Source organism: Capsicum annuum, chromosome 11 (genome assembly GCF_002878395.1).
Source record: "Capsicum annuum cultivar UCD-10X-F1 chromosome 11, UCD10Xv1.1, whole genome shotgun sequence".
In the NCBI taxonomy this organism is placed as follows: Eukaryota; Viridiplantae; Streptophyta; class Magnoliopsida; order Solanales; family Solanaceae; genus Capsicum; species Capsicum annuum.
In genome coordinates, this window is record NC_061121.1 from 113,560,129 (window position 1) to 113,704,307 (window position 144,179).

The 144,179-nt window shown below is 35.9% G+C and overlaps 2 protein-coding genes across 2 annotated transcripts; both read right to left on the reverse strand.

The window, feature by feature from the left end:
• Nucleotides 1-11,037: 11,037 nt before the first annotated feature.
• Nucleotides 11,038-71,645, reverse strand: LOC107853506 (protein MEMO1). The gene is made up of 8 exons (XM_047398909.1): nt 71,488-71,645; nt 68,309-68,393; nt 68,159-68,227; nt 26,016-26,128; nt 12,464-12,575; nt 12,246-12,389; nt 11,545-11,719; nt 11,038-11,359 (listed from the first exon to the last, which is right to left on the reverse strand). Exons 1-8 carry the CDS (start codon nt 71,537-71,539, stop codon nt 11,234-11,236), a joined length of 876 nt encoding a protein of 291 aa, XP_047254865.1. The 5' UTR covers nt 71,540-71,645; the 3' UTR covers nt 11,038-11,233.
• Nucleotides 71,646-77,785: 6,140 nt separating this feature from the next.
• On the reverse strand, nt 77,786-83,726 carry LOC124888490. The gene is made up of 4 exons (XM_047398910.1): nt 83,565-83,726; nt 78,357-78,422; nt 78,157-78,287; nt 77,786-78,071 (listed from the first exon to the last, which is right to left on the reverse strand). Exons 1-4 carry the CDS (start codon nt 83,603-83,605, stop codon nt 77,998-78,000), a joined length of 312 nt encoding a protein of 103 aa, XP_047254866.1. The 5' UTR covers nt 83,606-83,726; the 3' UTR covers nt 77,786-77,997.
• Between the last annotated feature and the right edge of the window lie 60,453 nt (nt 83,727-144,179).

A 144,179-nucleotide genomic window follows, 5' to 3' on the forward strand; every position in this document is an offset into this window, starting at 1 on the left:
TTGGATAAGTCGTATACTGGACAGTGTTTGATCTAAGGGTTGAGCCTTGGATATGAGTGGTGGGTACCAATCATATAGTAGGGTACAACTCGTATGGGTCAGTCGTATCCCTGTGATAGGTTTTTAAGAGATTTAAGTGAGGGTATTCTGGATATTTTCCTAATTACCCTAATTAGGACCCACGACTTTTAATACACTTAGGAGGTTATTTACCCTATTATTCTATTCATTAACACTTAGAAACTATTCCAAAACACTCCATAATTCTCTCAAGAGCATTTGGGGCAAGAAGGCTAGGGTTTCATCTTACGAATTACTTTGAGGCTTGTCTTGGTGATTTTATTTCGTTAATTCTTCATATAAAGCATGATTCTCTTCCCTCATTGTAAGTTCAACTAAAGGCATGGTTTGTATGATTGATTTCATGGTTTTACTATTTCATGATTAAGGTTTTCAACTATTATTAGGGGTTTTGATATTGAATGCTTGGTTATGGTTTCATATGGTTTTAATTATACTTTTATATGCATTAACGATGGTTTTGTACAATTGGATTACATGGTAATGGTTTAATGGTCTTTGTAATTGGTTTTGATTATATTATTCCCCCAAGGTGTTTGATAAAATGCTTATAAAGATATGTTCATTACATTGACTTTTTTTAATGGAACTCTTGCATGTTTTAAACTGGGCAAAGTATTTATGCATGGAATAAATGGTTTGGAAAGGCAAAAGGCTAAATGTTTATGCTTGTGAAGAACATGGAAGTCTCCCAAGTGGATTCAATATGGTAATTGGAAGGGCACCTAAGGTCCCCTTAACCTAAATGGTTTGGCAATGGATACTTCTTGCAAGTAAGGGATGGTATGATGATACCAATAATATTGGCCTTGGTTAATAAATGATAAATGGATTGTTTGGACATAGTTTTAATTAGGTATTAATGGCGGGATGTGTAGCTAAGTCGTGGAAGGTGGCAGTCCCAGGGGGACCAAAATTGGAAAACTCATATTTATTGATATGAGTGGTCCTTGATGACCACGTGCGAGTGTCAAGTTTTTATATTGGAGGAATGTACTAGTCATCCCATAGGATATTCCCTGGTCATTCAGCTACACGTACTGGGGCCCTTTCAACAAGGGGAGCTGAACTTATATGGCCCGTGGATGGTTAGGACGGCAAAGCTACATAATCCAGGTAAATGTTTTAAGTGCATTCTAAACTCGATCCCTTTTCCCGACATTTATATATATGTATGGTTGTATGCACTATGGATGGTTTTACTTGTTTTATGACTGGCATTATTTTATCCTTATCCTGAGATTCATGCTAAAGGTCATTTGTTAACCCCATCTACTGGCGGTTGTATACCCATGTTATGCAGGAACCAACCATTTTACTCTTTTGTTTAGCACATGGATTCGATACCAGCATTTAGACTAAAAAGATGAGCTTCCATCCTTTTGGCATGTATCATTTCATGTTATGGATTCTTTTAGACACTTTTCTTTTATTTTGGACATTGGTTTTGGCCATAGTTGGAGATATGTCCCAATCGAATTTATTTACTCTTTTGGATAGAGGCTTTGTGGTACTTCTGAGGGATTGGTATAAACGGGATCGATATTGGAGTCAGCCGGGGCATTGAAATAAGCAGGTAGGCTGATATCATTGGATGATATTATTGGTTGTTCCATCCTATTGCATTTTGGGATTGATTATCATATTATGTTTTGTTATTCCCTTTGGTTTATCAAACAGATATAGACATTTATTGTAACAAGTTATAATGTGTTGTAATAGGATATACACTTAGTTGATCATGCAATTACTATGTAATTTATTAAAATTGCAATTGAACCTATTAATTAAAAGCTAATTTTAGTTAAAACAATTTATTTATTATTTATAATGTTTTAATATGAATTATTTCACATCAAATTAGTCAATTGATCACTTTATTCAGGACAAATACAGTTATTTGATCATGTAATTATTAGGTAATTCATTAAAATTGCAATTCAACTTATTAATTGAACTCTAATTTTAGTTAAATCAATTTATTTATTATTAATAATGGTTTAATATGAATCATTGCACATTAAATTAGTCAATTGATCACTCTATTCAGGACGAATACACTTAGTTGATCATTAATTACTATGTAATTTATTAAAATTGCAATTAAACTTATTAATTGAAAGCTAATTTTAGTTAAATAAATTTATTTATTACTAATAATGATTTAATATTAATCATTTCACATCAAATTAGTCAAATGACCACTCTGTTCAGAACTAATATACTTAGTTGATCATATAATTAATGTAATTCATTAACATTACAATTGAACTTATTAGTTAAAAGCTTTAGTTAAATTAATTTATGTATTGCTAATAATGGTTTAATATGAATCATTTTACATCAAATTAGTCAATTGATCATCCTATTTAGGGCGAATACATTTAATTAAACATGTAATTACTATGAAATTAATTAAAATAATAATTGAACTTTACTTGAAAGATAATTATTGTTAAATTAATTTATATATTCCTAATCATGATTTAATATGAATTATTTCACATCAAATTAGTGAAGTGTGTGTGTGCGTATATATATATATATATATATATATATTCTTCAACATATGACTAATCTGTTGCAACAACTGACTCATCTGTTGGAAGAATCAAATAGATATAGACATTTATTACAACAGATGACTAACATGTTGGAAGAAATCAAAATAGGACTTGCTAGTTATTTGATTTCTTCTAACAGATGACCCATCTGTTACAACAGATTGGTCATTTATTAAAATATATCAAAACAGGTCTTGCTAGTTGTTTGATTTCTTCTAACAGATAGGTCATCTGTTGGAAGAATCATAATAGGTTTACAAAAGGTCTGATTTCTTCCAATAGATGAATCATTTATTGCGATAAATGGATCATCTATTGGAAGAGAACAAAACAGGTCTTTAAGAGGTTTGATTTCTTCCAACAGATGATCCATCTGTTGCAATAAATGACCCATATATTGGAAGAGATCAAAATAGGTCTTTAAAGGTATGATTTCTTCCAACAGATGACTCATTTGTTACAACAGATAGGTCATCTATTAGAATAACTCAATCCAGTAGCAAGATTTATTTTGATTTCTTCCAACATGTGATTCATATATTGCATCAGATGGGTCATCTATTGCAACGGATGGGTCATATATTGAAAGAAATTAAAATAGGTCTTCAAGAGGTTTAATTTCTTCCAACAGATGACTCATCTGCTGCAATAGATGGATCATCTATTGGAAGAGATCAATACAGGTCTTCAAGAGGTTTGATTTCTTCCAATAGATGACTCGTCTGTTGCAATAGATGGGTCATCTATTGAAAGAACTCAATCTAGTAGCAAGAACTATTTTGATTTCTTCCAATAGATAAATGACTTGTCGTAACAGATGGGTCATTTGTTAGAAATATTTTTGTACTCTGTTGTATTTATTTAATTTTCTATTATTTTTCTTGATGCACGAATTAACTATTAGATCATAAATAAAAATATATTTTATATAATACATAACATACATTACCAACAATGAGTTACAATTATCAAGTTCATAACTAAACCAAGAACAAGACTATTTATTATTACAACAATTATGGTTTATTTTGATCCGGGCGTGTAATTCTTTTATGGACAACTGTCTTACATATAGAGCACTTATGTTTTCTTGTTGGAAATAATTCTCCGACTCCATGCTTCCTCTTCATTCTCCTTCTTTCTGATTTGCTTGGGTCAATATATGGAGGAGGTATTTCTCTCTCTATAATCTCCATAGGCACAATCCAAAATCTTTAAAGGCACCGAATTAATATCCTCGTAATATGCAATTATGTATTTTTCCACTGAATAATATAAAAATAAGTACGCATAAATTTGATTTCCAAATTGACAAGGTATTTTATCCAAGTTAAAAACTCTACATGTACAAGTTCTTCCTTGAAGATCGACCGTGGCAACATCACCATGACCGTTAATACTTAACTTGTAATTGGTTATTTTATGGGCTAATAACCTATTCCCTAAATTGATGTACTTTGATATTTGTTTTTTCATTGAAGGAGAAAGTTTGGTTGGTGACTTGACCAACTCCATATGCCTCTCGTAAAATAATTTTGGAAACCTCGAGCGACAATGAAAAATTTTCTTTCAATGTCAACCATTGCATTCACCTATTTAGCTATGTTTGATGTCACAATATTATACCTATACAAAAGAAAATCAATTAGTAATATATAGTATTACAATAAACTCAAACAAGATATTAAATTTATAATAATGTACCTATTTCCTGATTAAAATGTCCAGCTCCATTTGTCGAATTCGACACATTTAATATGTTCCGCTACCTTAGGTACCATATCCCTTATTTGATTGACATGGTCAAAGAACTCTACTTTATCATACGTTTTAGCTTCTTTATAAAAATGAGACATGACCTTTGAATTGTGATAGTTGTTTCAAATATTTTCCCCAAGGTACCCATGTAACAACCATAGTGAGCTAAAGGGTAGACAACTGAAACCATCTTTTGAATACCCGTATCGTACCATAAATTATACCTAACTTATTGGTATCATCTACATAGCTTCTCATTTGTTTACAAAAATATTAATGAGGCATCACATTCCTTGTCCACTATACAAAAAGCCACAAAAAAGATGTGATTCTTTATATCCTGTGCCATCATCGATAACAAAACCCCTTCATACTTGCTCTTCAAGAATGTCTCGTCGACAACTATGAATATTCTCATTCGTTGATAATCAAGAATCAAAGATGCGTAGGCTACAAAAAAGTACTTGAACCTTTCATTTTCATCAATCTGCAATACCGTCTTACTTTCTAGATTTACTTACTGAAGCATATAATGGTACACATCAAATACTGCATACTCGTACTCATGTGTTCCCCTAACCAAGGACTTTGCAATCTCCATGCCCTTATAAAACTTTTAATAACTCACCTTACAACCCATTCTGTATGGATTTGATTGTTCATATCTCTTGTAGACGGGCCTTTTGTAACACCCCATATTCAAGTACATTTATTGGCATATTCAAGTATGTGTATTGGTCTTAATTATATGTAATTAATTTTTTTATTTTATTTATACTGGAATTTTTCCATCGATGGTTCCATGCGAAGGTTATTGAATAAGATTTCCAACGATATAAAGATTTCTAAAAACGGATAGGTTTCGGATATAATCGAGCACGTTCAATACTATAAAACGGTGGCCGGGATATTTGGGAATAGTAAATGTGCAGGAAAATTTCCTGCACACAAACTACTGAGGCCAGCCGAATTTTTGGGTCAACTTCAAATGATCATAACTCCCTTAATATAATGAACTGGGAGAGCTTCAACCTATAAAAAGAAAGATCTTTGAGTCTTATTTCCAATTCAATTGGTTTCATCCAAATCCAACGCCTGAGTAAGGAGTTATACTCGTTTTACTTCAGCCTATCAAAATAGATTTTTAGGGTCAACTTCAAACGACCATAACTCCTTGTACAGGACGAACTGGGTGGCCTACTTTATATGAAATGAAATCCCTTTGAATTATCCTTCCAACGATACCAATTTCACCCAAATATGATATTGGAGCAAAGTGTTATGGTCGATCTACTTTAGCTTATCAAAACAGTCCACCAAAGGATAGATTTGACATTATTTAAATTTTAAAGGCATTTTGGTCATTTCTTATTATATTATGGACGGGAATATGTGTATATATACATGTATATGAGTTCAAAAACTCATTTTCATCATCAATCATTGAGAAAGAACAAACCCTAGCCAAATTTGACCTTTAAATTACTTTTGATTCAACCGTAGAAATTCCAAAGTAATCCGATAATTGCGTTTGTCATCTCGAGAGCTTTGAACGGCACCTATTATTTGTGCAAACAGGATTGCATAATCAAGAGGTGAATTCTAAGGTATGAATATTGTTTGCCTTTGTTCTTTTCCATATGTATATGTGTGATAGAGGATTATATGTATTGGTTGTTATTGAAAGGTGATGAAAATAGGATTATGGACTATTTTGCATGGTTTGGTTGTATTGAATTGTGGAAGGTGGATATGGTAATTAAGTTATGGAAGGTGGATATGGTGATATACTATTGAATTGATGATTATTTATGTCTATGGCTCAATTTGGTTTAATGGATTGGTTGGAAGGATAAATGAATCCAAACTTGATATTGGAGGATGTTGTATGATTATGCATGGAATGTGAATGTAATTGGAGTATAAAAGGGTTAAAGTGACACCCTTTATGGTGTAATTAAGGCTTACTACTTAACCACTAGTTTGGTGACTTCAAATAATTGAATTGTGACGTTTGGTCGCTAATACTAGATTGCTATATATGTTCATTGTAGATAAGTAATTCGAAAAGATGGGAAGTCCATTTGGGACTAGTATTGAAGGTTGACAGTCAAGTATGTAAAGCATACTCTATACCATATCTTTGGCATGAAAGTGAACAATTGTTCTATTAAGAAAGTTTCCAAAGTTATTCAGTAACATGTGATTCATAATGGTTTTGTATGATGTCCTACGTTACCAATGAACTTGTTTCCACCCTACAAGATGTCAAGACATTCCAATACTTACTTGTTTTCCAAATCTTACATGTTTATTGCACTAATGAATCTCAGAAGGTATCCGGTTACTCAAACAAGATCCATGTGCTATTAATGACTCCAAAACGTTTCATTGATATACCAATAAGTTCCTACTTCATTGTTATGGCATTGATGACTCCAAAATACTTCATTGATATGCCAATGAGTTCTTACTTTATTGTTATTGCATTGATGGTCTATTTATATGTCTCTTATTGATGTATCATTGTTTCAAAGTACCAAAAATACGGTGGCGACCGAAATAACAATCTCAAAGATTAATTGAACTAAGTGATTGAAGTTCTCTCTTATCGGGTGGTATCCCAGGGGCATAAGCCTATCATGGGTCGATCCCTATTTATGTGTTTATGGGTGGTATCCCAAGGGCATAAGCCTATCATGGGTCGATCCCAGTTGATATGTACTGGAGGCAGCCTAATGGTCACAGTACAATACAGTAATGATTACAAAGATGATAAGAACGAAGGTAAAGTGATTGAATAAATACAATGTACAGGTTGTCACAAGTTCTAGTAAGTGTGGTCCATACAATGTACAGGTTTTCACAAGTTCTAGTAAGTGTGGTTCACTCCTATTACGATTTATTCACTTGTTTCTGATTTCTATTGAGCTCCTATATCATATGTGATTATCTACAGCTTTACATACTCAGTACATATTTTGTACTGACGTCCCCCATGGGGGACCTGCATTTCATGCTGCAGTCACAGGTACCTCAGCTCATACACCGCACAAGTAGGAGCCAGGATATCCAGCTGCTTTTGGTGAGCTCTAGTTTTCTTCGGGGCTTTTCGTGTCATATCCAGTCACTTTTGGTAATGTATAGAAGTTATTTATATGGCGGGGTGTGTCCTAACCTTAGTTAAATTCTGTGTATTATCTAGAGGCTTTGTAGACCTAATGTATAGTTAAGGTGGCGTTTTGTTAATAGACGCAATGGCTCCAACGGCCAAGTATTGTATATACATATATATGAGTGCTCGAGCTTATACAGGTGATTATTTTCTTTTATATACGACATGATGCTGTCCAAATTTCGGGTTGTCATAGAGGTATGCATGGGAAGTGTAAGGTTATGAGCTGGTTCTCCCGGGCCTCCTCGATTACGGGTGCCATTCCGCCCCAATAGGATTTGAGGCGTGACACCTTTACTATTGGGAAAGCTATTTTTGAAGTATTTACCAATGATCTTTGTTGTGGCATGAAGATTATGGCTCGTAATATGCTCCGAACTACATGTGTCATACTTTTCATAAGTTCTAATGCAGAATCTATCAGAACTTATGAATTTTACATCCCTCAACCATCACTTACACTCCGAATATGCACATCTAAAACAATACATACTATGCGAATTAATCACCTTCTTGAGTCGAAAATCTTTTTTCAAGCAAGCAATATGCAATGAAGTGACTAGTTCTTCCTTGTTCTTGAATGCCACCCTTGTAAAAATCTATTTCATCATCTAGAAGATTTCTTGACTGTGTTGATTGAGAACTGCCCACTGTATTGCTCGCAACAATGGGCATGAGTGTTTGATCCTCCTCCACTTCATCTTCACTCTCATCATCTGAAATATTTATGTCCACATCATCCAATTTATCATTAAACATATCTTAATGTTTTTGTTCTGCATTTTGATTTTCTATTGTTTTTTCAACCACGTACATCCTTAAAATAAGCCTAGCTACATCACTCAAACAAGCATGCAAACGAATCTGATCGTTTATCTTAAAAGGTAGGACCCTCTGATTTTCAAAGAGTTATGCATGTAACTGATGACAAAATCTTTTGGTTGACAATTTAATCCACAATAATTGATGATTAAGTTTACAAAATCATCATACAAAATATTTCTTTAAACTGTCATCGCTATCGTCTCTAACATTTCACCATCCTTTCAATTCCAAATAAATCGATTATTCTTCTCGATTCATTCACTGTGACAATCAACCCCTATTGTTATTGATTCCTCTCTATTAGTGGTAACAAAAGAAATTTGTTGAAAAAGTTAATAATGATATTATAGTAAAATTGATAATGATAGTATAGTATATACAACAAAAAGAGTATATACACCATAATTATCAATGTTCCAACAGATGAATTATATGTTGCAACAGATGTCTCATTTGTTGGATTCAGTTTCGAGTTCTGTCCCAATTATGTAACATGAATTCCAATAGATGAGTCATTTGCTGCAGCAGATGTCTCATATGTTGGAGTCAGCTCAAGTTTTGTCCTAGTGTTGCAACATGAATCCAACAGATGGGTCATATATTATAATAGATCAGTCATCTATTGCAATAGATCTGTTATCTGTTACAACAGTTCTTTCATATGTTGTAACAGATGACTCATTTGTTGGATTTAATTTTAGATTCTATCTAGTGTTGTAACATGAATCTAACAGATGAGACACCTGCTGCAACAAATGACTCATCTATTGGATTTATGTTACATAACCAGTAGCTTAGACCAACGAGTAGGTCATTTGTTGCAACAGATGACTTACATGTTGAAACTACTTAAATAGTAATGGAAACTATCCAACGTCTGTTGTAAATGAATACAACAGTTGTTGGATAAGCAATATTGTTGAAAAACAATAGTAGCAAATGTACCCAGATGAGAAATTGAACTAAAAATCATAATTATACTAAACAGAATCACTTGTGAAGTAATGCCTAGTGAGAAAAATTTGATTCAGTAGCAGTAGTAGCGGCAACAATAACAACAATAATGGTACGACAAATAATGAAGAAGAAGAAGAAGATGATGAACAAGAAGAGATGATAATGAACAAGAAGAAAGCAACAGCATCAATGAATAACAATAATCCAAGTGAAGAGAGAGAAAATAAGAGCAGCAGCTGCATTTTTTTCCTCCATTTTAGTTATTAGCGTTTTATACTGGGCCAAAGTGTAAAATAAAAATCTTAAGTGCAATTCTCACGCATGGGTCAAATTTTCTTAATCCATCTTTTACTAATTATCATCCGCACTCAATAATTAGGACTTTAGTCATCTACACCTAATTTAAAACTTTTTCATCACGCTTAATTAAATCTCCCTGGTAACATATTATTTTACTCCCTCCATTCTTTTTTAATTGCTTTCCTTTTTTTTTGTGCATTAATTTGACTAAATTTCAAAGCTAAATTAAATTAGATTAATTTAATTTTTTAAAACTAAAATTTAGATTTTTAAAAACTAAATAAAAAGTACTATATATCAAATTTTTTCTTTTTTCAATTTGATTAAGAAATACATATCACATGTTTGATCAAGCTTATAAAATTAACTTATTTTGAAAAGCGTTTTTCTAAAATACTTTTCAAAATATATATAAATACACTTACCTATCGCCTGTTTGATCAAACTTATAAAATTAACTTATTTTGAAAAGCATTTTTTTAGAAGTACTTTTCAAAAAAATGTTTATGGTAAAAAACTTATTTTTGGCCAATAAATTTAAAAAACACTTTTGAGTAGCAATTATTATTCAGCCAAACCTTTTAAAGTGCTTTTAAATACATATTTTCAAAAGTGTTTTCCAAATAAGAAGTTACTATATTTTTAGCTTATGAAAAACTGTTTTTTCTACTCCCCAGAAACACTTATTTTCTTTCAAAAGCTTTACCAAACACCTCATTTTGTAAAAATAAACACTTTTAAGAAAAATTAAGCACTTCTGGGAAAAAAAAAAAATAAGCTTGGCCAGGCTATCAATTATGAGAAAAGAAATAGATTAGCAAGGAATCACAAATTTGATAAAAGATATGGGGAATTTTGATTACCAAAAAAGCGTAATTGCTTCAAGACAAAAAAAAAGTACTTGTGTGTGTAAATACATTTTGGTATGAAGAGTGATCCCCCTTCCTAACAAAGTTTCCCTTTCCTCTGTCCAAGTAATATGACAACTTTTCATTAATTTTCATACCAAAAAGACCATATTCTATCAAATATAGAAAAATTGGGGGAAAAAAAAGCAGCACCTTTTTTGGGAGGTAAACAAAGAAAGCAGCACTTCGATATAAACAACTCGGCTCAATTTCTTCATAAACGGATTTGGCAATTCAAAATTCAAATTAGCCTCCCACAATCATCCACGTCAATGACCAAAAAATAAAGGTTCACTTTTAGCCCTCAAATAGTGCTAACTAAACGCATAGTAATCAACTGTTGTTTATGGAACATATCACAGCGAGAGTATAAAGACCTAAAAAATTCATTTGAAGAGACTTTGCCTGGCCAATTATCAGAAATTACTCCAACATCAACACGCAACCACATAAATAAGGAGACTGCGCATATTCAGCTCATACAGAGCAAATACATTAAGGAAATTGTTTAGCTCATGGGATTAATAATTACTAGTATGAACTTTTATTAACACGAACCCAGAATAAGATGTTCCCATGCCAAGGCAAAAGTTGTCAGATATTACACTGTTGACTAAAAGTCACATAATTAGCCTCTACAGAGAGAACTTCTGTAATGATAAAATTCAAGCATCAACTTTTCCCACTGCAGATGCATAGCTTACGCTGCTGTCCCTCATAGATTTGCATTGGCTGGATTGTTCATATCTAAGGAATCTAATCTTTATCTTAGTCGATGTGCTTTTCAACATCTACATGAATGAAAATAGAAGTTACAGACAAGGATAACAAAATTAAAGAACCAAAATATATAATAAAGCAGCACCCTTACCTAACCTGACAGACAGGTAAGTTAAGAAGCTTACAGAAACATACACAAGATAGAAGGCAAAACCTTTCAGAAAAAGACAATTTGTCAAAAAGAGAGGAGAATTACGTGAAGAAAAACACTAATTGGATGGCGTCCACAAATGGTGTTGTCCGTCTCCGACAGGTACTGTTTGAATGCATCTGGGTCTCCTGTTTCTATAATATCCATACCCATTTTGTCCAAGGCCTCAATAGATTTGTAAATAACTCCATGGCTTTTGTCATAATGCATGTAGTTGAACCTACGAATAGAAGCCCAATTGATGTAAAGAACGAGACCAAGGAATATGTATATCAAGTAGACTCCTTCAGCAGACTATGAAACATTACAGTTCAAACACATCTTTTTTGTATGCCTTGACAGTCCATCTAGATGTCATTATTAAGAATTTATCTGATACCATGCACTTGCCATCTTTTTTGAGAAGCAAGAATTGAAATGCGTCTTAAATGAGACAGCTTTCTGTCGACCAGGATGGTCAAATAAATTTCATATTCCTTTTATCGCAGCTATAATCTCTAATAAATAACTGTTCTGTTTTTCTGTTTGGTTATCAACACAAGTATAATGTGAATCAGATTATTAAACTTTAGATTTCTACCCATCTTTGATCAGAGTTAGAGACTGCCAAATCAAATCCTAAAAAATCTCGACGCACCAAAAATAACTAACATTCAAGTTCAATTTTCAGGCAAATTATCCACTTATTTTAATGAGAGGAGATGATCAAGATACAAGTACATGCAGCATTGGTGACTCAAACTCACCTTGATCCCCAATGACAAAAATCCGAAGACACTGAGAAGAAATTCTTTGAGTCATTCAAATATTTTGCAAGTAACCGTCCAAAAAGCGCTTCACTTTCAGCACTAAGAGCCCCAACCAAAATGGGCACAATTTTCACTGGATACCTGCCTTAGTAACTTTAACAGTTATCTCTGAATAAAACAATCATACTAGTGAAATTTAATTTAGAAAAGCATACCCTTGGAAAACTTTAGCAAGATATGGAAGGTGCATTTCCATGCTATGTTCAGCTTCATCAACGCGAAGATCCATGTATTCAAAGTTCCCCGTAGCTTTTAGCTCATCATTTACTGGTATTAAACCAAAGCTTGGTTATATAAGAGTGTTATTTCAATGTTGCCGTGAAGAAACATGGAAAACTTACCTGAAGGACAAGCTTGCTAACAAACTACACATGTAAAATAAGCAGAACTGAAGCATTTTAACAAATTAAGATTGTGCTTTAACCGCCTTTATCTTTAAAGGCCTCTCCTAGTATGCTGATTGCTTTAATTGCCAGAAATCAACAGAGGATCAGAATTTGCATGGTGGCCTAACAGTAATCCTTATGGTTACTTTATGGAATGGCGTATCAAGATCTACTTTTATTACTGTTATAGTTATGTCATTTCATCTGTGTTTATATGAAATAAATTGTCTACAACTAAATCCCAGAGGCAGTTTTCATTTTATATATATATGATGGAGTTCAGGCCAGCTTGAGAGACTAAATCCAAGAGATTGTCGAACAAAGTACTTTTGAAAATTGGAAGATTTCAAAACACTATACCCACAAATAACCTAGCTGGCACAAGGCTAGTTGGCCCACAAGTTGGAAACTCCAGGAAGTATGAGCCTGTCCCTCCTGCTCCCACTTACATACCTGGCTCCTTACAGTAACAGATTGAACTCTTGACGTGACTGACCCACACTTCAAGCGCTGTATTTCCTTATGTTTAAAAAAAAATCCGTTAGGGCTAAATAGTACTCCCTCCGTTTAAATCTGATTGACCTACTTTCCTTTTAGTCCGTTGCAAAAAGAATGACTCTTTCCCTTTTTAACAACTCTTTAACATAACATGTTAAAGACCACAAGATTAAGGGCATTGAATCAAACTCTTTAACATAGTCTACCAACGGTTTATACATGGAAAATTTAAGAAATCAGAAAGTAGATTTGATAAAAAGACGACCTGAATAAACAAGAAAATAATGCGGACGCGAAAATACTACGATTAAAGACAAGAAATTAAAGATGGGCAAAATTTGAGAATAAAATTTCCAATTTCGGAATTAGGTGCTAAGAACCCTAATTGATCTTAGTATTCAAAATTAGTGGATTAAAAACTAATTATGATACTAATAGAATCAATTCAAGAACTTAGATCAAAAGTGATCTAGACCACTATTTCAAAAAATCAAAGACAACAATTAGTATAAGACTAATCAGCTTCTTTAATTAACTTTAATAGAAACCAAAGATATCAAATTAAGAATTAATTTTACCTCCTAAAAAATTGTTCTTATAGGATTGCAAGACAAATTCATGGTAACCACACACACAAAGATTTAACGAAGAGAAACCTATCAAATAATATTAATCATCATGTTCTTGTAAATAACAAAACTCATCCCTATATATAAGGAAAAATTTTCCCAAATAGCATGGAATTCAAATTCTACTTTTATGAAAAAATAAATCTAGGAAACTAACAAGGAACCTTTTAAACTAGGAAATTTTTAAACTAGGAAACTTTAAACTAGGTAACTTTTATACTAGGAAAGCAAAAGTTTTCGAATTCAATTAATATGAGCTCAATCTTTTTCCATTTGAACTTGGACTTCAACAACAACAACAAACCCAGTATATTCCCACATAATGGGGTCTGGGGCCATTTGGGCTTGGACTTGAACCATGAAATATGTGTAGCACTCAGCCTATGGTTCACCATAATTCTTGGACTCTTCTTACATCATACACATCTTCTTGAATCACATTGAAACCCATCAACCTTAATGCAAACAGGTCAACCTGGATGCTATCATTCCCCTTTTCTTGAAAAATAATTTGTCCTCAAATGTGAATCTCGTAAAATCAAGAAGACATAAAATAGAAAACAACATTCATTGCCTGAAAACAACAAGGATAGGAACAAAATCGGAGAGTGACCATGCGCCCACTTAACCCAATTAATCCTTGCATGTATAAATACACCTTTACAAAGCATGAACATATCATCATCCCGATAGAAAATTCTCTTCCTTGTATGAGCACAATAATATTCACGTATAAATAACGTAGGAATGATATGTGCCTCTCTAATTTAATTCTATCAATAAAGTACTCCAATGGGCTTGTCAAATACGACGTAAGCTCTACAGAATATGTATCAAATTGAACACTTTAATGATATGCCAAGCATCATCAATTACACTTCCCAAAGATTTTTCCACATAAAACTTATTCACATAGCATAGAAGTTTTCAAGAAGGTTAGAAGAATCTTTCAATCTCAAAATAAAATCTCCATTAAATTCTAAGTAATTGCTCAAATTCTCCAACAAGGAATCATGAATAGGTTCAATAAAGAGTATTTGATCATGGGTATCATAATATTCATGTATTTCCTCATCACTAGAAGCAAACATCTTTTTAACCTTACAATCACCAAGACTTAAAAATTATGTCTTATCCCGTAGAAAGAATCATATTTCAATAAGTCATCACACAAAAATTATTTCGACACTAGAATAAGAGAAGAAGAATCATCTAACTCATTCATAATCCATATTCTTCACCCACAAACCTTATGCCTAGTTTCAAAAAGTAGGAATCCATATTCAACAATGTCGTGCTCAATTTTAGATGGGAACGACTTACTTTGAGTGAACTTAGCGATTAAATTTAATGACTTCTTATATCACAAAATATCATTATTCCCATACGTAATAAAGTCACCAACATAAGAATTAAAAATGTAGTTCATTACCTCCAATTATTTGGTGTTCTATGAATACCAAGAATGTGAACAAAACAGTTATACATATCATACTTAGTCTTATGTAGCCAAGGAACAACATCACCTTAATTTTCCTTGCTCATTAGTATTAGATCCGCAACTACCTTATTTGTCTTCTTGTAATGAGTCTTATCTTAAATAGACTCAAAATAATTCTCTTAACCTGTATCCTTCTCATGATCAAACACTTGTTGAATGCGATATATAGTTTCAACCACCTTATGATTAAGTTCATCCAATGATGGCTTTTCAATGCAAACTTTCCCATGAGTACCTACATGAGAGTCGAAGCAACTGGAAGAAGTAGGAATGTTAGAGTTAGAATAAGAAATAACCTCACTCAAACTCTTTTCCTCTTCTCTCTGTACCTCACGATCATCCCTCTCCGTTTTAATCTTATGAACATCTCTCTTTTCTTTTCTCTCGACTTCACTTTTTTTCCCACTTGACATTCCATTTTATTCACACAACCTCTCTTTTTTCCTCTCTTGGGATATCAACATGCACTTCCTTGCTCCTATATTCTTTTCTCTCTCAATTTTTCATTACCTTTTTCACATATTTCTGATCTTCATAAACTTGGAATGGAATTAAAGGTGCAAGTATATATTTTCTTTTGCTTAGCTTAAGAGAAACTTTATCGTTTCCCCTATCATAAATTGCATTCCTATCAAACACCTAAGCATGATATGACAATCTTGCATTGGAATTACATCATAAAGAACATTATCGAAGTACCTCCCAATGGAGAAAGATATCATGCATTGCTTAGTCGCCTTAAGTTCACCAAAACCATTCTAACCATTGTCGCTTATAAGGAGTAGTGTATTTGATGCATGTAAGTTCCAACTTCTCCACCACGTATGAACTTATCACATTAGCACCACTTTCAAAATCAATAATATGAACTTATCACATTAGCACCACTTTCAAAATCAATAATCATAGAACAAATATTACCTTTTATCCCACACCTTGTATGAAAAATATTTCTCCTCAAGTTACATTCACCGGGTTAGGTGGATTTTGGGTGACCTCTTTGATACGAAAACAACTATAGAAGGCACAATGACACCATGGAAGCAATAACAACACAAGATAACAAGAGGACTAACAACACAAGATAACAAGAACCAACGGTTTTCACTAAAACAAGAACAAACTAGTACATGAAAGTAAAAATAAATAGTGAGACATATACTATTATAAGACCAAAGAACCCAAGGATGTCTCAAATCCAAGGACCCTTAAGACTTACAATAGTAACACCACACTCCTACAAAGACACAAGAGAGAATCCACCACACAAGCACCAACGTTTCTAGCTAATTTTGCAACACAAGTGAGTACCACACTTGTTCTTGCCTAGTTTCGGTTACAACTCACTCTCTCTCTAGAGAATAGTCTTTCAATATCATTCAACAACTAAGGAATAAAGACCTAATATTAGCCTACTTATAGTCTTATTACAAAACAAAAGTGAAATGTCTTAATGAAAGGGAAACAAATGGCACCCTTTGAGTGTATGACAGGGACAGCTTTGGAGTGTTCCAAAGCCTTCTTCACACTTCACTTGTACACTCTCTTGGTTGGGTTCAATACACACTCACATAAGTCCATCTTCATGATCATGCCCGTATCATCGTCTCCATCTTGAGAGGAATTTGACCTCAAATTCACGGCTTCATCTCTTTTAACAAGGCACTTCATATGCACCATCATGCGGCCAAACATCTTCTCCATATTCTTCATTTTGCAACTCGGTTTCTTCTTGCTCTCTATCTTGAGGTTTGCCATCAATCTCATCTGATTCAATGCCCACCTCTTCTCCAAGATAGTACAATTTTCTCTCCCTAAGGATCACATTTCTTTGATTTGGGCACTCATTAGCCTTGTGTCCCCACCCTTGACATTTGAAGCATTGAAGCCCCTTAGGGTGAGAGGAGAGATTCGGTTTACCTTCATTTCTTGGAGGATACTTTTGGGCAGCCTTGGCCTCGGTTTGGACAGCCTTGGTCTCGGGTTGCTCGTCATTGAATGAGTGATTCGAGTCTTTGTACCATCCCGAGGGAGATTGTCCCTTGAATTTGTAACCCGACCTCTCCTTGAGCTCCCTTTCAACCTCTAATGCCGCTTGGAAGATGCAGTCTATAGTGCCAAACTTGTGAAGGGTCATGTATGTCGAGATGTCTTTGTTCAAGCCGACCTTGAAGCGTACAATGTCATGACTCACTTGCTCTCCTCGGTGATCAAGCTTCAACATCAATTGTTGGAACTCATCGTAGTAAGCCATGACACTTTTGTTACGTTGCCTCAAGTTGTACAACTTGGCAAGGAGCTCATGCCTTTAAGTCTCGAGCAAGTACCTTTGCCTCATAAGGTTCTTCAATCTAAACTAAGGAGGGGGTTGTCCCTCAATCAACTCATGTCCAAACTGCTTAACATACTCCCATCACGTATCAGGATACCTCTCAAAGTGAGCTATAGCATAGCAACTCTTCTTTTCTTCAGTGAGATCATTAAGTTGGAATATCTTGTCACAAGATGACTCCCATGTAAGATAAGCTTCGGGATCACTCTCACCCTTGAAAATGGGAAGGCTCACTTTGATAGAATTGAGACCTACATCTCTATCTTGGTGGCGGGTTCCTTGTTGGTCCCATTGACAAACTCTTCCACCATGACCTCGGTATCCCTTTTGATCCCTACGTCTTCCTTTCACTTCTTCTTCCATCACATAAACATCATCATAGGCTCCATATCCTTCATGTTCCTCTCTACCATATTCCTCTACATGGACGGATCGATTTTGGTGAAGTGGAGCTTGGAAGGGAGGAATTTGATTTGGTGGAGGTTGAAGCCTTTGGTTAAGTGGAGCTTGGATGGGAAGATTCAGGTTTAGTGGAGGTATTTGGTTTCCAAGTCCTTGTTGGACTTGATCGAATTATGGGGGAATTGGCCTATTTAGGTCTCGATTTTCAGGGCAATTTGTAGCTTGGCTTGTGGCATTTTGTGGTGGTCTAGAAGGATTGAACATTTGATGTAAAGTTTCGGGGGTAATGGTGGTAGAAGTGTTTTGGTCATGCCCAATTAGAAACATGGTGACGAGGAGTAGAAGCACGAAAGTTCCTTCGACTCCCCACATGATCCAAACTTTCACCCAACAATGACACATCCGTTTGCACCTTTACCATGCTTCGGTTGAGAGCTTCAATCCCAGCCAAGATAGTACTAAGAACACTGTTATCCACGGTTTGAGAGGTTGTCCCCTCGGTTTCCATTATACCTAAGAATTTACCTTCAAAACAACAAACAAGTTAGTTGTAAAAGTAAGATCCTCACACTCTCCTCTCTTTGGATACCTCACACTTGATCTCATAAGTGTTGTAAGTTGACTTGTACTCCGTGAGACGTTGAGTGGTAAACACAAATCAAAAAGGATAAAAGACACACAAGGAATGTAGACGCGAAGAAATGGAAGCTAAGGAACCAACAAGGGAGACTAAGGAAACAAGAATCAAAACTAAGAATCTAAATTTTTTAATCTAAAATTTGTTTTGTACGGAAATTAGGTGACGTGGTAGCCTTGGAGTGGTTGCGGATTTTGAAAAATTATTGTTTTTCCAACTTTGAATTTTGTTCAACTTTCAACTAGTGGAAGAGTAAAACCGGTTTTGGAGGGGAAGACAACAAGTTTGGAGCCGTTTTCACATTCAAAAAGGGTTGACTTTCTTTGCACCTTTTGGGCAAAACACCTTTCTGAAGGATGGTTGGCTCTTTCCACTTTTGGTTAGTCTTGAAAAATCCCCCTTACTCCCTTTTGGTAACAAGTCTTTTGGAAATCTTTTTGTCCCTTTACTTCTTTGGTATAATTTTGGGACTTGTTTCAAGACAAACAAGAAAAACTACACTCTTCCACTTGGTCTTAAGATCAAACAACTACTATTGAAGATTCTTCTTGTCATAAGACATGAATATTAGTCAAGAACACCAAGAATCTTCAATAAAGGTTTGAAGACCAAGGTTCAAGTTGAACCTCGAAATAACAACTCTTTTCAAACACAAATCCACAACAACAATACCAACAACACACCTTTAAGCTTCGGATTCACAACAACAATACCAACAACACACCTTTAAGCTTCGGATTCACAACAACAACACACCAACCATGTTCAAACCTTGAATCCACCACCACAACAACAACACTACTTCGGCCAACCTTTGAATCCACACAACAACTCAAGTAAGAGTTCAACTTGGATCTTGACTTTATTAGTGTTAGTGAAGAAGAAACTAACACTCAAAACACACGAAATACTCCTAGATCTAGACTCCAAGTTTTCGGCCAAGACTCAAACAAGAACAACCACTTTTTTTTTTGAATTTTCAAGCAAGCAAGCCCAAGATTGATCTGGTGGGAACAAAATCAGCCTTGCTCTGATAGCAAATGATACGAAAACAACTATGGAAGGCACAAAATGACACCACAGCAGCAACAACAACACAAGATAACAAGAACCAATGGTTTTCACTAAAACAAGAACAAACCAGTACATAAAAGTAAAAATAAATAGTGAGACATACACTATTACAAGACCAAAGAACCCAAGGATGTCTCAAATCCAAGGATCCCTAAGACTTACAATAGTAACACCACACTCCTACGAAGAAACAAGAGGGAAGCCACCACTCAAGCACCAACATTTTTAGCCAATTTTGCAACACAAGTGAGTACCACACTTGTTCTTGCACTAGTTTCGGCTACACTCTCTCTCTAGAGAATAGTCTTTCAATATCATTCAACAACTAAGGAATAAAGACCTAATATTAGCCTACTTATAGTCTTATTACAAAATAAAAGTGAAATGTCCAAAAAGCCCTTAATGAAAGGGAAACAAAAGACGCCCTTGGGGTGTATGATAGGGGCGGCTTTGGAGTGTTCCAAAGCCCTCTTCACACTTCAACTTGTACACTCCCTTGGTTGGGTCAACACACACTCACATAAGTCCATCTTCATGATCATGCATGTATCACCTCTAATGCATCAAGACGAACGAAAATCCTTCTAAGTTTCTTGACCATGTCGTCGTTCTGAGTCCCAATATCCTTTCATGTTTGAGACATCCCCAAAAAATAAAGAAAAAATATCTCTCAATTTGGCCTTTTTTTCGTTTTATTGATCACTTTCTTGCCTTTTTTCACTCAAATCACCACCTTTGGTTGGATCATTCAGAATTTGTGTATAACCCTACTAGTAACAACCTTTTAGAAGTATGATGTAGAAAGAAGAGAAGCAATACCCAGACAAATTAGGTTTGATAAGATAGGAAAAGGACCAATTTATGGAAAGAAAACTTCAATTTTTTTCTTTCACGTAGAAAATCAAGAGCCAAAACAAATTTGGAGTTTTCTTGAGAATATTTTAATTCTCAAGTAATTGAATTTTCTCCTTTTTTTTTAATTTTCATTTTTTTCCTTATGCTACTATGTAGCTTTTCTTCTTAATCTACAAAAAGAAAAAAATCAAAAGAAAGATTTTATTTTTGGGGGAGCCAGAAACTCCCAAGATTTATCAAGAACGGAACCTTGATAGAACTGCACTGATACCACTTGATAAGAGTCGAGGTACCTAAATAAACGAAAAAAATATGAGCGAAAATACTAAGTTTATAGGCAAGAAATTAAAGATAGACGAAATTTGAGAATAAAATCTCCAATTTCGAGATTAGGTATTAAGAACCCCAATTGATCTTAGTATTCAACATTCGTAGATTAAAGACTAATTATGATACTAGTAGAGTCAATTCAAGAACTTTGATCAAAAGTGATTTGACCCCCTATTTCGAAAAAATCAAAGACAACAATTAGTATAAGACTAACCACCTTCTTTAGTTAATTTTAATAGAAACCAAAGATATCAAATTAAAAATTAATCTTACAACCTAAATAATCATTTTTATAGGCTTGCAAGACAAATTCATAGTCACCCCACACACAAAAGTGTAAAGAAGAAACCTCTCAAATAATATTAATCATCAGGTCCTTGTAAATAACAAAATTCATCCCTATATATATAGGGAAAATCTATCCCAAATATCGGCCCAATCTTCTTCCTTTTGAGCTTGGACTTGAATCAGGCAATATGTGTAGCACTTAGCCCATGCTTGTTTTGATCTTCTGCAAAGTTCTACTTCTGTCTTCAAAACTTCTAGCATTTCTCTTTTTCCAGACAGTCCACCAAATACATGCAAGGATGGTTTTCCAGTAGTCCCTATTCTTTGCACTCTCTCCTGCTTCCCCCCAACTAGATAGAGTTTCAACAATCTTGCTAGGCATTGCCCACTATATGCCTCTTGAGATTGATGAAATTCTTCCATAGTTGATCAATAATGCTATAGAAAATTGAGTGCATCACTTAGCAACTAGTCTCGATTTGATACAATCAATAGCTCCATCTGAACCTACCTTAACTGTGAATACCCAACGACAACCACTAGTGGTTTTTCCTTTCGGCAAAGGAAAAGGCTCCCAAGTACCATTATTATGCAAAGTAGTCATTTCTTCAAGGGAAAAGGCTCAGATATGGTATTGAACTATTAGAAATGACTCATTTATATCATCCGTTACAATTTTGGCTTATTAAGCCATCGCCCTTCAAAGTTTGGCTTACCTATGTCATTGTCGTTACAAAAAGGTTCATTCATGTCATTATATTTTAACGGTGGTTTTGCAGAACCATTTTTGCCATGTGGCCTCTTATTCCAGATCCACGTCACCAAATCCAAATCAATCAATATTACTTAAAAATCAAAATTAAAAAATGGACCCGTTAAGATAAAACCCGACACACTTAATGAGTTTGATTTTTATTTTTAATGAGCTCAATTTTTATTTTAAATTTTTTGATCTAACGAACCACATTTTATTTATTACCCAAAAGGTCAATACAACAAAATCAATTTATGTCCTTAACAAGGACCCATTGTTATACAGCACTAATCTCACCTATCAATAGACTTCTTAATTTATTTTTACAAATCTTCCATTTTTTTTTAAATGTTCCTTTCAGTATTATATCTACCCAAAGCCTATCTTTATGTGTGGATTTCCTCATTTTTGTGTCCATCAATCGGTATTTACACTCCTTCATGAATTCCATGCTCACGGCTAGGGGTGAGGAACCTTCTTGTCCCACAAAGCATCGTTTCTATCCCTCTAGATATGGTAAATAACTGTTGCAACTACTGCCCCGACGAAGGACTGATTTTAATTTGTAATGAGTCCAGTTTCTATTCTAATGGTGTGGATGCGAAAATTATTTTAATAAGTCCAGTTTTTAATTTTGATTTTAAGTAATATTGGTTGATTTGGATTTGGCGTCGTGGACCACTAATAAGAGACCATGTGGCAAAAATAGTTTTGCAAAACCACCACTAAAAAAATAATGGCACAAATAAACCTTTCTATAACGGCAATCATAGATGAGCCAAACTTTTTTAATGGCGATGCCATAGATGAGCCATTCTAATAGTTCAATGGCATGTTTGAGTCTTTTCCCTTTCTTCAATCATAGCCCGACGGCAACCTGGATGAACTAATGCTTCTGCCACAATCTTTTGGAACTGACAGTGGATAAGCTAGTAACAAAGGCATGATTTGAAGGTGACAGACGATGATAGCTTAAATACGTATAAATGGGAGCTTGAATGACAGTAGTTCTAGAACCTTTGCAAAGAGCAATGGGAAGATCATTGATGAGTGCTCGACCGAAGCAGAGACATTGTCGGAGTAGGTAATGGGTCACCAAGAGTGTTTTGTGTACCTGTATCAGAGTTAGAAATACTAAGTGGATTAGCAAGCTTAGAATGAGACTAAGGTCATTGGGAATAGAACTTAAGAGGAGGTGAAGGTGGGGTGAAATAGTTGGAATTGGAAGGACTGTTGCTATAGTCTTCTAATTTTTCATATTAGGAGAAAAATATGGATAAGACTCAAAAAAGGAAACATCTGCAGAGATCAAGTACTTAATAGTAGAGGAGTCAAAGCATTTGTAACCTTTTCGTAGACAAGAATACCCGAGAAAGACACATTTAAAAGCCTTGTGAAGCTTTCCTTTTTTGGGGGTAAGGTTAGGAACAAAACAAGTGCAACCAAATACACGTGGAGGAAGGGAAAACAAATTCTGGTCTGAATAAAGGATTTGAGATTTCAATAAAAATCAAGAATTTCATTTTCCATTCGATCTTTATCCTCAATGATCTCATCTGCCACCTTCAATTTATTTAACTGATTGTTTCTCATGTGAGAGTTGGCAAACCTTTGAAAATATTGTGTCCTATCACCCTCTTTGAGCCAAAGATACCTATATTGTTGCCTACAAGACACTTCTTCTGCTTTTGCAATTGTGACAGTTCATTCTCAAGGACAATATTCTCTCTCTCTCTCTCTCTTTCTCCCTCTCTCCTAGGGATAGGAATCTACTTCAGTTGCTTGCTCAATAGCCATAAGCTCATCCAGGGCTGGTCTTTACTCTTCCTGTTTCTAAATTCTAACTTGCCATGAGTTTCTCAGTTTTTGCAACAAAAAAACTGGAGTGCCCCAATAGAGTAGTTGTACCACCATTCCTTAACTTTGTCCAAGAATCCTTCCTCTTGCAACCACATATTTTCAAATTTGAAATAGGATGGATCGGTTTCCCAGTCACCATTTCCAAGAGTATAGGTCTGTGAGCTAAAGCAACTTTAGGAAGAGCAATTTGTTTTATGTATATGAAAGTGTCATTCCATTCAGATGAAACCAAAAACCAATCAATTTTTGAGGCTTGAATGGAATCCTCATCTCTGGACCAAGTGTAGTTGGCACCCTGAAGAGGTAGGTCAATTATATTTAGATCCTGCATGGTGTCTGAGAAGCTCTTTCATGGCTTTTGATCTCCTGATGCAATTATACCTCTCACTTACAGATCAGCACACATTCAAGTAGTGATACAAAAATCAGCCAACAACAAGAAGAACTAGAGAATAACAAGAAGATAACAACAATGCCCCACACGGCTTCCACAAGATTAAGAGAAAAACAACAAGAAGATTACAACAAGATAGATAGATAGTTTGACATACAAATATCCTAAAGTCTAAGAACCCTAGATGTGTCAAATATAAGGACCCAAAGACTAGAAGATATCAACACCAAACTCTTACTTAGACCAAGAGGAACTCAAACAACCTCAAGACCCATGTTTCTAGCCAAAACACGACACAAATGTCACTACACTTGGACAAGTTTCAGATGGACTTCTCAAGTGTGAGAGAGAAGCTTTGAAATGTTACAAGTCTTGTAAGAACAACAATAATGAACTAAGGACTAAAATAATCCTAATATGTTCTATATATAGTACATCACAAAATGAGTGGAAAATGACCAACTTATCCTTGGTCCAAGGGGCGGCTTTGGAGTGTAAGTTTATTACACTTCAAAGTTCCTCCTCACACTTCAAAATATGTAATCCCTTAGATGGATTTATAACACACTCACACACAGCCATATTCATGAACATGCCTTGGAGTTTTTGTATTCCCGAGCTTGGCAACGTGTGAATGGTCTTGCACTTGTTGTACCCGTATCATCGTAGCCACCAATCACCCACTCATCCCATAAACCCCTGTAGCTGCAAGTTCAAGCCATAGTACGCCCCTTTCTAAATAAGTATGAGGCCCATAAACCCCCATATAGAACCATCTGAACTCTCCATGATATTCTCAAACATACACAAGATAGTATATATACCTATGTTGTATATCCACACAGTTCCATAATATTTTATCCCGTAAGATTATAACCCTGCCCCTCATACCACTTGCTTTAAGCTTAGCCCAGCTTGCCCAATTATTGCGCCATATTTTTTGAATCATAGAAGAAGACCAATCTACAATACTTGTCTCCTGTAAACAACGAATATCAATGACTTTCACTGAACTACGCTTCACTGGTTTGTTCAGACCCCTCAAGTTCCAACTGCTGATTTTTAATTTCATTCGGATAATGATTTGTGATACCTGTCCCTGTCACCCTTTAGCACTCCGTCATGATTCAGCCCGCACTTCAGTCTCTCCAGCTTAATTTCTCCTTTTTTCCTCGACTTCTTTGCTGAATTGCTCTTCAATTTTTGCTGACTCAGTTGTGTCTGCCTTTAATGCTCCATACGTAGAATTAAATCCAGGATTTCATGCTCAAACCCCTTTATGTTAACCCCGAATGCCTTGAACATTACTGTTTTGGACCATCTTGATGTTTCGGTCAGAGTCGGGATTTGAATTTTCTGCCATCCGCTCGAACCGTCTTCAAACCATGGGAGAGAGTTTCAAATTGAGAGGAGATTTCAGCACCAGAACTACTCACCGACTTACTCTTCTTCATAATACAAAATATGTACTAATCACAAATTTATACACAGAACCAAGATTTTATTAATATGTATGTGAAATATGCCATCATTACAATAGTAACACAACAATTGGAAGATAAATAATAACTAGTGGCTTGAAAAATGTGCCATGAAGTTGGAAAAATGAAAGCAAAAGGGTTAATCTGTTATCTGTCAACTAGTATAGGAGTAAAAGCAATATAATTGAAAAAGTATTTAAATTAAAGATTTCCATTCAGTCCTTTCCTGGATTATACAAGTAGCAGCTATCAAACTTTTTATATGCACAGGAGAAGTTCGCAATACCTTCTTCATCAATGGGTAAATCTCCTATAGGAGTCTTGTACACTGTGGCTCTTGAAAGTGCACATTTTGGAGTATAATAGTGGTGGGATGGCCCGAGTAGAAATATCCGAGAACTGAAAAACAAAGTGTTCAAAATATTAAGGCAAATAGTTCAAAATATTCTACATCACATGTAGTGGTAACACGAGTACTTCCAAGATCTAATTTTCTTTGACCTACTTAGATAAATCCTCCACCAAAATGAGTGAGCTCTTTCTTCATGAAGCAAATTTTCCATCATGAAAAAGACAAACAAGTATAACCCCCACCCACCCCCCGATAGCATCCATGGTGGCATACCTCATTTAAAGATTGACAGAATTCGAAGAAAATCAAGATGTTTATCATGGACAAAGAGCCCAAGAAGATTATTGTGGAGGGAGAGTTCATGAATGAGCCCAAAAAATATAGTGAAGAGAGAGCTAGTGCTGCACTTATTTCATGGTCCAAACTCAATTCCTACACGAGGAAGATTGGGACAATTTGAAGCCCGAGAAAATAGCTGGAACTTTAGCCCAAAAGGGCTGTAATTCATGCCCAAAAGTGGCTGAAAATAGACGTGATTTTTGCCCAAAAAGTCGCTGCAATGGGACATCTATATTGGTGCTGATTTGTCACATGTTTTCCCCTAATGTTTGGTAGGTAATTCTGGAAGTTTTACCTGTTTTCCTAGTTTATTGTTTCCTAATTTAAATGTTTCCTAGTTTAATTTTAGTAGTCATCATCTCCATAAAAGTAACATTCGAATCTCATGCTATTTGGTAGGTTTTCCCCTATATATAGGAGTGAAGTTTGTACTTTTAAGAAGATAAGACTAATATGAATATTATTTGAAAGATTTCTCTTCTATACACCATTGCGTGTGGGGACTACGGATTTATTTGCAACTCTATACGAAACATCCTTTAGGAGGTAATATTAATTCTTAACTTGATATCTTTGATTTCTATTAAAGTAAATTAAAGAAGATAATTAGTCTTATGCTAATTATTGTCTTTAATGTCTTCGAAATAGGGGTTAGATCACTTTTGATCTAAGTTCTTAAATTGACTCTATTAATATCATCATTAGTTTTTGAGAAAATGGTCTAAGACCTCCAACCTATACTCGAAATTCCAACTACACACTCCAACTTCAAGGGAGTCCTATGACCCCCTGAACTATTTAAAATTGAAATTACTAACACCTTAAAAACTCACGCCCACATGTGTATTCAAGAGTGATCACCACGCGTTTGTCATGTAATGCCACGTAATATTCTATTTATATTATATTACGTGTCATGTAATGCCATGTAATGATTTGGTGATGGATGTTTTGACGCGACATATTCAAGGGGAGCTGCCTTGGTGTATGTTATTTGCGGATGATATGGTACTAATTGACGAGACTCGAGAAGGAGTTAATGATAAGTTGGAGAGTTGGAGACAGACCCTTGAGTTTAAAGGATTTCGGTTAAGTAGAACCAAGACGGAGTACTTGGTGTGTAAGTTTAGTGAGGTGTCACAGGAGGCCAGTGTTTTAGACGGAAAAAGGCGACAAGAGGCGACAAGGCCCCGCCTCGCCGCGCCTTTTGAATGTACAGCGACAATTAATATAAAAAATTAAAATAATATATAAATGATCAAAATTTTAATAACACTAATATATTAGGAAATATTTCAAGCCAAGAATTAAAAATATATAGTCTATAAATACTAAAAGTCTAGAACATAAATGACTCAACAATTCAATACTCATAAAACAAGTCTATTCTTCTTCAAGGTTTGCATAATCTTTAATTCCGACATGCAGTTCATTATATTGTCCCTCATCTTCTTCCTCTTCAGATTCTTCATCAACTAGGGCCCGAGTCTGACTTAAACTTGTCGCTTTTCCCTTGTCAAGTGACCTTGACCTCGACTTTCTCCTAAGACCATAGACAATATCATCATCAGCCCCAGCTGCCATAGCAACAGTACCCCAATTAAGATCACTTTCCTCAAACACTAGTTCATCTTCTTGATCTTCGGGGCCAACAAGTAACCATTCATTCGCATCTTCAATATTTTCCAACGTAATAAGATCGATGATATCCGAATATCATAGCAACGTGCCAATGTTCTATTGTACTTAACGTACACTAGATCATTGAGACACGATAACTCAAGCCTATTTCTCTTCTTGGAATGAACCAGTACATAATAAAGTAGTTACTAATTAGTAATTAGATTCGAAGAATAATTGCTTTAATATAGAAAGTTAAATATAATAACTCATTCTCACATGTTCAAAGACACTCCAGTTCCGTTCGCATCTAGATGCACTACAAGTTAAACTCAGAACTCTTATGGCAAATCTTTGCAAATTTGGAGTTCCGCTCCAAAATAGGGACCACCACTCAACTATAGAAAAAATTGAAGGTTAATAAGTATAAGAAAGTCAATAACTTAAGGTGCTTTAAAATAAAGATAACTAAACCAATTCACTAACCCGGTGACCTCATGTATCTGGCTCTAACAGCTTGACCAGAACCAACAATCCATCCGCACTCTTGTACTTAGCAAGCTCAGCAAGTAGTAAATCTTGTGTGGGAAGATCGGGGACCATCGTCTCAACACAAGTGTAGTAACTCTCCCACACTAGAGCAATTTTCTCCTCACTCATCGTTGATTTAAAGTATAATCCCGAATTCAAAATATACCCGGTGGAGTGCCACGGTCGCTTGAGTTGGTCAGTCCACCTTGAATCAATTATTTCGAGGACTTTCTCATAATGCCTCGAAACTCCATCAAACCCCCGTTGAATAGTTTCCTTCGCTTTAGCCATTGCTTCAAGCATATAGCCCATTGGGGGTCTTTTTTTCCCATCCACCAAGCGAAAGAACGAGACCAAAGGACCATAAACTTTTAAGAGCCTTGACTACATCATTCCAAAAGTATGCAGAATAAAGAATGGTGGAAACTTCTTTCCCCAAAACTTCCTTTGCAAACTTACTAGTACTCCATTCATTGGAGATGATCAAGGTTCTCAAATTCTTCCTTTGTTTGTATATTGCCTCCAAAGTCAAAAAGGCCGTTGCGAATCTTGTCTTGGCCGGTTTCACCAAATTTTTCTCATTGGTGAATTTTCTCATCAAGTTCAACAACAACGGCCTTTGACTTATGTAAGAAACCACCTTTGTGGCCTTCTTAAAAACTGTAAAAGACATTATATCAACTATTAGCTTAATCAATATTCGGACTTTAGTAGAAAGTAAATAAAAGAGGTGTTGATTATTACCTGAGATATATGGATTAATCTTGAATATCTCTTGCAACATCAAATTGATGCAATGGACAGCACATGGAGTCCAATATATATATGGGTACATAGCCTTCATAAGATCCCCCGCTTTTACATTCTCGCTAGCATTATCCGTTACAACTTGTACAATATTTTTCGGTCCAATATCCTCAATTGTCTTCTCAAACAAGCTGTACATCTTAGTGCCAGTAGTGGACTCATTGCTAGCATCGACAGAACCAAGAAAGATGCTCCCTATCGAACAATTGACCAAAATATTAATGATCATTTTTACATTATGAGCTGTCCATTTATCCATCATGATGGAACAACCATACTTTTGCCATTGCACCTTGTGTTTCTCAACAAGTTCATCAACTTTCTTTACTTCTTCTTTAATTGAGAAACTTTAACTTCATGATAGGTAGGTGGCTCCATTCCCGGGCCATGTTGTCCTACCGCTTCTATGAAGTTAGTAAATGAATCATAATTAACACAATTAAATGGGAGGCCCGCATCATACATCCATACCGCGAAAGCATTTACCGCTCACTCCATTAAGATTTTTTTTGTCATTAATTCCTCATCCTCCTCCTACTCCCGCCTTTTCAAAGCCGGTGTTATGTTGTGGCTTTTGTGGATAAAACTTATCCAGAGGACCTTTCATCATATATGCTGAGGATGATACACTACCATCACTTGAAGAGATTTTTGGATATTTGGAGGGAGGCATCATTTCCTCAAGTTCATTCATATCATCATCATCATCAACGATATTATATGATGGCATATATAGTTGATTCTTTGGATTTGTTGCGGTTTTGCTATCAACAAATGCCTTTACTTCATCCCTAATGTTTGCCGGACAAGACTGACATATCCTCACATTTTTGTTTCCACCTATCAAGTGTTGTTTGAATCGAGTAATGCCGCTATTTATGGTACGTCGACAAAAATTACAAATCACCGCATCTTTTGTCGGTCCTTGTGTACCATAATTCCATCCTATATCCTTTTGTTTGCTACTGGTAGATTGAGAGTGAGACGCCATTGAAATTGAAAGCTGTTAATGATCAAATAATTTAATTAGTATATTACCATCATGCTATTTTAATTCTACATAAGTTATTAAAAAAAATACATAAAACAATGGCCACTGGTTGACTGGTTATTACTGTAACAGTAAGTTCACTGTTACAGTCACTGAAACAGTGACAGCCGGACGGAATAGAAGAAGAAGAAGAAGATAAAAAGAGGAAGAAAAAAAAAGCAGCACCAAAATACCAAGTCCAATACAGCGATTAAGAAGAAGAAAGAAAAAAAAATAGAAATGAATGCTTACGGGAGTAGCGGAGGCCGCCGGAGTATGTCGCCGATCGCCGGAATCAAAGTTGTGAGTTGAAGGGTAGCAGCCGCAGGTACCAGTGAGTAAGTTGGTAGTGTTAAAATGTGTAAATAAACCCTAAAATAGCTTATATACCTAAAACCCTAATTTTTTTAAAAACAACTAAAAGGCGTCGCCTTTCTCGCCTCTCCTCGCCGCCTCGCCTATCTCGCAAAGGCGTCGCCTTTTCATTTTCTCCACACCATAGACTGAAGAGGCGACATAGGCTCGCCTCGCCATTCGCCATTGGGGACGAGGCGCTCGCCTTTTACAACACTGCAGGAGGCTGACGTGGTTGTGAAGCTGGACTCCCAGACCATTCAGAAGAGGGAGAGTTTCAAGTATCTGGGGTCTATGATTCAAGGCAATGGTGAGATTGACGAGGATGTCATGCATCGTATTGGGGCGGGATGGTTGAAATAGAGGCTCGCTTCGGAAGTTTTATGTGATAAGAAGGTGCCCCCGAAGCTTACAAAAAAGTTCTACAGAGTGGCAGTCCGACCGGCTATGTTGTATGGAGCGTAGTGTTGGCCAGTTAAGAACTCCCACATCCAAAAGTTGAAGGTGACAGAGATGAGGATGTTGCGATGGATGTGTGGCCATACCACGAAAGATGGATAAGGAATGGGATTTATTCGAGAGAAGGTGGGAGTGGCCTCGGTGGAGGACAAGAAGCGAGAAGGTTACGTTGGTTCGGGCATGTGATGAGGAAGGGCTCTTATGCTCCAGTGCGGAGGTGTGAGACACTAGTTATGGATGGTTTTAGGCGGGGGAGAGGTAGGCCAAGAAATATTGGAAGAAGGTGATTAGGCATGATATGGAGCAGTTATAGCTTATGGAGGATATGGCCATTGATAGAAAGGTGTAGAGAATGCAGATTAGGGTAGAGGGTTAGGGGGTGAGAGAGCGTCGGTAACAATAGGCGAACGTTCTTTATTTGTGTATGAAGTTTCTTATATGGGTGTTAAGTGTTGTCTATGGTTTCGAATTGATAGTTTTTAGTATTATCTTATAGCTAGTGCGTTAGTTTATTTTGTAGATTGTACTAGCTTATATGCATTTATGTTTCGTCGCCATTATACTGCTATCAGTCCTAAGCCGGGGGTCTATCGGAAACAGCCTTTCTACTTCATCCGATTAGTGGTATGGTCTGCATACACTCTACCCTCCCCAGACCCAGTATGTGGGAATACACTGGGTATGTTGTTGTTGTTGCCGTTGATTATAAAAAATTAATTATTTTTCTTTTTTCTTTAATATTTCTCTTTTCTCTTTCCTTTTCCATTCCCCTTTCTTTTTTTCCCTTTTCTTAAATTCCTCGCCTTTCATTTCTCCGACAATCGGAGAGGCACCAAGATAGTGAAGAAGATGATGGCAAACAAGCATTACTTGAATTTCAATTCGTAGGATTCGAATCAGATCTAAACGGATCAAAGAAGAATCTACAATAATCTTTCTTCTTAATTTAAAATTGAAAATGAAGAGAGTAGATATACACTTGTTAATTTTATTTTAGATTTGCTTAATTTTAGAGTCAAATCGAAGAGTTGAAAGGTTGGAAGAAGCACGGGGGATGGTCGTTTGCTTGAGAAATTGACACAAACAAAGAATTGGGATGGTCGTTTGCTCCATAAGTACAAAGGCTTTTGGTGTCCAACAAGATTGGTTCTACCTTATGTTTCCATTGAAAAACAATTCCAATTCCAATCAAAGGGATTTTTTTGTGTCACGTAAATCTATAACTTTGGAACATAAGATTGGTTCTACCTTTGTGTCACTTAAATATGTAATTTTGTATCATTTCTCAGGGAATTTTGGATTTTCTTTTTAAAGTGGAATAAGTGAATTTTTTTTGCGGGTTTTGTGTTTGGGCACATTCATGAATTAAAACAAAGAAAGATAAGAAAGATGATGAAATTGGACATGCAGAAGATGAGGAATTAGTCTTGGACACCATTGATGAGTTCTTGAACCTTTTTGTTTTAAGAGAGAAGAAGAAGAAAGAAAATGAATAAGGAAAAATAATAATTAAAATTATACATATACAACAACAACAAACCCAATCTATTCCCACCAAGTGGGGCCTGGGGAGGGTAAAATGTACGCAGTCCATACCGCTACCTCCGAAGAATTAGAGAGGCTGTTTCCAATAGACCCCCGGCTCAAAGATAAAATTATACATATATATGTAAAAAATGTTAAAAATAAAATTTAATGAATAATTTTCGTGCTCACTCTCTCAAAGAGAGTGAAATGCACTCACTTTGCCACCTCAGCATATTTAGGGAGCAAATAATTTCAATTTTAAATAGTTCGGGGAAGTCATAGGACTCCCGTGAAGTTGGAGTGTGTAGTTGGGATTTCGAGTATAGGTTAGGAGGGTCTTAGATCATTTTCTCTTAGGTTTTTTTATCCGCTAATTTTGAATACTAAGATCAATAGGGTTCTTAGCACTAAATTTCAAAATTGAAAATTTTATTCTCAAATTTGCTTATCTTGTAACTTTTTGTCTTTAATCTGTAAACTTTCATTTTAGCATTTTTTATTTGTTTATTCAAGCAACCCAATTCTTGTCAAGTGGTATCAAAGAGGTTCAAATCAAGGTTTTGTTCTTGATAATCTTGGGAGCTTCTTGACAAAACACAATGACAAAAAGAAAACAAAGGAAAAACTCATTTTTGTGTAGCTAGCTTAAAAGGTAAGCTGAAGAACAAAAAAAAAAAAATTTAAGTGCTCCAAGTTTATTGTGTTTCTTGGTTTCCAACATCAAGAAGGAAAACTAAGAAGAGAAATTTGGAAATTTTTCTTGTTACACATTGAATTTTTATCGTCTCATCAAACTCAATTTGTCTGGGTGTTGGTAAATTCTTTTTCTTTCTACATCTTATTTCTAAAGGGTTGTTATTGACAATGCTATATATAAATCCTAACGGATCCATCCAAAGGTAATAATTTAAGTGGAAAAAGGCAAAAATGAGCAAGATCAATTGAGAGGGAAAAAAGCCAAATGGAGAGATATTAGTTTCTTTCATATTTTCTTAAGATTAAGATGTCTCCAACAGGTAAGGAAACCAAAGCTGGAAGTCAAAACGACAACAACTTAGATGAGGTGCTCAAGATGAGTACCCGACTTGACGCGTTAGATGCCACCTTTGTTGAGCAAAGGAGGACAAATTGAACGAATGTACAACTTGACAAGGATGAGAAGGACCAAGGTATAGCTATTTCTCAAACTATAGTTAAACTGTTGTCTAACTATAGACTTTTTTTAAGAAGGGTAACAGTTAATCTATATCACCACAGGTATACTATATCAAAATATGTAGCCCCCTTCAAAAGTATTACAATATACAACTTGAACAGCTATTTGTTGTTCCTATGAATAGTCTAAAACATAAAAAAGATCTTCTGTTTGAGCATTAATTTCTGTTTACACCAAGGAAAAAAACAGAGCTAGACAATTCATTTTAAACTCCTGCAAGTTGCTCTGCATTTCTTCAAAACATCTCTTATGCCTTTCTTTCCACACTGTCCACGAAATGCATGCAGGGACAACCTTCCATCTTCCTTCTTGGCTGCATTGCCATCCCTGTTACAGCAGTTTAGCAGTCCTTTTATGTTCCCTGTCCTCGCCCATTTAATCCTCCACAGACAGATGAACATCTTCCACAACTGGTCTGTCCACATACGATGTAAAAAAGATGATTGATTGTCACAACATGTTTCCCACATACAAGCATACAAACCATCTGGAACACAGATGAAAGCTTCTCTTATTCAAAAATTCTCATGTGTCAATACTACTACTTTAACCAAGAGCAACGTAATCGTTTTATAAGGGGTCTCCCTTCCCTTTTGTCCAATAATATAACAATGTCACCCCTAGTCCCACTAGCTTCCAATTGGACGTGGTTAACCCAATTGTTCCCTCGTACTTCCTTAACTATCCCTGTAACACCTCCCATTAGCTTTGTTTCCTGGAAACAAACTACATTAGCTTTCCATGTATGTAAAATGTTTCTGATTAGCCTGCTCTTTCTGCCATAATTCGGCCCCCTGACATTCCAAACACTATTTTCAACTTCATTTATCTTTATTGCCAGGTATCCCCCCTACTTCTTGAGCCATAACGACAGAATTTGGCATCAAGCTCTAACCCTTTCAATTCATCCACCCCTTTCTTTTTTTCAATGGCTTACCCCCACCCCCTGGTTCATCTGATTGTTGTTGTCTACCTTCAGAAATAATTCTTTGGCTTTCTCATCGCACCCTTTAAGATCTGCGTAACTTGATGTGTTGTTGAATCCATTCTGAAGTGTTCGTGTCTTGAACGGCCTCTTCAACAGGTAATTGGATTTTCAAAGGAATTACATCTTTGATGCAATTTGCTGCTTCATCTTGTTCCTTCAGTTGCAAGGCCTCAAATTCCTCTTTGTCTACTTGCCCAGCTTCTTCCAGTGGTATGTTTTCCTTTAATAGTACTATTTCAGTTGACTTATCCCTTGGCACCGTATCAGTCACACAAATGTTGAACTGGTCTTCATGTGTCCCTGCGTGTGGTTCCTCACCCTCGTACATCACGGTGTTCTTCGCAGCTTGAGTTATCACAGATGACTGAATGTGCGATGTTTTTTTCTTTGGGACAAAGATAAAGTTGTATTCTTCAGCATTAAGGGTATGCTGGCTACCTCCAAAAAGTTACAAGCTAGTACCATAATTACAAGGCCCCAGAGAAAACTACTATCTGTTCTACCTCTTCTATACCCTCTTTTTTACACCAAAAGTACAAAAGTTAATGCAATTTTCTTTAACCTTCCGTATTGTGTTGGTAATATTCTCAAAGCATTTGAAGTTTCTTTCTCTCCAAATTGACCACCACAAACAGGATGGTACTAAAGTCCACATCTTTTTTGAGTCTTGCTTTCTTCCCTTCTACTCCAACAGCTTAGGAGGTCAGCAGAGTGCTCAGGCAACACTCAAGCCTCTTGAGATAAGCTAAGAAACACGTCATACTTGTGAAGTGATCTTGCAATGAAGAAACCAATGGCTATTGATTTCCTCCTCCTCATGACAGAAAAAACACCGGGAAACAATCGGAAACCTCTTTTCTTCAATTTTTCCTGTGTGAGACATGCCCTTTATGAAACCAACCATGTGAAGCATTTCACCTTATCTGTTTCCATGGCCCTGGGATACCCCCTGATTGTGACAATATCTGTTTCTTATACAATCTACCTACTGAGAACTTTCCATCAGTATCATGTTACCACCTTATACTGTCCATATCTGTAGTTAAGCCTGTGAATTCTCCCAATCTGAGAAGAAGTTCAGCAACTCTATCCACTTCTCAATCATTCAAAAGATCTTCTGGAGATAAGATTCCATCCCTGAGGGGACCAGGTCTCAGCAATTGTTGCTTCAGGGTTGTCACAGAAGGAAAAGAGGTCAGGGAAGGCTACCTTTAAAGACTAGTGTTTGCTTGGATTTCGATTGTGCCTGGGTCTTTAGTATGGGCGTCATTCTCAGAGAATCTGGGAAATCTCTGAATTATTGGATCTATTTTTGTTGGGCTTAATTGGGCCCAGGTTTTGTAGCTGAGTATAAGGTCCAGGAATACCTTTAAAAGGCCCCCCTCCGTTAATTGGCACCATTAATTGGCACCTGACATACCCTTGACCTAAACTTTCCCCCAACGATTGACGTGCCCACATGTCCAGTCACTTTCCCACTTTCCCCAAGGTGTCGGCCCTCATTTCTCTATCAAAGAAAGCTGGCACTGTAATATTATCCCATGGATAATTCAAAGGCTCCCCACTTCTTCCTTTTAATTTTACACTGACCGAAGCTTCCACCCACACCTGAAATGTATAGATGAGACCTTCAGTTTCCACTTCAACTTCTCTTGGGAACTCCTTTCCACCCCCTTCATTTTTATTCGAGTAAAGGTGATTTCTCGGGGTTGTCTTGTCTCCTCCTTTGTTCCAATGAATTCACCACAATGATTACATATCTCTTCAAATATCTTCTGTGACTAGAGATTCAACGGAATTTCAAGCAATCTAACCAAGACCCAGTCCCTGTTGATCTCCTCTCGCCAACATCCAACAATAGGATACCACCATTGGAGATTCAGCTTTTTCTTCTGCCAAGTCCATTCTTCCATCAAAACATGTTCTGCAGCTTTCCTCGTGGGAAGTTCAAAGAGATACTGAGCGTCATTCATGCTGAAGACATTAACTCCAAAGGTTGTCTTCCAAAAGTTACAAGCCCATTTCCTCACATCATCCAGAGTTGGTGTATCTTTTGGCGACAACTGAAATTTTTTGAATAGGCATCGGCTCAACAGATCTGATTTTGTCCTTTCTGAACCCCTGATTACAGATATTTTGTTGTTCCTTACGAGGTTTCTGTTAGTCTATTGCCAGGAATAGGTTCTTCACTCTGTTTGTATCATTAAAAAGAGCAGCCCGGTGCTTAAAGCTCTCGCTATGGGCAAGGTCCGGGGAAGGACCCCACCACAAGGGTGTATTGTACTTACCTTGCATTTCTGTCAGAGGCTATTTCCAAGGCTTGAACCCGTGACCTCTTGGTCACATGGCAGCAACTTTACCAGTTACTCCAAGGCTCCCCCTTCCATTGATAAAGAAAATATTATCTGTTTGTATCATTGATAAAAAATACAAATATTTGGGCAATATTTTCGGACTCTCTGTTGTAATAGGATAGATTTACTTCCCCTTGAAGGGCTATGAAGCTTATGTACCTACCACTTTCATTATATTTGAGAGTACAAAAGAAGTCTGAGAAGTGGTCCTTCACGTTCCATCCCTTTACTATCTTCCTCTTTTCTTCCATAGCTACATTGAAGACGAACACCAACCACTTCATGACATTAATACTAGTAGTAACTTGCTTCATTAAATATTTGTTGCGCTCGATTCAGTCAAATCATACTGAGAAATTAGATGGATAAGAGAAGAGTTTGAGAATTTGTCTTGATTATTCCCTGGATCTAGTGGGATTAAATAGTGTTACAGATAATGTAAACAAGGAAGGAAACTAATAAGAATATCAATATTCTAAGTGTCTAATTATGGGATTTGGGGATATTCCCACATCAATACTATCTACTTATAAAGATATTCTCATATCTAAATATCTAAATTATCTGGTAGTGATATCATATTTATCACTCCCCCTAAGGCTGGAGCGTATAAGTCATATGCTCCCAGCTTGCGACAAATATAATCAATTTTGGATCTTCAGAGTGGTTTTGTGAAAATATCTGCCAGTTGATATTTCGAGTTGACAAAACTTGTGGAGATATATCTAGCCTCAATCTTCTCTCGCATGAAGTGACAATCTATCTCAATGTGCATCGTTCTTTCATGAAACACAACATTAGAAGCAATGTGTAGTGCAACTTGGTTATCACAAACAATTTCATCGGTTCAACTCCTCCCATCTTCAATTTCTAGAGAAGTTGTCTCAACCATATGAGCTCACACGTGGCCGATGACATAGCTCGATACTCCACCTCTGCACTTGATCTATCCACAACATCTTGCTTTTTTACTTTCCCAGGATATTAGATTACCTCCCATTAGAACACAATAACCTGAAGTGGACCGCTTATTAGAAGGAGACCAAACCCAATCTGCATCAGAATACCCAACAATGTCAGTCTGCCCCTTGTCTTCATACACTAAACCTTGTCCTGGAGAGCTTGCAGAATGCGAATCACTACATTCTAGTGAATATCACAAGGTGATTGCAGAAACTAGCTAACTACACTAATAGCAAATGAGATGTCTAGTCGTGTGATCATAAGGTAGTTGAGTTCGCCAACAAGTCTCCGATATCTGCTAGAATCTTTTAAAGGCTCCCCTTGTCCTGGAATAATAAGCTTAATATTTGGATCAATGGAAGTGTCCACATGTTGGCAATCCAACATACCAATGTCTTCAAGGCATATTTTCTTTGCGTAATAGCAATACCATTACCAGACTGTACCACTTCAATGCCTAGAAAGTATTTCAGTTTGCCCAAATTCTTAGTTTGAAAGTGACTTGAAAAGTGTTGTTTGAGTTGAGAAATACCTTTATGATCATCACCTGTGATAACAATATCATCAACCTAAACAGTTAAAAATATAAGTTTGTCATGAGATAAATGCCTATAAAATACGGAGTGATCAGCTTCTGTCGAATCGTTCCAAACTCTTTGGACAACAGCTCAAAAATGATCAAACCATGCTCTAGGAGATTGCTTGAGACCATAAAGATATCGACGAAGTCTACAAACTAGTACAGACTACCCCCGAGCCACAGATCTTGGTGGTTGCTCCATATAAACCTCTTCAGCAAGTTCTTCGTGAAGGAATGTGTTTTTATATCTAGCTGGAAAAAGAGCCAATGTTTCATTGCTATCATAGACATGAGAAGACGATCTAAAGTCATCTTGGCAACTGGTGAGAAAGTATCCATAGTCAATGCCATAAATGTAAGTGTATCCCTTAGCAACCAGTCTCGCTTTGAGACGATCAGTAGCTCCATCTGAACCTACGTTAACTGTGAATACCCAACGACAACTAGCCGTGGTTTTGTCTTTCGATGAAGGAACAAGCTCCCAATTACCATTATCATGCTAAGCAGTCATTTCTTCAATCATACCCTGATGCCAACTTGGATGAACCAACGTTTGTGCCAGTCTTAGGAACTTTGAAAGTGGATAAGCTAGTAATGACGGCATGACATGAAGGTGACAAACGATGACAGCTTAAATAAGTATAAATAGGAGCTTGATTGGCAGCAGTTCCAGTACCTTTGCGAAGAGCAATGAATGATTATCTAATGAGAGCTTGATTGGCAGCAGTTCCAGTACCTTTGTGAAGAGCAATGAATGATTATCTAATGAGTGCTTGATTGGAGTAGGAGACATTGTTGGAGCAGGTAATGAGTCACCAAGAATGTTCTATGTACCTGTATAAGAGTTACAAATACTAACTTGATTAGTAGGCTCAGGAAGAGGTTGGGGTCGTCGTGAAGAGACCTTAAGAGAAGGAGTTAAGGTGGAATAGTTGGAATTGGACGGACTGTTAATTGGTCTTTTGATTTTTCATATTAGGAGATAAATACAGATAAGACTCAAAGAAGGTAGCATTTGCTGAGATCAAGTACTTATCAGTAAAGGGGTCAAAACATCTGTAACCTTTTTGTAGACAAGAATACCCAAGAAATATACATCTAAAAGCCTTGCGTTGAAGTTTATCTTTACCAGGGGTAAGGTTAAGAACAAAACAAGTACAACCAAACACACGTGGAGTAAGGGAAAACAAATTATGGTCCGGATAGAGGATTGAGTGTGGATTCTTGTCCACAAAACAAAATAAGGCATACGATTGATTAAATAACAGGCAGTAATAACATCACCCCAAAAACATAAAGGAACATGATTGTGAATAAGTAATGTCCGAGTTGTTTCAATTAGATGTCTGTTCTTATGCTCAGCAACTCCATTTTGTTAAGGAGTATGTGCACAAGAAGATAAATGCAATATGCCATGAGATGACATAAAAGACGAGAAACAGGCAGAGAAATATTCTCGGGTGTTATCACTGATTAACGTCGTAATGGTAGTACCAAATTGATTGCGAATTTCAACACAAAATTTCTGAAAGATAATGAACAATTCAGATCTATTTTTCATTAAGAATAACCACGTGCACTGAGAACAGTCATCAATGAAAGACAAAATAATGAAAACCTAAGGAAGAACTGAAACGACTTGGACCCCATATAGCAGAATGAATAATTTCAAACATAGAGGTGGCCATATTATTGATGTGTTTTGGGAAAGAGGAACGAGTGTGCTTCCCAAGCTAACACTCCTCACATCTAACAAAGATAAACTAGGAACCATCTTCTGTAGTTTCAAGAGACTCGGATGATCTATTTGATTATGGAGCAATTCAAAGGAAGTAGTGGAAGTAAAAGCAACATATGGTTGGGTGGATGGCAGGTACAATCCCTATGACTTATGTCCTTTTCCAATTATTTGTCCTCGGTTCTATAGAAGAACAAAATCATCAAGGAAGGTTACAACACATTTTTGGTTTTTGGTTAATTTGCTAATAGAAATAAGATTATACGGACATCCAGGTGCAAAAAGAACTGATTTTAAAGGTATGGAGAGCAGAGGGTGAGTTATACCTATCCCTCTTACTACAGTCTTTGATCCATTAGCCAAAGTCACGGCAGAAAGGTTAGAAAGGGTAGTAAGAGAAAAGTATATTTTTGTTACCAGAAATATGGTTCGAAGCACCAGAATCAATAATCCATTATTCCTGAGATGAAGACTAAGTGGCATAAGCAAAGGACTTATCAGGTTGCATTGTGCAAGCAGCCCATGAAGTTGATGATTGATGCTTGTACTGTAGGTAGTCAATATAGTCTACTGCAGTTAAAGTGATAGATCTAGATGACCCATACCTGAAATCAGGTGTGGGCAAAATACCATTTTCATTATGAGCCACATTTGTTGTGTATCTTCATGTGGAGGCATGATTTATCACCAAAAAGATGCAGAAATCACCTATAACAAAAAATTGGCAGAGATTTTTTTTTGTTTGCAAAATCTGTTGCTGCAATTCTATTTTTCAAAAAAAAAAATTCTGTTTCTGCGATTCTACAACAACATACCAGTGTATTCCCACATAGTGGGGTCTGGAAAGGGCAGAGTGTACACAAACCATACCACTACCTCAGGTGAAGTAGAGAGGTTTCCGATAGACCCCCGGCTTAGAACCGATAACAGTATAGCAGACACAAAAGATAAGTGCAAAATAAACTAACACCGCTAGCAACAAGATAATACTACCACCACAAGATAAAAATAAGAACTATCTAACCGAAATCATAGACATCACACAGCACCACGAATAAACACTACAGATACAACAGAACGCTCCCTTATTGTTACCAACGCACTCCCACCCCTAACCCTCTACCCTAATTCGCGTCCTCCACACCTTCCTATCACAGGTCATATCCTTCGTAAGTTGTAACTGCTCCATATCATGCCTAATCACCTCCCTCCAATAATTCTTCGGTCTCCCTCTACCCCGCCTAAAACCATTTATAGCTAGTTCCTCACACCTCCGCACTGGAGCATCCGAGCCTCTTCTCATCACATGCCCGAACCAACGTTACCTCACTTCACGCATCTTATCCTCCACCGAAGCAACTCTTACCTTCTCCTGAATAATCTCATTCCTCACCCTATATTTCCTGGTATGTCCACACATCCATCGCAACATTCGCATCTCTGCCACCTTCAACTTTTGGATGTGGGAGTTCTTAACCGGCCAACATTCCGCTCCATACAACATAGTAGGCCGAACTGCCACTCTGTAGAACTTACCTTTAAGCTTTGGGGGCACCTTCTTATCACATAAGACTCCCGAAGCGAGCCTCCATTTCAACCACCCTGCCCTAATACGATGCGTGACATCCTCGTCAATCTCACCATTGCCCTGAATCAGACCCCAGATACTTGAAAATCTCCCTCTTCTGAATGACCTGCGAATCCAGCTTCACCATCACTTCATCCTCATGCGACACCTCACTAAACTTAACACTCCAAGTACTCCGTCTTGGTTCTGCTCAACCGAAATACTTTAGACTCAAGCGTCTGTCTCCAAATCTCCAACTTATCATTAACTCATCCCCGAGTCTCGTCGATCAGTACCACATTATCCGCAAATAATATACACCAAGGCACCTGCCCTTGAATAGGTCGCATCAAAACATCCATCACCAAGGCAAATAAAAACGGGCTAAGAGTTGATCCCTGGTGCAACCCTATTAGAACAGGAAAGTGCTCTGAATCCCCACCTGCCATCCTCACACGAGTCTTCGCCCCATTATGCATGTCCTGGATCGACCTAGTGTACGCCACGGGCACCCCTCTAGCCTCCAAGCACCTCCACAGAATCTCCCTCAGAACTCTATCATACACTTTCTCTAGATCAATAAACACCATGTGCAGGTCCTTCTTCCTCTCCCGAAACTGCTCCACTAATCTCCTCAGGGGTGAATGGCCTCAGTGGTCGAGCGACCTGGCATGAAACCGAACTAATTCTCAGAGATATTCACGAACCTTCTCAGCTTCAACTCTACCACTCTTTCCCAAACCTTCATAGTATGACTCAACAACTTAATGCCTCTATAGTTGTTGTAACTCTGAATGTCTCCCTTGTTCTTATATAAAGGAACCATCGTACTCCACCTCCACGCTTCCAGCATCTTTGCCGTCCTAAAAGTAATGTTAAACAACATTGTTAACCACTCCAAACCTGCCCACTAGTGCCCTTCCAAAAATCCATCGGAATCTTGTCTGGCCCCGTCACCCTACCCCGCTGCATCCTGCGAATAGCCCTCTTGACCTCCTCAACCTCGATACACCTACAATAACCATAATCATGAAACTCCTCAGATTTCTCCAAGTCTCCCAACACGAAACCTTTGTCCCCTTCGTCGTTCAAAAGTTTATAAAAGTAGACTGACACCTCTCCCTAATAAGGGCATCCTCAACCAACACTGTACCATCCTCTCCCTTAATGCACTTCACTTGGTCAAGGTCATGAGCCCTCCGCTCTCTGGCCTTGGCAAGCCTATACAACTTCTTATCCCCTCATTTCTCCTCTAACGCCGCATACAACCTCTCAAAAGTTGTTGTATTAGCCGCCATAACCGCTACTTTGGCCTCTCTTCGAGCAACCTTATACTTCTCCTTATTCGTGTGCCTTTCCTCATCATCCTTGCTCTCCACCAACTTAGCATAAGCCGTCTTCTTAGACTCCACCTTCCTTTTAACCTCTGCGATTCTGTTTTGCAGAATCTGTTTTAGCAATTCTATTTTGCTGAAAAAGAAGGAAAATTAGAGAAAGAGGGACTCTAATACCATGAGAAATTAAAGGGAGAAGAGAAGAGAATTTAAGAATTTGTGTCTTGATTATTCCCTCAAGCTAGTGGGAGTAAATAGTGTTACAGAGAATGTAAATGAGGAAGGAAACTAATAAGAATATTACACAATTTTCTAAGTGCCTAATTATGGGATTTGGGGATATTCCTACATCTCCACTATCTAATTATAGAAATATTCTCATGCCTAAATTATCTAGAAATGATATCATATTTAACACATACTTCTAAATCTGAATATCTTCTTGTATTGGCATAGGATTTATACCCTGCATTACATCCTATCTTCCCTATATTCAGGCATTCGTTAGCATGAGGTACTCGAATAGACATTTCTTATCATTGTTCTCGTATTTGTGGACAAGTAACAACAAATCAATGCATTTGGTAAGTATTTGTATCACTATCTTGTGCTTTGCTTTGTTGGTTTGATTAATCCACAACCATTAAATTCTCCTAAATTTTTCTGTGATTAGCCTAGCACTAGAGTTGAAAGATCGTTTGTACTCCAATGGAAGACATGGTGTCAATTGTGGCTCGTGGTCAGAATGGATTCTTGTTTGAAGTTGAAAAAGATGACTCAAAACAAACGTACTTGAAACAAGAAATAGCAACGAAACAATAGAGAAAAACACACAAAGAAAGAGACAGAAGGAAAACGAACGCTAAAAGCTAGTAGATTGATTCTAGTTATTAATTAGTGTTTAAGAATCAAGAAAAGGAATTAGGAAGTTGGAACCTGAATAAAAATCATTTTCGGAGCGATTGGGGTGCGTTCGGGTGAGATATGGCCACATGTGGCATCTGCCTTCGCATGTCACTTTCCAGGTCATCTGCTTGAGCAGGTGCCTGGCGCAGGTGGCCGATTCCAGCTCAGTTTGTACTCCGAGTTTTGTGCTTTTGTGGGCCTTTGTACACTCCTTTTTCAATAATATTCCCTTTTTTATTGGATATTCCTTTGTACAAACAGCTTTTCTTCCTTTCTTCTTTCTCTTTCTTACTCTTTCTTGGATCAAACACCACGTTTTTGTTGAATATCCCACTTGAAGATATGAGTTTCTTTAAGAACACAATGAACATCAAGATTTCCAACTAACTCATTTTGATTCAGAATTGCATGAACTTCAAATTTTGGGTCTTTTCATTGTGGGAATCACTTTCAAATGCTTTTTAAACCACAAATCCACACCAAATAATCAAGATCTAAGGAGCCACTTCTCTTTTTCTCCAAAACCAAGCTCAGCAATGGAGGGGTTCTTCAAATCTCTTCCAAACACACCAAATGCTCAATATCACTAGATGGAACAAATCTAGTATGGAAACAACAACAATGATAAAAAACACAAAATCATTTTTGGGGTTTTCTTCAAAAACATTTGGACTCGTTTTTTTTTTTTTTGATAACAAATGATAAAGATCAAACTAAGGTAATGAAAACTAACTACGGTACTAGAAACAAAGATAAAGGATAGATGAAAAAATAAGTAATAAGCTAGACATAAGATAGGAATTGAAATGCAAACAAAGGGTATGTTAAACCTTTAATTCTCAATTCAAATTACTTACAAGCACCTAAACTCCTATGTTGACCACAAAGGAATCGATTCCTAAGAGATCAATGTTTCTAAACAAGAATTCAATGTGTGCTTATCCAAGCTCTCACACACTCACAAGACCACATCTGAAATAATCTTATTGTGAGAAACTAGCAGGAAGGATAGGGAATCTCCCAACCACCTATTTGGGCATGCCCTTAGGAGCTAAGAGTAAATGCGAGGGGATCTGGAATAGGGTTGTGGAAAAGTGTGAAAAGAAGTTGAAAATTTGGAAGATTCGATATTTATCGATGGTAAATACTCTAATTTTAGGCAATAAAATTTTTTATCTCTCTATGAGAAAATAGTAAATAGAATTATATTTTGGAAGGATTATTTAGCACCAAAAGAGACAAAACAACATAAGTCCTAGAATAACGTGCCACCATAGGTTTTGAACAAACAACTAGTCGATCTTTCCCTAGTCAAATAAGCTCGGTAGTGGATCAACATGAGACAAATGGGTTCTATATATTGGCAAGGTATGGGGCATCCCTTCTATCTTGGATTATACGTTGTACATCACAAGCTCACGATGGATGTCGATTGTAAGAAATTCCCCAGCATCAGTTTTGTGTCTTATTATTGGTTTTGATTTTACAGCTTCACAGCTCAGACATGTTTTAGCTCATGACTCAAAAAATGATTAAAGTCTCACTATATTGGCAATGCATTATTAGATTATTGTATTCTTATATTTTAGACATGTTTTTCATGATTTGACGAGGTAGTGGTGAGGCTAGAAGCGCAGGAGGTAAAGAAAAGGGATAAGTTCAAGTACCTCGGGTCCGTGATCCAGAGTAACGGTGAGATTGACGAGGATGTCTCGCACCGTATCGGGGCGGGATGGATGAAGTGGAAACTTGCATCGGGGGTGCTGTGTGATAAGAAGGTGCCGCCCAAGCTTAAAGGTAAATTCTATAGGGTGGTAGTCCGTCCGGCCTTGCTGTATGGAGCGGAGTGTTGGCCAGTTAAGAACTCCCACACCCAAAGAATGAAGGTGGCAGAAATGCGGATGTTGCGCTGGATGTGTGGACTGACCCGAAGGGATAGAGCTCGGAATGAGACTATCCGGGAGAAGGTTGGGGTGACTTCAGTGGAGTGTAAGATGCGGGAAGCACGATTGAGATGGTTCGGACATGTGAAGAGGAGGGGCATGGATGCCCCGGTCCGTAGGTGTGAGAGGCTAGCGTTGGATGGTTTTAGACGGGGTAGGGGTAGACCGAAGAAGTACTGGGGGGAGGTGATTAGGCGGGACATGGAACAGTTACAGCTTACCGAGGACATGACCCTAGATAGGAAGGTCTGGAAGACGCGAATTACGGCAGAGGATTAGGGCCTGTTCGGGTCGCTAATGTAGGGAGGTAATTGGTGGGGGTGTATTCCTGGTATGATTCCGTATTCAATGTTCTGTTCCGTGTTCCGTGTTCTATGTTTGTTACGAATCTGTGTGCTTTCCTCTGCTTTATATTCCTGCATTCCTGCTTTACTCTGTTTTATATTCCTTATGGCTGCAGTATCTATGTTATGTCATCTGCTTCTGTGCTGTACTATGTGTTTGTTTGATATCTCGTAACTTGAGCCGGGGGTCTTTCGGAAACAGCCTTTCTACTTCATCAGAGGTAGAGGTATGGACTGCGTACATCTTACCCCCCCCAGACCCCACAAAGTGGGAATACACTGGGTTTGTTGTTGTTGATATTTATCGATGGGTAGAAGACTGGTTTTGGCGAATAGTGTTTTGGATGCCTCACCAGCGTACATGATGTCCATATTCCCTATGCTTGCTAGTGTGATAAAGAAACTAGACATGGTGAGAAGAAACTATTTGTGGAAAGGTAGCGAGGGCAAGAAGAAATTCCATCTGCTTAAATGGGGGAAATGACATTGAACAAAAAGGAAGGAGGTCTAGGAATTAGAAATCTCAAGAAACAGAATCAGAGCTTGATGATGAAATGGTTATGGAAATTTACAAGTGACAAAGACATATTATGGAAGAGTGTGATTCGTGCTAAACATGGTATGGAGGATCTATGGATGACAAACATGGTCACAACAACATATGAATGCACAGTGTGGAGGGCAATCAGGAATCTATGGCCACTTATGCAGACTAGAACCAGATTCAAGGTTGGGAAAAGGCAGAGGGTTTCCTTCTAGAATGATAAATGGGTCGGCAATGATCTATTGAGTAGACTATATTCTAATATCTATTCACTATGCCAGACCAAGCAGGCTACAATAGCTGAAGTGAGGAATGGACAAGCATGGAATCTGTATTTTAGAAGGTACTTGTATGATTGGGAAATGGAAACTATTGCTTCCTTCTATGCTAACTTGGCAGATTTTACCAGCTCAGTAGAAAAAGTAGAAAAAGTGGACAGATTAGAATGGCAAATGGACAAATCTGGAAAATTCACTGTCAACTCAACATATAAGGACCTCAATATCTCAGAATTTCAGGAAAAGGATTGGCCATGGAAAATGATTTGGAAGATTAAGATCTCTAATAAAGTAAACCGATTCACATGGCTTCTAGCCAAGGAGGCAGTTTTGACTCATGAGAATTTGAACAAGAGGGGGTTTCATTTGTGGTCATGAGAATTGAACAAGAGGGGGTTTCATTTGTGGTCCAGATGCTTTTTTTTGTAAAGAACAGGCAGAGACAGTAAACCATCTCTTTTTACATTGTAAGTGGACAGATCAATTATGGAAAATGTTCATCAGCTTGAGGAAGTTTAGCTTGGTAAGACCAAGGAACATCAAAGGGTTCCTCAATGCTGGAACAAGGTAGAAATGCAACACAGAAAGAAGAGAGATGGAAGATTATCCCTGCTTGCATTTGGTGAACAACATGGGAAGAAAGGAACAAGAGATGTTTTGAAGAAAAGCAGAACAATTTACAAGATTTTAAGATGAATTGTTTAGCTTTGTTCTACTTTTGGTGTAAACATGATCTAATAATTCAGGCAAAAGATATCTTTGATGTTTTAGATTATGTGTAGGAACAAGTGATAGATACAAAGGTTGTAACTGTAACTCTTTTTAAAAGGGAACTACACTTAGTTGTAGTTTACCTATGGGTATATAGACCTATATTACCATTCTCAAAATGAAAAAGAAACTCCTACTTATAGCCTAGGGCTAATTATTACAATTATGGGCCCAAAAGTGACTCATTTCAGCAAATTGGGCACATGTCCACGCAGCCTAGTGACCTGCTCATGCATGTGGCAATGCAGGTGACACTGGAAGTGTCAAAATGGCCATCTGCAGCCAAGTCCCTTCAATGCTTCTCCAAGCTCTACTTTGCCTCCTTTTGACCTCCCCAAGGCCCCTTGACCCTTCTTAGATGTAAACACCGACTCATGACACCTTTTTGATAGCACTAAGGAGTAGTCAAGCACCTCTAACTTCATGATCATCCCATCCAAAGTCTGGAGGCATTTTGGATTTTATCAAAAGCTAAAAGAAGGAATGAGTGAAGGTGGAGTGTGGTATTAGAAACCCTTGGTAGTTAGGAATGTAAGTATAGTCAAGAGAAAAAAGTAGAATGGGGGATACAGATGAACGATGGAAATATGTGAAGCACTTTTGGTGTCATTTGGGGCGTGACAAAAGGATTTTTCAATGCTGTTAGCGAAAGCCATTCAAGAGATGCATGAAACATTGAAGTGTCTTTCATTCCTTTGCAATGCTTTTGGTTCTCTTTAATCAATGGATCACTACTTTTTCCTCTTTGCTTTTTGGTCTCCTCCACTGTAGCCATACAAACAAGTTTGGGACCTCTTCCTTAATCGTAGTATAGTAAATTGGGCGATTTCATACAGTGTGAGAGGCTTGCTGAAATGTTGGTAGAGTCAGAAAGTCATCAAAAACTTGAATAAAATTTGGCATACCATTCCTGTTTGCACCTTTTGGACAATCTCGAAAAAATGAGAGATGTTTTTGAAAATCAGAAAACATGTCTTTTGTAAACAATAGATGTCTTCAGAATTAAATGTTTTGGTGTAGGAGGCGTGGTAGATGATATTCTCAATACTTGGAGTACATTGAGAATGTATCGGCTTTACTGTGTTTCTTTCTTGTATTTTTAAGTTCCTCATTGGCACTTAATTAATGAAATTACATTACCTTATAAAACAATACTTTTTGCTTTTCGATCTTACCAACTTGCTGAGCTCCAAGCCATGATGACCACATATAGTAATTTCTTTATCTTAACTTGGATGTAAGCATACTTTGCTGAACCATCATATCTCCTGCTGTCTCTCTTGTTCAGCAATATTTTGTGTTCATTAGCCTTTATCACTTTGCTGTGTTTGTGTCAAATATGACTAACCATGTTAGTGCAGTGCTTTTGCAGCAGTCTGAGCCTAGTTGTATAACAAGTAGTATTCCAGACCGTGCTCTCTGATTAGTTCCACGTTGTCAAACCATTTGATTGATATGGGGGCAGGCAGAACCAGGGAAATGTTTTAGGGGAGGGGCAAACACAAGTTCTAGAATAAAATAGAAATAAGTCATAGACATTTATACGGAAATTGTGTTTTCAAAATTTCAAATTTATATTATATGATCATTGATTTTTGATAAAAGAGCAGAAGTATGGTAACAGCAGAATATTTAATGGACAAACTTATAATTTGCTCATGAATATATGCTATGCTAAGTACTTCTATGATCATGCTTAATTAGCTATCTTTTCAATAATTTAAAATCGTAAATGTGTAGGCATTAAATTGATTTATACTTCTGGCAAAATTGCCCTAATGATAAAAGTAGGAGAACAAAAAGAAATAAAAAAAGAAAAAGAATGAGAAATTTTTTGCATATTTAAGATTGGCAAACTCCATTTGAGACACGATTGAATCTTTGGTTTGTGTTTGACTCAAGATTGCCTGTTTTCATGAATTGCTTGTTTCTTTATGTCTTGGGTTCTATTTTATCGTTCTTTGGAAGCGATCGAGCTCGTATACCGGTTGTTGCCTGAAACGTTCATCTAGGGTTCTATGTTCCTTCTTTGTTTTACTGTTCGGGTTATTCATAATTATTTTTATTGACTTCTTTTGCTTTCAATTATTGTTACTTAATATTCCACTGTGGTTTGTATCTCGGATCGTATCACAAATCTTGCTTAGTGAGCTTGTGAGTAATACTTCAAGATGTTTCTTCCATATTCCAAGTGTATGAGAACTCTAAAGGAAGGGACAAGGAATCATAGGACACAGTTAAAAATAGGATGTTTGGAACAGGATCTGACCCCTTTTCTTTGAGCAATAGGTATATCGAAATCATTAGTAGAATCAGAGATTAGAGATGATTTACCAGAAGAAAAAGAGGATTGGCAGGGAGTAGGCTGCATGATGGCTTTTTCTATCTTGTTTTTCCTTGAATATCTCATCAAATCCTATGTTGCTCGGACTCTTCAAAAATGGCAGCGGATGAGTATCGGATTCTCCAAAAGTAGTGTATTTTTGGTGAATTCGACACGGGTGTGGCATCGGAAGTGAAGAATCCGCACAACTTAGATCAAATCAGGATTCTCCAAACGTCCAATAGTCTCCCCTTGAACAACACATCTATCAGTTTCCTTCGGAGTGCTCTCTCTGATAGTAACTCTCACATGGAACAAGGTCATCAACAAATCCAGAACGATATCACCTTTTCTTTTTTATTAGTCTCCTCCCTTAAAGGTAATTGAGTTCCATTGAAGTAAGGTTCAAATTCTCTAAAAGTAACATCCATACCAACAAAATACTTCCTTGATGGAGGATAGTAACACTGATAACCTTTTTGTGTTGGAGAATACCCAACAAACACACATTTAAGGGCCATCAGATCTAGTTTCCCTGCATTCCTAGTATAAATAGAACAAAACAAACACATCCAAACACCTTAGGAGTAACAGTATAGACACTATTCCCTCGTAAAATCTCTGAAGGACTCTTAAGGTTGAGCACTTTGAGAGATATTCCCCACAAAATTGATAAGATAAGCAGCTGCTAGAATTGCATCTCCCTAGTAAGGTTTTGGGAGATTCATAGTGAACATAAGAGGTCTAGCAACCTCTAAGAAATGACTATTTTTCCGTTCAGTGACTCCATTTTGTGAACTAGTGTAAGGACAACTAGTTTGGTGGATGATCCTGCTAAACTCCAAAAAAGTACCAAACTGGCTATCCATGTGGTCTGTGCCATTGTCAGTTCTCAAAATTTTTATCTTATCATCAAACTGAGTGCAAACCATCTTATGAAAAGATTGAAAGCAAGAAATACATCACTTTTTTCTCTTATTAGATACACCCAAGTCACCCTGGTGCAACAATCAATAAAAATGACAAACCCTCGACTACTAGATAAAGAAACGGTTTGAGTAGGCCCCCAAACATACGAATTGATAGTCATGAAAGGAATTGTGCTTTTATTATTACTTGATGGATAAAAGTTTCTAGTATGTGTGGCATACCACAAGCATCACAATACAAAGAATCACCCTTACTCCTTGAAACAATCTAGGATATAATTTTTCTAAGACAAAGAAGGATGGATGCCCCAACAGTATATGCCACCATATTTCTTAATTGACATTTTTATTTTCTCCAAAAAAAGAATCCTTGCCATTGAATATCACCTTAGCTCCTTTCCAACATATATAAGCCATCATGCAGCCTACCACTACCAATCCTCTTCCCTATTTGAAGATCCTGAAAGACACAATGATCAGGCAAAAACTCAATTTTGCATTTTAGAGCATTGGTGGTGGAATTGACCGATAAAAGGTTAACTGAAAATTTAGGGACATGAAGTACAGAAGATAGCTTAATATTAGGAGCACAACAGAAAGAACCTGTCCCAGCTACCGAGGAAAGAGAACCATCGCCTATTCTGATTGTGTCTGCTTTAGACATGAAGAGTAGTTAAGAAAGCCTATCATTTGTCTATTTCCACCGAATCAATAACCCTCGTGATTTAAGAACAGCAGTAAAAGTACCTTAAGTAAACAGCCTCTCTACTTCACCTCTCTACTTCACCTGAGGTAGTGGTATTAGTATGGTCTGCGTACACTCTACCCTCCCCAGACCCCACTATGTGGGAATACACCGGGTATGTTGTTGTTGTTGTTGATGTAGTAAAAGTACCTAAAGTAGTACCTAACTTCACCAAATTAGATGTTGCACCGGAGGAAGAGTCAAGTTGGGACAAAAAGGACTTGAGATACTTGTTCACTAGGAGAAAGGGAATCAGCAGAGGCTATCTGCTATCTCTAACAAATTTGCTTGAGTTCTCACTGAGTTGACTCGTTTTCCTCCACGACTTCCAGCGGGTCGACCATATAACTTCTAGCATGTTTCCTTGGTATGTCACGGCTTCCCACAATAATCACAATGTAAGTGATCTTTATCATACGTGACTTGAATCCTTATCAGGTCTAATTCATTGTTCAAACCGGCGAGGAAGTCAAAGATCTGCTCCTTTTCAACCAATTTCTGGGACTTTACTGCATCCCTGGTACAATCTGCTTGGAAGTCTCGATAAAATCTAGCTCTTGCAACAATCCACTCAACTCAGAAAAATACTAAGAAATTGAAATCCCACCTTGCTTTGTGTCATGGACGTTACAAATCTCAAAGATCTAAGCATCATTCCCCATGCGTGAGTAAGTGAGCATAGTTGCATTCAAAAATTTTTCAGCAGTGTCAAGCAATAGATATCGCCTTTTTGACAAGGGTTGCATAGAGTTGATAAGCCATGACATGACGAGCAAATTCTCCGAGTCCTACTGGTTGTAGGTGGGATCAGAAGAAGCAGGTTTTTTTCTTATCTCCATTAATATACCCCTGCAACCTTTTAGCTTTGATAAATAATAAACTGAATCTAGACCAAGAGGAGTGCCGCAACCATAAAGTTTCATAGAACTAATTTGTAGGTGAGGATTAGGTTCTGACATGTTGGCAAGAAAAAAAGGCTAGAATAATAAAAAGCAAAAGGAGTAGAGAAAAGTTTACAACGGCTCAATAGTATTGGAGAGAGGAAACACTCATCTCCTAAAAAGGCACAAGGTCTGATACCATGGAGACATTTAGAAGAAATTTAATTTATTCTTAAGTGTGTCTATACAACCAATTATAGAGGTATTTATGCACAAAATTGAAGCCTAACTATAAAATATACATGTAAGGAAATAGAATAACGTTTTACTCCGGAAGCCGATTAACGAACTGTCGATGGAGTTGGAAAGAAGACTCAGAGATCTTTAATTTGGTAGGTATTGGGCCCATAACTCTTTATATTCTAGGAGGAGTGATTGTTTGAAATTGTTCCTAGTTTAAACTTAGCCCAAAACTCAATCAATAAGGACACTTCCAACTGAACTTTGTGTTAGGGGTATTGTATGACCTTAATTCCTATCTACTGCACTCTCATATCAAAGAATTGATCCTAACACCTATGACGAATAAGCTTCTTATGTCTTTACCGCAAATATTTTTTAGTAATAGTTCTATGAAATCAATACCCCATACATTAAAAAGCTCCACCTCAAGGATTGGGGTTAAAGGCAACTCATGCCTCCACGATATGCCCCCGTGCCTTTGACATTGATCACACGCCCTAACAAAATCATGTGTATCCTCATGAAATGCATGAATTGCAGGCCAACAATATTCACATTGCATGATATTGTGTGTCGTCTGTGTACCACTATGATGACCCCAAATAGAGGATGAGTGGCAAGCCAATAGAATGCTTATCATCTCAACCTTAGGAACGTATCCCCGAATCATATTAGCAGCGTAGACTCAAAATAAGTATGGCTCGTCCCAAAAGAACTTCCTCCCATCATATAGAAACTTTTTCTAGTAATGGAAGCTCAAATCCCAGGCATCACATCACTCACCAAGAAATCATTATAATCAGCAAACCATGGGATAAAGTCTTGAGATGCAGCAAAAATTTGCTCATCAGGAAAAGCGTCATTACTTTCAACTTCATCTTTCAACATTGCCTCTTCCTCAAGCCTGGACAAGTGGTCAATCACTTGAATTTATATGCCCTTTAGGCCCTTGACCTTAAAATTTAATTAACGTAACAACAGCACCCATCCAATCAACCAAAGTTCTCATACTTCTTCTCCATAAGGTACCTTAGAGTTGCGCCATTGGTATGCACAATGACTTTTGTCCCAAGCAAATAATTCCTAAACTTCTCAAAAGCATACACCATAGCAAGTAGCTCTTGCTTTGCTAGCATAGCAGATAGGATGAAGAATTTTCTAGTGCCTTTGGCCTAGGACTCCTAGTGTCACTATACTAGCACATAACCTCAAATGGAAAAGACCATTTAGGAGCAACAATAACGAGGGTTGAAGTCAATTTTCCTTTAAGGCATTCGAATGCCTTCAAACAAGCATCATCAAAAACAAATTTTACCTCCTCCTCAAGCAAGTTGCACAAAGGATGTGCAATCTTAGAGAAATCCTTGATGAACCTACAATAGAAACTAGCATGCCCCAAAAAGCTATGAATAACCTTCACAAAATTGGTGAGCGTAATTTTAATTACCTTGATCTTTGCTTTATCATTCTCAATCCGTTTTTTAGAGATTTTGCGACCGAGAACGATACCTTCTTTTATCATGAAATGGCATTTCTCCCAATTTAGCACAAAGGTTCGTCTCTTCACACCGTTGCTACACTTTACCCAAATAAGCAAGACAATAATCAAAATGCATCTCCAATAATAGAAAAATCATCCATGAACACCAAGATAGTGTCCTCAACCATGTCGGATAAAATGGCTATCATACATTATTGAAAAGCAGTTGAAGCATTACACAACACGGATCACATTCGCTTGAAAGCATAGGTCCCATGAAGACATGTGAAAATGGTCTTCTCCTGATCCTCTGGTGCAATGTAAATCTAATTATAGCCAAATACCCATCAATAAAATAGTACCACCCTCTACAACATGTCTAACATCTGATCCATGAACGGCATTAGAAAGTGATTTTTTTAAGTCCATGCATTTAGCCTCCGAAGATCCATGCATACATGCCATACCATGATTGGCCTTAATGGAATTAACTCATTCTTCTCATTGGGAACAACAATTATCCCTCCTTTTATAAGCATAAATTTGTGGCTCACCTATTAGCTATATGAGGCAGGAAAACCATGCCTGCATCCAACCATTTAATGATTTCCTTCTTCACCACCTCTTGCATAGGTGGATCCAATCTATGTTGATGCTCAATACTTGGAATACAACCAAGCTCAAGCTAGATTTTCATGTGTAAATATTGGGAGGAATCCTGATGATGCCAGCAATGGTCCAACCAATATCCCTCTTAAATCGCTTCAATATAGACATAAGAGCTTCCACTTTACCATACTATAATAATAACGGGCAAAGTGTCATTCAATATAGACACAAGAGCTTCCACTTTACCATACTATAATAATAATGGGCAAAGTGTCATTAGCTCCCAAGAAAGCATATCTGAAATGAGAGTAAAGAGCCTTAAGCTCCAATATTGGAGGCTCTTCGATGGAAGGTTTGGCTGGAAGGGTCACACGATTCTTCAAATCAAGATCTAGCTTTTTAAAGCATAAGAGTCAGGTTCCATTCCAGCAAGCGCATGCACCATCTCATCATAGTCCTCAATACCTTCTCCATCAAGATTCAGCATCCATCTCATCATAGTCCTCAATACCTTCTCCATCAAGATTCAGCATGACAACAGCCAAAGTCTCAACCGTAGCTCTCCTTAATAAGCACCTCAGGCACCTTCTCATCAACAACATCAATGATAGATACAACACTCAGGTCTCTTGGTTGCTTCATCGATCTACATATATTGAACACAACTTGCTCATGATTCAGTAGGATTTTCATCTCACCACTATCCATATAGATAAGGGCTCTTTCCGTAGCTAAGAATGGTCAGCTAATGATTATGGAAACCTCAAAGTCAACCTAGCAGTCTAAGATGATAAAATTAGTTAGAAATATGAAACTCTTAACCTTTACCAGCACATCATACATATGCCCACCAATCTCTAAATTGTGCGATCAGTCATCAATAGCAGCATAGTAGTCGGTTTGAGGGCTCCCAAGCCCAACTATTTGAAGATAGCAAGCGGCATAAGATTAATGTTTGCACCAAGATCACACAATGCCTTAGCAAAATTAAACGCCTCAATCGTGCGAGGAATAGATAAAGAACTAGGATCCTTCTTTTCTTAATAACTAGAGAGCATGAAGCAATTGACACTACAATGGGGAAAATTATCGACCAACTTAAAACTCATAGTACCTTTATTTTTTACTAGATTCTTCATGAAATTCACATATCCACGCATTTGCTCAACTATTTCAACACTGAGATAAAGTTGTGAAATTTACCATCTTCCACCTTGTTTTTCAAGCATTATGGGAAGGGAGATAGAGGCCTAGGGAATAGGAGTTAATCTCTTTACGACCTCATTTTCCTTTCCCTTATCAGCAAGAATCTCCTTCGTATCAACTTAAGACTTTCTAGCATCTTTGTGACTATTATCAAGAACAATCTACTTTGCAAAACCAGCCTCTTTTCCCTTTTAAGCATTCTCTTTACCACAACCATCGAGTCTGAGAATGCCTTTCTACACATCTATATTAAGTTTAGGCTCTTGTAACACTTTCTCGCTTCTAGTAATGGCAGCTATGCCTTGACAATCATTTCTAGGATCTGGTACTGTGTCACTATGAAATGTACCATTCATCTGTTGATTCAGAGCAACAAATATGTCTCATCTTTCTACTCATCTACAATAGGCTTAGCCTCTAGTAACACTTTCTCAATTCTAGTAGTGATAGCCATACATTGACCATCATTTCTAATAGAAATCTGGTGATGTATCACTATGAAATATACCATTCTTCTATTGATTCAGAACTACAAATATCTGACCCGTTTGGTCTTCAAGTTGTTTTATGGATGTCGAATATGTCACATCAGCGGGTACAATTTCTGTGTGTCACTAGCTCACTTATGTTGGATATATCTCCTTAATATTAGAGTTTGTGGATTTGACTTTTTGTTTTTTCAACATCATTGCTAGCATGTCCTCTACCCTTGAACTACCTGCATCATTATCTGCTTGATTGCATCCCTTAGGAGGTACATATAAATCGCCTCTATCATTTTTGTAGCCAACTCTATTCATCCAATTTCCCTAATCTATGTCTTTATCCCTTTCTCTCCAACCAGACTTCTCATAGTTGTTATCTTATAATTTTTCCGACCTTGATTTTCTTGTCCTTAATGCCAAGAGTCTTGATTAGACTCTTGGTGGCTAGCCCAAAAACCCCCCAACTGATCGTTAACAAAATTTGCCTCCTTATCTGAATCAAAGTAATCATCATCACGTCGAGGCATTATACCTTATGAGCCCACAACATTTGCCTTTTCTGAGCTAACCCTCATCAAGTGCTTCATAATCAAGTCCATTTGATATTTCAAGTGACCCATATCCTAATACATTCTTCTTCTCTGCGATGTTGCTCTACTAACATACCTTTAGAGTAGGCACTGGTGAGTAGGCACTGGTGGAAACTTCCAATTCACGACTATGCCACGATTACTTAGTTATGAAATCATGAGGAACATAGACCTAGTCCATTCTCACTCATTGATTACAAACAATGACTACAAACAACATTCTTAACAATTATTACTTGTTTTTACTTAACATTGCAAGTTATTGCTTGTTATAAGAAATTCCCCTACATAAATAATTACCTACTAGTTTAAATAACCGCGTTAACCTGGTTTCTAGCCATATTCCATGTGGGATCGATCCCAACTTAGTTGGGTTCTATACTCGATTAGATACCATGTATACTCATTGCACGATGCAACTTGGGTGACATCAAGACACCAAAAGTCCTACTCATATGTGAAACAAAAAGACTTAGAGTTTAGTGTTGATGATTTGGTGTTTTTGATGGTTTCACCCATGAAGGGTGTCATATGGTTTGGGAAAAAAGGAAAACTTAGGGTGTGTTTGGTATGATGGAAAATATTTTCCAGAAAATGTTTTCCGGTTTTCCCTTGTTTGGTTGCAACAAAAGTTTAGGAAAATATTTTTCAAGACAACTTATTTTCCACCATTTGATGGAAAATGACTTCCCTCATAGGCCAAGGGAAGTCATTTTTCAGAAAATGACAAATGTGACTTATGATCTCACCCTCACCCCTCTTCCCACCCCAACAACACTTATATTCACATGACTCAAAAAATTTATATTTCTCAAAAATTTACATTACTCGAAAATGTTTTTCACTGTGCTTTGCTTCAATTTTTCACTGTTTGAAATAAAAAATAATGAAGCCCGAATTTTTTCCATTTTCAATTCGTTGAATATATTGTTATTTTCATATGCATAGAGGAAGACTTACTTATGTTACTTTTGTTAATTGCATATTTCATTTTGTTATCGATGTAACTTGTTTCACGAGGTTGAATAAGTTTGTCGTTCTGTTATATTTCTATTAATTGTAGTATCTTGAGATTATCCTAACAAAATATTGAAAAGTGTCTCCTATATTTGTTAATTAATAGTTGCTTAAATTTAGTGATTGTAATATTTTAGTATTCGATATTGATATTATTTGTTATGCTTAAATTAGCTCTTACAAATTGTTGAGTTGCTAAAGGCACTGATATACTAGCTAACAGATAGTAGTATTTTCTAAAAAATATTTTTTCACTCATCAATTGAACACTAGAAAATATTTTTCAAAAAAATATTCTCTACTCACCAACCAAACACCATAAAACATTTTCCGGAAAAAAAAATTCGGAAAAAATTTTCCATTCACCAACCAAACATGAGAAAATAAGTAGAAAGCCAACTTATTTTCTAGTAAAACTTTTTCCAAGAAAACATTTTCCATGGAAAATATTTTCCATCATACCAAACACACCCTTGGTCCCTTACAGTGTTTTGGACAGCGAAAGGCGACAAGACTCCGCCTCGCCACGAACTCCTTTTGAAAGTGTGGCAACAATTAATACCAAAAGTTAAAAATATTTAATTTCATATATAAATAATCAAAATCTCAACAGCAATAATATATTAGCAAATATTTCAAGTCAACAACTAAAAATAAATAGTAGATACTGAGCTTTTACTCTTTGTGAAAAAAAGGAAGAAGTAGAAGAAGAAAAACAGAGAAAGAAGAAAGTAGAAGAAGAAAAAAAAACAAGAAGAAATCAATAGACTATGAGTAACGACAGACCAGTGGAAGAAATACGAAGAAGAAAGTAGAAAAAGAAAAAAAACAAAGAAACGACTTACCAATAGCCATCCACTAGAGTCACCGCCCGTCGGAGTCGCTAGAATCACTCGCAGTCGCCTCTCAGTGGTAGCACTCAAAGCAAAATGGAAATAAAAGCCCTAACATTGCTTTTTATCCTTAAAATCCTAATTTTAAAAAATAAAAATAAAAAGTATCATCTTTAGCGCCTCATCTCATCGTCATGTCGCCATTCTCGCCTTGGTGTCGCCTTTCGCAGGTCGCATTGCCATGAAGGTAGATGGTGAGACTGCCTCGCCTCACCATTTGCCATTGGCAACATAGCGCTCGCCACTGATAACACTAGTCCTTTATATAATGGTCCCTACCGAATCATGAAAAGGATTGGGAAAGTAGCTTACGAATTAATGCTACCTGTGGACTTGGCATCCATACATCCAGTATTCCATTTCTCCATGCTTAAGAAGTGTGTTAGTGATCCCTCACTCATTGTTCATATGAAAGTTTTAGGGCGAAAGATAGTTTATCTTATGAATAAGTTCCGATTGAGATTCTAGATCATCAAGTTTCCAAGTTAAGAACCAAAGAAGTAGTTTTAGTTAAGGCATTATGGGGGAATCAGTTTGTTGAGGAGGCTACATGGAAAACGAAGAAGATATGGACACAAGATATTCGCATTTATTCACTCCTCAAGGAGGAAATATCAAATGTAAGTCTTTCTCTTGTAACAAATCCTAAGACCTCATGTTTACATCTTTCATGGTACAATTCTCGTGTTTACACTCGTGCTTATATACTCCTCAATAGTTGATTATAAACTTGATGCAAGTACAATTGAGTTCATGTTAACAAGTATAGTATTAGACAGCCAAAACAAACCATGATTTTTTCAAGCTATATGTTTCATCCTAGCCCTGGCCTTCATTCGAGGATAAATAACCCCAAGGGGGATATTATATTGTAACATCTAGCAAATCTATTTCATGTTCATGTTTTGACATACGCCTTTTTAGCTTGAAAACCAAGTTGTATGACCTTTAGATTGACTAGGAATCCTGTGGGATGAGTTCAAGGACTTGAAAAAGGATGTTATGGACATGAGAAATGGCTGGTGCATCATGCTAGAGGACGAGATCTGCACTGCACCTGTCACATAATGATAGAAAAGCGACAAATATACATTTTCCTACATAGAGGCATGAGGCATACCCCAGGGTTAGGATTGAGCCTCGGGGTGTATAGTCCAGATGGTACTTTGGACTGCGCCGCCAGCTCCAACCTTATCAGATGGGAAATTTTTCCCAAATCCATCTAATTAAGGGTAATTTGGTCCTAATACTTGTATAAACCTCCTAACTCTACTTGTAAACTTCTTGAAGGCATTAAATATTTTCATCGATTTATTCCCTTATTCTCTCTCCCAAACTCCAAATAACAGATGTCTTTTAGAATCAAAGCGAAAAGTTCCAAGCAAGATTTCATCAAGTTTTCTTCTCCTTCTCAGGCATGTAAGATTATTTTAGTGCGTGAACCTTGTCCTACCCTATGATTCATAGTTAAAAAGCTTGGTCTAGTATGAAATCAAGATGCAATTTTTGATCCCAAATCCTCAAATCAATTTTTTTACTTCTTCAGTTGAATCTATTGTAATTTAACTATGCAAAACTATAGAATTTCATGAAGCAGTGGTCATTCCTTTATCTTGATTCGTAATTCATGTGTTCATTGCATTATCTCATATTTTCTATGAAAAGAGGTTTGAAAGCTTAAAGCTTGTGTCTATACAAATTTACAATTTCCTCTAAATATGAAAATCATATATGAAAAAAAGTACTGCTACTTAAAACTTCAGAAGTTGGATATCATACAGTAATTTGAGCATCGGCTCACCAGCATTACAATATTAAAGATCGGATATTGAGCAAAGACTCCAATACAATTTCAGTTTACCGTGCATGAAATATATTATGAGCGTATATAAGTTTTGTGAGTACTATTTAACACCGAGAAAAGTATGGGTTTAGATAACACTTACCCAAAACTACGTATGCTACCATAGGATTGGATCATTTCGCAAGTTTGGACAAATCATCTTTTATCCTACAGAAGTGTAGTATGGATCCATAGTTTCAGCTTCATTTTATACCCCCAACAAGGTATAGGATAGCTCTTCCAACCGGATTAGGGGTTGAACATCACAAGCTCAAGTGGTGTATGTCGATTATGAGAAGCTCCCCCATCAGAAAACTCAATATTTTTCTTTATTTACGTGTTGATTATGACTTTTGCATACAAACTACTAAAGAAAGAATCTCAGTTGCTCAGTTTTGGTTCACTATTCAAACTTAAATATAGACATTTAGTGTTATTTTTATGATTTCGGTAGTTCAAATTTCAAGTTTGATACTTTGTTTAAGCTTTTAGTTTATTAAATATTTAAAGATCACGTTGTTCCTTTGTTAAATAAGACCAAGTACGGTATGTACAAATTGATTTATGTACGTTCTTGGTGTCCCTGCAACACCTAAAATATTTCTAGAGGTAATGAACTACACTCTAGTTTCCTATGACGGTGACTTTATTAATTCTGAGGATGATGATATTTTTCTCTACAATAAGTCATTAAGTGTAACGTCCAAGTTCAATAAGAGAAATTCATTCCCATTCAAAAGAGTCGAGAAGCGGCTAGCAGGATGGCAAAAGAGGTACCTGTTGAAAGGAGGAAAGGAAGTTTTGATCAAGAGCACCTCTCTAGCATTCCTACATATTTCACGTCACTTTTGCAGGACCCAGGAAAAATGATTGAAACATTGGAAAGACTTCGACGTAACTTCCTATGGGATGCAGCGGAAGGCATTAAAAAGTTTCATCTTGTGAATTGGAGAGTTCACACATCTCCAATGGAATGGGGAGGGCTTGGCGTGAAAGATCCTCAAGTGTACAACAAAGCTTTGTTGGGAAAGTGGATTTGGAAATTTGGGGTAGAGGAAAATGCTTTTTGGAGGGGGTAGTAGCGGATAAATATGGTATAATGGATAGTGGATGGAGAACGAAAAACACTAGAACTCCATTTAGGTGTGGTTTGTGTAGATTAAGGGGTGGGAAGTTTTTTACCAACACACCTCGCTTAAGGTGGGGATGGATGATCAGTTTTTGGGCACATTGGTGTAGGGAGGTCGAGTTAAAGGAAGTGTTTCCTAGTTAATACCGCATTTCTTGCTAGAGAGATGACAGTCCAACAAATTTGTAGGTTTCGTGAGGGTGCTATTCACTGGGATTTAAGATTCAGAAAGAGCCTCCATGGGAGATGGAAGTATTTCACAGTCTGTTAGAGCTTTTGTATAGGCTAGACACATCAAACGTGTTAGATGCATGGAGATGGCAGGAGAGGAGAGTGGTGACGGCTTACTCATTGTTAACTCTTTTAATAAGAGGTTGATAGTGAGAGTGGAAGGTACCTTTCCTTGTGAATCCATTTCGATCCATAGAGCACCAAGGAAGGTTTGTTTCTTTGTATGGTTGACGGCAATGGATGTGATATTAACAGCGGAGAATTCGAGAAAGAAGAAAATCACTCATGTTGGTGCTTCATGTGTAAAAGTAACGGCGAAAGTGTAGATCATCTTCTATATTGTTGTAAGGTGGCTAGTCGGTTATGGAGGGTGGCCTTAAATTTGTTTAGGATGCAATGGGTCATGTTGGGCACAGTGAAGGAGGCTTTGTAAAGTTTGTCCCTTGAAAGAGGGAAGGAAAACACAAGAGCATGGAGTGTTGCCCTTTTGGTAGTCATTTGGGTGATTTCGAAAGAGAGGAATAGGAGGGCTTTCGAAGGGGTAGAACTTGATTTCGTAAAGTTAAAAGCAGTGTTTTGTACCTAGTTTATTTTTGGTGTACTTGCGAGGTCCCTATTTGTATCGAGGATTAGACCTCTTTTATTGAGAACCATATTTTGGTATAGGTTCCCTTCGTTTGGCATAAGTATATGGGGTTTCCCCTCCAAATGTTAATAAAATAGTTTACCTTAGCAAAAAAAAAAGGCAAAATGGCTCAGTGGACCCTTATACTATGTCCGTTTTGTAATATGGATACTCCTACTTACATGTTTGTCATCTGGAGACTTAAACCCACTAAAAAGCAATATTTGAAACCCATCGACCGTTGACCAGACCTACGTGGCATTAAAATGGCCGATTAAGACGAAACGCGTGCCTAGGGTGAGAGTGGGGGTCAATTTTTGGTCAATTTTATATTAAAATAATTTTTAAAAAATAAAAAAAAGTCCCCCAACTACAGCTTTTTAAATTTAAATATGTTTTTAATAATTAAAAAAAAAAGCCCTCTCCCAACCCCTCCCCCGTCCGACAACCCGCCACCCCACCCCCACCCCACAGCCCCAGCAGCACCACCATTAACCTCAACCTCAACCCAAATTCCCATTTTCTTCTCTATCACCGCCAAACACGCCCTTAACACAAAACCCATTTTTTCCACTCTTTCTTTCACCACCACCATCATCTCCTCCGCCACCTTCTGACATTTTCGCAACCTTTCCAGCCAACATTTCCTCCCTTTTTATCCCACAATCTTCCTTTCATCGTTCTACAAAACCCATCTCGGGCAAACTCATTGCTATCATTATCTCAGTTTGTATTCTCTCTGCAACTTTTGCCACTTCTCTTATCGCCTTTTTCCTTCATTACCATCGCCACAGAAAAGTCGAAGAGAAAAGCTACTACCAACGAACAGATCAGCAACCCCCCTCCCCAAAAACCAAAAAAACTTTGAATTTACTTTTTATTTTAATTTTTTCCTCTCAATTCAAATCTTTTCATATTTTTTTGGGATTAAAATTTAAATTTGAAATCTTTTCATATTTTTTTGGATTTAAATTTGAATTGAAAGTGAGTGATAGTGAATATTGAAAAATTAGTGAATTTCATGAATAAGCTTGAAAAAACTTAAAAGTTTTTGTGAATTTGTTAAAGTTATTCAAATGTAAAAATCGAAAATTCATTATGTTTGTATATATGAATTTATAGTTAAAAATTTAAATTAGTTGGAAAGAATTTGATGTTTAATTTGTGAGCAAAAATAAAAACATGATTATTTAAAGTTTCTACAATTTATAATTTTTTTTATTTAATTAAATTTATTTTAATATTCAATTTCTTATGTAGCATTTAAAAATGACATAGATTCAATTTAATACTTAAAAATGATGTGGAAGTTGACGTGGCAGATGTGGAAGCTGACATGACAGCCGACGTGGAGCGAGTGTGTTACACTCACCAAAAAAGTGTTTAAAATGTTGATTTTTAGTGGGTTTAAGGGTCCAAATGACAAACATGTAAGTAGGAGTATCCACATTACAAAACGGATATAGTACAAGAATCCACCGAGCCATTTTGCCAAAAAAAAAAATGAGCATAACATAGTTAATCGTGGATCCACACTTGTGGAAAAGAGGCGTGATGTTTGTGGGAGGAGGATTATGAATAAGTTGGAGTTTAAGGTTTATTTTATCTTTTTTGAAAACTCAAGTGTTTATGTGAATAGTGAGATTAAGGAAGAATATGCAAGTGGTGTAACAGGGATGTTTGGCTATATCATAAAAGTGTCCAACTTGATGCATATTTCATGCTCATTGAAATACTTTATTGAAAGAACTAAATTATAGTTGAATTAATAATTTGCAAACATCTAGACGAAAATTTTGTTATGCATAAATAAGTAGGAAAAATTTCTATTTGGATGATAACGTCCACATGCTTCATAAGAGTGTATTTATACATGCTAGACTTAATTGAGTTAAATGGACACATGGTCATTATCGTATTTTAGTCCTACCATTGTTGCTTACGACTAAAGGATGTTGCTTACTAATGCATGTCTTCTTGATTTTGTGAGATTCAAATACGAGGTGAACTGTTTTCAAGAAGAGGGAATAATAGCATCCACAGCAACAAACCTCATTTTTAGGTTCGGAATTAAACGAAAAACCACGAAGATGCTTATTGTGGAAGAAAAGTTCATGAATAAGCTCAAAACTTATAGTGAAGAATGAGCTAAGTGCTACACATATTTCATGGTCCAAACCCAAGTCCGGAGGAGTAAGATTGGAACGATTTGGAGCCCAAGAAGCTGAAAAGACCCAAGAAAAGAGCTGAAATTCAGCTCAAAATGAGCTTAGAACAATGCACAAAAGGGCTTTAATTCAAGCCCAAAAGTCTGCGAAAATGGACGTGATGTTCGCCCAAAAAGTGGCTGCAACAGAACGTGTATATTAGTGCTGATTTGTCACATGTTTTCCCCTTATTTTTGTTAGGTAATTTTTGGAAGTTTTACTTGTATAGTTATCCCATTTTCTTCGATGCTTTATGTTTATATACTGTTATTTGTCCTAGCCGGGGGTCTATTCGAAACAACCTCTCTACTTCGTCTAAGGTAGTGGTATGGCCTGTGAACACTTTACTCTTCCCAGACCCCACTTTGTGGGAATACGCTGGTATGTTGTTGTTGTACTTGTTTTACAAAATTTCCTACTTCAATTTTAGTATTTACTATTTCCATAAAAGATAAAACTACCATTCGAATCTCATGTTATTTGGAATAGGTTTTCTTATATATAGCGCTAAATTTTGTCATTTTTAAGAAGACAAGACCTTTGTGTGTTATGAATATTATTTGAAAGACTTTTCTTCTTTACACCTTTGTGAGTAGTGACTATGGATTTATTTGCAACCCTATATGAAACATTCTTGGACTAATTATTGTCTTTAATTTCTTCAAAATAGGGGGTCTAGATCATTGTTTTATCTGGGTGCTTAAATTGACATTATTAGTATCATAATTAGTTCCAATCCGCTAATTTTAAATACTAAAATCAATTGGGTTCTACCTTCTCAAAAAAAATCAATTAGGTTCTATCATTAGATTTCGAAATTTGAGGATTTTAATCTCAAATTACTCCTACTTTAATTTCATGTCTTTAGTCTTCAGAATTTCGCTTCCACATCATTCTTTTAATTATTCAAGTAACCTACTCTTACCATCCCACCGGCCCACCCCATCCCAATCCCAATTGTTGCACGGTTTGCTTACATAGAACCTACTAAAACAATTGTGTAAAGTGAAAAGAACGATTACTTTATTAAACGCAAATAATATTTCGAAAACCTCAATGAGAGACGAGCAAAATGTCCTTCTCCTTTAAAAGTATTAAAAATATTGTAAAACAATCACTCAAAGCTTTAATTACACTCAGAAGTGTAAAGGCAATTTGGGACGAGTTTTATTCTAGAATATTTTGAGCTTGATGATTCGTTGTATGTTCCACGCATTCCAACACTAGCACATTCATAGTTTCTTCTCCTTAATCTCCTATCAAACCAACCTTGGTCAATTGACGAAAGTTGTAGCAAGAAATTTCCGTTTATATCTTTTCACTTTTAAGGAAATATCTCTTTAATTCTCCTTCATGATGATTCTAGTAATTTTTGGTGTGTTTGGATAAAATGGATTCTCAACTGCATCTCTAAAGCACGATGCTTATTTAACTTGTTTAGTTGGAACTACTCAACTTCTGAAATTGCAATGAACAACTTTTTGATTTAGTTAACTCCTTTTTTGTAAACAAACTAGTTTTTAATGTATTGGAGCTACTCACCTCTTTGTGTATTTTATGTTCTTGATGCCTTTCTAATACTCCCTCCGTCCCATTTATGTGGCGCCGTACTATGCATGGTGTTTAACCCCCAAAAAAATGAATTTTTGAAACTTGTGGTCTAAAAGACTAAAACAATCCTTTGCTACTCCCTACATCCATCAATAATTGTCCACTATTGACTTGGCACACATGTTAAGAAATAGTAAATGATAGGGTAATTTCACCATATTACCCTTTGAATATAATAAATTTAGTGCTTTGGGATATGCATTAGATAATGAATCGTATTTAATGTTAAGATTAAAATGGGTAGAAATGGGTAAATTATCCATTGATTTTCAAAATTGGACAAGTATTGTTGGACATCTATTTTTAATATAGTGGAATGGGCGGAAGGAGTGTTTGTGTGACTGTAAATCATTTATTAAGGATAAAAAAGGAATTTTAAAGTTAAATTGTTTCTAATTATAGTAATATGACATTTTTTTTTAGACGAACTAAAGAGGAAAGGCTGCCACATAAAATGGGATAAAGGGAGTATAATTTTCATTCATACGAGAGAGAGATAACTTGTAACAAGTAACTATCCCACTTTAAAACTTTAAAAAAGGCCAGCCCGATGCACTAATTCTCCCGCTATGCGCAAAGTACGGGGAAGGGCCGCACCACAAGGATGTATTGTATGCAGCCTTACCATGCATTTTGCTAGAGGTTGTTTCCAGGCTTGAACCCATGACCTCCTAATCACATGATAGCAACTTTACCAGTTACTCCAAGGCTCCCCTTCGAATAACCTTTGTTCAAATTTAAAACTTTATTTTCCTAAAAATACCCTTTGTTAGTCTGCATATGGGGTTTCACATTCAAAAATCTGAATGGGCAAGAGCACATTTTGAATAAACTCACATGTTGGTCGGCTCTATGTTCCCAAATGCATAAGCTGCTGCACGACCAGAATATGAATAGCCTGCATGACTAGTACGTTTGACATAACCAGTTAGAACCACATACGACATACAATCAATAATATATTGGCAGCAAATAGCAATAACTTACGGTGCAATTACACCTCGTACATCAGAAGACTTGGCTAAGCCAGCACCTCGCAGCCAGCCATCAAGCTGTTCTGCTAGTTCTTGGGCTGGCAAGGAAAATAGTAAAGCATCAACATATTAATAATGGGCATTTGTAGCTTTCCCTAAGAGAATCACTAGTTGGGTTTTTACTAGTCCCTCCATCTCACTTTAGGTGATGATATATCATTCATCATGAAGCTTGATATATACTGGACCTGAGTATTATATAAGTAGTAGTGGTCGAAAATATTGAAGTAAACACTGAAAATATAGTCTGATGGAAAAACGTCAATATAAATTTTAGATTTGATTTTTAGTTAAACAGAATTGAATACTTAGCTTATGATAGTATTAAGCTAACGGTGTGAAGCATCTTGTGACATCCTAAAATTGAAAGAATGTCATAAATACTCGGACGCAGGAAGTATGTTTCAACCCATTGCTTGATTTGAAGTAATGAGAGGAATGAACATATGACAACGACTGAACAAAGAAATGATCTGTACACCACGCTAATTGGACAATTCTAGCATGTTTAGAGAGACAACTGCCAGCATAATAATGAAAAGAAAGAGAAAATCCACAAATAACAATATTGAGAAAAGGGACTTTGGCTACAGGCCCCTATGCAAGATGGCAGAAACACAAAGAGATTAAAGCACCACTTATTTTAACTGTGAATCTCCAGCAGCTTACTTCTGAATCCAGTCTTTAGCCTATACTCCCTCCGACGCATAATACTTGTCATATTTTACTTTTCAAGAGTAAAACTTAAAGATGTATTTTTGTACCATATTGATATAAGAAGAATTGCATCCTAAAATTGAAAGTACCATGAGGCGGATGTGGAAGTTAGACTTGATACAAAGGTCATCCAAAAGACATAGAAGGTTAGTAGGTAGGAGTGTGTTATGTTATTCATCCATACTAGTAGTTGTAGTGTTGCTCCCGTAGTTTCTTGTCCTTCGGTTTCTGTAATTAAATGTTGTCTCTTGTACTTCAAATATCATATTATTGTGCTGAAGTTATTGTCCTGTTACTACCTGCTATTTTTGTTACTACCTGTGCTGAAGTTATTGTCCTGTTACTACCTGCTATTTATGTAATCTAGTTCTGTGCTGTACTATGAGTTTGTGTGGTATCTCGTGACTTGAGCCGGGGGTCTATGGACTGCGTACATCTTACCCCCCCAGACCCCCCTAGGTGGGAATACACTGGGTTTGTTGTTGTTGTATGTTTCTTACTTTTTTGCAACTGCTTTGGATGATTTTTCTTGAGCCGAGGTCTATCGGTAACAATCTCTATATCTCTGAGGTAGAGGTAACTCGGCATACACTCTACCCTCCTTATATCCCACTTCATGGGATTATACTGTGATAAGAATCGGGTTACGTTAATAAACAAGAAAATAATGCGGAAGCGAAAATACTAAGATTAAAGGCAAGAAATTAAAGATAGGCAAAATTGGAGAATAAAATCCCCAATTTCAAGGTTAAGTGTTAAGAATCCTAATTGATCTTAGTATTCAAAATTAGCGGATTAAGACTAATTATGATACTAATAGAGTCAATTCAAGAACTTAGATCAAAAGTGATCTAGACCCTATTTCAAAGAAACTAAAGACAACAATTAGTATAAAACTAATCACCTTCTTTAATTAACTTTAACAGAAACCAAAGATATCAAATTAAGAATTAACCTTACCTCCTAAAAAATCGTTCTTATAGGGTTGCAAGATAAATCCCAAGTAGCCACACAAAAAGGAGTAAATAAGAGAAACTCTCAATTAATAATAATATTGTCTGATTGAAAATAACAAAATTCATTCCTATATATAGGGGAAAAACCTATCCCAAATAGCATGGGATTCGAATTCTACTTTTATGGAAATAAATAAATCTAGGAAACTTTAAACTAGGAAACTTTAAAACTAAGAAACTTTAAACTAGGAAAATAATATCAAAAATAAATCCCCGAATTTAATCAAAACTCATATGGCTCAATCTTCTTCCGTTTGGACATGGACTCGAATCGTGAAATATGTATAGCACTTAGCCCATGCTTCTCCATAATTCTTAGGCTCGTTCTTGTGTTTTTCTTCTATCATAAGTATCTTCTTGATTCACATTAAAGCCGGTCAATTTTAATGCAAGTGGGCTAGACTGGATGCTATCATACTGGTTACATTGTTGTTGTATTGTTACAACAAGAATTGCAAATTATAGCATATTTCATGTAGATTTGGAATATTTAAAAATTTAATTTTAAATATTACATTATTTTAATCCAATTTAGCTTCGAAGATTGGTCAAACTGACTCTCGAAAAGCAAAACACAACAACTATTCAAGGAAGGAGGGAGTATCTGACTTTTCCTAGTATGACCAAATTAGCAATACCAGTCCTTCTGTGGGCGTAAATTGCTAATGTGTCACATTGCTACTAACTATAATATGTAAACCCATAATGTAGCTTACAACAACTTTTCCAAACACAACCACATTAATAATAATCAATCCCAATCACCAATGTTGATTGTGGATGGTTGATTGCCATCATGAAAATATCCTAACCCTAATAAACCCTCTGTTAGCAGAATTGCTGTAAAGGATTTATATAGCCACATCCAACTAATCTTGGATGCAATATGGATGATTGATTGATATAACCACATTGTTGGAGAACATAATGAAGTTTGATATAACTACATTAGCAATGCATAATAAAGCTTATTGTTGGTCATATTCATCCTCCAATGTTTGTGGCATTACGCATAGTTTCAAACAAGATCAGTGCTTCTTCACTAATGCACAATTTAATTTGAAGAATTAAATTCGTTATTATTGTAGTGTCACTCGATTCAATTCAAACTGTACAACTCCGAAGAAACTGCAAATGCAGACACTAGAATCAGCCTCGATTCAAATAAGCAAAACCTTCAATTTCACTACTTCGTACTTCCAGCTACTCAAAGACAGCAATAATGAAAGTAACAACAAAAATAGATCTTAATTTGGGAGAAAAAAATGTTAAGAGTTTTTGCTATTTTTATATCAGCTTACACGAAGATACACAACGATTAATCTGTTATATCAAATATTACAACTATTTTGAAAATAAAAAGTGAAATTCGAAAAAGAAATCGACTGGCGGAACTTACGATTATCAGAGTACCAAGAACCAGCATGACATGCTTTCCTGATTTTCTCCATTCTTTGAACAGAATGAGAAACAAACGAAGAAAAAAATAAAACCCCTAATAATTGGGAAATCACAGGGCTGTTGTAGTAGTTGAAGTAATGGGTAATTTGCACAGGGAGTCATGTTTGGACAATTTTCTACAAATATCAGTTTTGTTTGTTTTAGATCAAGTTTCCTTAAAAAAAATATCGAAAAACGCTCAAAAATACCTTCGAACTATCTGAAATAGCTAAAAAATACCCCTAATTAGATTTTTGGCTCAAAAATAACCCTTCGTTAAATATTTGGCTCAAAAATACCCCTCTCTCTAATGGAATTCTAAAAAGAATTAAAAATACCCTGAACTGTCTGAAATGACTCAAAAGTATATTCTGTTAAATATTTAGCTTAAAAATACCCCTCTCCTTAATGAAATTCCACCAAACATGCCATCTAAATAAAAAAAAAACTATGTGACTATGTCACATTACCATCCACATGTAAAATATTAGTATTTTTTAATTATATAGCATTTCTTTCTTCTTTATTTTTATTTTTATTTAAAAACATCAGTGAAACGGACAAAACTTACACGGTTTTTTTAATTTTTAATCAAAGTAGACAAACGGTGGTTACATAATTTTTTTTAAAAAAAAAATTATTAAATGTAACATCGTTGTTATCAAATTCCTTTGATCGTCTAAAAAACAAGTTTTTTCTTGTTAATAGGTTTAAAAGTGTGAAACCCAACAAAAGAGTCTTATTAAACTGATAAACTCATTAATTATTAGGCCAGTATAAAAGTTAAAATTAAGATTTACTCGTAAAAGTAACAAATTTCAAACTAAACTTCAAATTAGTTACTCAAAAAATGCGTTTGATTTTGCTAGCCTTTACTCAAAATGTTTATGTTAAAATAATTTAATAAACAACTCCTCTAATCTAAAATTAATGAATCTTTGAATGTAACACACATCTTCAAAAAGTTAATGAATGACATAATTAAAGAATAATTTATCAATATTAAGTATCATTTTACGTCTTTTCAAACTTGTTCTAAAAATAATAAGATTATTCATCAAAACTGAATTTAGAAAAATGAATTCATTCCGAATGATTAAACAAGTGTTAAAAGAAATTCATTTATTTTGAAAAAAAATTGCATGTAGTAAATTCAATTCAATTATTAGTACATGGACATTTGCTAGCTTAAAAGTTAAAATTCTAACTCCTCCTCCGAGTCAACATCAGATCAAGATCAAGTTGTCTCTCATCTCAAACGATAATAACAAGATGAAATTTAGAACTTTCAAAACACTAATAAAAAGGTGAAATTTAGAACTTTTAAAACACTAATAAAGTAATTAGCAAAAGATTGATTTTTTAGTTTTTCTGTTTCACTGGTTTGCAAAAAAATAAAAATAAAAATAAAGAAGAAAGGAATGTCATATAATTTTTAAAAATACTAACATTTTACATGTGGATGGTAATGTGGCATAGTCACGTAGTTTTTTTTTATCTAGGTGACATGCTCGGTGGAATTCGTTAAAAGGGGTATTTTTGAGCCAAATATTTAACAGAGGGATATTTTTACGTCATTTCAGATAGTTCAAGGGTATTTTTGATCCTTTTCCGAATTCCTTTAGAGGGGGATATTTTTTAGCCAAATATTTAACATAGGGGTATTTTTGAGCCAAAAATCTAATGAGGGACATTTTTGAGCTATTTCAGATAGTTCAGGAGTATTTTTGAGCCTTTTTTGAAAAAATATTAACACTTTAAAAACTTTCTCTGCTACTTGGCATGTTGTTAAAATCTTATATTCATCTATTCAAACCTATTTAATTCTTCAAATTCATCTATTCAAACCTATAAATTTTATTAAAAATTTAGAAAAGAATTTGCCGATAACCTAATTCTCGACAAGTTTTTCAACCAAACTAATTCGATGAAAAACTTACTAATTTTTCTATCAAAAAAAAAAATAAAGGAGAAAATCTAAGTTTTTTCTTTTTTGTCAAACAAAATTCGATCGAAAAATCTTAAAGGTAATTATCATCTGAAAATTTTAATTCGCATGTAGATCATCTGCCAAATTTTATGCAAGATCTTTTTGATGAAAAAATAATAAAAAATGAATTCGTCTTGCGGATTTTTCCCAAGTAAATTCCTAAACGAATCAAATAAATCCGCAAAGTTAACATAGGCAAAATACTTTAGAAAATAAAAATTTATTATTTTTAATGTAGTTTTTTCATATTAATTTTTATTTCTATTATACTATATTTTATCTTATTATATAATTAAACGCCAATTTATATTCTTTTCTCATCCTAAACCCACAAAAAATAAGTGATAATTGGTTGGGTACTATTTTAAAGATTCATTTATAATATTAGATCATTTTGTTAATATTTTTTAAAAAAATTCAATTTGTTTTATGACTAAATAATTTTTCTTTCCTTCAAAAATAGTACATCTAGTACGTATATGAAAATTTGAAAGCCATCATTTTTATTTCTTTTATATTTTAAGAATCTTTAGTATGTGAAATAAAAACCCCAAAAATATTAAATTAGTACTTATTCATATAAATACCTTCAGTTTTAAAAATATTAAGTATTAAGTGGTGCAATAAATAAATTAGAAAAACTTTGATGAGTACTTGATTGATGAATAATGTGCATAGCATTACCAGACGAATTATTTTCCTTTAAGTTGTGCGATTATCTGATATTTTTATCATGTGGTGTAATAATTTTTCTCTTATTAAATAAAGAATAAATATAATTTATATTCTTTTTTTAAGAAAGACAAAATAAATATAAAATTTTAAGTACATAATTAATTATTCCTCAATGATAAATGTATCATGTATATTTATTTTTTTAAAAAAATAGGATAAAATTTTAATTAATTAAATTTGATAAGTTAAATTGATCAATTTATTATATATATAAAAAATTAATGACATGACATGTCAATTAGGAGAGATGAAATATTTTTAAAGCATCAAGTATATTTTGAGCAAAATAAAGATAGTTAAATAATATTTTTATCTTAAAAATAAAAGTAATATTTATAGATAATTTTTAAAATATGAGCGACTATCCACGAAAATTACTCTACAAGTAATAGTAGAGATGGGAAATAGCTAGCAAGTCAATTTTGCAGTTTCCATTGATTATTTATTTACTTGGCTTTTTCACTTCATTGTTAAACTTTAAGAAAAAGAAAATCAAAGATAAATAAGCTGGGGAGATTCGGTGGGCGAAGTAAAGTGGCATTGTAAACGAGAAAATTTGGCATATCTATAATCTATAATTTATATTTATATCTATATCTATGATCTATATATATAATCTATATCTATAATCTATAATCTATGATATATATCTATAATCTATATCTATATCTATATCTATATCTATAATATATTAAAAATGTGAAAGGTCTTAGAAATATTGTTTGAACTTTTTATCTTTCATTGAGAGTCTTTGCTTTAAACAAAATCGTCTTTTCACTATTTTTTTCTAATATTTAAGAGATGAAAATTAATTAAATATATTTATGGTAAAACTTTTCTTTATTAGAACTCACCAAAATTAATAACAACTAATACTTTTTTCATTAGTTTAAGAATTCTAAATCAACTAAATTTGATTTTAAGAAGATTTAAATTTTTTTAAAATAAATACAAAAGTGTTAGAATAAGAAAAATTTAAGAAGTGACAAATTTTTAAAAGTTTTAAATACGTAATAAGAATGTAATCAATGATTTTGTAAAAATTTGACTTTAAGAACAATGAAAGAATTTAAATATAAGAAAATTATATCAAAATTATGGTTCAAATTAATGTGTCTCTCTCAGTTACTGGCAGCAAACAAAAGAGATATTGTACTTACATATATTCTTACACTAAAATATATGTTTATGTTTACATTATTATATTAAAGTGTGAAACATCTTTGAAAAGTGATTTAAACTTTTTGTACTTTATTAAAAATCTCTACAACAGACAAAATCATTTTATTTTAAATAATCAAATGTTACACGTGTGAGACACGTGCGGTTAAACTAGTTATATTAAAAGTGTGAAGGGTCTTAAAATATTGTTTGAACTTTTTACCTTTTATTAAAAGTTTTTGTTCTAGACAAAATCGTCTTTTCAATATTTTTCTAATATTTAGAAGTTAAAAATTAATTAAATATATCTATGGTAAAATATTTTCTTATTAGAAATCATCAGAATTACTGACAACTAAATACTTTTTCATTGACTTAAGAATTCTAAATCAGCTAAATTTGATTTTAAAAAGGTTTGAAAAATCTAAAAATAATATAAAAACATTAGAATAAAAAAAATTCAAGAATTATCAAAATTTTAAAACTTTTAAATACATTATAAGAATGTAATCAATGATTTTTTAAGGATTTGACTTTAGATACAAGAAAAAAAAATTAATATTGAAAAAAAAAAGAAAAATAATGACTCTAGCAACAAAAGAAAGAGACATTGCATGACAAACGCAAAAGCAGTGACCCATCAACCACTTGAAACTTTGGGTGGTAAAATTATATGTGATTATATAAAATATATGTTTATGTTTACATTATTATATTAAAGTGTGAAATGACTTTTGAAAAGTGATTTGAACTTTTTGTACTTCATTAAAGATACCCATAATAGACAATATTATTTAATTTTAAATAATCAAACGTTACAGGTGCGAGACACTTGTAGTTAAACTAGTATAAAAGCTATGAGAGTTATTTATAAATATACTTAAAACATTAAATCCTAATTTATTTTTCAATTTTAAATTACTTTTTTTCCTCACATTAACTTTTGTTCTCCACATTTTGCGAAAAACTCATTGTTTCTTCAACTTTCTCCTTTCTGTCGCTTCTATTTTATTTCTAAATATTCTGTATCCTCCCAAATTTGTCAATTTTCTCTCCTTTAATTTTAGTATAATTTTTTTTCAAAAGAAAAAGGTTTGTGTGTGTACGCATAATATATATATATATAATTAGTTAGATAAAAAGAAATTGATGATTAATCTGTCGGATAAAAATTGATCGATGATTAATCTGCCAGGCTAATTACTATAATAGATCAGCTATTGAATAACATATAAGACCGATGTATAATATCGATCGGATCGATATTGATCTGTCCATATATCAGTCTGATCGATAGTTGATCTATCCATATATCGATCAGATCGATAATTGATCTGTCTATATCTGTTCGATCGATAATAGATCTGTCCATTGCAAATTAGGTTTTAGATTAATTTATAAAAAATTTAAAAGATTTTGGTGGGAAATTTTTTGCTTAAATTTTGTAAGTTGGTGATTTGTGGATTAATTTGTAACTTTAAAATTTGTAAACAAATTTAAATATTCAAAAGTGGATCATTTGCCTAAAAGAAAAAGAGCTTTCAACCGCCTAGGTTTTCCTCTTTGAAAAACATAGCTCGTCGCCAATTTGAACACCAATCTCATCGAATGGCCAATATGGCCGCTTGTCCGCCTCTTGATGATAAAAGCAAAGATTTTCCCTTACTTCCTACACAAGTTATGGAGCCAGAAACACTGTGACCCCCATCACTACTTCTGAATAATGCGAACCTTTTAAAATCCAAATTTGTTATTGATGGCAACAATGGTTCGACTCATGAGGTGGATCTAATCCCTATTAAGAGGCCACACTTTATCTATGGAATTCCTCGAGTAAGGTGGACTGACGAAGAGGTTGATAGAATAAACATAATTGAAGGACTGCAATATACGATTATTAGTTTTCATATGGATGTCCTGATTTGGAGGGTCTTAAACTGCAACTTCCTTAGCAGCTTAATGTAAAAGGTGGATGTAATATTGGTCAATTGAGACATCGTCTCATTTTAATGAGATTTGACAAAGTTGAAGATTTTGTTAATGTTATGTCGAAAACAGTCTATTACATTAATGCCAATAATGGATATTCTTACCAGATGAGCCTTTAATTTATGATGCTAAGTTTAATCGTAAGGCATAAACCACAGAAGCAATGGCTTGGATATCTTTTCTTGATCTTAAACCAACATATTTTGTGAGAGAATCTCTTTTTCATTAGCCTCTGCTGTTGGTAAACCTTTTTACTTAGACACGGCTACTGTGAACAAGACAAAACCTAGTTGTGCTAGGGTAGTGCAGGTGTATATTAGGCCGATCTTCATAAATAAATTGAGATGGAAAATTATGAATTTAATAATGAATGAGGCAAGAGTAGAGAAGGTAAAATTCAATATGATTTCTTGCCCAAATATCGTAAAAGGTGTATGCTTCAAGGTCATAATGAGTAAGAATGTAGGATTCTACATCCCGAATCAAACCAAGGTTATGGTGATAATGAAATGTAAGATGTTCTCAGTAATAGTATTGATAAGAACAAATGGAGGAATCTAACATGTACAAGGGATACGGTGAAGGAAGACGTGGTCAAGCACAAAGGTGGAACCCTACAAGAAGGCGATTTCCCATCACGGGGTACCAAGACGAGAAGACTCTTTCACCTGAGAAAATATGCAATGAAAATCAATTCAATACTTTATCAGAATTGGAGGATGAAAACAATCAAAATGCTAATAATAATATTACAAAGGAATCGGCTCAAATCATTAAGCAAGTAGGGAAAGAAGAAGGGGAGATGTCGACTAGAGAATGGGTTGCTAGCTCTTTCCATTGCCAAGATAATCAAGAAAAGGTGCCAGATAGTACTCATGAGGAACCTGCACTACAAAAGAGCAAGAATTTAATTCACGAGCAGAGAGAGAAAGAAGCATAACAACATAGCATACCTGATGGTAATGTCAGCAACATAGCAAATGGGAGAGAATAATTGAAACTGAATAAGCAATATCAACCTGCTGATAACATAAAGAAAGCAAACATTAGTATCCCAAAGACCACCAGTGTTACACAAAATGAAAATCCAGTGCAATAAGAAGTGATTACTAATCTTGTACAAAGAGAAGAGGAGTCTAATTTACTTTAGGACAATAATAGTCTTGCCATTGTAGATATTCTAATTCCAATAGCTGAACAAGAGTGGAGTGGTGATACAGATTCTCCCAGTAAGGTATTACATGATATACTTACTCATCAGGTGGATGCAACTAAAGAAATTGGTGGTTTGTTAGATGGGGTGGATGATAATACCATCAATCATAATGAAGATGTGCCAATTTTTAGGGAAACTGACTTGTCTCCTAAAATCATCAAGTCCTTAAAGCATGCTAAGAAAGGGAAAAAACCTATTAATAAAGAAAATAATTTGCCTAGCAGGTCTCAACCTAGGAGAGGGTGTGCAAGTCAATATTCTAAAAAATGATGAAAGCACTGGTGTGGAATATCGGGTCAATTAAATATCAAAGAGCTTTTCAAAGAGTTCAAATATTGAATAGGTTAAATAAGTTTGCATTTACAGCTCTTTTAAAGCCATTTCAGCAGGCTAGATATATCAATAAATCTAGAGGTAGATTGCAGATGCCTCTTATGTTTCATAATTACAATGGTAAAATCTGGTATTTTGAGAATAATGGATTCAATGTGATAATAAAGAAAGATACAGAACAATTACTTTCTCTTTAGTTATATGATTAGTATCTTGGAATCTTCTTTCTGGTGACTCTAATCTGTGCCAGATGTGCCAGAGTTCAAAGGTTAGACCTTTGGGATAACATTATACTGTAGCCAATAGGAATTCTGAACCATAGATCATTAGAGGTGATTTTAATTCAGTTTTGTATGCATCAGATAAGAGTAGAGGTTTGCTTGTATCTTTTGCAGAAATAGAGGATTTCAGAGATTGTGTTGAAACTATTGTTCTATCCCAAATTCAGCATAGGGGTAGCCTTTTATGTGGTGGAATGGAAGAGTAGAGGATGATTGCATTTTTGAGAGGTTGGACAGATTATTTTGTAATGCTGATTTTTAAGATTTTTTTAAACTTAGTGGAGGTGGAGAACTTGGATAGAGATGATTCTGATGATCATGCTCCTCTATTTCTAAGCTGTGCAAACACTAGTTTTAAAAGCCTTTTAAGTTTCTCAATTTTCGGACAGAGCATGGTGATTTTAATGGAGGTTGTCAGAAAAATTAGGATCCAGATTGCACTGATAACCCATTTCATAATTTCAAAAGGAAGATTAAGAAGGTTAAAAAAGTACTTTTGAAGTGGAGCAAACAGACATATAGGGATATTTTTCAATGGCTGATAATTAGGGAGAAGATAGATAAGGTGAAAGAAAGGTTATTTAAAGAATCGCCTTCTTAAGTAAATAGAGTTGTTATACAGAAAGCAAGAGCAGACTATATCAAATATCTTCAGCTGGAGGAAAGTTACTGGAAATATAAGGTTGGTTATGATGACGGGTTTGAAAATGGGGATAGAAATACTAAATTATTTTATAGCATTACTAAAGGTAGAAGAAACAGACTGAAAATTTTTAGGATCCTTAATGATTCTGGGGCTAGAAGATGAAGCTCATATTGCTAGAGAGGCTATTTCTTTCTACCATAAGCAATTTTCACAAGAAAGAGATACAACCGATTTTTCTTTACTAGAGCAAATTCCTAATTTAGTTATGAAGAGGAGAATAGGGCTCTTGAGCCCATTTTGGATGAGGAAAAGATTTAGCAGGTTGTGTTTAAATTAAATGGGAATAGCAGTAGTGGACATGATGGGTTAACTGGAAAATTTTATCGAGTTTGTAAGGACATTATTGGTAGAGATGTAAGGAGACTGGTTATGGACTTCTTTGCAGATAATACTCTCCTTAAATCCATTACTCATACTAATTTGGTTCTTATTCCTAAAAAGGCTAATGTTCAGTCCTTTTCTGATTTAAGACCAATTAGTTTGAGTAATTTTGTGAATAAAATCCTGTCTAGGATTGTGCATGATAGGTTGGATAATCTTTTACCTAGATTAATATCCCCTAATCAGTCAGGCTTTTGAAAGGAAGGAGTATTGTAGAAAATGTCCTATTTACTCAAGAGTAATGACTGATATTGGTAAAAGAGGGAAACCTTCTAATATAGTCTTAAAGCTTGGCATGACCAAATCCTATGATAGGGTTTCTTGTTTTTTCTTGATGAAAGTGATAACGAAGTTGGGATTCTCTAATGCAGTGGTAGATGTTATATGGAGACTGATTTCTAATAGTTATTATTCTATCTTGTTAAATGGTTAAGTTGTTGGATTCTTTCACTCTACTAGTGGGTGAAACAAGGAGACCAATTGTCTCCTGCACTCTATATTCTCTCTACTGAAGTGATGACAAAAGCTTTTAATTACTTATTTAATAACATCTCTTATGTGGGGAATAGTATGCCTAAGTGGAGTTCTAATTTAAATCACCTTGCTTATGTAGATGACACCATTATATTTAATTCTTCTAATGAGTATTCTATGGATAAGATAATAAAGATTTTGTAGGAATATCTGATTGAATTTGGCTAAAAGGTAAATAGGGGAAAAAGCTTTTTTTATATGCATCAAAATGCTCCCTCTAATATGGTGAATCAGAGAGATCAAATTACAGGAATGAATAGAGGATCCTTCCCATTGACATATATAGGATGTCCTTCAACTCATTCCAAGAAGAAAAAAAAGAATTATGTTGAATTGATAGACAAGATTAGAGGTAGGCTTCAAACTTACAAGGGCAGATTATTATATTATGAAGGAAAAGAAGTTCTTATTAAAAATATGCTTCAAAGTGTCCCACTATATGTGTTATCAGTAGTAGCTCCTCCAAAGAGTGTCATAAAATAAGTACAAAGAATTTTTGCTAAATTTTTTTGGCAAAACAATGATATAGGTAGAAGAAAGCACTGGGTTACTTGGAGTAAACTTTGTCTCCCTAAACAAAAATGTGGTTTAGGATTTAGATCAATAGAGGAAGTAGCTCAGGCTATGATGCCAAGCTTTGGTGAAGGTTTAGGACTCAAAGCAACTTGTGGAATAAGTATTGCAAAAAGTAGTTACCTGCTTTTATCCAATGGAGAGGTCGATCTCAGGTGTGGAAATCTATGTTGAGTAATAAAGACAAAATAGAACAATGCATATGGTGGGAGCCTAAAGGTGGGACATCCAGTACTTGGTTTGACAACTGAATTAATACTGGTCCATTGTTTATGCAACAATCTGAGGTGTAAACATGCCATCCTTTGACTGATATTTCAGAATTTCTAAGTATTGAGGGTTAGAACTATGAGATTATGCAAAATACAGTCCCCATACATGTAGTTAGCCATATCATAGATAATATGGACTCTGTATACTTTGAAGACAGTATGGATAAAGCTTGGTGGACCATGAATAGTACTGGAAAAATCACTACAAAAAGTGCTTGGGAACTTCTAAGGCAATGAGTTGATGTTAATGAAGATTTAAAGGTAATCTGGCATAAAGGATTGCCTTTTAAATTTTTATTCTAAATCTGGAGGATATGGAAAGGTAGGATTCCAGTAACTTCCTTGATGAATAAATGGAATCCTGAGATTAATGAGTAGTGTGTTTGATGTACTAATCCAGAAAGATAAACTATTAACCATCTCTTCCTTAAGGGGCAAATTATTGAAAAGGTGTGGAATTATTACTGTAGAGCAGCTGGCTTAGTTGAACAAAGAATAAATGTGAAATAATGTGTAAGGATATGGAGATTACAAGAAGGTAATTATAGATTGGGGACTATTTTTACTATAGTTCCTATAATTATTCTTTGGTTTCTATGGAAAATAAGAAACACTGTTCTAAATGGGGGTACTTATCATGAAAGAAAGATCATTTAGGAAGTAGATGATATTGTTGCCAAGTTTATTAAGCTTAGGTTTAAAATGGCGGTGGCAGGTAGAAAGCGATCTAATATAGTGGATGAACTTCATAGGTACAGTAACTCCTATACTTTTATGCTGGTGAAATGGATTCCTTTGGAAAGTGGATGGTTAAAGGGTAATACTGATGGTGCTTCCAAAGGAAATCCTGGCCCTAGTTCTATTGCATTTTGAATTGGAGATCAGTTTAGGGATTTAATAGTAGCTAAAGGATCTAGAATTAAAGACACTACCAACTTGGTAGCAGAATCTACAACTATCAGGGAATGTCTTCATTTCTGTAGAGTTAACTCTATACAGCAAATAAGTCTGGAAACTGTTTCTAGGGCTATGTTTTATATACTTAATCAACATTGGTAGGCTCCATGGAGTGTGGAAATAGTGGTCGGCTCCATTAAAGCGATGATGGAAAATATATCAGTTGGAGTGGTACAATACCTTCGGGAAGGTAACACTCTAGCAGATTTTTTCACTAACTTAGTTTTTGTTTTTTCAAGTGATTTTCAGTATAATAATTTAGAACATATGCAAACAGAAGGGAAAACAATCTTAATGCTTGACAAATTAGGGACTCTTAATATTAGAAGAAGTGCACAAGACTCTTGAAACAACACAATCAACAGTTCATACAAAGGCGTAAATTAGGAAACATCAGTTAAGAACTAAAGGATCTAAAGGCGTAAAGTAGTATGCTCAAAATGTATTCAACTGGAAAAGATAGAGGAACAAAAGAAACCTGGAGTTTGGACCTTGATACTATAAATGGATGGAGCAACTCCACTTTTTGAACTTATAGAAAAGCAGTGAAGAGTAATAGGGTTACCACAGTTGAAAAAAAGTGTAAATAGGTGATAAACTAATTGAATTGGGGATTTTTGAGTAGATGAAGATAATTGGGGTTGGAAGTGAGTTCCTTTTGAGTAGGATGCCTGCAACCAGTGAGAATTTTGGTTGCGACGGGATGAATACTCAAACAAACAGCTGCACCATCTCTGTAATAAATCCTTGTAGATGATTAGCAATGTTCCTTTTTACACTAACAAAGTATTCAAATCTTTATCTACCAGACTCTATTTTCTAGTAGAGATGGTGGTATTACTTTCTTAAAAAGCTCAATCGATCGAGCTAGAAAAGAGAAAAGGAAATATTAAGATTTGAAACTTAGCTTGAGTGGTGGAGAAACAGAGAATGATAACAGGAACACCATAAAAGCGCCATGGAGATCATATCGACGGCGAGCAGTTCTGAAGATTACATAAAAAGCTGGAGAAGATGAAAAGGCCACAAGAGAAGGGACCTCACTCTCCAAAATAACCCACTGATTTGAACTTTTGGATATTTGTTTGGTTTTTGGTCTTTTTCGTATTCGGGTGGGGTTACTATTGGGCCTGACCCAGTCATTTGTAGTGAACTTTTGTTTTTATGAAATAGGCTGCAACCCGATTTAATTTTAAAAAAGGGGTCAATTTGCCTAAAGAACTTATAGTCTATTTAATTAAAAGGTAGACTTTAAAGGGTTATTTAACAAAGAGTCCCAAACAAGGGATACCATATTTTGGTTCAATGTTGTAAAGTTTCACTGTGGGAGTCATTATAGCCTGCGATTAGGTCCACCGTGTATATTGAACCTTAGGGAGTTTGAACATGATTTATTATTTGAAATCTCTAAAATAGTTTGAAATTTTGTTTGAATACACACTTGAATTTCTTAAGTTGTATGTTGTTTTTCCTAAAATTGGTACTGCTGAATTATGTATGAGGTCAAAAGCACACATGTAAATTAAACTCTAATTTTATATCTATTTACCAGCGGATTCATTATTTGATTTAATTAAACAAGGATAGGAATATTATTGGAAATTATTAGCAATAGAAAGCAAATAAACAAGCATAAATTTAAGGAATGAGACCTCGATGCCATTCCCCGAGAGTTAAGACCATTCTTCCGAGGGCAATAATAAACGAAGAAACTATTTCTAAATGGACAAGTAAAAGTAGTATATTGTATTAATTATGAATATGAATTAATATGTGCATGTTACAAGTGGTACGATAAACTATTTATAAGCTTTCACATCGCAAATTATCCCCTAAATGTAATTGGCAGTCACTAATATCACCTGCCAGGAGAAACAATCTTCCATACACTCATAATTTCTATAAGCACTAAGATAAAACGTGTGCAACTCCAAAATAGTCATAAAACGAAAGTAATTATCCAACCACATATCATGTATTGATTTATGAAAACAAACAATAGCTTAAATAATAAACTCTAGCCCAAATCTCACACTAAGAGTACGGAGCATCTAAATAGAGTTACACGAGTTCAACTTTTGGGCATGCAAACCCAATGAAAAGAAATATAATCTAAAATTAGCTAGAGTTGAAATGACAGTCTCCACGAGTAATGCAAAGTCTCATCTCAGCAACAAAATCCTCACAAACGAACTATCAACCACTAGTTTCATTTTTTGCAACAGTATATGTAGACATGCGTGTAAGGAGTGTGCTAAATATAATCCAGTAAGTTCTCAACCCGCTACTTTAATACTTCTAGAACAAGTGTTAGAAAAATATAAAGCACAAAAAATATAATAATGACATGTACAAAATATATATTACAATATAAAGCTCAATAAGATCCAAAATGAGGTTCAAAAAGCTACTTTGTATTTTAACTCAATCAACTCTCACGACTTGTCATAAACGACAGTGAAGGTGGTCAATCTAGCACCTCGAAAAGTCCATGACAACATATATAATGCCCCAAACGTATATTATGACAACATGTACTAAGCCTCTAACATATTATGGAAGCATAAGTATGCCCCTAACATATTACAACAGCTATGTATGCCCCTAATCATTATATCTGGATGGCAAAGAAAAGATATCCAATGACCCAACATTACCTCACATATGACCATGAAATAATTTTCAATATACTTCACAAAATATATATCCACGGCTAGTCAAAAACCGTCGATTATGCCAAGCACACGATGTCCCAACATATGGACTAGGTAGAAAAATACATGTTTTATAAAGCAGGTTTGAAAAGCTAGTACCAAAGCTTAAAGTCTCACTTACCTTGCTAACAAGAAATTCCCCCAACGTTGAAAATTTGTAGAACACCAATCAAACAGCCCCCGATGGTTTCAATCTATCAAAAGTACAATTAATAATATCAATTATGCTAGTCGTAGGGGGGGAGGTCAAGAATCAATATTCTAACTTTTAGGCTTAGAGCTAAGCCTTAGTATCTCATCACCTAAAAGCCATGAATTAATAGTAATATTATTCTAGTATCACTATCCAAAAATTATACAATTGAAAAGAACAGTTCTGGAACATGGGTTGAGATGGTCGAAACCAAGCCCACTATTCCAAAAGTTTAAAGTTGTTGATTCTTATGCCAATGAAATTATTATAATCATATAGTTCTACACCAAATTTTAATTATTATAGCATACGCTCTGTTCATAATTTTTTAGTCACTAAGTAATCATTGCGCTCTTATTAAAAGTGATAAGAAAATTACAACTGCAACAAAAGAATGAATGGTTCTTTTACGTAGGTAATTTCAAAACCTTGTGAACTACAGATATGCAAACCATTATTAACAACATATGATACTAAATACCTGAAGCTTTTGCTCGATAAAGATATGGCCATTTATTAACTTCCCAAATCCTCATCTATTAATCATTTCTTTCTCCCAAAAATAATGGTACTAATTTCGCTAATATTTTTACTCTTTCAGTTATGCAGTAACATAAATCAGAGTAAGATAATGGACTTGGCCCACTTTTTTTAACTCTTTTAATACCATAATCATTATATATTGGTAAATTACCAATGTGTATTGGGTTATTACGGTTTTCTCTACTTAAAATGGTGTTTATCCTCGAGCTTGACAAGAATCATATATGTAATATCAAATAATTGAGGATATCTAACTCATATGGATATATGAAACAAATTATGAACTATGGATAACCTAGGTAGCATCAGCAAATAATCTGAAAACATATAAAAAAATTCTCGAACAATTGAAACACTGCCAATAGCAACATTCTCTGCTCGTGTATCATGAACAATAGCAATTAAACCCAAAAACCCATGTTTAATTATTCAGTGTACCTTTACATAAGATATTATCTTCCCTTGAGTCATAAAAATAATTTCTTTCCACGCCAAAGGTGTTTTTTTTTTAAATCAAAATGTATAAGCTTAGTACAACAATCAGCCAAAGCATAACACGATGCCAACCAATCCATACCCATAATCATATCAAAGTTAGACATTGGCAACACAAGTAGATTATCTATGGTGTCCTTTCCCTGAATAAATATCACATAATCTGCCTAAACTCTATCTACTGATAAGGTCTCCCTTACTAGGGTCATAACTATATATGGCATAATAAGAGTTTTAACCCTTCTCTCTAAGAATAAAGCAAATGATAGAGATACATATGAATACATAAAATCAAGATCAATAAGATAATATGCCTTATGAGAATCAACAGTACAATACCTGTATCTATGACATTGATTCCTCTATGTCTAGTCTAGCCATATCGAAGAATCTCGTGGTCTACTCGTTGTCTGAGCAACTTGAGCATCATGTCGATCCTGTCCACAAGCACCCTGTGGAGTGGTCCTCGCTGGATGAGCATGAGTACTGTACTATTTCTCTGCACGTGCATATTAGCTTGACTGGAACTAGAATCTCCATTAGAACAAAACTTTGGAATATGCCCTCTTTCACCATAAGTATAACAAGTATCACTAACTTCAAAGCATCAACTACTATGATTCCTACCATAATTAGAACATTTTAGATGTCCAAATTAAAAAGAATAACTATATTTTCTCTACATCTGCTGCTGACCCTGTCTAGTTGGACAACTATTTCTTGAAGATTGTCCCATTGACTCTGACTACATAGTCCTGGACTGACCATGGTGAAAATCACTCTTACTCCCAGATAGAACACCACTAAAACCACATAGTTACGTGCCTTTTTTATTTTCTCAATCAACCCTTCTATCTCAAAATAAGATTCAACATGGAAAGCAGTGTCAACCACATCACCATAGGATCCATTATACACATCCCATATCACAGGACCACTGTAACAAGACTCAAGTTCATCCACAAATTGCCTCACCTTTTCCCTTGGGTCTGCAACTAAAAATGAAACATATCTAGATAATTTAATAAACTTAGCTCGGTAATCGATAATTGTCATAGATCCCTACCATAGGTCACTAAACTAATATCTCATATCATCCTATTTGCTTAACAAAATAAATATATCTTTAAACATTCCAAAAAACTCTGCGTAAGTGATTGGGGTAGTGCTACTTGTTTGTCTCTCAGAATAGAAGTTCACCATGCCTCGGGAGACCCTAAAAATTAAAAAATGGTAATTCCACACCACGAGTCTTCTTCAAACCCAAAGTATTTAATATTTTTTCATAGTCATTAATAAATATTTGAGGATCAATAATAGCTGATGTGGCATCAAACTATGGTGGCTTAAGATCTATGAAATTCTTAAGATCCTTAGGTTGCCCTATAGCTGTAATTGAGTGATCAACTGGCTGGGGTACCTGAGTAGATGCAATTTTTAACTGAACTTGCATCTGTGTTTGTAAAGTAGCTTGAGAAGCTGGAACTCTACCCTGATTTAGCACCAATGCCTCTAACACATTTAACAATCTCATCACCATATTTATGCGTAAATCAACAGTAGGTATAATAGTTGGTGTTGTCAATAAAGCATCCCAAATAGTTTGATCTTGAACTTACTTATATCCAATGTCTTTAACACACTTAACAATCTCATCACTACATTTATACGCAATGCAACAGTAGGTAAATAGTTGGTGATATCAATGGAGCATCCCGAATAACTTGATCTTGAACTTACTCATATCTAATAACTTAGGGATGACTCCCATTCCCAATTCCAAGCTGAGGCTCGGTTTATGCTCTAGCCAAAGCCTAGTGGGATAAAACCCAACTCAACCACCACCACGGGTAAAACCATGTCCAATACTATATCCAACAAGTACATTTGATCGACCAGCAGAGGAAGAACCACTTATCTTAACCATCTGTAAAACAATATTCAAAGGTTATATTTTATTTAACTCAATACACGAACAATGAAAGAAAAAGGGGAAAATATCCTAGATGTTCAGTAACCTTGAGGCCATTAGTATGGGCGCCTACATACCCATGAAGAAGACTCTACTAGACAATGCTCCCTAACCCAGGACCTAAAGCCTAGGCTATGATACCAACTTTGTCACGTCTAAAATACCCCCTAGACGTAACTGGCACCTACTAACACCACCTGCTAGGAGAACCAATCTTCCATACACTTATAATTTGAATAAGCACTAAGATAAAATATGTGCAACTAAAAAATAGTAAATAAAGCTAAAGTAATTATCCAACAACATATTATATATTAATTTATGAACTCAAATAATAACTTAAATAAAAAAACTCTAGCTCAAGTCCCACGCTAAGACTATAGAGCATCTAAATAGAGTTACAGGAGTTCAGCTTTTGAGCATGTAAAACCAATCAAAAGAAATACAATTAGAAAATAACTAGAGCTGAAACTACAATCTCCACGAGTAATGCAAAGGCTTACCTCAGTAATAAAATCCTCACGAAAGAACTATAAGCCACTAGTCTCACCTTTCATAATATTATCAACAAAATGCATGTAAGGAGTGAGCTATATATAAATGTAACCCAGTAAGATCCTTGACCCGCTGGTTTAATATAACGCCCCGAGATCCCATCCCGAGACGTCACACGGTGCTTATGGACCCGAAGGACCACAAGCTAACCCTTTACTGATATCTATACCTGTACACTGCATAATATCTAAAATAAATACAGAAACTGGCCATAAGGTTCAATACATCTGCACATACTCAAAACTGAAAACTGAATACTAATATATCAACATCCATCTGAAAAGCCTCTAAACTATCTGAACTGTAGAGTTGATGGGACATGTCCCAAACTAACTCCGTTAATTGATAATATAAACAAATTCTGATGCAATAATAGTAAATTGAGATTCGTCCTCGAAAAAAGAGGACTCACTGCGACTGCTACTAACTGGGACTGAACTGCTGAGAAAACTTTAAATTTTGTGCCTCTAAAATTATGGAGTCAAATAAAACACCATAGCACAAATGCGTCAGTACAAAATGTACCGAGTATGTAGACTAGGTAAGGCTAAATGCAAGGGTTCATGCATGCACAATGTGTAAACTGAATAATCATGAAAACATTGCACGAGAATACATGCATGAATGCACAGGTCATAATTATAATCATCACAAATGTAGGGACTGGAACTCAGATACCACTTTTCTACAAACTGAACTCACTATTGACACTGAGATACTGAATCACTGACTCATCTGATATTAATAATTGGGAAATATGGATGCACTTTTATCAAGGAGTGAGTTCTGAAATCTCTAAATATACTGAGATTACGAGTATCTGAAGCTTCTGAAATGGATAGCAACTCTATCTAACAGGTTGTCTTTGAGTCTGTGGATAACAATACTTCTTCATAAATGATTTTGAGATCGGCCTATCTAGCAGCAGATCTTCAAATTAGCAAGTAGTCATACTTAATGGCCTGTATCTAACAGCCTTAAATTTTATACACTGAACTGAGCTCTTTCTTGAAGTCTGAGATTGATTCTGAAACTGAAATCGTGGGAAGTAGTTACTTAACCAACATGCCCCTACTATCTCTTAGGGGTCCAACCTCTAACCCCAGTTAGGAGGGTGTCAATACCGTGCCACGGGTAAAGACATTATCTTTACATGACCCTCATCTATCAGGTCCTCATACGAGAATGGTGGAGCCCTCATCTAACAGGTCAAGCCACCTCATCTACCCTCATCTAGCAAGTATGATGTCTCTCATCCACCCTCATCTAGCAGGTGTGATGTCTCAACCTATGCTGGCTACGTAGTTCTGGAGCACAAGGATCGCATCTAAGGATCACACCCTCTACTAGTAGGTGAGTCCCCATCCTTAAGCTCACTCAGTGCTAGTTTCTACTCCTAACTAAAAGTCACTGATTTGATTCTTAACTGAACTTAGACTGAGCTAAAACTGATACTGGTTATATTTTTCAAGAGATCTGATTGAGTTACGCTGAGATTACTTAGTTCCGTATCTGACGGAAAGGTATCGAATCATAGCATCTGACTGACGATGCAGAGCTTGAATAGATTATTCAAATTTCTTATGAGATTAGAATTGAATCACTTAAGTACTATTAGATCTGAGCTGAGTACAGGACAGAGGCTAGATTACTAGTGATACAGAGATAACTGAGATTACAGAGCCTAATTAAGCTTCACACTTGTCTGAAGATACATAGTTTTATAGTTTACTGAGCTCTGAGAATCGTGGCTCAATTGGAATTATCGCAAAACTAACACAGGCTCTAGATAAAAACTCTATTGTCGGGTATAAATACCCCCAGGACTCGATAACATAAAAGTAAAACATAATTATTCTCACATCATCACGATTATCCATTCACCATCTTAATCATTCATGTATTATTGCAATCATACCTTAATCATCACCATCATTAATGCATCATCACAATTATTAAAGCATCTCTCCAAGTAATTAAAAATCATAATATACTTTTCCCCCTAAAAAATCCTTAAAGTATCGCATCAAGCATTTTGGAAACATAAACCTCTATTTATCATCATAATCACACAAGGGTCACTTTAAGCATCTTGGGATAATAATCATATAATAACATAGGGGAAACATTCTATTAGATCGAACTCCATTCAACAAGATTTTACCTCAACCATTTTATACCTATATCAGTCTTAACATGTGTTTGGGTATCACATCGCTTAGGAGACTTCACATTATCATGTCATAGCTTATTTGCTAATCACTTAACATGTGTTAAAAACTTAGCATATAACAAAGAGCCCGTAATTGGGGAATTTACAACCATCACATCTCCACTCACTCACTAGGTTCCTTCAACAAACACTAGACATTCATAGGTTCGCACTTATTTGGGGATTCCCTACTAGCATGGAATAATTCATTCACTTAGGCATTTTATCAAACACTAGGCATGTATAGACTAGGGGCTTCCTATTCAACATACTATCATGTACCAAATACTTCTCCTAAGCTTTTATTAAAACTATGTGAGACATGCTCCGCTTAATCAACCAATTCTACACCCAAAAGTCATGAGCACATCAACGACCATGACACATAACCGTATTTTAGAAGTTATTAGATCACTATTTAACTACAATGCTTGATTTCTAGTCTCATAGACATTTTATCGAAAACCTTACATGCACAACTTAGGCATAGGAATAATAACCCAACTACTCATCATGAACAACCAAATTTACATGCTTCCAACCCGTATAATCTCATAGATTTATACAAACCACATAAACATTCCATCTTGGAAATCAATCAACATCATCAACGAGTACATAATCCATTTACCACTCAAATACCACATATTAAGGCCAAGGATTTATAATCTTGTACATGAACATAAATTACAACTCAATCATAGAAGGAACATATATTTTAACTCACAGGAATCATTAGGAATTCATAAACATGAAATCTTTAAGATTTAGAAAAAGGTACTTGAGCTTCTTGGATGAAAGGGACCCAAGAATCAACATCTACATACCTTGGGGAAACTCTTTTCTTGATGTCTCTTGGAAGAATTCTTGATCCTTGCTCTTGATTCTCTCTTAATTTTTAGTGAAAGAAGAGAGAATTTTTGATTTTGGAAACCCTAGTTTTTGGGTGAAAGAAGAGAAAAGAAAATAAGGCCTTCAACACTTAAGTGGGTATTTATAGAGGTTGGGGAAAGAGTGGAAAATACCAAAATGCCCTTTAAAGAAAAAGAGTTGAAAACTGCTGATCGGGGTCTGTGACGGTCGATCTGACGGTCCGTTAGAGGGACTGACAGTTCACCAGGTCGTCTGTCACTTGAGTGCCAAATCTGGGTCGTTCTTCCTCGTCATGATGGTCGAAGTGACGGTCCATCAGGAATCTGACGGTCCACCAGATCATCCGTTACTCGGGGGTCAGGAATGGGCTATTCTGTTTTGACCTGACTAACTCCTTGACGGTCCGTCAACTTATTGACAGTCCACCACTTTGGCCGTCACATGATGACCAAAAATAAGGGTCACTACCTCGGATTGACGGGGCACTTAACGGCTCACCAAGGACCTAACGATCCACCAGGTCGACCGTCAAACCTGGGTGATTCCGATACCGTTTAGTAAAACGGCCATAACTCCCTCGTCCGATGTTGGATTTTGACTCAGATTTTTGTTTTTCCGAAAATGCTCTAAGGCTCAGACTTGGAGAGAACTTTGCAGGGTATTACATTATCTCCCTCCTGGGAACATTCGTCCTCGAATGTTGCTTTGATAGACTAAGAATACGGTTCAACAGAACTTACTCAAGACACAGAAATATCTCAAGGCGTGACTACGCAACTGGAACGACTGACATACGGAGTTCTCACACTGGGCATGCATATCTGATCTAAGGAATACTCGACTGAATCTATTCATAGATGAATTCTCATAACACATATGCATATCTGATGCATGGTCTCATAACTGGAATGATCTCATCAATACATAACTGAACACACATTGACTAGCTGAACTCTTTCTACTAAATGTGCATATCTAATGCATGAATGTCCGACTAAGCTGACTTCTAAAAGCACGACTTGACAATGCAATCTATAAGCCTACAAGTCAAGCATTTTAATCTATAAGTTAAGGATTCCTAAATGGTTCAACTAACCCAAGTCCTACCATTAAACATTACAACATCTAAAACCATCCCAATCCAACAAGGCATCACAATTATACAGTAACATAGCTCAATCTAATATAGAATAAGCCTAATCTACCTCAATTCCAAAGAAAGCTCACGAATCGCTAAACCTTTTCTTTTCCTTTCTGAGAAGCTTTTTCAAGGTGCTAAGCTATCAAAAACACATTCTACACATCATTACAGGAATATCGATTCCTATATTGCACCATTGTGCTTCGAGTCCAAAAATGACACCAAAAATCTATGTGGGTCCTACTTACCAAAAAAATGTTTCCCAGGTCAACCCAATGTTCATACACCATCAAGGAATAATAATCCTTAAGAAATAGGTAAAGACTAAGATTATTTGGGCTAAAATTAAGCCCTCAGGCCATTTGAGGTTTTGGTCAAGAATTCAAGAAATTCAAGCATGAAATGGAAGGATTCATACCTCAAATCCATTGTTAATCACAAAAATATATGTTAACTAAGCTCCCAAGACACTCATAAGAGTCAAATTGAGTTTAGCACACCATATTTGGGTTCCTCAGTCTCTAAGATAAGAGAAAAGTGCACAAAATGCGCCCTAAAAGGCTTTTAAATACCCAACCCAGGCACTTAGGTGTCGCAATTCCATCTAGGGATGGTGATCATGGCACCTTTTATGGAGATCTCCATAGGGAGATCATGATGCCGTTTGCGCAATCACGTACACCTCAGTACCATCAAACTTGGAAAATTTTCCAAATTTTTCAATGACACGTCGGGATTCATTTGGAATCAATTTAGGCAAATAAGCTATGTTACCAAACTAAATTCATTGTTTCGGTTGCATTGGTAAACTTGGTTTTTCCATCTGAGGTTGTTTCAACCAATGTGGGTCCCATACCTAAACTTCTAATTTTTTGACTTTCGACCTATGGATCAAAATGAGTTTGGGTGTATTTAAGACCCAAACCAAAGGTCTACCTAGCCTAAAATTTGTATTCCAAATCTGTTAGCGCAATCGAAATTCGCTTCCGAGATTATTTTACTGAAGTTTTTGCCATGTAGCCATTTGGAACCAGTAAAGACTTCTAAATAGGGAATTGACTCTAAAAACCAAACGAACTACTTGGTAACCGAGCTATCAGTTCCAGTAAGTCATAAATGACTTGGGGCATCTATGGAAAAGCCCTAATGGAAAAAATAGGAAGAAATATGGAAAATGACCTGAAGGGTCATTACAATATGCACTACTAAAGGAATTTTTATCCTCGAATATTAAAGATGAGAAAATACCTGAAGTCTCGAACAAGTGAGGATATTGGGCCTGCATCTCACTTTTAATCTCCCATGTGGCCTCCTCCACTGGGTGGTGCTTTCATTGAACCTTCAATACAGGAATCTCTATAGTATGTAATTTTCTTATATCACTAGCCAAAATAAGCACAGGTTCTCCATAAAGATCAAATGCTTATCTTGTTGGACTGAGTCCCATCTAAGCATATGAGATCGATCAGAAATACACTGCCGCAACATAGAGACATGGAAAACTAGATGAACAACAACAAAATTTAGAGGTAAAGCTAACTTATAAGCTACCTCTCCAATTGCATAGAGAATTTCAAAAGGATAATATACTGAGGATTGAGCTTACCCTTCCTCCCGAAACTCATCGTACCCTTCATGGGTGATACACGAAGGAATATATGGTCACCAACTCCAAATATCAAGGCACAAAGCCTATGATTTACATAGGCTTTCATCCTACTCTAGATTGATCTCAGCCTATCTGAATCACCCTGACTCTATCCAATAGGTCCTATAGCAAATTCGTACCACGAGACCTCACCTTAGAAGTCTCAAACCATCCGACCAAAGAACAACACCTCTTATGATACAAGGACTAAAAAAGTGCCATCTCAATACTCGAATGATAACTGCTAAGACTAAGTGCTGATCCCACTGTCCTCCAAAATCCATAACACAGGTTTGAAGTATATCCTTGAGTATTTAAATAGTTTGCTCGGACTGACCATCTGTCTGCAGGTGAAAGGCTATACTCAAATCTACTTGAGTACCTAACTTCTCCTAAAACGCTCTCCAAAACATCAAAGTAAACATATATTCATGGTCTAAAATGATAGAAATAGGCACCCCATGCAAATACACTATCTCCCGAACATAGATATAGGCTAATCTCTCAGTACTGAAGGTCATCTCAATGAGAATGAAATATGATGACTTGTCCAAATGATCCACAATCACCCAAATGCCATCAGAACCATGGGAAGTACGAAGCCAACCTCTAATAAGTCCATAGTAATCTATTCCTATTTCCACTTGGGATGGGTAACCTCTGAGTCAAACCACTAGGATGCTGATGATCGACCTTTACCTACTGAGAACATAGGCAATGAGCTACAAAGTCTGCCATACCTCTCTTTGTGCCACTCTACTAATAATAATGCCTCTAATCTCTATACATATTTTTTGTATCGGGATGAATGGTATATCTAGAGCTATAAGCCTCATACAAAATCGACTGAATAAAATCACCAATCTGAAGAGCATAAATACGACTACCAAACCTCAAAATAACCTTAAAATCAATAATGTGCCTCCCAGACTCACCACTCGATACCTGATCACGAAGGGAGAAAAGCTTGCCATCCTTATATTGACGACCACGAGTCTACTCCTATCGAGAGACCTCATCTCCACACTATCCAAAATCCTTTTAGAATTTGAAATATCAAGGCGAACCATCAAATTAGGTATGGAATGAATACCCCATGCCAAGGGCCTTTGAGAAACTGATATGCAATACAAACTACCCATACTCACTACCTTGCCACTCAAGGCATCAACTACCACATTTGTCGTACCCGGATGATATAAAATGGAAATATCATAGTCCTAAAGGACCTCTATCCATCTATGCTATCCAGCATTAAGCTCCCGCTGGGTCATGAGATACTGAGGGCTACAATGATTGGTGAAAATCTCACAATGCATACCATAGAGATAATGCCTCTAAATCTTGAGCATAAAAACTATTGCTACCAATTCCAAATCATGAGTAGGGTAGTTGCACTCATGCACCTTAAGATGTCTAAAAGCATAAGAGATAACATGACATAGATGCATTAAAACACAACCAAGGACAACACCAAAAGCATCACAAAACACGGTGAATCACTCATCCTCAATAGAAAGAGCTAACACGGGAGCTGAAGTAAGAAAGTCCTTGAGCTTCCTAAAGCTTGACTCACAATCCGTGGACCATTGAAAGGGAACCTCATTCTAAGTCAATCTGGTTATAGGGGCTAAAATAGTAGAAAATACATCGACAAAGAATCTATAAAAACAAGCCAAACCAATGAAGCTACGAATCTCAATCGGAGACGTAGGTCTAGCCTAATCACGAATCACATTTTACTTGGCCGTGTTTACTATAATACCATCTTTAGACAACATATGGCCACGAAATATCACTGATCAATGAAAAACTCACACTTGGAGAACTTGGCGAAGAGCATATGATCTCACAAATTTTGGAGCATGATCCTCAAATATTTTGCATACTCCTCACTACTCCTCAAATACACAAGGATGTCATAAATGAACACAATCACAATGGAGTCTAGATAGGTCCTGAATACTCGGTTCAACAAATCCATGAACATGGATGGGGCATCAGTCAACCCAAATGACATCATTAAGAACTCATAATGACCATAACAGGTCCTAAAAATTGTCTTCAAAATATCCTCAGCCTGAATCCTCTACTGATGGTATCCAGACCTCAAATTAATCTTAGAGAACACCGCTTCTCCCTAAAGATGGTCAAAAAAGTCATCAATACGAGGCCTATGATAATGATTCTTCACTGTCACCTTATTAAGCTTCCTATTATTAATTAATGCACATATGAATAGAACTATTTTTCTTCTTTACAAATAATACAGAAGCTCCCTATAGGGACATACTTATTCTAATAAAACCCTTACAAAGAAGATCTTAAAGCTGGGTCAGCTTCTTAAGCTGAGTAGGAGCCATATGATAAAGTGCCATAGAAATTGGTCGGGTACTAGGCTCGAGGTCAATAACAAACTCAATCTCACAGACAGGGGGAATACCTGGTAAGTCGGTAGGGAACACATCGGAGAACTCACAAAGAGTAGGAAAAAAGTCAAGTGATGGACTCTGGACACGAGTATCAAAAATATAAGTGAGATAAGATATGCAACCCCTCAAAATAAGCCTCCTAGCACGCATATAAGAAATAATCCCTGCCGGTTTGTGGCTAACTAATCTTTGCCACATGACTGGGGTACATCAAGCATGGCTAAGGTAACGGTCTTGTCAAAATAATCCATGGCCACATGGTTGTGGGATATGCAGTCTATGCCCAGAATCCCATCAAAGTCCAGTATATCCTGAATAATAAGATGAGCATAAATATCAACATCACTAACCGTAATAACATATGATCTAAATACTTGATCCACTACTAAAAAATCACCCACGAGAGTAGATACATGCAAAGAAACAAATAATAAATCATTAGTTAACTCCAATCATTATGCATAATAACCAGATATATAAGAATAAGTTGATCCCGAATCAAATAAAGCAAGATCCAACTTTGTGGCACACCAAAATTATACCTGCAACTACAACATCCGAAGTCTCAACCTTGGTTCTAGAAGGTACTACATATAACTAATCATGCCTACCATCTAGCTGGGCATCTAACTGACATCCTATCCTGCCTACCTGAGAACCACCTAGAACACCTTGGTAACCGCCCATGTAACCATGAGAACCACCTCTACCCACGGGATAAACTTCCCTAATATGGGAAATACCCTGAGCTGAAATAACTATCACCTCACGACTAGGGCAATTACACAAATAATGACCAGGGAGTCCTCATATAAAATAGGAAACATTAGCAGAACCAGAATCAACAGATTTGGATGAACTGTAATAACCAACTTGTATAGACTGACCCAAAAATGAAATTCTTAAAGACCAGTCACCACCCTTACTAGGGCAACCACTAGCACCAGGCTGACCCCCATTAGTAATCTGAAGAGCTGCCTGAACTGATCAACTAGACTAACTTTGTGGGTGAAAAGATGGACATAGAGAATACCTAGCATGAGATCTACCACCTTTAAATTAGGAACTACTATGACACCCTCTGTATCTACCTTGAAATCTAGGCCTCTTATTAAAACCCTTATGACTCTCATAGTGAATCTCCTCCATCACCCTAGTATTCTAAACCTCAGCAAAAGTCCTACCCACAACAACTAAACTCTGAGTATCCATACAAATGGGGAGACTCAGCCCTCTAATAATGCAGTGAACTCTCTTATACTCAGTGTCAAAGATAAAAGTTACATGCCTGGCTAACTCATAGAAATAAGCCTCATACTCAGCAGCTGTTATGGAGCCCTGCTCCAATCTGGAGAATTAATTCTTCAAATGATTTCTAAGTCTATACAATATATACTTCTCTAAGAATGTCATAGAGAACTGAGTCTAAGACAAAAGAGAAGATCCAACTGGTATAGAATCCATATAACCTCTCCACTATTGACGAGCAGACAAATCCAACTAAAATATGATGTAATCCATACTATGAGTCTTAACAAGACCCAAACCATGAAGCCTATCCTCACAAATAGTAAGAAACTTATACGCATTCTCACTTGGGGCACCAAAAAAACCTAGGCAGAGCCAGTTTTAAGAATCTACCACATATCTTTTGCTCCTCAAAAGACATTGTAGGCTAGGTCACAACTTGTTGAACAACTATCTGTGCAAAGAAACCTCAACTATAGGTTGTGCCCCTGCCTCAGTAGTACTCTGATTAGTAGACTGCGCACTATCAGATGACACACATCTAACAATCCCTAAAATTTGAATCAAAGAATGTCTGAGTAATAAAGAAGGAACAAAACTGGTAGAGCCTGGGTTGGTCCTTGGTCCACCGCTGGCTGTGGTGGAAGAATCTCTAGATCTAGTGCAGAAATAAGGTTAGCAGAAGGCGTGCTATCCTATTCCCTAGTAAGGGATATATCAAGAGGCTGTCCTTGACCTTTAGGTTATCCACAAATAGGAGTATGATCCTTGGGCTCAGTCTTAGGACCCTCATCTCTTATAAAGGTAGCACGTGTCCTGGCCATCTGCAAAAGAGTAAAGTCAAGGGAATATTCTACAAACCAACTTAGACTCTTAGCACACTAAGAGTGAAATAAGTGAAGAACTCCTAAAAATGTCCCATATCCTTCCAAAGATGGGAAATAAACATTAATAGTTTGATCCGTAAGACTCTACTAGACACTTGCTCTTGTACCAATAATATCGGTGTAACCTAGGCTCCAATACTAATTTGTTACAACCCAATATAGCACCAACTAAATCTCACCTATAGCTAAGCCAATATGATAACTCAGAGCTAATACAATGGGTTAATTTAGTAAGAAATGTCAACATAGGCTAAATCAATAAACATAAGTTAAAATATAAATAAAGTATTATAAAATAGATAAGTAGTCATCATAAGATACCAATATGATGACCTGGCAGATCCAGTATAAGATCATCTAATATCAATAATACAACCCAAAAGACTCAGAGTATAGTAAATACATCTATTTCAAATACTAAAGATTAAATATAAGAGATAGAGGGAAAATGGGCAACTTAGACTCATCTCTGGAAGTCAATAAATGCATAAACTTAAATCAACAACCACGACTAGTACTCAGATCTGAACCAAAAAAATACAAAAGTATAGTATGAGTACCAAAATAATGGGTACTCAGTAGGCATCATCGATAGACTAAGCTAAGTTATGATATTAAGATGGTATAATGTAGGATAATCCTAAGTAAGTCAAGGTACAAAATTGGACCCGAATCATCTCCATCATCACTGGATACAATAAGTAATAAAACCAGGATAATAACATAAGGAATCCATACAATCCAATAACATCGTGCATAAGTAATAGACAATTTGTAACCTTAATATATTATAAAGTATACCTATAAGCAAATACAAATATGAAGTTGGCGCCTATACGCCAACTGGTGCATAAAGTAAAGAACTCATTACCACATCCCATACTATGGAGAGTACACCCAAGAGAGATAATAATAAGGCATTCAACCAACAACATAACCAAAACTTATTATTTTTCAGCCACAATCCATATTTAACTCCAATCAGCCATTTCACCAAACTTTCATTAGTTACCAACATTGTCCATATAACTATATACCATACTATTATCATCATTAACCACCTATCCTAAATACCCATTATCCACTATTCATTTACTAAACAAGAATCATCAACTAGTTTATTAGATTCCTAGCCATCATATAATCATAGTCATCTATTAGGAAACTATTCACCACATAGCCATTCTAATGGCCAACACTCTTTAACTAACCATTTTTTATCACTAACATTACTCACTAAGTGAATACTTATTTTATAATGGATTACCACTTACCAACTAGACTTGATTAATCATGTAGAAAATATCTGTAACACCCCAAAAATTTGGGCCCTTGAAAATCCCTAAGTTTTGAGCTTACTGCTTAGACCACGACTTACCTTATGAGTCATAAAGTTTCCATATAGGTCATAGGACCCAAATAGTAGATTGACCAGTGAAGGTTGTCTTAGTTTTTCCTTGCTTACGACTTGTACCTAATGAGTTGTGAAGACTCAATGTTAGTCGTGACATGCTAATAGTAGGGTGATCAGTATGTTACCCAAATTTTCTATCCTAGGTACAAATAAGACATAATGAGTCATAAGATCTGAGTATGAGTCATAGGATACGACTCGTAATTAGACCAGTGTGGGTGATTTGAGCTACTATCTAAATTATGACTCATGGTAATGAGTCATGATGTATCCCCAGGAGTCGTAGGGTGACCTGTCATCACTAGCTTCCCACTTTTATTTAAGGGTACTCTGGTAAATTCCCTCATTCCCCAATTAAAACACACGTCCATAAAACATGTTGGGGACCCTATTGTTAACACTTATTAAATCAAAACATATTCTCTTCTCTCTCAAATTCCTAAGTCAAAAACACCTAGGGTTTTAAAAGAATTGGCAATTAGAGCATCCAAGGGCTGATTTCTCCCTGTATTTCTTTATATTTCAGGCATGTTTCTCTTCTCCAAAGTTTATTTTTTTAAAATCATGTATTTGCAATTGTTATCCATGTGGTTTAATTTTGGTTTATGAATGTAGGTTGAGGGTTTTTGAGATTTAATGAATGAATTATTTCTCCTATGGATTTTATGAGTGATGCATGGTTTAAATTGATGTTTTGAACTATATGGGATGCATGGGTGTGGTTAATTGGAATAGGGGCCATAAATTCCCCAAATTGATGATTTTAAATATTATAATTGGTATAACCTCAACCTAATCTTGTGAAACTTATTTTGAATACAAAGATATGTACATTGAACAACTTTTAGAACCATTACACATCATAAAAAGGTTATTGGAACATCATTGTTTTTATTTAATAAACAAAGGGGGTATTTTCCCCCAAGTTCATAGAATTGTAATGGAATGATGATCTTACCTTGCAAGTGTAGTTGGTAAAACAATACCAATAGTGTATGCCTGATATATATCATTAGTTCAATAAATGAGAATGTGTAACTATCTTTAATTGAGCTTAAAGGGGGTTACATAGCTGGGCAATGAAAGTGGAGATCCCAATGGACCAATACTGGAAATTGCATTTATTGGTGCGGTGTTAAAATGTCCGGGTGTTCGAGTCACCCTTGCTTATGACTGGATGTTTGAGTCACCTTTGTTAAATGACTGAGTGTTCATTATACCCTTGATATATTCCTAGGTATTTAAGCCCCCTTGGTGCATATGTACATATGATTATTCTTTGGTTTATATAGCTAATACGCAATGGGTCCCTTTCAGTAGGGGGTGAGCTTATATAGAACATGGTTGCTTATTTATAATGGTGAAGCTACACAGTCTAGGCTAATATTTTAAATTTTATGCTAAGCCTTATTCCCTATCCCGGCATGTTATATTTATGTATATGTATATGCCTATGATTGTGTGCATTGAATTTGGATGGTTTTAAACTCTTGATCATCATATTATTTTATCCCTTCCATGGGTTATATTCTAGTGCTCGCCTTCTAGTCATCTACGAATATTGTGTCCCTATGTAATGCAAGAACCAAAGACACTTCTACTTTTCCTATACAGTTATAGTATTTCTAGGTTGTTCGTAGTCAGTTTTGAATTAGTGAGCTTTCATTCTTTGAAAGGGTTATTATTTTGAAGTTTTGTTTCCTTTTTTTCTTAGACTACTTTATTTGGATTATTTTGGCTATCTTTGGGGGCATGTCCTAATTTAGATTAGTTTTGGTCTACTTATAGGCTTTATGAATTACTGTGGATTAAGATATTATGTGGTATATCATAGTATCCATAATGAGTTAGATGTTTATTTATCTTGTTATATGTTAAGAATTCTTCCACTACTATATTTATATTATGTTTTATTTTACTAGGTAAATGGGAAGTTTTGGTCCTCAGTGGATTTAAGATACCTATCAAGGCTGGACCCTAGTTCTGGTCATGATAAGCTTGATATTAGAGCCTAGGTTCATGTTCAATTGCATGTCCAAAAAGCTGTGTCAAGTAGAGACTCTTTTATGGGTACGTAGAGCACCACACTTATAACTTATAAGGGAGATGCTAAGAGGCATCTTGGAATATTTTCCTTTCTTGTGTTCTACTTTTGTCTATAGAGTCTAAGAGGTTGAAATCTTCTCTAATTCCCATTTGTTCATATTTCAGATCATACCTCCTTGAAGATTTGATGCTCATGGAAACTCTTTTGTCCCTTCTAAGGATAATATGGATGAAACTCACCTTCTTATAGGGTATATACTCAGTCTAGGGTCCCTGCTTCTGATTGCCCCTGTAGAGTTCATCGATCCCTACAAGTCCTTCTCGAGCTCCTCAGGCTAATGATACTCTTGACCTGGTGTCTCAGGGTGATATGTCTAATGTTGAGTTTTGTTATTTGATTTATTTTATTACTTGGTTGGTGGGCCCTCAGTCATGCCAGTCTAAGAATGTTGCTTCTGTCACTTTTTCTTCTGAGGCCACAAGGGTTGGCTAGTTCATGAGGTTAAGTCTTCCAACTTTAACTAGTTCTAAGGTTGAGGAGGATACTCAAGGGTTCATAAATGAGATGGAAAAGATTTTTTGAGTGATGCATGCTTCTGACTCTAAGGGTGTAGATTTTTTTGCATATCAGCTGAAGGATGTGGTGTATCAGTGGTATAAGAGTAGGAGCAGTCAAGGGGTAGAGATATTGAGCCAACTATATGGTATAATTTTTTGAGTGACTTTCTTGATCGCTTTTTTCCTTATGAGTTAAGGGAAACAAAGGCCTAAGAGTTCGTGAATTTGAAGTAAGGAAGAATGACTGTGAATGAGTATGGCTTGAAGTTTCATTAGTTATTTCACTATGCTTCAGAGTTGGTATCTTCAATGAGGGGTAAGATAGAAAGTTTTCTTCGAGCTTGTCTTAGGACTTGGTGTTGGAGTGCAAGGTCGCCTTACTAAATAATGACATGAATATCTCTAGGCTTGTGGTGTATATGCAATAGGTTGAGGACAAAAAATAAATAAGCCAAAATAGGGGAAAGACAGAGTAAGAAATTCAGATATTTAGAGCATGGTGAAGGTCAGCAAAATATTGGTAGAGATGAAAGGTAGTGGTCTAAGAAGAAGTGAGAAAATTCTTATTTTTATTGTACATCTAGTGCTTTATATTATAAGTCATCTAGTGATTGTTGCTTCTAGACAGATAATGGATTTAGGGAACAAGGTGGCTAGTATTAGGCTAGCGAAGCTCAATTAGCCCCATCTTATCCCTGTTGTCATTTTTGTAGAGAGATCCATCACGAATTATGTGATAAGAGAAGTAATAAGTAATTTAAGTGTTGTCAGTTTGGTCACATGAAATACGATTGTCCTTCAAGGGTTGCTTCTAGAGTTAATAAGGTTTCGGTTGCTACTTCTACAGCTCTTGCACCAAAGGTTGTTACTTTTAGTACCAACACCAATTGAAATTTCCTACTCTTAATATCCTTGAGGAATCTGAAGCTTCTCATAATGTTTTTAGTAATACGTTATAACTTTTCTCTCATAATGAATATTGCCTGCTTAATTCGGGGTCTACTCTTTCTTATTTAACCCTTTTTATGGTTATTTTTTTTCTTTTGGTCCTAAGTGTATTTCTTATCCCCTTTCTGTGTCTACCCCAATGGGTGACTGTATTATGGCTAAAAAAGTCTATAGGGGTTGTGTGGTACCTATTTGTGGTAGGGTGACGTTAGTGGATCTAATAGAGTTGGATATGTTAGACTTTGATGTTATTCTGGGGATGGATTGGCTCTATTCATGCTATGCATCTCTTAATTATAGAACTTGAAGGGTCATTTTCTAATTCCTGAATGAATCGATGATTTAGTGGGAAGGTAGTTCTTTAGCTGCTAAGGGGAGATTCATTTCTTAAAGCCTAAAAATTGATTTCCATTAGGTGTCTATACCATTTAGTTTGGGGTTAAAGATTCTGGTTTTGAGGTTGCCTCTTTACAATCTATCCCTGTAGTCAAGGAGCTTCCCAAATATTTTCTGATGATCTCTCTGGTATTTCACCCAATAGGGAAATAGACTTTGGGATTTGCCCTTTTCCTGATAGCCGTCCTATCTCTATCCCTCCTTATAGAATGGCTTCAACTGAGTTGAAAGAGATTATGGGGTAGTTGAATGATCTTCTTGATAAGGTTTTTATTCTCCTTAGTATTTCTTCTTGATGGGTTCCTTCGAATATGTGTAGACTATCGCTAGTTTAATAAGGTGACTTTGAAGAAAAAATATTCTCTTCCTAGGATTGATGACCTGGTTGACCAACATTATGGTGCTAGATATTTTTCTAAGATTGATATTCGATCAGGTTATCATTAGTTAAAGATTAGGGAGGTGGATATCCCTAGGACTACTTTCCAAACCTGGTATGGCCACTATGAGTTCTTGATCATGTCGTTTGGATTGACTAATGCCCTGGTAGTATTTATGGATCTTATAAACTGGCTATTCCATTAATTGTTGGACTTATTTATCATTGTGTTTATTAATGACAGCTTGGTATATTCTACTAGTGAGGAGGATTATGCCAATCACCTCCGTATAGTGTCGTAGACTCTTAAGAATCAATATTTGTATGCTAAGTTTTCGAAGTTTGAATTATGGTTAATGATGTGACCTTTCTTTGTTAGGTTGTTTCTAGTGAGGGGATCATGGTGGATAAAGAGAAGTTGTGGTAGTTAAGAAATGGCCTAGACCCATGACTCCAATCGGTATTCAGAGTTTCTTGGGTTTAGTCGGGTATTATAGGAGGTTTGTGGAGAGTTTCTCTTCGATTGCTGCTTCGTTGACTAAGTTAACTCAGTAAAAGGTGAAGTTTCTATAGTTTGATACTTGTGAGGGTAGTTTCTAAAAGTTGAAGGATAAGTTGACTTCAACTCCTATTTTGAACCTACATGAGGGTACTGATAGTTTTGTTGTGTATTGTGATGCATCCCGTGTGGGACTAGGTTGTGTTTTAATGAAACATAGTAAGGTTGTGGCGTATGCTTCTAGGCAGCTTAAGGTGCATGAGAAGAATTATCCAACTCATGATTTGGAGTTGTTGGCTGTGGTTTTTGCTTTGAAGATTTGGTGCCATTACTTGTATGAAGTTTATTTTTATATATAGTCTTATCACAATAGCTTGAAGTATGTGTTCGCTGAAAAGGAGTTAAATCTCAGGCAAATGAGATAGCTTGAGTTGCTCAAGGATTATGATATGAGTCTTCATTACCACCCAGGTATAGTTAGTATGGTTGCTGTTGCTCTTAGAAGGTTATATATAGGGATCTTATCTTATGTGGATTAACAGAAACGAAGGTTGGTGAAGGATATTCACCGTTTGTCTAATCTTAGAGTTCATCTTTTGGATTCCAAGGATGGTAGGGTGATCGTTCAAGAGGTGGTGAAGTCTTTTCTTGATACTGAGGTGAAGGAGAATTAAGTTTTAGAGTATGACTGATAGTCAAACCAGTATGGGTGCATTGAGCTACTATCCAGACTATGACTCATAGTGATGAGTCATAATATATCCTCACGAGTCATAGGGTGACTCATCATCATCGGCGATAAATTTCCAGCTTTTATTTAAGAGCACTCCGTTAAATTCCCTCGTTCCCCAATTAAAACCCACGTCCATAAAATATGTTGGGGATCCTATTCTCAATACTTAGTAAATCAAAACACTCTCTTTTCTCTTAAATTTCTAAGTCAAGAACACCTAGGGTTTCAAAGGAATTAGCAATTTGAGCATCCAAGGACTGATTTCTCTCCATAATTCTTGATTTCTCAGGAATGCTGCTCTTCCCCAAAGTTTATTTTACTAAAAGCATATATTTACATTGTTATGCATATGGTTTAATTGTGGTTTATGAATGTGGGTTAAGGGTTTTTGAGCTTTAATGAATGAATGGTTTTTCCTATGGCTTTTTATGAATGATTCATGGTTTGAATTGATGGTTTTGAACTCTTAATTGGAATGGAGGTTGTGGAACCCCAAATTGATGATTTTGAATATTGTAATTGGTATAACCTCAACCTAATCTTGTTAAAATTGTTTTGAACATGAAGATATGCACATTGAACTACTTTTGGAACCATTACATAACATAAAGAGGTAATTGAAACATAATGGTTTGGTTTAATAAACAAAGGGTGTCATTACCCCAAGTTAATAGAATTGTAATGGCATGATGATATTACCTTGCAAGTGTAGTTTGTATGACGATACCAACAGTGTATGCTTGATGCGTTTCATTGGTTTAATGAATGGGAATATGTAGCTATTTTTACTTAGTCTTAAAGGGAGTTGTATAGATGGGCCTTGAAAATGGAAGGCCCGATGGTCTAATTCTGAAAACCGTGTTTGCTGGCGCGAGGGCCAAAATGGTGTGGTGTTTGAGTCACCCTTGATTATGTTTGCGTGTTCGAGTCACCTTATTAAATGAACAACTATTGATGTCACCCTTTATATATGCCCAGGTATTCGAGTCCCCTCGGTGTATATGTACATATAATTATTCTCTGGTTCATGCGACTAACACGAACTGGGGCCCTTTCAGCTGGGGAAGCTGAGCCTATATAGCCCGTGGGGTGCCTTTTTATGACGGTTAAGGTACATAGTCTAGGCTAATGTTTTAAAGTTCATGCTAAGCCTTGTTCCCTATCTCGGTATGTTATATTTATGTATATGTATATGTATATGCATATGATTGTGTGCATTGAATTTGGATGATTTTAAACTGTTTATCATGGAATTATTTTATCCTTTCCCTGAATTACATGCTAGCGCTCGCCCTGCTAACCATCTCCGAATGCTGTATCCCCATGCAATGTAGGAACCAGAGACTCTTCTACTTTTCTTGCACAATGATAAAGATTTCTGGGTTGTCCGCAATCAATTTTAAAGTGGTAAGCTTCCATTCTACATAAGGAATATGATTTTGAAGTCTTGTTTCCTTTATCTCTTAGACTACTTTATTTGGAGTATTTTGGCTATCATCGGGGGCATGTCCCAACTTAGATTTGTTTTTGTCTGCTTAGAGGCTTTATGGATTACTGTGGATTTGGATTGTTATGTGGCATATCGTAGTATCTATCTTGCATTAGATATTTATTTATCTTGTTATATGTTCGGCATGCTTCCGCTACTATAGTTATATTATGTTCTGTTTGACTAGGAAAAGGGGGTGGTCTCCGGTTCTCGGCGAACTTGAGATACCAGTCACATCCAGGCCCTAGTTTGGGTTGTGATAATTGTTATGCCCAAATTACAACTCTTTTACAGGAGTGTAAGCAGTCGTTTTCAAATATATAATCCAACTAGGTTGGGATCGAATCCCACAAGGAATATGGTATTAATTAAGTTGTATGCAGATTAGTTGACTTTTAATCATTTGTTTCCATAAAACAAAGGGGGGTTTGATTCAGTTCACAAATTAATAGTTTCAGTTTAAACAAAATGTGATTTGTCTAGTAGTATTTGAATTCAAAGAAATAGCAAGCTAGGGTTATGTCTACCTTGTAATTTTCTATACTTTCTACTTATGGGTTTTACAAATTCATATATGCATCATACTTATAGAGAAACATATTTAATAACTTAATCCCAGCGTTTCTCAACCTTCAAGGACTATTCACTTTAGTGCTCTTGAATCAAAAGTGTATACAATAATTATATGAAATCTCCAAGTTATTAATCCTATTAGGGAATTAACGTGTAATATAGAGATTGGAAACTCTATCTTCTTATCGCTACTCTCTTTTTCGAACACCAACCTCTCTATTCAAGAAACTTGCATTTTATGGCACACTCTCTATGTTTGTAACCACGAGAATTCAAGATAAACAAAGAGAGTAGGATGTAAGAAAATCAATGCATAACGAATTCAAAAACCCAAAGTAATAGATTGTATGTTACAAGGCTTCCATGACCTAACTAAGAAACTTAGCTACTCGAGAATAAAAAAGGAATCAAAGTAGTAATATTCATCATACCAAAACGTAAAAAGTTGTCTTGATGAAATTGTATGTTAAAACAAGATGAATCCGCTTTCTCCTTGTGTTAAGCCGCCACTCTCAATTCAAAATGATACAGAATAATACGTGAATGATCAACTTGGGGTATTTTTAGTAACTTTTCTACCTCATTGCCCTCTAAGCCCCTAACTTAATTCAAATGACTAAATAGTCTTGGGACATAGTTTTAGGTGCCACATTACTTCCAACATGCTACTTTTGCTTGTGTCCAATGCCATCCTTATTCGATGGTCCCTTTATGTCTCCATCTACCTCATTTACACCTGAAATCATGCTAATAACATAGGTTAGCTCAATTACATAAAAAGTAGAATAAAAATACAAGAAACTAGGCACTTTATTCTCAAAACGTAGCTAAAATATGGGTAATTTATGGTGCTTAGGCGTATAAATACACCCAAGATCACCACCTTACACTTAAAGCTTTGTTCGTCCTCGAACAACTTATCCATTTATGCATACTATACAAAACCTAACCCCCACTAAGGAAAAATAAGATGCTCAAATTAGGTACACACAACAATTATGAACAAGAAGTAGTTTCATGAATAATTACTAGAAATGACCTACCCTCAAGAATAGACTCATTGTGTTGGCAAATTCATGCGTACCATTTAAGCAAAGAAATTATATAAATTACCCAACTTTCATCAAACATGTGCCCTCGTAACAAGAGAGCTAACCATAATCACTCATAATAATGCAATTTCTAACAAAATGGGTATAAGAATCTAATTGCACTCACTCTCACAAAGAATTCTCAAATTATAACTGATGACCATATGCTTACCCTTAGTGTAGTGCTCCACTAATATCAAAATGTTAAGATTAAGATCAAATAGGTCTTTACGTGTTGTAATGTAGGCTAATAGATACGTAGGAACTATTCTGATTAGTAATAGTGACTATCTTCCCTAAGCACTTTAATACACTACATTATGCAATTAAGACCAATCTTTAACAACCAATTTTCACCTCTACTACCTTTACACATCTTTTTATTTATTTTTTCTTTCACCTCATCTCATTAAGCTCACTCACATAACTTATAGTGGGAGTATTTTCTATGCTCACATTATTTCATTTTGAACAATCATCTTTTTTGTTTTTTTTAATTTTTTTATACATCACTCCCAACCATACACATTAATTTTACACACCAATAAGTGTTACTTTGGGGATTCGCTTTCACCTTTTCTCCTCCTATTTTCAAACTCTTTACTCACTTAAAAAAATATTTTCTAAAGCGCTTAGGGGTTTTGGATCAAGTTAAGGTTAACCAAAGAAGGGATTAGGCTACAAATAAGGTTACCAAAGAACAAGCTAAAGGCTCAAAGGAGCCAGCTAAGATTATGCACAAAGGTAGGTCAAAAGAGGGTATAAAAGATGGATATTAAAGAAATGCCTAATCATCTCCTAAACCACACTGTTTATTTCGTTTGCACACATACTAGGAAAGTTCTAGCATCAATTGCAACACAGAATATATGAAAAATATCACACACACATGGCACATTCTTAGCTAAATAGTATCATTATAGATTCTTAACCAAACAATCATATGAATTCCATTTAAGCCAACAATCGCAACATAAGTCATAATTAGAGCCTAGGTGTCTCAAAAGTAATGATTTATCACATGCTTATAATGTTGTGTGGCCCATTAGAACACTTATATTCACTTTCATGAAAAAGGCTTTCACTTGTTAGAACCTACACATGACCAATTTTCTCTTAAGATGGTCGTCATCCATCCATCATAGAGAAAAACACCTAAATATGACTAAAGCAAGCAAACATATAACAAGAAACAAAATAATTAATCCTATCAAAGAAGTATACTCAGGAGAAGGCACTATTTTTTTTTATAAAGAAAGCAACACAGTGACCAACCACCCCACACTTAAGCCAAGCACTGTCCCGGTGTAAACAACAAAATAAAGAACCTGGCTAGTAGTACTCCTCCTTTGCATCAGGGGTCATGCCATCTATATCAAAATCATTAAAAAAATCATCCTTACTGACTCAGCCTTCATGTTAGAATCCATTAGCTGCCGATCCTCATCAGTCTACGCATCGCCATCTACTGGCTCCTAAAAAGCAAGTCCCACTCCACACATAGTTCTTGCATGCTCATTTAGTTGAAAATCATAGTCCAGCTGACATAGCTCTTTAGCAGTAGGTACACGACCTCCACTCTTCGTCATGGCATATAGATAGCAAAAGAAGCTCTCATCCCATGCATGTCTTTCTGTAGTGCTGAGAGCTAGACCTTGGCTTGTGTATGAATCCTTAACCTTTGTGAAATCTATTTTTTTGGGTTTTGTGGTAGCTTATGATCAACTGGCTCTTCCTCAATCCCATTCTTTTTCAAGATATTGATCAACAAGCTTTTGAAATTGAATCTTGTCTTTTTATGCACCCTGTCTTTACGCATAGAAACACATATAACTGTGCCAATATTTATAGGGATGTAAGTCATCATAGAAAATACTAGAAATACTCCATCACAATTGATTTTGGTGAATTATATTTTAGGAATCAAACAAGCATTGACTATCCTCAGCCAGATATACGCTTCCCTATTCAGAAAAGCAATCGAAAAAGTAATGTGATGGCCTTTATCTTTGTGATAGGTTCATCGAGCTGTGGAATGGGATCCACACAATGTGTATGATAGCTCTATAAAGAGGCCTGCTATACAATTCCTTTAGCCTGGAGTGGTCTACCTCTGGAGTACCAAGGTGTTAGTTTAATAACTCAACAGTTAGATTTATGATCTGCCCTTGAATTTTCACCTCATTCCCGTGTGTATTTGGAAAGCAATTTGCATAAAATTCCCTAACCCAATCAAGATTGCATTCACCCATGTGTTAAAAAATAAATTCGAGCTTCAGTTCAGTGATCCTTGACAAAATACGAGGGCAGTACCTTGCCAAACTCTATCTATGGATGAGCTCCACTGGTAAGTATTAAGGTGCTTTGTTGTCTTTGTACCACTGCTCACCCTCCTTCTCGACCCATTTATTTCTAATTATGCATTGAGGCCCTTGAAGAAAGGATGAGGCAGTTTGGTTAGTTTCAAAAGATTTCCCAGTTCGTTATCCTTTCTTCCCCATTTTAGGTGTAGATACTATTTTCTTGCCCCGTGATTACTTTGGGATCTATATTTCCTTTATTCATCATAACATCCATATTAGACACACATAATTATAGAATTAAGATGAGGGTGGTGATTGATTTGTTAGCATAAACTAATTAAGTATTATTGTCGGGTACTCAGACTTCTCTGACATACACTTTGACATGATGCACCAACATTATTCAAAATATTATTCGCACACTTCACCGGTGGCTTCCCTTTTTCTTTTCCAACTCACAATTTTACTCCACAAACCCCTTAAATTTCACAATTTGCAATTCGAATTAGCATATTTCATAACACAAAATTGTTGTACAAAATCAGTCCATTCAAGCCCGTAATTCCACCAATCTATTTCAATGAAATCATTATTGAACAAAATTATTCCTTAAAGCTTCAACATATCAATACACACAAGACTCATTACTTACAAAAAAAATTAACCAACACCATGTTCAAAGGTAAATTAAGATGTGAAATAATAGCCATAAAACTAAAGTATGTTAGTCATGAACAATTTAATCACACCCAAGAACTTAAAGAACTACAACAATGGTGCTTACTATAACAATGGTGTTCATATTCCTAAGATGGCCAAGAATTTAATTTGACATAGCCATGGAAAGAACTCACCCACAATCCACAAGAATTTAATTAAAAACTATGAAATAAAGTCATAACAACTAAAGATTAAGAAAAGAAAACTTACTTTGAAGTGAAAAGATTGAGGAAAGAAAGGGAAATTTCTTGAGATTTGTATGTAAAGAAGAAGCTTTCAAAGCAAAGTGGTGTTGGGAATCGGCTTTGGTGCGAAATAATAGAGAATTTGGGGATTTAGGGTGTTGGCACTATTTATAAAAGGGAAACCAGGTTAGGCTAACCCAGTTTGATTTTGGGGAGTTAGTTGAAGTTGGCTTGGTTTGCATCGCATACGGGATAGCCTAAACATAAGTGGGCGCTGCATGGGGTGTCACCTAATTTAGATAGTGAGCATTGGTAGTGAAGAAGGCACCGCCTAGGATATCGCCTGAATTGGCTTGAGAGCCGCATGGGGGATCGCACAAGTGGGATTTGGCGCTGCGTATCCTTTTTCCAAGTTGAGGGAGTTAGCATTAGCGGTGTGGTAGTCATCGCCTAGTATATTGCCTAAATTGGATTGGGCACCACATGGGGGATCACACAAGTGGGCTTTAGCACCGTACAACCCTTTTCCTTATTAAGGCAGTGAGCATGGACGGTGTGTTAGGCACCGCATTGTCCATGGCCTAGTTAAGATTGGGTGCCGCACACCCCATATCCTATATGAGACAGTTTTTTTATGCCGATGGGGTACGACAAGTACCAAATTAAAGACCCCACTATTTCAACACGAACATGGCTTGGGACTTAACATTTTACCACTCCAACTTACCTGTAAATCTCCTATTACTCCAAAACTTACCACCTTTGATGTAGCTCACTTTCAAACCGAGTTTAGTACCTATCACCTTTTTAGCAATTCATGAACCTGCAATTAATAAAAAACAACTAAAAATAATTAGAAGGGTGGGTTGCCTCCCACCAAGCATTGTAGTTTCGATCGTGGGTTGATTCTTATTTTTGTATTTTTGATAAATAAAAAAAAAATCATGGGTTACTCCCATGCACCGCCTGATTTAACATCGCAATAGGACTTAATTATCTTGACTACTTAGAATTCATCAAGATACATCGGTGATACCATTTTTACCTCACTTGTTGGACCAAGATATTGATTAATCCGTTGTCCTTGACCTTGAATGTGCTCCCATATTTGCTCTCAAGTTCCACCGTACCTGATGGAAACACTTGAGCTATTTTGAGTGGTCTTGACTATTTTGACTTCAACTTGCTACCCAATCACCAACTTGAAAGTTCCACTTCTCAATTCTACGATCATGATACTTCTTCATTCTCTTCTTTTATAGATCCGCACTTTCATATGCATTAAGACAAAACTCATCCATCTTATTCAACTTCTCTAATATTAAGTCGACTACCTCTTTCCAGTCCATGTTCAATCGTTTGAGCACCTACAAAGCCTTGGGAATTAACCAAAATACCCTTTTTAAATTTCTAAGGAAAACTGGAAAATAGTTAAATTTTCAGATTTGGCTGGCCACTGCGACGCGCCACAATTGCGATGGCCCACTGGAAATAGGATAATTAGGAACTGGGCTAACTCTGCGATGCGCTACCACTGCGGTACCCCTTTGGAATTCCATTTTGTCCACTGGCGCGATGCGCTAATATCATGTCAGGCTACTAGAAATTGACAACTGGGAAATTGACCCTCTCTGTAATGTACCAATATTACGTCGGTCTACTGGAATAGGACAATTGGAAATTTAGGCTTCTCTGCGATGCGTGGATATCACAGAGGGCCACTGGAATTTGACAATCATCATTTTACCCACCTTTACAATGCGCCAAGTGCCCAGGTGGCACACTGTTAATTTAAAAACGTCATAACTCCTTCACCGAGTGTCGGAATTGGGCGAATTCAGTATCAATGGAAAGTTTATTCAATTTTCCCCATAATAGGATATTCAAATCTGGAAAATTCCACACGAAATAAAAATTCTTAATTTTTAAAGCTATTTTTTAACATTCTAGGGAACGGATGAGCTAGGAAAAGTGTGGGGTATTACATCAGTAATGCTTGCTACCTCAGAATCCCTAGTATGCCAACATCTACTTGTCTTAGTCTTTCTTTCTAACACCTCCACAACCTCAGTAAAAGTGAGCTCCATAAAAGATCCTCTTGCAGCAGTATCTATAATTTGCTTTGTAAGTGAATTCTAAGCTCTATAGAATGTTTCCATCAAGTGTTCATTAGTCATCTTATGGTTTGGGGATTGAATCAACTTCTACTTAAACCTCACCCAAGTTTCATGTAAGGTTCCATTACGCAGTTGCCTAAAGTTGCTGATCTTATTCCTTAACTGTAACATTCTGGAAGGTGAAAAGAACCTTTCTAGGAAAGCTCCTTTCAGTTGCCTCCAGTTTGTAATAGAATTATGTGCTAGCTCATTCAGCCACAGAGTTGCCTCTCTAGACAGAGACAATGGATATAATCTCAAATGTATGGCATTCTTCCCCACTCCAGGATTATCAAACGACTTTCAAATATTGATGAAATTCACCAAATACAGATTTGGATAATCACTAGGTAATCCACCAATGAGTCCTTTCAAGTTAAGTAGCTATATCATAGTACTAGTGATATTAAATTTCACCCCAGGAGCTAGTGGTGGTGGAATGATTGCCTCGGTAGCTCTAGCTAAATGCAGTGTAGGCTGTTAGTGCATTCTACCTTTTGTTTTACAATTCTAATTTGCTGGTACAACATTCTCAGCACGCCACCTATTCATAAGATTAACCAACTCATTGTAACCCAAATCTTCATCATCAGCTTTGGGCATATGCCCGGGTAGTCCAGCATTCTGTTGGTACACTAGAGAAGTAGCCAAAACGGCTAATCTTTCAGCTTCTTGTTGATCATCCGTTCTCCCAATTAGTTGAGGTTTTGGGTTGATAGGTAATAATGGTTCTCTTGACCTTTTGGTTTGTTGCATATACAAAAAAGAGCCTGTAATGATCAAAAATAACAAATAAAAGTAAAATTAGGGTTTCTTGTTGATCATCCATTCTCCTGATTAGTTGAGGTTTTGGGTTGACAAGTAATAATGGTTCTCTTCACCTTTTGGTTTGTGGCACATACAAAAAAAAGCCTGTAATGATCAAAAACAACATATAAAAGTAAAATTAGGAAACTTGACTAAGAGTCAATTTACACATATATACTAAGTTGACAATCATATTCCCGGCAGCGATGCCAAAATTTGATACGCCCAAATTAAAACTCTTTTACAAGAGTGTAAGCGGTTGTTGTCAAATATATAACCCAACTAGGTTGGGGTCGAATACCGTAAGGAATATGGTGTTGATTAAGTTGTATATAGATTAGTTGACTTTTAATCATTTGATTTTGTAAAACAAAAGAGGGAGAGGGGTTGATGTAGTTCCCAAATTAATAGTTTCCATTTAAACAAAATGAGATTTGTCTAGTAGTATTTGAATTCAGAGAAATAGCAAGCTAGGGTTATGTCCACCTTGTAATTTTCTATACCTTCTACTTATGGGTTTTACGAATTCATACATGGATCATACTTACAGAGAAACATATTCTATAACTTAATCCCAATGTTTCTCAACCTTCAAGGACTAATTCACTTTAGTTTTCTCAAATCAAAAGTATTCACAATAATTATGCAAAATCTCTAAGTTTTTAATATAAATAGGGCATTAACGTGTAAAATAGAGATTGGAAACGCTATCTTCTTGTCACCACTCTCTTTTTGCGAACATCAATCTCTCTATTCAAGCAAGTAGTGTTTTATGGCACACTCTCTATGTTTGCAACCATGAGAATTCAAGATAAACAAAGAGAGTAGGATGTAAGGAAATCAATCATAATAATTCGAAAACCCAAAGTCATAGATTGTATGTTACAAGCTTCCATAACCCTAACTATGAAACTTAGCTACTCATGAATAAAAAAGGAATCAAAGTAGTAACGTTCATCATACCAAAATGCAAAAAGTTGTCTTGATGAAATTGTATGTTAAAACAAGATAAATCCGCTTTCTCCTTGTGTTAAGCCACCATTTTCAATTCAAAATGATACAGAATAATACGTGAATTATCAACTTGGGGTATTTTTAGTAACTTTTCTCCCTAATTTCCCTCTAAGCCCCTAGACTTAATTTAAATGACTAAATAGTCTTGGGATATAGTCTTAGGCGCCATATTGCATCCAACATGCTACTTTTGCTTGTTTCCAATGCCATCCGCATTCTATGGTCCCTTTATGTCTCCATCTACCTTATTTATGCCTAAAATCATGCTAATAACACAAGTTAGCTCAATTACATAAAAAGTAGAATAAAAACATAAAAAACTAGGCACTTTGTTCTCAATACTTAGCTAAAATGTGGGAAAGTTTTGGTGTTTAGGCGTATAAATACACCCAAGATCAATAATATCCATCACTAATCCTTATTTATCATTAATCATTAACCACACCACTTTAAATGAATTTAACACTAGTAGGCTACAACCGGCATCCAAATGCCAGCAACCTACCCAATACATATAAATAAGTGTATATACATATGAGCATTCAATTGCCATACATAGGGATAACCGGAATTGAACCGGTAGATGTACACATAGGCACATCAAATAATAAACCTCCGGCCTTAACCAGTATCAATATCATCATATCATCCTCCATCCTTGTCGGTATCAATATCATCATATTATCCTTTAGCCTTGCTGGGTATCAATATCATCTCATCATTTTTCGGCCTTGTCGGGTATCAAAATCATCATAATAGGCAAATCAATCCTCAATAATAAATAACAAGACTCATAAGGGCTAAAGTAAATAACAAGCCCCGCGAGGGCTAAAATAAATGAATATAAAGAGGAAGTAAAGAAGAGCATACCTCCAATAGTTAATATATATATATATATGTATATATAGTATGAGTATTACAACTATCATCAGGTTTCAAGAATAATTAGCAATATAACTTCCCATGTAGTCAAGAAGGATGCCTACTAGGCTTATTAATATCATGACTCACAATATTAACAATATGGGGGCTTTCTAACATGGTTACTTGTTTGATTACTAAACAAGAGTGCAACATGAGTAATATCTTAGCCCAAATCCCAAAACAATAGCTTAATCAATGGAACATATGATAACATAGACATAGGCTTAATCGATAGCATAAACCATAGTTACTCATAGAATTAACAGTAATTTAGTCAACAAACCATATACTTCACTTCTAATGTCATCACCATAATCCATTTTCTCAATTTAGCCAACATGCTTTCAAGGGAGCATTTTCTAGGCATTTAGTAGTCATCTAAGGTCTTTAAGAGAACTACCTCAATCCAAGCTTAAGGTGGGTCAAGAACCCTCTTCTAATTCCCCAAATACATTGTAAGTCCAACTTCTACCTGAGACTAGGCTAACGTATATAAATAAATTCTTAGATTCATAACAAGCCACCAATAGTCCTAAGGTAAAGGTCTTTCCCCAAACACTACACCTAACAACAATAGTTCTATAAGTTAAAGAGTCCTAAATGGTTCAACTAAAACCAAGTCTTACCATTCAACATTCCAATATCTAAAACCCATCCCAATCTAACAAGACATCATAATTATACTATAATGCCACTCAATGTAACAAGGAATAAGCCTAACGTAGCTCAAATCCAAAAAAAGCTCACAAATTGCTAAACCTTTACTTTTTCTTTTTGAGAAGCTTCTTCAAGGTGCCAAGATCTCAAAATCACCTTCTACACATCATTATGAGAATATAAATACCTACATATCACCATTGTGCTACGAGTCTAAAAATGACAAAAAAACCACAAGTGGGTCCACTTACGAAAAACACATTTTTGAGGTCAACCCTTAAGAAAGTTTGGGCTAAAATTAATCCCTCAAGATATTTGGGATTTTAGTCAAAAATTCAAAAAATTCAAGAATGAAATGGAAGGATTCATACCTTAAATGCATTGTTAATCCTAAAAATATATGTTAACTAAGCTGCCAAGACACTCCCAAGACTCTATTTGAGGTTAGCACACCATATTAGAGTTCCTTGGTATCCAAGATGAGAGAAAAGTGCCAAAAATATGGCCTAAAAGGCCTTTAAGTGTGACAATCGCCATCTAGAGATGATGATCAGGCAAAGGCAATCACGACCCCTTTTATGGTGATCACCATAGGGCGATCATGAGGCCCTTTGTGCGATCGTGCACACCTTAGTACCAACAAACTTGGGAAATTTTCCAAGTTTTCAACGATGTCTCGAGATTCAGTTAGAATCCAAATTAGGCAATAAACTATGGAACCATACTAAAGTAAATGTTTAGGATGCGTTGGCGAACTTGTCTTTTCTATCTGAGGTTATTTCGACCACATATGGGTCCCATACTTGAGCTTCTAATTTTTTAACTTTTTGACCAATGTATCAAAATGAGTTCAGGCACATTGGGACCCAAACCAAAGGTTTGCCTAGCCTAAAATCGATATTTTGGAGCTGCTAGCTCGGTTAGAATTCACATCTGAGATTGTTTTGATGAAGTTTTTTCTGATGGCCATTTTGAACTAGCGAAGACTTATAAATAGGGAATGGACTCTTCAAACCAAACAAACTACTTGGTCATCGATCTATCAGTTCCATCAAGTTATAGAAGACTTAGGAAAGCTATGGAAAGGCTCTACAATGAAAATATGAGGAAATATGGAAAATTACTTGAATGGTCATTACATAAGGAGTTGTCAAGCATCTTGAGCATCCCAAACAAAGGTCCAAAGGCTATTTTGATTATATCAAAAGTAATAAATAACTTAGGGGCAGTAATAGGAAAGATCTAAATGTTGAGAACATATGAAAATGAGGAAATTGACTAGGAGGGTCATTACACTCAACCTCTAAAGTAAAATTTACAAATGCTCCGAATGGTTTGCCTCACACTTATAGTAAATCAACATATCATCTATAAATACAATGACAAAGGAGTGGAGATATTGTTAAAACACTCGGATCACCAACTCTATGAATGTTGTTAGGGCATTGGTCAACTCAAAGGACATGACCAAGAACTAATAATAACCGTAATGAGTCTAAAAAGCTTTCTTTGGAATATTTGAAGCTCTAATCCTTAATAGGTGATACTTGGACCTCAAATAAATCTTTGAAAACACTAAATCACCCTGAAACTGATTGAATAAATCACTAATATGAGAAAGAGGATACTTATTCTTAATCATCTCCTTGTTTAACTATCGATAATCCATACATATATGCATAGGCCCATCCTTCTTCTTTAAAAACAAGACAGACTCATCCTAAGGTTCTACACTAGGTGGGATATATCCCTTATCCAATAATTCATACAACTGATCCTTTAATTCATTCAATTCCATTAGGGTCATCATATAAGGAGGGATAGATTAGTTCCCTGCTACATATAGTGTAGATGATGAGCAGCTAAACTACAAGGAACCATTTCCCTGGATGTGTAAGTTATAGTACAGCTGACACGCGTCATCTGCATAATTTTGTCCTCTTGTGTAACAAACTTGAAAATTCTATTTTGTACTTACTTGGACAACTGGTCCAATGATCTTTCATCCTTAATCATCACTCAGCTATAAAAGAGAAGAGATGCCTCTTAATCAAATTATTTTTCATAAAAATTAGAGAGAAAAGAGAGGCAGCAAGAACTGTATTTCAAGATTGCTCAAACATTACTCATTTTCTTATCTTTGTAATGTGCTTAAAGAGTGAGTAAGTGTTGATTTGTAAAAATATTACTTAAGCTATAAGAGTAATGCCTTGTTTTCTCTTTGAGAGAGTTGCTTAGGTATAGTTGTCTAAGTGTAAGACTGATTAAAGGTAATTAGTATAGAGAGAGTCCTTGGTTAAGTTACCATAATGAGTTGGTAGTAGAGTTACTGTTAGAACAAGGAGACTAGAGTTAGGATGAAATCTAGACTATACCAGGAGGTTGATTATAATGGATTTCTTTAGTGCTGGTGAGGGAAAGTTATGGTTTTTCCTTCTTGGGTTTCCGCATAAAAATCCTTGTGTTTTTACTTTTCCTGTATTGTCTCTTACTTCCTAGTTATTTTCTTGTACTTTTCCTGTATTGATTTTGAGGGACCTGATCCCTCATTGTGTGGTACAACTCCCAAGGGTTTCAACAATTGGTATCAAAGCTTGTTCACTCTAAAAGGTTCACACCTAGAGTGTCTTGTTTAAAATGAATGCTATAACTCATCTAGAAGAAGGGCAATCTACAACAAGACAACCAAGATTGAATGGATAATATTATGGATGGTGGAGAATTAAGATGTTTGTTATTATCATGGATGAGGATAGTGAAGTAATGGACATCATTCTCTAGTATCTTTTTGTTTCTGTAAAAGAATTTAAAGAAGGGGATGTGACAAGAATGGTTGTAAGAAATAGGAGGGAGTTTAATGATGAAGATAGAAACAAAATCAAAAAGAACTAAGGCCAAGAAACTATTGGTTTGTGGTATAGGGCCTAATGAGTATAATAGGATTTCTGCTTGTAAGAATAAAAAAAAAATCTGGGATTGCTTGAGGACTTCTCTCTTGAAGGTACTAATGATGTTAAGGATTCAAAAGTAGATATGCCGACTACTCAGTTTGAAACCTTCACCATGAAAGAAGGAGAAACTATCCAAGAAATGCATACAAGATTCACTTATATCACTAACATGCTTCACTGCTTAGGAGAAGTAATTCCAGTATATAAGCAAGTGAGAAAAATTTGTGGTGTCCTTTCAAAGTCCTGGGAAAGCAAAGTAGATGCCATAACCGAGGAAACAAATCTAAAGATCCTCACTATGGATGAACTTATAGGAAAATTAAAAACTCTTAAACTCAAGAAATAATAAGGACAAGAGAAGAGCAAAGTTAAAAGGGAAAAATCTTTGGCACTAAACGCCTTAAATTTAGGTTCAAAATAAAAAGATATTGATGTTTCCTACTTGGTAAAAAGAATTGTTAGAGCCATGAGGAAAGGTGGCCAGTTCCAAAGAAGTGAAAGTCGCAGCAAAAAAGGGTGTCACTATAGAGGTGTGTCATAAATGTGAAAGTCTTAAGCATTTTATCAAGGACCGCCCCATGAAAGAAATGGATCATCAGGATTACATTAAGGATACAGGTGACAAAGGAAAGATCAGGGACCAGGTCCTTGACAATTCAAGAAGAAAGCCTTCAACTGATTACGCAATAAAGCAAGCTCTGATAGCATGAGGATATTCGTCTAGTGATTCAGGTGATGATGAGAAGACTAAAGATATCTCTATGCTAGCAGTGGAAAAAGGTTTAGTTATCTATGATTCCTTGTTTGCACTCAACGTAGACATAGAAGATGAAAAAGAAAATGAGGTAACCTTATTCAACATTAAGGAGAATCTAGACAATTACACTGCTAGGAATATATAAAGGCTTATGAGTGTATTGATAGACTCTGTATGTGAACTAACTACTAAAAAGAATGCCTTAGAATAAAAAGTAGAGAATCAAGAGCATGGGCTGATTGCTTTAACTCTCAAAATTTCTGAAACTGAAGAGTTGTATACAATGATAAACTCTAAAAATCTGAGTGTAATTGGTAATTTGAAGAAAGTAAATGGTGTTGATGGAAATGGGAAGAAGAAAGTCCTAAGGGTTGAGATTGATCTTGAGGAGAAAGTGAAAGCTTCACAAAAACACCTTATGTCAGCACTTCACAGGAACAAAGAATTAGAGAAGGACTTAGTCCGCCTGAAAGAAGAATTGAATAGGTATCTTAAGTGGACTAATTCCTCACTAATCATTTCTAACTTGACTAGTCAAGGTGTTAATTATGGTAGATGTCTAATCTACCAAGAAAAAATCCAAACCAATGAGTTTAAAAAAAAGACTGTGCATGACGATAGAAACAAAAGGAACAAACTCTTGTGCACACACTGTGGAAGAGATGGACATTTAAAAGAAAGATGTCAGCACTAGCTTAAGGTAAACTTAAGGAATATTGAATACATTCAACTAGAGAGTGCACATCATAAGGGTTTTGAGTCTCCAAGAAAGGTGAAGAGGAAGCCATCACTGCCTAGGTAGGCTAAAAAGAATTTGATCACTCCATTGTCCTACTACTGGGAACTCAAACTCAAGTGGGTTCCCATATTGTCACTCCCCAAAATAATAATGACAGATAAGAATTGTATACACTTACTCTACAAGCACTCTATGATGTATGCGAGGTTATGAGATAATAACAGGTAGGATATTCAATAAGAGTTGCATATATACACGAGGGAGTTACATTAACAAAACTATACAATACTACACGATATCCATGAAACCTCTAGTCAGTTTAACACACTATACTATAAGTAACTAGTTGGCATAAGGATCGTCATTCCCAACCAGAGATCTGTACATATGATAAAAAATACTAGGCATAGATTGGCTCCAGAGAGAGTTGGAACTCACTAAATATCAACTGAAAATGGCAATAGGGCCTAACGAGGACGTCTGCTATTTTGAGGATTTGATCCTGCATTAATAAAACATGGTAGGCCCGAGACGTTTGTACATAAACAACTTGTACTAGTATGAAAGAAGATAGAATAATAGCTGGATAAGTACAAAAGATCATATGAGTCAAATGATAAAGTGAAAAACGTATCAGTCAACAAATAACACATATAAGATATGAACTAATAACTTATACAACGACCTTATTAGCATCATATACAATGTTTAGAAAAATGTTCATTGTAATTTTGGGCCTATACTTTGCCTGGGTGATGCATTTATCCTATAATTCGTACAAATAATCATAAGCTGGCCTTCCAAAGGCAATTTTAGGAAAGTATAAAGCATATGTTGCTCACATACTTATTTCTACGATCCTATATATGTAACTATAATTGAAGTCTATATCCTGGTATGCCCTGCCCAGGGGCGCACTATGAGGGTCTGCCCGCAGGCCATATATGCCATATGTTAGCTCGAGTCAGGGCAAACTAATACATGATATTCCAGATGATATCAAATACAAATTATGCCACAAAGGCAAGTACACCCAATGGTTTGGCTCACTATGGTGGTATGGTCTCGATCCTTGTGCATAAAATCATGTCAAGCGATATGCCAAGCCAAACCTATGTACCCCCCATCATTAATATTTATTAAATAATTCCTTGAAGGCCTATGACATGTGAGTTATGATAATGATTGTTTAACTACCATATACAAGTAAAATTATGCTATTACTATGTACTCCTAATATGCAAGGGCTTCAAGTATAGAAACTTATGATAATATGAAAGTATCATAAAAATTTAACACATAGAGGGAAAGATAGATACTTATAAGCTGATGGTAGGATGAGAGAATGTATGTAAGGCAATATAAAGATACTTCACTCATAGTTCATAAGAGTTATATTAGCGTTAATAGGAAAGAGCACATGACGTAGGGTGGTGCCTTAGTGCTTTATGAACTACGATAGTATCTCGAGCCTCAAGTTTTAACCCGCAGAAGTGTATCCTTTACCTCCCGAACCACTAGTTCCTACTAGCCACTATGCAATTCACTAGATACAAAGATAACATATACGTCCATTAGTAACCTGTAGGTGCATTTAATAACCTATCCCAATAATTTTCACTTATGCCCAAAAATTAATCGAATTCCTTAACAAGAATCCATAAGAAGTTCCAACTCTTTCAACTTATACAATTCAATGTTATATCTACCAAATTGATAAAAATTCCTAAAAACTCCACTTTATCAAAATTCCATCTCTCTCAAGAATCCTAGTTGCAAAATCCATCTCAAGAAGTAGTGAAAGGATTCAAATAAAATAATAATTAATAACTTATACTGCACCCCAACATATTCTATAATTAAATTCAAGCATAAGGTGAAGAAATTACCTTTTTGAAATTAATCCCCAATTTGAGTTCTTGAAAATTCTTGATAAGATTAGTAGTTTCTAGCAACTAGGGACCGTGGAACATCTCTTTTGAAGGATTTTTCTTGCACGCCTTAAGATCTTTTGAATTTTCTTATCGCCTTGCTGAATAAATGAGAGAGACAAAGAACCCTTTGGGTTTAATTTACGTGCTGGTAGCCTTTTCCAGGGAAAAGAAAGTTAATCTTTGCTTAAGTTTCAGTTTACCTATATTATTGTTAAAAAAAGAATAAGAAAGTTAAAGGGCCCCATGTCTTGAACTTTTAACACATATTTAACAATACTGCAAAGTCCCTATCTTAACAACACCTCATACAAATACATTAAATATATTCGACACCATTTGCTAACGTATTATAATTTTTAGACCAAAGCCGCACTTAATTTTAGTTGTTAACTTCATTCAAAATTTTCTCGAGGTGCCACACATATCTGACAAGTGATCATAAGTCCAAGCACGAGAAGGGGATTACAATCAAGAATAGCTCATTGATTAAAAGGGTTCGAAGCTCAATGATGAATGGTCTGGCGTCTCTCTCTCTCAAGACAATTTTGGTGGAAGTGTCTTCTTTTAAAAAGTTAATCTGAAAGACCTAGTCCTTGGTTTATTAAAGTTGATATTCAACAATGGGGTATGCAAAGTTTGTGATCAAAAGGAAACCCTAGAATGACCTTCAGATTTGATGAATGAAAATATTTTGGAAAATAAATTGAAAAGAAATTCTGTGGGTTGATGAAAGCAGTTCATGTAGTTATGAATCATTAAGGAAAATTATTAATCCTTGATGGTTCTAAAAATGATGAGTAAGAGGATAAAAAATGCAGTAAGTCGTGATTATTAGAGACCTGGTCCCTAAGAAATTCATCTCAGAAGGAGAGGCTTCTGCAGATTGAATTAAGTCAAGTTTGGGACCTGGTCCCCAGACTAGCTTTGGGAATAATTTTTGAGCAAAAAGGGAGCGTGCAGAGATTAAAACATGATACTAACTTAGCCTAATATGTGAATCAATGTCTCTCCACAAAATTGGCTGTGATAAAGAGATAGGTATCTGTGATAAAGTTGGTACATATTAGTCTATCTCAGTACCATACCTTTGCAGGTATACACACATTGGAACCACTTCAAAAATGGACAAATGTGACCTACAAAAATTTGAAGATTCACTCAAAAAGAAAAGGGACCAGATCTCATATCTCAGGTTAGTATCATTACGGTATGCTTTAATAATCATAAAATACTGTCTGAGAAAGCCATGTGTTTTTTTTCCCTAATACAAAATCTTAGTTCCTTTGCAAAATTAATAGTCACACTTAGTAAAAACCAAACATTTCATTCCAAAATAAACATCTTTTGATGACAATGGTCACCTCTTAAAATTGCTAAATCAGGCTATTTTCTCAACTCATCACTTTTTGCCTTCTCTAAGCCAAACTGGTCCTTCTTATTCTCTTTCACTCATAAAACAAAATTGAATATACCCTCATCAAATACCTCGAGCCTTCAACAACCAAAACCATAGAAAACTTTGCCTTAGGTCCTCTAAGTCAAAGTCTGCTAACCTTGCTGGAGTGAGTCAAAAACACATAGATGTGAAAAGAGAAGAAAGCCCTTAAGAGACCTAGTCCCAAGAAGAGAAAACTTATGATTAAAAAGAAAGAGGTAAGTAAAGAGACCAAAGAAAGAGGTAAAGGATGTGGGTAGTTAAAAAAGTAATAAAATATTGATGACTGATAGGGTTCTCTCAGGAACAACTTTTGATTCCAAGATATGTGAGAAGGAAAGGAAATATAGAATGCCATATGGGTACTTTCTCAACAAAGTGTTCGAGCACTTTAGGTTAATTGGTACAAAGGGAACATTTGGAATAGCCAAGCTGATATTCAGTTTGACAACATGAGAATGAACGCATAGAGAGGAAAGCTAGACTGAAGTCTCAAGAATCTAAGTTGATAGTTATTCAAAAGGGGTGGGGAATGAAAATAGAGGAGTTAAAGATCAAAGTTGACTAACAAAGATGCTGAATTAGTGCACACAGAATCAGAAGTTATCCTCTAAGGGACCAGGTGCCACTGATAAACTGTGGCTTAAAATACAAAACTCCAAGAAAGAGTGGCTGAACTGAATGCTAAAGTGAAAGACCTTACAAAACAGCTGTTGGATTCTCACATTACTGAAAATACATGAATGAAGATACTGCTTAAGTCCTTTCCCCTAAGCATCCCTCTACTTGAACCATGTTATCTTCATTCCCTCATCAACCTTATGCCAGTTCCATATCCTGATTCTCATAATGGCTTTTAAAGACGGTTATTTTTATGGTGATTATTTTAGCTTACTACACAGGTACTAACTATTATGAATGATTTAATATTTTCTTTATGTGTTACAATTGTTCTCTTTATATTGCAAGGCTATTATTCATGTTAGTGTTTCACCAGTAGAGATGAGTTAACTGATTTGTGCTTAATTTACTCTTGGTTTACTATTCTAACTTTTCAATGATGCCAAAAGAGGGAATATTGAGTTCTTATAGTAGGGACTAGGTATCAAGCAGATTTGAAGGAAGTCATGTTAACAGGAGAAAGTGTGCAAATGCATAAAATAAAGGTGCATGATGATAGAGGGAAGTAAGTGATATGCTAAGTGAATGATAAGGCATAGTGACAAGGGGAAGAAGAGTTTTTCTATAAATGACAACAGCAGACTAGGCCACTGTTTTGCATAGTGAAGAAAGAAGCATGATGACAGGGGGAACATTCATCTCTAGGTGGTAATCACTTTGATTAAATATAATGAATATTCACTGATGCTCAAATTATATAGTTTGGTTTATAATCATCAATAGGGGGAAAATTTCTATATATAATTAGATAATAAGCAGTTAAACTGCATGGGACTAGGTCCCTAGATATGCAAGGTACAGTACAGCTGACACGCATCATCTGCACAGTTTTGTCCTCTTGTGTAACAAACTTTCAGGTGCCATTTTGTACTATCTTGGATAGCTGGTCCAATGATTTTTCATCCCTAATCATCACTCATCTATAAAAAGGAAGAGTTGCCTCTTAATTAAATTAATTTTTGTAAAAATCAGAGAGAAAAGAGAGGCAATAAGAACTCCATTTCAAGATTGATCAAATACTGCTCATATTCTTATCTTTGTAATATTCTTAAAGAGTGAATGAGTGTTCTTGAGTGTTGATTTGTAAAATAATTACTCAAGCTATAGGAGTAATGCCTTGTTTTATGATTGAGAGAGTTGCTTAAGTAGAGTTGCCTAAGTGTGAGACTGATTAGAGGTTATTATCATAGGTAGAGTCCTTGGTAGAGTTACCAAGATGAGCTGGTATTAGAGTTTCTTCTAGCGCAACTAGCCTAAAGTTAGGCTGAAATATAGACTATAATTCGGAGGTTAATTATAGTGGATTTCTTTGGTGCTTGAGAGGAAAAGCCATGGTTTTTCCCTTCCTGGGTTTCCACATAAAAATCCTTGTGTTTTTACTCCTCCTGTACTGTCTATTACTTCGTGGTTATTTTCTTGTTCTTTGCCTATGATTGGTTTTGAGGGACCCGGTCCCTTACTGTGTAGTGCAACCCTCGAGAGTTTTAACATTCCCAACTCAACATTAATAGAAATGTTGATATCACAATCCAGAGGCATACTAGGCAAATCCATAAGAAAACATCCATGAAATCACATACAATATAGACCGAATCTAAAGGAGGGGGTAAAGAAACCCTAATATCATGAATATGGGTCAAATAAGACAAATATACCCTCTTTACCAAGCGATGAGCCTATAGAAAGGACATAACTCTCTTCCAAGCTTTCCTTGGTACACTTGGTGAAGCTAAATTCATAGTCTTAGCATAATAATCTAGAATAACATGATAGGGATATATCCAATCCATACCCAAGGTGACATCAAGATTTGGCATATTTAGGATACTTATATCTACGCAAGTATCACGGCCCGCAAAGGTCAGAACACAAGATAGGAATACCTAATCCACCACTAAGAATTCTCCTACGGTGTAGATACATGGATAAAATGGCAAGAGGCTCATTAGTAGAATCAAAACCCAAATCAAAATATGAAGACACATAGGAGAAAGTCGACCCCGAATCAAATATCATAAATGTAGATCTGAAATTAATCGGGATAATACTTGTGAGAATAACATCGAAAGCCTCTACCTCAAGTATAGCGGGTATAGCATAGCACTGTTCACATACTCTACCAGACTTAGCAGTCCTATGACCACCACCATAACCACCACTACCTATGCCACGGGCACAATTTATAGCACCTCTACCACCTTGAGGGTCATATCTCACAATGATATAGAAGTAGATCTAAAAACATAGAGCGGCCAATCCTTGTCCACATGTACAAACTTATTACACACGTAGCAACCATTGTAGCCGCACTTAATCTAACAAGGTACGACTGAGCTAGAATGCTACCTTAGGACAACGAAGACTACCCAAAGTCGCTTAACTAGAATGCTTACTAGCAAAACCCTACAAACATGCCTGCATTGGTCTACCATGATACATATGAGAACCTCTAAAATCTCTGCCTCGAGGGGTGTAATGACTGAACTTGCCTTGATGGCCCACCATCTTGGTGCCTTCTTGTATAGATCAAAGAATAGCCTCAATCATATTTATATGATCCACCATACATGAAATGACAACCCTGGCATAACCATCTGGGCAGCAGCCATCTAAAAAGTAGTATCCCTTTACACACTTTTAAATCTTCTCAGACTTGATAGCCATACTGGCAGTAGAATATCTGGATAAGGCATAAAAATATGCCTTATAGTCGGCAACAGTTATGGAGCCCTATTGTAGGTTATCAAACTCATTTCTCATTTGATCCCTTAAACTAAATAGCATAAACCTATCCAAAAAGGACTCAACAAACTGATCCCAAGTCATCTCTAGCAAATTAAGAGGTATGCAACTTATATGTGACCTCTACCAATCTCTGTCTAGATCTCTTAATTGGTAAGTAGTGTAAGCAACTCAATGCGACTCAAGCAATCTAAGGTTATACAACTTCTCCCAACAATCAATCAAGAGCTTAGGCATTCTCGCCCACAACACCAGTAAACTTAGGTGGACCTAAGAAAGTAAATCTCTTAAACCTCTTTTGATCCTCAAAAGACATGACAAGACCCAAAGCAACAAGAGACATATTGAATCTGGTCGACTGTGATCCCACCTTAGGGGCAACATAAATAAAGGTTAAACTACTAGACTAGGAATACCATACTCAGATACTGGCATAAAAGGAGGAACAACACTTAGAGTATGTAGAATACCATAAGCAAATGTCATTACCAATAAATGAATCATACTAGAAATTGGAGGAACACTATAAGTAGACTCTAGTATAGATAGAGGTACAACACTCAGAGCTAGAGGAATACCAGGCGTACTTAAAGAAACACCCTCAAAGAAAGTCAGATAATGAGTCAATAAACTCTCCAAGATAGGGGTAGAAGAATATTATGGAACCTGAGTAGTCCCCATATCTCTAGCATGCTCAACCTTGGGATCAAGGGAGATTCCTATATTACTATCTCTAGAATGGAAAAATCCTAGTGCCCATTCTCTACCTTAAGCCTGTCCATGACCCTTGACTCATTCCCTAGGTTGGGCTCCATCCTCGGATGCTAGCTATATATTTCTAGGCTCACGAAATCTAGTCTTCACCCTCTGTGCAAAAAAAAAGTAAAACTCAATTTAGAATATAGGATTGGGAAAAACCCACCTGATAAAGAGCAGAATAGAAAAGTTTCCTAAGGATATCTTATAGCCTCTCAAAGGTAAAAACGGGTATCTACATACTGATCTATGATACTATGCCAAACACACTATTCTTATATAATGAGACCAATAAACTTGGCTTCTCTAATACTATTTTTCATGACCCACAAACTAAGGTCATGATGGCACTTATTGTGTCTAAGCCTTGATTTAATAGAAATATATAATGCCCCAAGACTATCCTTGGAAGTCACACGGTGCTTATAGCCACAAGTGATTCTAAGCTAACCTATTATACTATCACAACTCATGAGAAACTAAATAAGATACATAAATATGAAAGAAATAAGTAGAAGAGGTGTCCTTGATAAAAATGTTCAATACAAAACTATTTAAAATATTTACACTTTTGTTATACAAAATAAAACTGACAGTATATACATCAACTTTGAATGGCCGTCTATGAAGCCTCTACTAATATTGACTGTAGGTAGTCGATACATAACCACCTAAGTATCCCTGATAAATACATAAGAACAATGAAATAAAATACAAAAAATACAACTGACTTGAGTTCTCGATATAAGAGAACTCATCACCTGCTTGTTGAGTGTTGAGAACTATCTGATCTTAGTGTGTGGGCTACATCTGATACCTACATTATGAAGAAATGTAGACAAATGCATACATATGGTCAATACTTTGGAATGTACTGAGTATATGGGGGTGAGTGCATAAGTAAAACAAAAATTGAATAGACTTTCAAATCTTGCATGCTAAGTGTAAAAGGACTCACCTTGGACATGAATAAAAGTGGAAGCTAAAAGGTCATAAAACATGAATAATAAAGCATAATTAATAAGCTTAGTGTGTCATTACACTTGGTTTCTAATTTCCTTACTTTTATTCTTTCTTATGGGATATTCTTATAACCGACATAAATTATTTGAGGTATTTTGGAGTCCAACATCTTACTCATGTCTGGGAGAGCTATCCTACCCTTGCCATCAGAATAGAACCTTAACTTATAATGATCACTAAACTTCATCCATATTGGGAAAAAGGGAGGGAACACTCCTGGCAAGGCCCCTAAACCTACAGTGGCATGTAGTTTTGGAAAATAAGATGCGCTAACTAACATGCCCCTCTTAGTTCAAAATACTACTCCTAAAATATATACTTATATGCTCATATTTATGAAATCTACCTTAAAATAGCATATGCGTTTGTTAACTTAAAACCGACTATGTTTGTTTTACTTAAATCATACTCATGAGGTGAAGTTGTGGATTTCAAATCTTAAATGTTATCATAAGATCAAAACAAAACTTTAAATAAGTTACAATACTTGTAAATTAAAATTATAAGCTTAAACATCTTAGAACTCAACAACTTGTACTTAAGTCTTGAAATTAATGCATTATTTCATAGAAACTTATAGCAAAATATCATGCTCAATACTCAATTTGGAATCTTTCCTCAATTCATCAAAATCCAAGTCAAAATAATAAAAAATCATATCGTAATAGCAATCATTCAAGTCAAAACATGATTAAAATCAAATTCTTGTGCACTTTAAACTTTAAATCACATGATAATGCCATAGTTTCAAGAATATGAAAATTAGGTATGAACCCTAACTGAAAACACATAATTTCAAGTTTAAAATCAAAGATTTTAGGCACAAGGATCAAAGAGTATCCTTGTTCAAACCCCACATACCTAGCTTTACTTGTCTTCTTTGAAAAAAACTTAGACTTGGGGACTTGAGAGGTGAATTTGTGGAAGAAACCCTAAACTTATTGTTCTTGAGTACGGGAGAAGAAGTGTAATGCCCTGAATATGGTACTCAAAATTCTACACAGTGCTCATGACCCCGAAGGACCACAAGCTAACCCATGACTGATATCTGTACCTAAATACTGCATAATATACTATATAAATATGGAATAAAATCTGTAAGGACATAAGGTTCAAAAAAAATAACTGATAAAAACATAACATCTGGCTGGGGTATAAAATACCCAAAATAATTGAAAGAACTGTCTGAATGACACTATAGTCTGAAAGCCTCTAAAACAGACTGTCTGAATAGGGAGTTAATGGGACATGTACCCAACTAAATCCAACTACTGAAATAAACTAAGTACTGAAAAATACTAAAATGGTAGAACATCCTTGAATTATGAGGACTCACTACTAGTCTATCTGCTGAATGTCTGAAATGCTACTGATGCTCTGGAGCTCGAGTCTCTAAACCTATGGTATAGAGTAAAACATCATAGCACAAATGTATCTGTATAATTGAATGTATTAGTATGCAAGTGAGGTAGGCTGAATGCAAAAGGGTTCATATGCATGAACTATGCTAACTGACTGAATAACATGAGCGTGAGAATACATGCATGGATGAGTAACTATAACTGAATTCGTGATGATAGTGACTACTGAGTCTGAATACTGACAACATAAGTTATTGATAACTGATATAACTGATATGAATAATATAACTAATATAACTAATATAATTGATATAATTGATACTGATAATGAGCGACTGTGTCTGACAGTCTAGGTTCTGATGGAATTAGCTGAGTTTCGTACTGTACTGAGTGACTATTTTTGACACTCCTGGAATCTGAAGAACTATCTGAGTTCTTTTACTGAGACTGATACTGAAACTATGGAAATTTAACATGCTCCAAAGAAAGCAATGTAGCTGAGTTGGGGTCCAATTGTAACCCCAATTGGATGGGTGTCAATACTGCACCACTGGTAAGGAAAAACTATGAGTGATCCCTCATATAGTAGGTACTCAAAGGATAATAATATGACCCTTATATAACAGATTAAGCCACCTTATCTACCCTCAAAATAGAAGGTTGGATGTATTAACCTAATCTGGCTATGTAGTTCTAGAGCACAAAGACTTTTTCTAACAATCACACTCTCAAATAACAGGTGAGTTCCCATCCTTGGGATCACTCGGTGCTGAATCCTACTCCCATCTAAATAGAAACTGAACATGATTAACTGAATTGAACTGGACTGAGTTCCTTGGGTCCTGTGATTGATGGAATACTACTGAGATTTATGAATTACTGAGCTTTCTGAGATTACTGGGGTTACTGAATTTTCCTTAGTCACATGACTGATTGAATTCTATAGTTCATGACTTAATTGAGAGTATTTTAAAAACATGACACTGGCTCTAGGAACACAACTATATTTTTTGGTTATAAGTACCCCCAGGACTCGATAGAAGGAAACTGACAAGGCATGACACTCTTGAATACATGGCCAGCATCAACAATCCATAATACAATAAGTTGGGGATTTCATGAAGTACATGGTTATCATAATCTTGTACATGGTAGGGATGCATATAATTAATGTCTCAATTCCATATTCTAGCATCATGAGCATTTCAACAAACATCTACATTGCACATCAATAGCATGGGAGTAATTTGAACATAAGGGTAAAACATGAATCTATCACTTAAGTCACAATTGACCTATATTACATAATTTCTAGTCTCTTAGGCATTTTATCAAACACTTAGGTTTCATGACTTAGGGCATGGCATAATCATAAAATTAACATATCATAACTAACTAAAATTCATGGTTTCAACTCACATGCTAACATATTTTTATAAAAATACATAAAAATTCCAACTTGGGAATCATACAACAACAACCACATGAACATAATCAACCCATAGCATGAATATCAAATTCATAGTTTAAAACTGAATTCTTGGCTTTATGGACAAAAGGGATCCATGAATAAACACTATGCAATCCTTGGATGGAAGATTCTTGAGGATTAATGGTGAAGTTGTCGAAATTGGATCCTCAATTAAAAAATCCTAAACTTGTTCTTGATGGATTTTGAGAGAGACAATTCTAATTTGGGTGAAAAATAGTTGAATTACATGTTTTTGGGCTTATATAGGGATGGTAAATGAACCCCTTTGCCCTTGAGGATGCGGTCATTTAATGACTAAAAAAACTGGGTGTCAATGCTATAAGAGACGTGGTGAGTTGATGGATGTGACATGATACTCGATACGACCAACCATGATCACATCGAGCCTCAGAAGTTTTGGCTTTGGAAGCCTGCATAATTGTTGACCAATGCAATTGATGATGTGGTGCACCAAAATCGCGTTGGTCCACTATTTTGGAACTCTGAACATGATCTAAACGTGTTCTGAAAAATCTAAAACTTGTCCAGGAACACCTATTGATCTTCCTGATCATGATTTATGAATATATAGTCCCCTTTAAGGATGTTAAGGTTGCGTAATGAGATTTCCAACTTTTGAAGGCTAAAATAAACTAAAAGGCTAAAATAAACTAAGTCTTGAAACTTAGCCAGGATTTTTGAAGTATGGGACCCCTTGACAAGATTAAAGGACTAAATTAAGATTAAGAAATTTATGGGGTCTTGCAATATCTCTCCCTTAGGAATATTTGTCCTCGAATGAGATTGACTGAGATGGGAGAAATGATACGCTGACGTACATACTGAATGTGACCATCTGAAACATGATTGACATTACTGGGATTCATACTGAGCATGCATATCTGATGCATGAGTATCTAATTCGTGAATACATGATTGAGATTTCTGATGTACTGAGTTTCTCATAATGAGAATGCATATCTGATGCATGATTATATGATTGAACTGATACATGAATGCATGACTAAATATGCAATGATACTTAGTACCAACTTTATAACTAGAATTCTGAGCGTGAAACTGAATACCGGGTTGGTAATGATATTGAACATGATAACTAAGTAAGATTAAGAAAGATATTACCTTGGGCTAAGTATGAGTTGGCAGAGAAAAAGTAGGGATACTCGATCAGCATATCTACTTCTGCTTCCCAAGTAGCTCCCTCAATGGACTAGTTTTGCCAAAGAACTTTGACTAAAGGGACTTCTTTGTTCCTCAATGTACGAGTATGGTAGTAAAAAATTTTGACAGGAATCTCTTTATAAAAGATGCTATTCTAAATATCTACGACCTCAATAGGGACTACAACTGCTGAGTCACGTATGCACTTCTTTAGCAAGGATACATGGAAAACTGGATGAACTGAGGCTATATCTGAAGGCAATTCGAGCTCATAAGCTACCTTGTCGAAGTGACTAAGAATTTTAAAGGGACCGACATATCAGGGATTGAGCTTTCCATTCTTGACGAATCTCTTCACTCGCTTCATGGGAAAAATCTTTAGATAAATAAAGTCACCAATCTCAAACTCGAGATCCTTTCTGCGTACATCCGCATAAGACTTCGGTTAGCTCTGAACAGCCCAAAGTCTTTCTTTGATCAACTGGACTTTTTCTAAGGCATCAAATACTAAGTTAGGCCCTATAAATAAGGCCTCACTAACTTCAAACCAACCGACCAGAGATCTGCATCTCCTACTACAGAGAGCTTCTAATAGAGCCATCCGAATACTGGAATGATAACTGTTGTTGTATGCAAACTTAATAAAAGGAAAGTGGTCATCCCAACTAACATTGAAATAAATTGCATACATTCATAGCATATCTATTAAAGTCTGAATGGTCCTTTCTACTTGACTATCTGTATAAGGATGAAAGGCTGTACTGAGATGAACTTAGGTACGAAACCTTTTTGGAATACTTTCCAGAAGTGAGAGGTGAACTAAGTACCTCTGTCTAAAATATTGGACAACAGAACACTGTGTAATCTAACCAACTCCCTAATATAGAGTTTGGCATAATCCTTGGCTGAATAAGAGGTATAGACTGGAAGAAAATGAGATGACTTGGTCATCCTGTCTACAATGACCCATACTAAATCATGTTGGCGACGAATAAGAGGCAAACCTGTCACAAAGTCCATGTTCACTTCTTTCCACTTCCAAGTAGGAATACTAAACTCCTGTATGGACCCACTAGGCTTTTGATGGTCTATCTTAACTTGCTGACATGTAGAGCACTTAGCCACAAACTTTGCAATATCTCTCTTCATCCCACTCCACCAATAGATCTCTCGCAAGTTGCGGTACATCTTTGTGGTCCCTAGATGAATAGAGTAGCGCGTACCATGCACTTCTGCAAGAATTCGTTGCCTCAAGTCATCTACACCTGGCACACATAGATGACCCTAGCAATGCAATACACCATCTCCCCCTTAGGAGAAAACCTTTACCTTCTAACATTTGATTGACTCTTTCAACTTGACTAGGCTGGGATCTCTATCCTATTTTTCTTCTACCTCAGAAACTAGAGATGATTCTGAACTATTCTGAACCCATATACTACCCTCTAAAGAATCGACCAAATAGAAACCTAGTCTAGAAAGCTGATGAACTTCCTAAGCTAAATTTTTCTTACTGTCCTCAACATGAGAAACACTACCCATAGACAGTTTGCTAAGAGCATTAGCCACTACATTGGCTTTGCCCAAATGATAAAGGACATTCATGTCGTAATATTTCAAGAGCTCTAACTACCTTCTCTGATGGAGGTTGAGATCTTTCTGAGAGAATACGTACAGAAGGCTCTTATGATATGTAAAGACATTTACATGAACTCTATATAGATAATTCCTCCAAATCTTTAAGTAAAATACTACGTATGCTAACTCAAGATCATGAGTAGGATAATTCTTCTCATGGGGTTTAAGCTATCTGGAGGCGTAGGCTATGACCTTACCATACTGCATGAGGACACAACCCAAACCTACTCTAGATGCATCACAATATACTATGAACCCATCTAGACCATCTGGTAATGCTAGAACTGGAGCTGAGGTAAGTCGAGTCTTTAACTACTGAAAACTCTTCTTGCACGGATCTGACCATTGAAACTTGACTTTTTTCTGTGTTAATCTGGACATAGGGGATGAAATAAAAGAAAATCGCTCAATAAACTGTCTGTAATAGCTAGCCAAACCCATGAAACTCCTAATATCTGATGGAGATACAGGGCGAGGCCAGTTTCTTACTGCTTTGGTCTTTTAAGAATCAACTCTAATGCCATCACCGGAAACAATATGACCAAGGAATGCTATTGACCTTAGCCAAAATTTGCACTTATTAAATTTGGCAAACAACTGATGATTTATGAGAGTCTACAATACAATTCTGAGATAATTTGCATGATCACTCTCACTAGGGGAGTAAACAAGGATGTCATCTATGAAGACTATAACGAACATGTCCAAGTACTTCTTGAAAACACTATTCATCAAGTCTATGAAAGCTACTGGGTCATTGGTAAGACAAAAGTACATAACTAAGAATTCAAAGTGACCATACCAAGTACGGAAAGCTATTTTCAAAATGTCACATTCTCTGACTCTGAGCTGATGATAGCTTGATCTGAGGTCTATCTTAAAGAAATAGCTAGCACTCTGAAGTTGATCAAATAAGTTATCGATTCTGGGAAGTAGATACTTGTTCTTGACCGTGACTTTATTGAGTTGATGGTAATCAATACATATTCTAAGAGAACCATCTTTTTTTTGCACGAATAAGATTGGTATGCCATTCGGGACATGCTGGGTCTGACGAATCCCCTATCTAGGAGACCTTTAACTGTTCTTTCAAGTCTTTGAGTTCTGCTGGTGCCATTTTATATGGCGGAATAGATATAGGCTGAGTATCTGGAAGAAGATCAATGCCGAAGTCTATTTCCCTTTGGGGAGGAATTCCTAGAAGATCTTTGAGAAAGATATCTAAATATTCATTTGCAACAGGGACTGATTCAAGACTGGGAACTTCAGAGCTAGAGTCTTTAACATGAATAAGATGATAGACACATCCTTTAGATATCATTTTTCATAATCGAAGGTAGAAAATAAGCTGACCTCTGAAAGCTGAAGTACTACCCTTCCACTCTAGGACAGGTTCATTAGGAAACTTAAAACTGGACAACTCTGCTTCTGCAATCAACTGTGGCATAGTAGGAATGAAGCCAATCCATGCCAAGAATGACATCAAAATCAGTCATCTCTAATTCAACTAAGTCTGCTTAAGTGACTTTTTGAAATATCATAATCGGACAATTTCTGTATACCCACCGAGCTATGATAGTTTTACCCACTAGGGTAGATATTGAGAAGGGCTCTGCTAGAATTTTGGGACTGACTCCAAAATCCACTGCTATAAAGGGAGTAACAAAAGACAAAAAAGCTCCTGGATCTAGCAAGGTGTAAACATGCAAATAAAAGATCTGTAGCGTACTAGTAACCACATCAGGAGAATTTCCTAATTTTGCCGGGAATGGAGAGCATAAAGTCTATTTGGCATTGCACACTAGTAGCACTGGAGGTGGCACCCTACTGATTTGGGCGACCGAATTGAGATGAGGAATGGTTAAATTGACCTTGAGGACCTGGTTGAGGACAATCTCTGACTCTGTGTAACGACCCGATTTGTTAAAACAAAATGCTACATGGTGCTCATAAACCTAAAAGACCACAAGCTAACCTATGACTGATATCTGTACGTGTATACTGCATAAGATAACATAATAATGTAGAAATATGCACTGAAAGGACATGAGGTTCGATCATGAAATAACTAAATAACGTAAAATTTATATGGGGTAGTAGAATACCCAAAGCAAAACTAAAGTCTTAAACATAATAGTCTGTATATAGTCTACATCTCATCTAGAAGCCTCTTCTGTCTAAAGAATCTGAATAAGGAGTTTGATGGGACATGTACCCAACTAACAAGATAATCAATGAGATACTAGAAAATCATTATGTCCTCGAAGGATGAGGATTCACTTCTACTCTGACTTCTAAATCTGGAATCTACTGCTAATCTGGAACTCGTGTCTCTAAACCTATGGTGTAACATAAAAAAGAAAGCACCATAGCGCAAAGGCATCAGTACATATGTACCGAGTATACATATGAGGTAGGCTATATGCAAGGGTTTGAATGCATGAATAATGCTAACTGACTATCTAACATGAACGTGAGAATACATGCATAAATACGTAACTATAACTAATAACATGATTTTGTGATTTTTGAGTCTGTATATTGATAACATGATATGCTAGTAACTAATATGACTGATAACATGAAGGACTATATTTGAATAGTGTTGATAACATGGGTGACTGTATCTGAGTATAACTGAAAACATGGGTGATTGTAGCTGGCAATCCTGAATTTGATAGAACTATTTAAGTTTCGTACTGTATCTGAGTTGACTGTGTCTGATAGTCCTGAAATTTGAAGAACTATCTGAGTTCTATTACTGAGACTGATTGAATGTATATAACATTCCTAATTCTATAACATGAAACTGTAGGAAGTAGTATCTAACCAATATGCCCCAAAGGTGCTATGATAGCTGAGCTGGGGTCCAATCTATGCCCTGATTGGAAGGGTGTCAATACCGCGCCACTGATAAGGACAAAAAATGAGTAACCCTAATATAACAGGTAACTATAGCGAGAATGGTGGGAACCCTCAGATAACGGGTTATTCCACCTCAGCTACCCTCATATAACAGGATACAATATCTCAACCTATGCTGGCTATATAGTTCTGGAATGCAAGGATTGCTTCTAGGAATCACACCCTCATATAACAGGTGAGTTCCCATCCTTAGGTTCACTCGGTGAAAATTCATACTTCCATCTAAATATTCACTGAACATGATTTACTGAATTGAACTGAGCATGGACTGAGTTATTGAATTTTCGTGGCTGATGGAATACTACTGATATCTGATAACTGACTGAGTCATGAGATCATGAAGATTTTTCTTGAGTCATAAGACTATCTGAAGTCTAAGAGTTCATAGCTTGACTAAGAGTATCATGGAAAACATGACGTGTCTCTAGGAACACAGCTAATATTTCGGGTACAAGTACCCCCAGGACTCGATAGAAGAAAACTGACATAGCATGATTTACTTGAAGACTTGACTAACATCATAATACATACTACATTCATAGGAGCCTTTCATCAAATATGTAATAGGCATAAACTTGTACATACATGGGGATTTCATGATATCATGCTAGTTAGACAATTTTCCTTCATCTAGGCATTTAATCAAACATATTGTAGGCATAGTACATGTAAAGCACATTATACAACAATTAAAAATCATGCTTCAATTCCAATTCTATCATACAAGGTTTTAGTTATGAGATTTTGTAAATCTTTATCTATACTAATCAACCCATATGGAATTATAATCATATCATGGAATAGAAATTAATTCCTCATTTATCAACATGAAAGAGAACATACAAAGCATAAAACACGAAGAAAGTCCATAACTTGTAGTTAAAAAGAATTCTTGGACTTCATGGATAAAAGGAGTCCATGAATGAACACTATGCATACCTTAGATCATGATTTCGTGAAGATTGATGGTGAAACCTTCCTGAATTTGAATCCCCAATAGAAAACCTAGTTTGTTCTTGAGATAAACTTGAGAGAAACTAATATGTTTTGGGTGAAAAATGGCTGAATCACGTGTTAAAGAGATAATATAGGGGTAGGAAGTTGACACTTTTAACCCTGGACACGTCATTAAATTATCAATAAAATTTCCTGAGTTGGGCCCTTGGTGCTATGCGGCGTTATCGTGCCGTGTCACTGGAAATTGACAATTTGAAAACTGCATGGCAGCGCGACGCGAAGCTATCGTGTTGCCACCTTGTCTATGAATTGGAATTTTTTCATGATGTGCCAGTTTCATGGAGCAACACTGGAATTTGACAATTTCCATTTGAGCTATCTCTGCGATGCGCTGAAGGCTCAGGTCAAACACTGCCTTACTAAAAAGGCTTTAACTCTTTGCCCGAGTGTCGGATTCGGGAGAATTATATATCGCTGGAAAGCTTATTCAATTTACCACGTGATAAAAAGTTAGAATTATGGAAATACCATATGTATAAGAATAAATTCTTATTTTAAAGCAAGTTCTAATATCCTTGAGATAATTTTCAAGCTAAGAAAAAGCATGGGTATTACACTTTGTGGCCTGTCTTGTCATATCCGAAACAAATACCACTGCTTGTCTTGAAAGCACCCTGATGGTGGTTTTTACATGTCTAACAAAGAAGATAGGTTCGGCACTGCTAACACTGCCTTGAGATTTAGAGCCTGGCGCCCTATCTCTGTTGCCGTCTCTGAATTTTGGCGCTGGAGTACTAGCTGAAGAAGAAGATGGAATTGATGACTTAGGAAGAAACTGGTAATGGTTTCCTTCCATTTTTCTTTTGAAGATCCATTTAGAACCTAAAGTTTTATTTTCTGGAGTAAGATCAACCAACTCCCATGTATGGTTGCTTAAGCTTGAATCAATCTCACTGTTGACAACCTCTTTGATATTGTGTTTCATGTTGAGCGGATATGTGAGAATATGTTTTCTAATGTCTAAGAGCTACTTATCGTGTTAATCAAGTTTGAGAAGGTATAAATGAGACAAGCTTGTTAGTTTAGTGCATTAATTCCACATTTTGTAGGTACATAGGTGATTATTTTGAAAGTGGATTTCCATGAGATGAGCGAGCTAAACTAAAGGGAGTATTATTTAGCACCGAGTTGGGGATGATGATGATTATCAAAGATAGAGGAAGCTAAGGATGGTATATGGAAGGGTGTCCAAGAATGAAGTCAATACATTAAAAAATATAGCATATGCATTCTACTTTAAATGTGTATAACTTTTTATATACATGGAAATTTTCATCGCAAGACCCACTAAATTATAGATAATTGAATTAACTTTCCAACAATATCAATTTTTCCAAAATCTGATACGGGAGTCAAAACTAAGAATGCAAGACCTAGTAAAGCACGTACTGAAAAAATCAAATTAACATGTATAATCTATAAAACTAACTAAATAATTCCCTACAACCTATACTAAAATAAGGTTAAACTTGGATGCCCTCACATCGCGAACCCTGCTTGGGTCAAGTACCCATCGTGACGCGACCCTGGTTAGGTCAAGTAGCCATCACCGCGTGACCCTTGGTTGGGTTGGCTGGCCTCTGACTTAGGCTGAGCAAAGTTGAAACTACCTATCCTTGCTCTCTTATTCTGCTTCTCTCTCATATTAATTTTTTACTCTTCTATCTACTGAGCATGGGTTATAAGAGTGGCTAGGTTCATGTCACTGTTCAACATCATGGATCTACACTCATTGACCACACTATCATTCACTCCAAAAACAAACTTACTTACCTTGACCCTGCTATCTGTAACCATATGAAGTGCATATCTAGCTAATTGAGTAAACTTAAGAGAATACTCTTTCACCATCATGTTTGCCTGCCTGAGGTTGATAAACTCTAACACTTTAGCTTCTCTTATCTCTAGGGGAAAAAATCTATCTAAGAAGGTAGTGGCAAACTCCTCTCACTCAATAGGCCCTGCACCAACTAACCTCTCTGACTTTCATTGTTTGAACCAAGTGTGAGCAATATCCTGCAACTGTATGCAGCTAGCTCATCACTCTCACTAGAAGTAACCCCCATGATGTCCGTAACCTTCTAAACCTAGTCTAGGAACTCCTAAGGATCCTCTTCTGACTTAGACCCAAAAAAAGAAGGAGGATTCATTCGGGTGAAGTCTCAAATCCTAGCTATAGATGAATTGGCCATTGGGTTGGTAGGAACGACAGGTGGTCATTCATTCTGAGCAGCAACTGAATTAGCAAGAGTGGTTAATGCAGCTCTGAACTTTGCATAAGAAACATATTCGTCCAAAGGATCTACTTGAATGGGATGTGAGGCTGACAGATTTCTGTTTCTTTTTTTGGGAGGTATGTTCTGTAGAAGAAAGGGAGAAATGAATTAGACTGAAAGTTAAATTTGAGCTCATGCTCACTGGCACGACATAAATACTGAAAGAAGGGAAACTATTTCTAAAACATCTCATAGCCTCTTGCACATAAATATGACACGCAACACACCCAAGTACAAGACTCTACTAGATGCGGCTTTCAGACTTCCTAGGACTCTATTGAACCTTAGACTCTGATACCAAGTTTTTAATGCCCCGAATCTAGTATTCGAATTGCTACATGGTGCTCATGACCCCAAAGGACCATAAGCTAACCCATGACTGATATCTGTACTTGAACACTGCATAATATACTGTATAAATATAGACTAAAAGTTGTCAGGCCATAAGGTTCAAAACTGAATAACTGATAAAAACATAATATCTGGATGGGCTATAAAATACCCAAAACAACTGATATAACTATCTGAACAACACTATAGTCTGAAAGCATCTAAAACTGACTGTCTAAATAGGGAGTTGATGGGATATGTCCCCAACTAACTCCAACTACTAAAATAAACTATGGGATATGTCCCCAACTAACTCCAACTACTAAAATAAACTAAGTACTGAAAATACTAAAATGGTAGAACATCCTCAAAAGATGAGCACTCACTACTAGTCTGTCTTTTAAATGTCTGAAATGCTACTAATGCTTTGGAGCTCATGTCTCTGAACCTATAGTATAGAGTAAAACACTATAGTGCAAATGCATTAGTATATTGAATAT

Excerpts from the sequence above, each read along its gene's own strand:
- LOC107853506 (XM_047398909.1), bottom strand. The coding sequence starts at position 71,539 with ATGGAGAAAATCAGGAAAGCATGTCATGCTGGTTCTTGGTACTCTGAT. Across the intron at positions 68,228-68,308 it reads GTACGAGGTGTAATTGCACC|TCATGCAGGCTATTCATATT; the intron begins GTAAGTTATTGC and ends CAAACGTACTAG. Across the intron at positions 11,360-11,544 it reads CAATTAGTGTTTTTCTTCAC|ATGTTGAAAAGCACATCGAC; the intron begins GTAATTCTCCTC and ends TCATTCATGTAG.
- LOC124888490 (XM_047398910.1), bottom strand. The coding sequence starts at position 83,605 with ATGGTGTTCCTGTTATCATTCTCTGTTTCTCCACCACTCAA. Across the intron at positions 78,423-83,564 it reads TCTGTTTCTCCACCACTCAA|GTTGATATTGCTTATTCAGT; the intron begins GCTAAGTTTCAA and ends TGTTATCAGCAG. Across the intron at positions 78,288-78,356 it reads GTTGCTGACATTACCATCAG|GTTCCTCATGAGTACTATCT; the intron begins GTATGCTATGTT and ends TTTGTAGTGCAG.